This window comes from Chenopodium quinoa, unplaced genomic scaffold, assembly GCF_001683475.1.
Source record: "Chenopodium quinoa cultivar QQ74 unplaced genomic scaffold, ASM168347v1, whole genome shotgun sequence".
NCBI lineage: Eukaryota > Viridiplantae > Streptophyta > Magnoliopsida > Caryophyllales > Amaranthaceae > Chenopodium > Chenopodium quinoa.
This window is the reverse complement of record NW_018742907.1, coordinates 962,872-1,107,050: the sequence shown is the minus strand read 5'-3', so window position 1 is coordinate 1,107,050 and position 144,179 is coordinate 962,872. Positions and strand designations below refer to the sequence as shown.

At 35.1% G+C, this 144,179-nt stretch overlaps 8 protein-coding genes, 2 non-coding genes and 2 pseudogenes across 10 annotated transcripts in view; 7 read left to right on the top strand and 5 right to left on the bottom strand.

Annotated features, from left to right (window-relative positions):
* Positions 1-12,516, bottom strand: part of LOC110727559 (AUGMIN subunit 3-like) — a 12,607-nt gene extending 91 nt beyond the window's left edge. Inside the window, exons 1-18 of the mRNA XM_021907124.1 lie at positions 12,047-12,516; positions 10,713-10,749; positions 10,347-10,450; positions 9,413-9,608; positions 9,159-9,225; positions 7,971-8,074; positions 7,754-7,838; positions 6,865-6,919; positions 6,327-6,458; positions 4,895-4,964; positions 4,326-4,383; positions 4,139-4,194; positions 2,872-3,024; positions 1,643-1,754; positions 1,320-1,461; positions 1,138-1,213; positions 635-730; positions 1-267 (exon numbers count right to left, since the gene is read on the bottom strand). The exon at positions 1-267 is cut by the window's left edge and continues 91 nt beyond it. Coding sequence (XP_021762816.1) covers positions 136-267; positions 635-730; positions 1,138-1,213; positions 1,320-1,461; positions 1,643-1,754; positions 2,872-3,024; positions 4,139-4,194; positions 4,326-4,383; positions 4,895-4,964; positions 6,327-6,458; positions 6,865-6,919; positions 7,754-7,838; positions 7,971-8,074; positions 9,159-9,225; positions 9,413-9,608; positions 10,347-10,450; positions 10,713-10,749; positions 12,047-12,222 — 1,851 coding nt within the window. The 5' untranslated portion in view covers positions 12,223-12,516 and the 3' untranslated portion in view covers positions 1-135. The remainder of the gene's footprint in view (positions 268-634; positions 731-1,137; positions 1,214-1,319; positions 1,462-1,642; positions 1,755-2,871; positions 3,025-4,138; positions 4,195-4,325; positions 4,384-4,894; positions 4,965-6,326; positions 6,459-6,864; positions 6,920-7,753; positions 7,839-7,970; positions 8,075-9,158; positions 9,226-9,412; positions 9,609-10,346; positions 10,451-10,712; positions 10,750-12,046) is intronic.
* Positions 12,517-20,772: 8,256 nt separating this feature from the next.
* LOC110727558 (uncharacterized protein At5g48480-like) lies at positions 20,773-22,534 on the bottom strand. The gene is made up of 2 exons (XM_021907123.1): positions 22,132-22,534; positions 20,773-21,291 (listed from the first exon to the last, which is right to left on the bottom strand). Exons 1-2 carry the CDS (start codon positions 22,395-22,397, stop codon positions 21,084-21,086), a joined length of 474 nt encoding a protein of 157 aa, XP_021762815.1. The 5' UTR covers positions 22,398-22,534; the 3' UTR covers positions 20,773-21,083.
* A 21,785-nt stretch (positions 22,535-44,319) lies between these two features.
* Positions 44,320-47,551, top strand: LOC110727453 (annotated as a pseudogene).
* A 4,972-nt stretch (positions 47,552-52,523) lies between these two features.
* On the top strand, positions 52,524-58,565 carry LOC110727556 (fimbrin-2-like). The gene is made up of 14 exons (XM_021907122.1): positions 52,524-53,009; positions 53,112-53,282; positions 53,939-54,180; positions 54,291-54,462; positions 54,953-54,991; positions 55,207-55,275; positions 55,367-55,483; positions 55,678-55,889; positions 56,273-56,428; positions 56,607-56,806; positions 56,925-57,082; positions 57,432-57,528; positions 57,864-57,955; positions 58,188-58,565. Exons 1-14 carry the CDS (start codon positions 52,923-52,925, stop codon positions 58,356-58,358), a joined length of 1,983 nt encoding a protein of 660 aa, XP_021762814.1. The 5' UTR covers positions 52,524-52,922; the 3' UTR covers positions 58,359-58,565.
* Positions 58,566-74,837: 16,272 nt separating this feature from the next.
* On the top strand, positions 74,838-76,224 carry LOC110727555 (transcription factor IBH1-like). The gene has a single exon (XM_021907121.1). It carries the CDS (start codon positions 75,446-75,448, stop codon positions 75,953-75,955), a length of 510 nt encoding a protein of 169 aa, XP_021762813.1. The 5' UTR covers positions 74,838-75,445; the 3' UTR covers positions 75,956-76,224.
* A 4,926-nt stretch (positions 76,225-81,150) lies between these two features.
* On the bottom strand, positions 81,151-86,632 carry LOC110727554 (probable sodium/metabolite cotransporter BASS3, chloroplastic). Its single transcript, XM_021907120.1, has 5 exons — positions 85,848-86,632; positions 83,423-83,518; positions 83,024-83,330; positions 82,686-82,933; positions 81,151-81,815 (listed from the first exon to the last, which is right to left on the bottom strand). The coding sequence occupies exons 1-5, from the start codon at positions 86,300-86,302 to the stop codon at positions 81,575-81,577; spliced, it is 1,347 nt and encodes a 448-aa protein (XP_021762812.1). The 5' UTR covers positions 86,303-86,632; the 3' UTR covers positions 81,151-81,574.
* Positions 86,633-92,384: 5,752 nt separating this feature from the next.
* Positions 92,385-94,303, bottom strand: LOC110727553. The gene is made up of 2 exons (XM_021907119.1): positions 93,502-94,303; positions 92,385-93,130 (listed from the first exon to the last, which is right to left on the bottom strand). The coding sequence occupies exons 1-2, from the start codon at positions 93,982-93,984 to the stop codon at positions 93,068-93,070; spliced, it is 546 nt and encodes a 181-aa protein (XP_021762811.1). The 5' UTR covers positions 93,985-94,303; the 3' UTR covers positions 92,385-93,067.
* Positions 94,304-106,974: 12,671 nt separating this feature from the next.
* On the top strand, positions 106,975-113,173 carry LOC110727552 (annotated as a pseudogene).
* Positions 113,174-115,754: 2,581 nt separating this feature from the next.
* TRNAP-AGG lies at positions 115,755-115,826 on the top strand. The gene has a single exon. It is a non-coding gene; the product is annotated as a tRNA-Pro (tRNA).
* Positions 115,827-115,903: 77 nt separating this feature from the next.
* On the top strand, positions 115,904-115,975 carry TRNAP-UGG. The gene has a single exon. It is a non-coding gene; the product is annotated as a tRNA-Pro (tRNA).
* Positions 115,976-116,665: 690 nt separating this feature from the next.
* Positions 116,666-129,632, bottom strand: LOC110727551 (probable histone-arginine methyltransferase 1.3). The gene is made up of 14 exons (XM_021907118.1): positions 129,402-129,632; positions 128,828-128,994; positions 125,177-125,320; positions 124,852-124,955; positions 124,618-124,716; positions 124,456-124,525; positions 123,888-123,984; positions 122,727-122,781; positions 121,943-122,026; positions 120,762-120,839; positions 119,021-119,124; positions 118,748-118,920; positions 118,510-118,670; positions 116,666-117,142 (listed from the first exon to the last, which is right to left on the bottom strand). Exons 2-14 carry the CDS (start codon positions 128,988-128,990, stop codon positions 117,062-117,064), a joined length of 1,413 nt encoding a protein of 470 aa, XP_021762810.1. The 5' UTR covers positions 128,991-128,994; positions 129,402-129,632; the 3' UTR covers positions 116,666-117,061.
* A 5,699-nt stretch (positions 129,633-135,331) lies between these two features.
* On the top strand, positions 135,332-142,121 carry LOC110727427 (factor of DNA methylation 1-like). Its single transcript, XM_021906989.1, has 7 exons — positions 135,332-136,229; positions 136,719-136,900; positions 138,212-138,301; positions 138,375-138,662; positions 139,162-139,377; positions 139,478-139,729; positions 141,767-142,121. The coding sequence occupies exons 1-6, from the start codon at positions 135,332-135,334 to the stop codon at positions 139,700-139,702; spliced, it is 1,899 nt and encodes a 632-aa protein (XP_021762681.1). The 3' UTR covers positions 139,703-139,729; positions 141,767-142,121.
* The last annotated feature ends 2,058 nt before the right edge of the window (positions 142,122-144,179 follow it).

Sequence of the window (144,179 nt, the reverse complement as noted above, 5' to 3'; positions counted from 1 at the left end):
AGGCAAGTTTTACAACACTCGTAATTGTGGAACCTTAACAACTCTACGACCTTTCCAACCAAAACTTAATATACACACCATACATCCCGAATCACCCATAAATCTTACATACACGCTTAAACAGATCGAGGAACATCATGAAGCTTGTAAAGCTCTGACTCGAGCAGTCAACTCTCTTACTCGGCTCCTCAAACGATCAGGGTTGCAAAAGAAATCAACAAAAACACGCCTTTGGAACTCTACTTCAGATGTGTGATGTTTGACAATCTACACAAAAAAGGACAAGTCATTCATAACGAATTAACGAGTGTACGAACAAAATTGCATATTCTTTTACTGAATCCTAACAAGTATGAAGTTTCAGATGAAAACTGATTAACTACACATTCTTTATATAGAGCATGCATGACTTATTAATATCCAAAGACAGAGAGCACACAATACAAAACTACTACAGCAAATCAAACTTCTGAATTATGATCATGAATTACAGCAACTGTATATACTATATGTAAAGAAGTTGTGATGGTTCCAAAAGCCCAAAGACTTAAACTCTCCCTCGTATAAATTAAAAAAAAAATAAAAAACACATGAAAAAACAGAAAACCAAGTGATTACAACACCAAAATTTTACCTCGTTCTTCTTGTAATGTTCAAAATTAACATTCTCAATAGCAGCAGAGAGTCTTGCATTGATCTTTTCCATTTCATCAAGCTCCTTGGTCAATTGCTGTCAGAAGAAGCGCATTAAGATTAAAATTAAATATTATGCACATTATAATTTTTAAATCAACTCATCTAGAAAGCACCTACATTGACATGATGAAGGGTGACTTATGCAAAAGTGAGCCTGGTGCATTAACACTTATTGTGTTTAATAATTGGGAAAGGATGGAGGGAATAAACCTACATACAGCTGGAAGACTAATACCATGGCTGCTTCACAAAGCACTCAATATATTCACACAAGCAAGGACCATCGCAGTATATTCACTAGGAAAGTGCATACAAAAATGCAATATCAACGTCAAGATGACTAGCAATTGCATTGAGAAAAGGCTAAGACAAGTGAGACTCTATATATGATAGTGATGGGCAATATTCAGCTTGGCAAGTAATAATAAATTGGTGATATACCCTTTGTGTCAGTACAGGCAGTGCTGTCGTTGATGAGGCAAAAAGCAACTGCTGCAAACTCTGAATTAGAGTACACCTGAAAAATGAAGATGGGAGACCCTTAGAACAAAACAATAGATAAACCCTGCATACTTCTTCAAACTAATTAGGGAATTGCCAAATGACAGCAGATTTTTACTCACAGCTCATTGATGCATCTATTTCGATCCTCGATAAGCAGATTTTCTAGGTCGGATTGAAGAGTCGTCAAATCTGACTGAAGGCTAGATATCTGTTGAACAATTCCCGGAGCTGATACATATGTTGAGGCACTAGTTTGGGCATCTGAAAAGGGCATATAGATTAGCAAACATGTACACAAAAAAAGACTGGCAATTTGCCTTGGGGGTGAGGGACTGGGAGGGTGGAGATGGAGGCCAGGTGTAAGCAGCCTAACCCCCAAGTAGCTGAGGCTAGTAGAGAAATAGGCTAAATTATAAAAATTTTGACTAGAGCAAGCGATTACTTGAATATATGCTTAAAAGATCTCTAACACCATGCAAGAAATTGTCCCTGTCATCTACAGCCCCTTGTTCTTGTACATCAGATGCAGCTTGAGTCAAGGCTTGACAACGACCCTGTCAAGATAACAATATCATCATGAAACAAAGACATGAACCCTGGAATGAAATGAATAAACATCCAAGGTCTCTTTACACTGAACTTGATAAGCAAAATAGATTAAATTCGTCATAAACTACCTCTGCTCCTTAGGTTGGTCACAGTTATTATTTGCACAAAGAAAGAGAGGTGAAGGTGGACCATGTGTGACAAACAGTAGGAGATACAGTATTATCAGTGAGGTTTATGTGAGAAGAAGCAGAAATGAGAGTGTTTTAGGTGGGATTTGTGTAAGATAATGTAGGAGAGTGTTGCACGTAAGGTAGGTAGGGGCAAAAGGTAAAAAAATCGTTACAAATATGGATGAAAAAGGAAGTGTAAATAGCTCTAAGGAATAGCTGAAAAAGGACTGCGTAAAAAGGAACAAAGGTAGTACAAATATTTCAAACCAATTTTGGGGAGTTCTTGCTAGCCTACTATATGATCGTGAGGTGTGGAATGGCATTCACCAGTCACCACACTGCCAGCATATTAAATTTTGAGATAATATAAAAATTTAACATTATGGCCGCATCGCGACGACTCTGCCAAGATTTTATACTATGGTCCACAAACAAGACCAAAGGAGGTTCCAAACTAAAACCAATTGGTGATAGGAGGAGTAACCTCTCTACCCTATAAAGTGGAACCATCTCTCCTCTTTCTCCAATGTGGGACACTCATAGTGGGTTTACAATGGGTTTTAACACAGCAAAATGACAATGGAATACACAATCATGGATATTACCAAGCCTCATCTTCTAAATAAAGAAATACGAAATAAATAATTATCGTCCATTGCTCCAGATAAGTAAGAATAATTGTTTCACTTTTCCTTTGTCATACTCATAGTACAGTACCTTTGTTTTTTCATTAAGAGTAATGCTTGGACTTTTTCAAACAAGATTTCTTCAGGACCCAAGTACAATAGATAATATTTTCGGCAGAGTTGTTTATTCTCATACTGGTTCTTAAAGTCATTATCCACAGCAATAAGAAATTTCAATGTACTACTAGTATATTCTCTATTGAGGCATTGAGTTAGAGCACCAATTGCGATAATATTTAATTATGACAAGTATTCAATGAACATACCACTCGTCCTTTTGTTGCCAAAAGGTATGACTGAAGTTCTGACTCGATAATTTTAAGCAATGAATATGCTCCAAGCATTGCTTTCTTTTCCAACTGGCATGCTATCTTTAAAAACTGATGTCTTGCAAGCTGGTTAATCAAATGATTAATGAACTGCCAAAAATAAAAGCAAACAGTTAATACAAAGTTAATAACCAAGTAATACCCTAGGCAACAACTGACAATTGTTTGTCTAATAGAAATTTATCCAAGCCTCAAGGAACAAGTACGATAGCATAAGATGATAAGTCGATTTAAATATTACATAACTCTTACGACAGTTCCACCTTGATGAGCAATTTAATTCATAGACAAACATTTTTTTCATAAGTACCAAAACTTTTCAGCAAAATCTTACATAAGAACAGAATATTGAACGCATATCTCCGAAAGGAACAGTAAAGTAGTGTGCAATTTACTGTGTTCAGGAAAAAAATTGCTATATAAACCACTTGTCGCTGCGTAAGCTCCTCATTTGTGGAATTCAGGAGAAGTCTAATGTAGCAGCAGAAAAGAGAGGAACAAAGGGAGACGGAGATGCTTTTACGAAATTCAAGATTATGTAAGGATCAATCAAAAGTGTAAAAAAAATAATAAATTTTCCCCATCAATTGACAATGACCACTGGAAGGGTCCACGGGTTTTGTACTCTGGGACCTTGCGTGGCTAGCATCCAGTTCACCACTTGGTAAGCTTTTGGAGGACAAACTGAAGTACCATACATAGAAACAGATTATTTTGGCAATCGTAAGTATTAACTGAGAGGAACTCATGAGAACAATCCACCAGGCATTAAAAGAAGTTTTCCTTTCATTTTGTAGTTAACATAAAAAATAATAATTCTATATACACATACATGCTCAAATTGACTAGAGAAGGATGTTCTTCCATCTTTGCCTTTTTCTACAAAGCATATACTAAGTGCACATGTTTTGGCCATTTATGTCAGCCTTGATTCTTTGCAGCCACAATGATCAACTGTTCACAGCTGATTCCTCATGACTCCCACCCCTACCCCACCAGAAAAAGCAGGCCATATGTGGGAGCTGTGCTGATAGGGATATGCAATATTTCATTCCTCATTTGTGATGCAATTGAAAAAACATATAAAAGTCATTTCAGTATCTCCTTGTATTGCAAACATTTGAGTGTCGCAACATAGGCAACAAGTAATTTTTTTTATATAACAAAAAAAGACGAGTACAACTCTAAAGATGTTCCATCTTACCGCCTTTTGCCGATTAATATATAACTCCTGACGCATGATTTTTAAATCATAATCACCTGTAATAGAAGGGGTAAATATGCATTTAATTAACTCAAGAAACAACAAATCACTATAAGCTAAATACAGGGACAGAAAACTAAGCTAAGCCTCTAGTTAAGTGAAAAGATAATTTTCAAACACTGAATACCTTGCAAAATGTATGTGTCTTGAAGTTGAGCCAATTCCCAACAAAGATCAGGAATAGTCTACACAGATTAGGTAGAAAGGATCAAAAAGAAAAGAGATTTAGTACAGATAGTGAAAGCAATATCATCTATCAAGGCCAAACATCAGATACTGAAGTGAAAAGAATGGATAAAACAATGAACTTGTAAGCTGGAGAAAGCAATATATTGCATTATGACTATAGTTCAAACTATAATATATTGTGGGATAAAGAGGAAATATTTAGGTATTCATTCAAGCCTCATTACTCTGGATCATTTCAACTATAAGGCATAGAAAAACGTGAGCTTAGTTACAACTTATTATAAAAGATAACCACCCTCTATTTCCATAATTTTCATGACACAGGCAAGAAGCAAGCTATAGATAAACTTATATCTTTGACCTTATATTTCTTTATCATAAATATCCAAGAAAACATCAGTTTTCCTGAGAAAAGTTATCTAGCACAGCAGCAAAGGAGTTACACTAGAATTGTCCCCAAAAAGTATTGTAAAAGAGGAACAATATGCCTGTTGAGAGGAAACAAACCTCTGATAAAAACTTGTCTTCTTTGTGATGAAGATTTGAAAGCTCTCCCACCAATTCTGCATGTTTCCTCCTGTCCATTGGAAGTGCATATGAGCTCATATACTACTATCAACCAAGCACCACAACTGGCCGCAGAGCCCACTAGGAAATGCAAGAGAAACCAGCATGCTATGTGACATCTAGAAAGTGAAAGTTCTAGAGACAAATCAGCTATTTTGGAATTAAGAACAAGGTTACATGTCTTTTGAGCAACCTGCCAAGGGTGTGAACTAAAATGGATGGTCATTGAATTGATTTATTCCTTTTAAAAAAAGACGCAGAAACTTTAGACCTGCTTTCATTAATCCCTATGACATCTATGGGGTCCTAAATAAGAATATAACAACAGGTATAATCACCCCAAATGGCTAGGAGCCTAGGATACAAGACCTTCAAAGGCCCATCGGCACCAAATTTTTGTACATCAGATTACAAAAATATAAAAAAAAAAAAAAATTATAAATAAAAAAAAAAAAAACCCCTTCAAATCCAATGTATGCCCATATATCCTATAAACACAAGCAACCTACGCTAAGAAAGGCGATAACATGCAAAAAAATAAATAACTTAACCAGCTATTAACAGGTGACTGGCTTTATGATATGATGCAAATTAAAAACTCACCTATGCAATTGAGAACTTAAAAACTCACTCTCTCCATCCAACTATGTCATCATAGGAAAAAGACATCCACATTTTAAACTCACATAAGTCACATTTGCTATAAGTCCAATCCGTCAAAGAAAATATTTCAAGAAATCATTTTACAGAATAAGTTCACAACCAGAATACCCCATGTGATCAGGTTTTACCTGCTGCACTATTGGATAGGTAGGGTCGTTGATTGTCGGGGGATATAAACTCAACTACTTTTTTTACTGCATTAAAGTAATTCAGTAAGTTCTTTTGGGACAAACCAAAATTGAGATTATGACAACTCTTGTGGACGTAATGGAAGGAATACATAGTATCAAACTAGTTTAGGGTTCAGGACATTCTACTTTAGTCTAGCATACAATTTGTGACATTCTTTTTGGGGTAGTTAATAGTATCTCTGATAGACAAATTATCCATCGCCATGAGCAGGGTAGTCTAGAGAGAAAGCTCTGTCTAATCTGACATTTCCGGGATAGAGAGTTAGAGACAGGTACATAAATCAATCAACATGCATTTTAACCAATGGCTAAGCAATCCTTTAACAAAAAGGGAACAAAAGCTAATAGATATTGATAAATTCAAGCCTATGAGATTCACCCCACAAGACAAAAATTAAGTTCTTCTCCCTTCCCTTCCCAAAGAATAAATAGAATAACAGATGTAAATAAATAAGTCAAAAAAAACAACTATTGATGTCCTATGGAAAACAGAAAATATAACCAGATTGACCTATTACCTGAGAGAATGGAGGTCCATATGGATGTGAGCTTCATCTGAAGCAACTTGGGATTTGAGTGCCATAAGAACAGCTTGCTGCTTAGCATTCTCTACTTGAGCCTCCACCCACTGCTTCTCACTTGTCCCAAATCTGCCATACATTAATTAAGGGGGTCAGCACTAGTGTGAAAAATGATCCACAAAGAAATAAAATCCAAGTTTCACCCACAACAAGAATGCAAGACAAGTAGGGCAAATTCATAACACTTCTATAAAAATGGGAGATTCCCTTACTCTCCATCTCCCCCCAGACAAAGACAAGGAGACAACTATCTAAACAAGGGAATTAGATTACTTATTTAACATCTCTATCGTAGAAATGTAGGCCACTGCACTGTCTCAATGAAATCTCCGCATAGCTGTTATAAAATGTATGTTGTAGAAAATCAAATTAAAAACAGGTCACTATAATTAGGTAGCATATCCCATGCAAAACACTATCTACCGCCAAGATAATAGATCAATCACTAAAACATACAAAGTATGTGTATACATACATGGAGCGAAGTCTTTGCAGCTCAGAGACACGTTGATGATGACAATTTTCTAAATCTGAAACACAAAGAACAAGGGTCAAAATCAGCATCTTCTTGGCCAGCACTGATTGACAATGCACAACAAAGCATCAATAGCAGATACATTACTTTACCTGTGAGGTTTTCATCAAACAACAAATCAATGGACAAATAGATAAATTGCCAAAATATAGTTCTGTATTAATTTTGGCTTAGATATTTAATATGTGACTAGAATATTATTCCCAAACTTTACACACTTGTCCCTAAAAAAAGTAAGTGGTAAACTTATTATGGCAATCACTGAACAAGTGAAGGAGCATATTCACAAATAAATATCACTAACTATCTTGAAAAAAAAATGAAGTTGTCGCCCAGGGGTTCCCAAAATAAAAATTGGAACTTCAGAAGGAATAATGCATTCAGAATTTAGACGTCTACGGATATTTATAAATAAAGCATTCCCAATTAACATAACAACAAAATTCAGAAAATAATGACAGATAAACAAACCAAGACCACAAAGTCATGTGCTTTAATTGAATAATTAATATCAATAAACAATAAATACTTGATGTTAAAATTTAGCGTGGAACATGAATTTAAAATAATCTTCAAGTCACTCGCGTGTTCTACAAGTCAACATGGGATCTATATGTCTCATGTGAAGTGGGAGTCACAGTATTTTAACAGTCATGCGACATTTATCATGCAACCACTATAAATGTATAAACATTATATATCAATCCCATGAACACTTAAAATTTTTAGGAGTAAGGAAAAGGAGATATAAAAAATATAAATAAATAAATAAATAAATAATAAATAAAAAAATAAAAACTAAACTAAACAAGTAACATAACTAAAATACCTCTAACGAGGACATTCGAGATGTCATCCAAGCTCACCCAAGAGCATTTAGCTTTGCCATCCTGAGCAACTAGCCGAAATGGGACCTTATAACAATAATCAAACATTTACACTAATAAATACGCCATGAGGCTCATGAACAAAGGAGAGCACTGGTGATGCAACATGAATTTGAAATAACCAGCTTCAGTAAATACGTAATTACATGTCATGCATACCGAGTCCAAATGCTTGGAAAACCACTGACTTAGTTCCTTTGAACAAGCTGAGTCACTATTTAGGTACTGATGAAAATCTGAGTATGCCAAATATATGCCTTCATCTGCCAAAAAATATATATAATAAAAAAAAATAAAAAAAAAAAACCTCATCACAGCAGAAGTTTACAATCAATATGAACCTGGCTATGATGGCTCCACCTTCTGTTTTTACACCATCACATAATGTGTAATTTACAAGTAGGTACTGGGAGACAGGGATATAGAAGCTATTAACTTATTGAGATACGTAACTAACTATTTATTCAACCCTGTAAACAGCAATTCTTCACGCTTTAACTATTCCTAGTGCTTTATGAATAAATAACCTTTTCTTTTGTTATTTTTAAAATACTAAGCAGATCATCATCATCAACAACAACAAAACCTTAGTCACAAAAAGCAGATCATCATCCAACCGAAACTATATCACTATCCCCATGTGTTACACAAATAGAAAAACACCAATAAGTATGATAGTTGTAGAAATCGAATCAGAAGAGCAATAGATAGCAAACGGATGTCTTCATTAATGCAATATAGAAGTTTTGCTATAGTTTTCCCTTGGCACTTTGACTCCTCCCTTGTAATTTAATAACTTAAAGGAGTTAAATTCAGTCACCAAGTGGAGGTATTGATCAAAAGTTCCACATCTTTCCTCGTATAGATTTCCTATACCTTCAACACAAGTAAAAAAAAAAAAAAAAACTTTCCTCTTCAAGACCCTTTACTTTGGCCCTATTGACGAACAGCGGATAACTGCTATAGTTAGCAGAGATGAAAGTCGTATCTAAATAACACTTGGTTGCTTATATTGCACAGATGATATAATTTTGGGACTTAAACCGGATCTTCATCAAGGTCATAAATTATCCATCCTAGGAGGTCATAATTACTACTTCTAAGAGCCAAAAACTGGTTATCAACGCAAAAATATATAACATTGTGCTTTTGAAGATTGATCACCAAGTGACAGATTCGGATACGTTAATTGGACTTGAGGAACTCAGAGATAGCACCTCATAAGGTTCATATAATATAAATAATGTCATAGTTCCAAAAACTAATTCCTTTCCTTTTAACATTTTAAGAAGGAACTAAGATATTATGAAAATCAAACCAATTAAAAAAGGCTGAGGAGATATATACCATTTCCAGAATGATAATGCGCCAACTCCTGTGCAGTTGAAGCAATCCTTCCAAGAACTGCATTCATCTAATAAACAATGAAACAACATAAACAATTGCAGACATGGATGGCAACAAATCTTAATGCCAATAAAGTCTTCCAACAGGTGGAATAGTGCCCAACAAAAGAAAAGTAAGTAATAAGAAACCTCAATTTTTTAGCTATATCAAGTAACTAGTCCATTCACAATCTCGTACCAGAGCAATGCGCATACCTCCACATTTTTTGATGAAAGGCTATCTTCCATTGTACTAAGTTGTCCTGTAACAGAAGATATTGCTACAACTCTTGCTCTTTTCCCTTGGATCAAAGATGAAGCCTGGCCAGTGAGTGTATCATATTGAGACTGCAGCTGGTTAAGCTGTCTCTGCAGCTCTAGAGCTTCAGCTTTGTATGCCGAAGTTGCATCCCTGAACTCACAGAAGAAATAAGTTACGGAATCGTAGAGCACAAAATGCTCTTCTTTCTTTTTTAGATAGAGAATAAAATAGACCCTGCACTATATGCAATTATGATAGCAGATAATTACATCTATCAAATTATATTCATTAGAAAACATTTTACTTGGTAATAACAGTATTATTCAAATATTTAGACGTAGCTTGCAAATCTCTTCAAAGAGCATAATGTGAAATTGTCAAAGAACTAAATTAATTCACAGAAGCTGGGATGTCCATACAAGACAATATAACCGCAGATTAAAATCATTAGACAAACTAAATAGGACACACTGCAGCAAACTACTGGCTATTGAGATTGTGAATTATCCTGATGGCAACACCAAAATAAAGATCTTATTCAAAAGGAAAACAACTGGGGTCGTGCAATTTCTCATTTCCCACATATAAACTGTCATACAGTGCCACATGGAACAGAAAAGGCTACAATAATCTTTTCACTACACTTTTATCAAATTAAAAGATAGCATCACCACTTAATCAAATACAATCGTATGTCATTTCGATAATCATAAATTTACAAGTCAAGAAAGGATCAAGTCACCAAAGCATTCCATTTTCCAGACTTGTTAAATGAATACACCATCAAATGATCTTTAAATGGTGTCCTCAAAGAATCTATTTACAAAAATAAATAAATAAATAAAGCCTAAAATTTAGTACATTTGGGGAAAGCAACTATCACAGTACCTAATTTCCTTCAGCCCTTCTTCAGCGCCAAAAACAGCCTCCTGATTGTCTCTCCTTGCGGAAAAGGCAGATATACTATCATGGGCGAAATCCAAATCTTCCCCCTGTAAAAGAAATTATGATGATTCCAATGGATACCCGAAGTGGAATTTAGCACATTCAAGAAATCAAAATTTATGTCCTACATATGTTAGTTTTATCTCATTTCAGCAGAGCACGTGTGTATCCATCTGATTACACTCTAACAAAGGGTACTACAAAAGATGCAAATGGACAACTCTAAGATAGGCATCACTAGATGATGAACTTTCCAGTAACTAAAAGCAAGCAGATAGTCACACAAGAGAAAAGACATTATGGTCATACCTCCAAGAACTTTCCTTCTTGTAAAAACTGCTCATACCTGGAAAAGAATATATTAAAATGTTTTTTTAATTAGTGAGCAAAATATGAAAGTCAAAGAAATTTGTACTACATTTATCACACAGTAAATTGCAGCGGCATAAATTAAGAAATAGGTAGGACCACTATTACATTTTCCCTTGATACCAGCAAGCCCTAGCCATGTTGGTACAGTCCTCTCCCGGAAAAATTAGACTAAGCATGCATGTGTTGCATTTGTTGAAATTCCACAGTCTATTAGTAAGTTAAGTATCATAATGTGGTTCTGCTAAGAGCTAGATTGATCTAGAGTGGTACTCACACAGGGAGAGAAGATTGACAAGAAGAACAATGAAAATAATGCAGCTGCAAATTGAATTTGGGAATAATGATAGGATATGAATGTATTTAAGTAATGATCAGATTGGAAATTACCTAAGACAAGCTAACCAACCATCAAGAGGTTGACAATATTCAAAGGCTACACTGAAATTTCTACTTTCTGAATCATATTCCATAAAGCATGCATTCATCCATCATTCTATTTTCTCCTACCTAGTTACACTATTCCACCCCATAACAAACTATTTTGAGCCTCACTCTTAGTCTAATACAACCTTAACAAACTCGATAAGTCAGTCACTAACTCACATTATAAGTGTCTATCACAGCTACTCTTGGTCGGTTTTCTGAAGGTTTCACGGTTAAAAGGTCTAGAGTGTGTTTAAGCCCACTCCTGAAGTGTTGATAAACCATTCTTTAAAAAGTGGACTTCCAAACAATTTTGTTGAAAATTTCCCGTCATATATTGTGACATTTTTTTCCCCCTGACTAAAACAGAAGGCATTTTCGGAATAAAAACCCTTGAGCTCAAACATATATTAAAATCCATAAAAAAAAATTACACACAAACTCATTATCATTACCTCAATTTAAAACCGTGACAAGCCAGCACTCCGTGTTAGGTAAAACAAAGTTTAACCATAATTTCAAAGGAAGGCATTTGATAATTCACCATAACAAACACTTAATTCTGCACTAAAATTACTCATTTAAGCCCTAAAACTATCAAAATAAATCCAAAACTTAAAAAAATAATAAAATAAAAAATCACCTAAACAGCAACCAAATAAATTATCTACCAATTACAATCACAATTCTCCAAATTTCAAAACAAATTACTGCATTTTTAATTTCAAACACTGACACTCTTTTGCTTCGCATAAATTCAAAATTAAATCAAACCCCATTTCAATTAAAGCACAAATAAATTAAAATTACACAAGCAATGATGGAAAATCAAGTGAGAAAAACGTAACTGAGAAACCTCCAAAGGAGAGAGGACATTAGAAGGACGAAGATTGGAGCAAAGCCAGTCAAGAATAGGTCGAGCATCGTCGTATTGAAAAGGCCATTCAAAGCTATCTGGGTCCAACTTCTGGTGACCTTCAAACCCTAGCTCCCCCAACAATCCACACAATCTTGCTCCACTCATTATTAATTTCTGCAATTTTCTGGAAAAATCAAAGAAATCTCTCCAATTCGGAACTCATCAGATCCTGAAAATGTAATTAACCAGTAATTTTTCTTCGTTTTGATCGATCAAATAGAGGATCGATTGATTGATTGAATTTGAAATGATGAGAGAGAATGTGAGTGAGTCTGCTCGAATTGTTTGGAGTTTTATGGCGTTTTTTTGAAGTTTTTAAATTAGTCGAAGAATGGAGTTTCAAAAATGGAGAGAGGGGAGAAGCAAGAGAAAGAGTGATGCGTCTTAAGGGGGTAATGGATTGGGCTTCATATCATTAGTTTTATGGATTGATATTATGTTGTCTAAGATGCCCTTCCTTTTGGGCTTTGCTCTAACAAATCTTTAAAAAATTAGGTTAGGATTTGGTAAAATTAGGTTAGGATTTGGTAATAATGTTATTTGCCTCTAGCTTGTACTCCCTCAGTCCCTTCATTGGGGACGATAAAATATGCTTAAGCATGGCGATGGGTGATCTTGGGTTGTGCATGGATCGCCTTTAAAAAATTTCAATACGGCAAATTGGTTATGTGTTCTGGTTCAAGGCATACAAGCTTTGAACAAGTCACGGCCTTATCCAGCTTACAAGTATCACAACCATCTTTACTTGTAATAAGCTCATTCAAAATAGATTGTATCTAGCATTTTTTAGAGACGGATAACTAACTTTTTATTAATAAAGTCATATGGTTGGCCTTTTATGACTATGCTTTTTTGTCTTAGTGTTAGAGGAAGCACTTCTAAGTCCTAAGGCCTCGTTTGGTTGAACGTGGGAAATGCTAATTCTTTGAAAATGTATATTTCCATGTAATTAGAATTCCTGGGAAATGCTAAATTGTGTTTGGTTAACCATGGGAAGTGTAAATTCCCATGGAAAGTTCGACTTATCTAAGTCTCCCTAGGTAATTAAATACCTCCATTTTGTGTGAAGTGGAAATTCCCATGATTTTGTCAACCAAACAACTCCAAAGAATTTCAATTCCTAGAAATTTCAACTTCCCGTTTTTTTATTTGTCAACCAAATGGTTGCAACATGGAAACCCGTTTTTTTTTTTTTGAGGAACATGGAAACTAAATTATCTTCTCTTTCCCTTACTTAAGATGTTCTTTTTCAATCTAGTTTGAGTTGATCAATTTTATATTTGATATAAATTACAAAGAATGTCTCTAGTTTGAAATGGTCATATTTAACAAGAACAAGTAATAAGAAATGAGAATAAGGTGAAAAGACCAATACCTAACTAGTACTTGGGATGGCAGTGGATCATGAACTCAATTCAGATTCAGATATGTGTTTACAAATGGGTTCTCGAAATTTAGACTCGATAAATCCGGGTCGAATTTAGGTTTATCAATGAAAAAACATATACACGTTGTATAAAAAATTTAATAACCAAACTACAATACTAATTTTCTCTAGGGACCTCAAAGGCTCAATTGTCCAAAGCCACAATTCAGTAAATAGACACAACCGTCTCTCTCTCTCCCCCCCCCTCCCCCTCTCTCTCTCCCCCCCCCCTCCCCCTCTCTCTCTCTCTCTCTCTCTCAATCGAAGGCCCTATTTACTCGCTTTAGTCTCTACCCCTGAAGACCCTATTTACTTGTAAATGACATTTGTCGTAAAATTTAGGCAAAACACTATGAAAATGTGCGATACCTGTTTTAAACTCGAATTTGCATGACACATTGGATCTAGACATTTCCATACCTAACGGATTTATGTTGGATTTGAATTTAGCATAGAAAATTGGACTACAATTTGATCCATTAGGACTCTATCCTGATTTATCATATCGTCCCTAGTAATACTTCGTATATCTTAATAATGCGATCTGCGTTGGGGCTTTTATGTACTAATAAGTGATCACATCGCAATCAATAATCACTTGTTCATCTAACCCACATCATCCAATAGATTAGAGAATGACATAATCAGTTTTACAAGCAGGAATTTTACTTTTTCCAAGTATTTGAATATTCACTTAATCAATTAAAGAACAAAGTGTTCACAACTCTTTGATTATTCTCCTAATGTGTTCATCAACAATTGGTTCCGTCATGATAACGCAGTAAACAAGCTGAAAGATGCACATTCACTAATATAAGCTCCGTACCAATTTAGTGGACATAATTAGCAGTTTAGCTCTTTAGTGAAGCAATTTAGCTTCTCATTTTATAATGGCCAAGCATGTGAGTATGTAATTAGTGGATTTCATAATTGAAGCTACAAAATATTTTAATTTTATTTTGACGATAAAAAAAAAATTAAAAAAAAAAAAGACTTTGGAATTAAATAATAGTCTTGTAGTGCTAATAAACGACCAAATGGATTAACCTCAGGTTGGGCGGCAGTGAAGATGCCACGACCAACGACCAATTTTATTTTTGTCAATTTTTTTTGTTTAAGGGGATTTTTCTGTGTGACTGGCCACGTTGTGTGTCCGGGTTACTCGAGTTATTTCTAACCAAGTAACCCCCTGATCGAGTAACCCCTTACCGATCCCATCAAGTAACCCCTGATCGAGTAAATCGAGTAACCCCAGCCACACGATGTAGCCAGTCATATATACAAATTTGTATTTGTTTAAATACTTCTTAAGATTGCCACACACTATAAACTACTCAATACTCATTCTTTTCAAATTAGGCATAGGCTCGTAGCCTGATAGCACTCAAATAATCAAATTATCACCTCATTTTTTTTATTTACAAAGGTGAAAAAAATTTCATTTGTTATTTAACTAATTAAGATTACAACATTTATTTTTGATTACTTGCAATACTTTAATCTTTTCTCTTCTACTGTTATGTTATGCGGTATATATTTCTCTTTCAAATACGGAACACACCTACACTTAGAATAACATCTTAAGAAATTAAAAAAAATACAATCTTTACAACTCTCACAAACACTTGAATTTATCCTCTTTAATACTCAGTAATCTTTACGTAGGGGGTGATATGATGCTCAATTTTATGGTTACAAGATGAGTTCTACTCCATCTCCACCTAGGGGTGTACAAAAATTGGCCCGGACCTGAACCGACCTGAACCGGACCGGACCTGACCCGGACATGTTGATTCAGGTCCGGTCCCGGTTCTTAAAAATCCAGGTTCCCGGTCCCGGTCCGGACCCGGTCCAAACCCGGGGTTTTCAGGTCCGGACCTGAAACCCGGGAAATCGTAATTAAAAAAAAAAAAAAAAAACAAACAAACAAGAAAATATCTGATTCTCTCAGCCTCCCTCAATCTCTTTCATATTTTTAAGTTCTAACCCTAACTCCCTAAGCCCAAACTCTCAGCCTCCCTCAATCTCAACTTCTCAACGCGGCTGTCCGGCTGTCCCAACTCGCTCCGGCCACCGCCCACTGCCGACACCTCCCTCATTCTCTCAGGCGATGCACACCGATAATATCTGGTAAGTATTTGCTTATAATTTTGGTATTTTTAATTCGAAATAATAAATTAAGTGTGAGAATTTATATGTTTATTCTTGTTTCAAATTTTCAATTGCTTTTAATGATTATTTGATGTTTGCATGTTGAATTTCTTATTTTTAGTTCATCTCTTTTGAATTTCTGTTTTTTTTTTTTTTTGGTTTTTTTGAGTTTAGGGTTCAAGTGCGAAATTTAGTTCGAAATTTTGTGTTTATTATGATTATTAAGATTAATTTAGTGCGAAAATTTGTGTGGTAGGGTGGGTTGGGGTGGGGTTATGGTGGGGTTACGGTGGTACGGTTCTGGTGTGTGGGGGTTAAGGGTTAAGGGGTGGCAGTGGGGTGGGGTGGGGTGGGTTGGGGTGGTGAGCTGGGGTTTTTGGGATGGCTGGATGGAAAATTGTGAATGTTGATGGGGTTGTCGGGAGTGGAGATGGGGTTTTCGTGGTGGCTGGTAGGGTCACCGAGAGTGGAGATGGGTTTTCGGGGTGGCTGGGTGGTGTTTTGGATTGGAGGGGGTTTTGGAGTGGTTGAGTGAGGTTATTCCGGCGGGAATGGAATTTGTGGGGTGGATTCCATGGTTGGAGTGTCAGGGAAGGCGGCTAGGGGTGGGGCTGCCAATGATGCTGGTTGTGTTGTGTTGTGTGGGCAGTGGAGGATCTAGGTATTGACATAAATTTCAGAAAGTTGGTTGTGTTGTGTTGTGTTGTGTTGTGTGGGCAATGCCTCTCTCATTTTTTTCTTAACATAAATTTCAGAAAGTTGAAAGTATTTCTAATGTGTATTGATATTTCTAATGTGTATATATGGACACTTTTTAAGCTAACTTATACTTTAAAATTTGTGTTTATTCCTGCTAGGCTGCTAAAAGTATGGACTCAGATTATTAAGATTAAATAAGTTGGCTAACCTGTGTGTAGTTCAGGGGTTCTTATTTTTGTTTTTATTCTTGCAGGGAGTGAAGGAAGTCAAGGAACCACGGATTCTTATTCTTGCAATGTAAGTTGCTCTTAAATTTTTTTTATAAAATGGTATGTGTATATAATTGTTACTTTAAAATTACTTATATTGTATATAATTATATTGTAGATGGAGAGCTCTCAATCCAAACGGTCTGCTTCTTTTTCTGAACAAACGTCACAGCCACTTTCTGAAAAGGATATGGAAGAATTGCAATCTACTTTGCCTCCTGATAAGAAGCTAAAAGCGGGGCGGGAATATATATGGAACAGAAAAAGTAAGAGGAAAGCTGAGTATTGGAAATATTACTTAGAGTACGTCGAGAATGGAAAACTACGAGCTGAATGTAAGTTCTGTCCTAAAACTTTTGCTGCTGATGGTAATCTTAATGGTTCAAAAAATGTTAAAAACCATGCAGAATCATGTCTCGGTAATCCTATTAATATAGAAAAAGAAAAGGGCAAAGAAAAGCAAACTAAATTGTATTTTGATCAAGAACATGAGAGTAGTGAATTAAAGTGTGGGAGTAGGATTATTAACTTGAATGATGTTAGAGAGGCATTGATTCACATGATTATTGTTGATGAGTTACCATTTAAGCATGTGGAAAAACCCGGTTTTAGGCACTTTGTGCAAGTTGCATGTCCACAATTTCACATTCCATCTCGTGTTACCATTGCTCGTGATTGTTTAAAGTTGTATTATAGTGAAAAAGAGAAATTGAGAGAAATGTTTAAGACATGTCAAAGAATTTCTGTGACCACTGATACTTGGACTTCAATACAAAGAATTAATTATATGTGTCTTACAGCTCATTTCATTGATAATGACTGGAAATTGAATAAAAAGATCATAAATTTTTGTCCAATTTCTAGTCATAAAGGAGAGGCTATTGGAAAAGCAGTTGAGGCATGTTTAGAGTATTGGGGTATTGATGATAAACTTTTTACTGTCACTGTTGATAATGCTTCTTCAAATGATGTTGCTTGTGCACACTTGAGTAGAATGGTTAGAAGAACAGGATGTATAAATGATGGAAAAAATCTTCATGTTAGATGCATTGCTCATATCATTAATTTAATTGTGTGGGATGGTATTAGAGAACATGGTGTGTGCATTGATAGAGTTAGAAATGCTGTGAAATATGTTAAGAATTCCCCTGCAAGAATACTTAGATTCAAAGATCTTGTGCAAAAAGCAAACATAGATTCAAAATCTTCTTTATCCTTTGATGTCCCCACTCGTTGGAACTCCACATACATAATGTTGGAAACGGCTTTGAAGTATCGACGTGTTTTTAGTGGGTTATCTCTTCCTGATGGAGAGGATTTGAATGACAATGAAAGGCCTCCCGAACCCGAAGATTGGGAAAAAGTGGAGAGGTTGGTTTTGTTTCTAGGGGGGTTTTATCTGTTAACTAAACGAATTTCTGGTTCCCATTATGTGATAGCTAATAAAGATTTAGGAGAAATTGCTTCTATGTATGATATGTTGAATAATTGGGAACAAAGTGAGGACTTGAATTTTCAAGCCATGGCCATTGCAATGAAAAAAAAGTTTGATAAGTATTGGGGGGATGTGGATAAGATGAATAAGTTCATTTATGTTGCTTTTCTTCTCGACCCTCACTCTAAGATGGTCATTGTTGAATTGACACTAACGGATATGCATGGACCGGAAAAGGGTACAAAACTTGCTAATGATGTGAAGGAGTTCGCTTACTCTTTATTTGAGGAATATAGAAAAATGTATGCTACTTCTAATATTCCAGATTGTGGAGATAATATGTCAATGGATATTGATAATAGTAAAGGAGTGGGTTCCGATTATGTGAGGAAACTAAAAGAAAGAGCAAAACGATTGAAGGGGACAAGTGGGTATGCGATAAGTGAGTTGGATAGGTACTTAAATGATCAATTAGGGCCGGAGGAGGAAGAACAAGATGCATTGACATGGTGGGGTAAGAATGGTCAGCGTTATGTGATTCTTAATCGCATGGCACGTGACATACTAGCCATCCCATTGTCGACCGTTGCATCGGAATCTGCTTTTAGTACGGGAGGTCGTACTCTAGATCCATTTCGGAGTTCTTTAACTCCTAAGGTAATGCATCGTTATCTTTTTATTTTATAAAATCAAGTTTGTTTATATCTTAATATGACTTTGTTTATACATATTTGTGTAATATTTTTGTATTGAAGATGGTTCAAGCGTTACTTTGCACACAAGATTGGCTTAGAGCTAAGGAAGTGCCAATTGTTGATGTGGAAGAAAATTTGAAAGAGTTAGAGGAAATAGAGAAAGGTAGTAATAATTTTATGTATTTGAAATTTTGTTACACCAAATTTATTATTTCATTGTTATCAATCATTAATATATTCTATATTGTATTTTATTTAGAGGTGCAACGTGGTGAATCTAACGATGTAGACGATGAAGTTGTTTTCGTGGACTCATTAGTGTGAATCACGCGATCAAAGGGAAAACAACTCGTTGGAGAATTTATGTATTCCTAGTACTTGAGAGTTGAGACTTAAGAGAATTTATGTAATTTTATGAGTTTTCGTGGACTTATTTGTATTTTCGGTGGACTCATTTGTATTTTTGGTGTTTGAGAATCGGGACTTTATAGACTTTATGTAGTTTTGTAATTGATAATTTTGGTTTGTATGTAATTATTAAATTATGCAACAGGTCTAAAAATCACAAAACAGGTCCATATGCAGGTCCAACAGGTTTTGTATTAAAAAAAAAACGAAAAAGACACAAAACAGGTCCATTCAGGTCCAAACCCGAACCGGACCTGATTTTTCAGGTCCGGTCCCCGGTCCTCATAATTACCCAATTCAGGTCCCCGGTCCAAACAGGTCCGGTCCAGGTCCGGTCCGGTTTTGGACCGGTGTACACCCCTATCTCCACCTATCAAACTCTGTAATATAATTAACACTAATAAATTCATACAATTATAAATTATGCAGACGATATTTATTAATATTAATAGTACCGAGTATGCAGACTTGGCAGTTGGCATGTAGCATGTTCAAGGAGAGTGGTTAGGATTATATGGCCTTTTGCTTTCTCTACCCAGAAAAGAAGGCTGGGGTATTTCAGTAACTTATTCAGAAAATGAAGAGCAAATTAAAACCTTATACAGTAATCCAACAATAACACATTTCACAACCAAAGATATGCTTCACAACATTTGAAGAACAACAGAACAATCCATTAATAAAAATGCTTCACAATTTTTAAGTACTGTCCACAGAAAATTACGAGTAGGAGAGAGAAAATAAATGTAAATTGTACAAGTCTAGACAGTCGTTCAAAAAATGCAAATGAAATGACAGAGTTTAAGAGGAGTGCAGTGTGCAGAAGAGCAAGAACGATCCATCACTCAACGCAAAACACTACACACACACTAGTTCAGAATCGAAATGTAGGGACCACTAAATCAACTTTCAAACTATAAATAACCAATCACAACGCGCGTGATTTATTAAACAGTAACACGTTTCGCACATTCATTTGTCGAGTACATCTTCACACCCCTCATCACTCTTTTTTCTGCTTCTTCCCCATACGGACTTGTCACGCTCAACGACGATTCGAATATAGGACAAAAATAAAATTCGAATTACTTTTTTAAATCTAATTTTATTACTCTAATTACACTCCCCCATAAAACTTTTCCACTCACCGATGCTTTGATTCCAAACTTAATCCCCAATTAATAAAAAACAACAAATATTTGTTACACCGTTAATTAATTTTGGACACCCTTATATGATAAGAGCATAGAAAAGTGTGCTCTTACATTGAAATGTGTGTGCCAAAATCAGAAGTTTAACCAAAACCCGAAGAACTTATAAAATGAAACAAACAGAAAATTCAACCAAAACACAAAAAGACCTTTAGATAGGGACCCAATATAAGATTAACGGAAAATTCAACTGTAGGATGAAGAACATTCAGAGACGGAAGGAACCAACAGATGAACCAAAACACGAAGACGGTTTAGAGACAAAACCAACATAATATTACAAGTAAACAAAACATGAAATTTTTAGGGACTGGACAACAAAGAATTAAAACGAAACATGAAGAACCGGGACAACAAAATATTAAACACTGCCGGTCAAAAACAAGAGTAAATTTCCTTTTTTTGGTTCCAACCTCTCATCAAAAAGTGATTCAAAATTCAAAATGAATTCGGGAGACAAAGACAACCCAGAGAGACTCAGAGAGTCGTAAGCATTACGCTATCAACATTTCAGCAACTACACCCAACTAGAGGATGATTCTAACTGTTCATTCATCTTAAATCTTAATTATATCTTCTTCATCTACTAGTTTTTTTTTAATTGCTAATTAACTACCAACATTAAAAGACAACCTAACAATTAGCAGAGATCAATCAAGATCTGACGGTTGATTAGGCTTCCACCTCAGCAGGCTTAGCAGGAGTTGAGATGACCCAGAAATAACCATAGGGGTCCTTGAGCTTGCCCACGCGCCCAGCGACTTCGTCTTCCGTCACTTCGCCTTCGGCCACTGCACCAGCTGCTACTGCCTTCTTAATAGCGGCATCCAGGTCATCGGTCACCAAGCTGAATACTAGGCCTCCTCCCTCAGTTTTTGCCCTGATTTTTCAAACAACAAATTAATTAATTTTTTTTAAATAAACGGATAATAATAATTGTACGGGTAAAGAAAAGGAAGTTTCGGATTGAGAAATCAGATAGTGCACGTACAGAGTTAAAAAATACATTAATAAAATCTAGAAAAACATAATTTTAATTAATAGAAAATGTTTTATGCTGAAAATCAACAGATCTGAAGATTAGTACAGAGAAAATAAGGAAAATAGAACACTGGAAAAAATAGCGGTACAAATGAGAGAATAAAGGTAAAAAATTAAACATTATCGAGAAATTAAAAGTAGAGCAAAGTTGAAACGTCGCTTTCTGAAAAGCGATTTCTGAATGATGTTGAACAGAAATTTGAGATAAAATAGGAATAATTGAATAAACACAAACGTTAAAAATAGACACAAAATCACGTAGTCTAGAATTTTGACGTGAAATTATACCAATTATTAAGGAGATAAAAAAACTAAGCCGATGAGCGAATAAAACCAAATCGACGCAAAATTTAAATTGAGTTGATTAATCGACGGAAAACAAATTTTGACGTGAAATAAGCCGATGAAGCGAAAAAAACACAAATCGTCGCAAAATTTAACATGAGAAAATTAATCGACGAAAAACGAAGATAATCAAGTACAGACAAAATCACACAATAATCATGCATCAGTCTATCCTAGACTTATAAACACGGAAAATGCAGAAAAATCACAATAATCAAGAAAATAGACGACAAAATAGGAAGATCATTTCATCATCAGACAAAAACATACATCGGTCAAAAATCACCACTAAATCACAAAAATACAGGAAAAAGGAAATAGAGAAAAAACTTACGGAGCATCAACAGCAAGGTCAGACACAGAGAAGACAGAGGCACCGAGCTTGAGATCAGCCGAGAGAACGAGAGGAGTGTCCTGTTCAGCCTTCCTCTTAGGGTGCATGTCACGGCTAACTTCCTCAGCGCCAAAAGCAGCCTTGTAAAACTGAACAGCAGCAGCAGCGTTAGGAGCCGGAACCTGAAGTTGTGGCTTGAACGCCGAGAAAGTAACGGTTGTAGCAGCACCGTTGTTGTCAGCTCCGTTCTGAAGCTCAGTTGCCATTTCCAGAATTTTGGAGGAGAGAGAAAATGTGCAGAAACCCTAACCCTAGGAGAGAGAAAGAGAATCGAAGGAAGGAGGAAGACGAAAATGGAGGAGAGAGAAAAAGTTGAACTGAGAAATGGGTAAACGAGGTAATTGAGTTCTACCTGTGGGGGGGTATATATAGAAGCGGAGAAGCGGAACCGTTTGGGTTCTTTTAGGAATTAATCCGGGCATTTTATGATTTTATTACTTGGCCCCTCGTTTTATGAGAATTTACCAGTTTTACCCTTGAAGTTGGTTTTATAAAGAGTTAAAAATACTGACTGTGATTTTTTGTAGGTGACCTATCCTTGGTTTCTTATTGGAGTTTGGGCCCACCTTTGTAAACGGCTAGTTTTGTTGTTAATGGGCTGGTCTCACTTTTACAAGCCATCAATACAATATTACAAACCCGTTTAAAAGTTTTTTTTGGCTTATTTTTTTTTTTTTTTTTCAGCGTACGCATGTGTTATATTCGGGTTGATAATGTAGACGATATTTGAGTTATATCAATAAAGATTTAGCTGATAATCATCTAGTGATGATTGATAAATTAACATGTTTGTAGAAAATGTGCTAAAGTGAAAAGATCATTTTTTAAGTTAACGATAAATTAACATGTTTGTAGAGATGTGTTAGAATAAAAAGATCAATTTTTAAGTTAACAAAATCATTTGTTTGATACTTTTAGACTTTTTGAGGATCGATAATTAACAACGAGAACATAAAAGTTGTTAACTTGTTTTACTAAATAGTGTGAATTGATAGGGTACGGTGATACAAAAATTGAAAGTGGTATAAATCACACTTTGATTAATTCACATGATAAAGGGTGACGTTCTAAAACAATAATAAAAGAGAAGTAAATTTAAAGGAGTATCCTCACCTTATACAATGAGGGTTTTTGAGGGGCATTAATAAAATCCCCCTTTTTAATTAAAAATAAACTGCCAAAATATTATTTATTAATTTTATTTTAATATTCGTTGTTCCCCGTTGAACTTAAGCAACATTCAAAGCACTTGTTTTGACCATATATTACCAATCGATTATACGAAGTATATAATAATAAAAAAAATATATATATTTTCAAAATATTATGTTTATATAAGTCATGCTTATAAAATAATAAAATATACCAACAGAAAAAGTTGTGTATTGATAAATAAGGGTGTACACAAAGTGGCCCGCACCTGAAAACCAACCTGAATCGGACTTGTTTGGACTGAATCGGACCGGAGCCCGACTGGTGAATTCACGTCCGATCCCGGTCCTTAAAAATCCATGATTCCGAGTTTCCGGTTCGGACCGGGTAAAAACCGGAATTTTCAGGTCCGGACCTGAAAGCAGTAAAGCTGCTTTTTTTTTATTATTATTTAACAAGTCTAAACAGGTCCAAATAAGTCATTTCAGGTCCAAACAGGTCCATATCAGGTCTAAACAGGTCTAAACAAGTCCATATCAGGTCTAAACATGTCCATATCAGGTCTAAACAGGTCCATAAATAGGTCTAACAGGTTTTTTATTTAAAAAAAAAAAGACGAAACAAATTAATAATCAGGTCTATTCAGTTCCAAATTCGGACTGGACCTGATTTTTCAGGTTTGGCCGGAACCGGACCTGTTGATTCAGGTTCGGTCTCCGGTCCTTAAAAATCAATGATTCAAGTCCGGGTTAGATTCAGTCCGGTTTTGGACCGGTGTACAATCTTATTGATAAATGCATGTAGAGATGGAACAATTAAACAACACAAATGTTTTGCTTAATTTTCACGCTAAACTTATTGTTTATAGTTAGTTGTTTAATTAGTGGATGTTGTATTGAACTTCATATACATTTATATGTGCAACCATTTTTAATCAACTATTCAAGTATAAAATAAGATACTGGGATTGCAAACAACCAAGATGTGTTATAGATAGAAGTACATGAATTGCTTGATAAAATGTTATATCTAGTTATCTTTTATAAAGGAATAGAAATTAAAACCCAAAAAGACTTATCAACTAGTCTAAACCTATAATACCCAGTTGTTTTGTTCTTGGTGAATTTGCTCCTATTTCGGTTTATTTTCGTTATGAAGGCGTTTTTAGGCTTTGTAAGAAATGCGGGTGTATGGGGCGTTATAAGGAAATTTATGAGCGTTCAGATTATTTGGCTGCTCAGAGGAAGTCATGATATTTTCTGAGAGCGCAATACTAGAGTCAATCTCTTAATTTTGGCACAAAATTTCACCCTGATGATAACTCTGATTCGGATAATGCTAATTTAAATGATGATGATGATGCTCCTGATGATAATCACGGTAATGATGATAACCATGATACTGATGATGAACCTCATGATAATAATTCGGATGGGGATGATAATTCGGACTCTAATGATGACGTTGAACCTGATAATTCTGATTCAGATTCTTCGGGGTGGAGGTGATAGTAATCAACCCAACGGTGGTGAGAATCAACCTAATGGTGGTGGGAATGTCCCTGATCATAATGAAGATGATAATGACAATTTTGAACCTAATTTTATTCCCATTAATGGTGTGTATCAAAATGGTTACGTGTCTCATGCTTTGGGTGCCCTCACACCATCTATTTCTGAAGGGTTTGCTTCTGGTCAGGGGTCTGATTCTTTCACTTCTTGCGAGACAGACCCAACGACATCGGAGTCGTATCATAAGTAGACCTGTTCAACGGACCGGGCCAGGCTTTTTATGAAATGGGCCGGGCCGGGCCAAGCCAAGCCTAATACAAAATGGGCCAAGCTTGTCCATGGGACATTAAGCCCAACCCATTCAAAATGTAAAAACAAAATACAACAACCATAAAGTAAACACAATATAAGAGAATTATAAAGGGCCTTCAAGGGGCCTTATAAAGGCCTTAGCCAATAAACAAGATGAAGGCTGCAAGAAGTTCAAAACATTCTCAAAATTACCCAATTTAACAATGTTTTAACTGTTGAACCAAAATCAGATATACAACATATATATTTTCTGCTAAAAACAGCAGTTTTATGTGACTCGTCTAACTTGAAAGATTCATGTAATTATCTGGTATATGTGCATATCCTAACAAATACCATCTCCAATTCACACCAAATAGAGCGTATTAATAACAAAATCTGATATTTTTCAATTCCACTGCCCTCACAAATTAAACTCAAACGCATTTTAGCTTAGTCTGCAACAAACTTGGCTTTAAATTCTTCTGCAACTTTCCACCCACTCATTTACCACTACCATACAATTAAGTCATTCAAAAAAAACAAGATAAACAGATGTCTGAAGTAAGAACTAAATCAGAGTTTGTAAGGGAATTCCCAAAAAATCGCAACCTCTATTCATTCTTAATTAAGGAAATAGGAGTATAAAAATCAGTTACAGAGTTCAAATCAGCCAGGATGACGGTGAGCCCGCAGGTCAACAATTAGATCGGTGGGTGAGACTTTCATTGAACGACCCAAACGCCGATGAGGGTCAACGAGAGGCTCGAAGCACCGACTATGGTGATTGAGAGAATCGAAGCTGTGCCGGTGAGGGTGTGTAAAGCGCCAGTGACGATGAGAGAGAAACTCGAATCGACAGTGAGAATGAGCGAGAAACCCGAATCATCAGTGAGGTCAACGAGCAATCCGAAGCAGCGCTGGTGAGGATGATGGTGAGTGAGAGGGTCGAAGATTGAGAGCAACAGCAAGAACATTGACGTGAGTAGATTTTTTTAGGGTTTAGAAGTTGGGAATTTATTTTTAGGGTTCATAATTTGGGGGAAATTGGGAATTTTTATTTTGAAGGTATCATAATTTGATGTTAGGAAGTTTTAGAAACAGAAAGATTAGGAAAAAAAAAGCCACATAAGAGTTATCCAATTTCAGCCCTTTTTAACTTAGACCCAACCCTTTAAAAGTCCGCCCCATTCAAAAATTAGATGGATAAAAGGGATGGGTCAGGGCTTTAAATGGGCCCCTAACCCATTGAACAGGTCTAATCATAACCCTCCTCAACTCGGTATCTTGAGGAGAATAGGGCTGCTATTCCTCTAGGTGATCCGTATGCTCAATTCACCTCTCATCACTCGGCTTCTCACTCTGGTGGGGGGTTTCGTATGACAGCACCTTTGGAGGACAGTTTCTTAAGTGAAAGCTCGGAAACAAATTCTGAAGTTCCTTCGCATTTCACATCTAAAAACTCACAATCTCATTACTTTGTCGCTTCTGATTCTCCTGTTCCGATGGATACTGATGTTCCATCTCTGTTTGCGACTCAGTCAATTAATGAGGACGCTTCTTCGTTGCATTTTTCTTCTGATCTGCACTTTTCTAATAGGTTGCCCAGTAAGCCCACGGCACAAGAAACACCTCTTTCACATACTACTGAGATGGGTTGGCATAAGAAACGAAGTCGCCAAGGCCTTTTTACTCGGTGCAGGTCTTATGATCAGCTTCCTTTCTTCGGATATGCAGGTTCGACATGGTCTCAAAAACAGAGGAAAATAAAAATCTCAACATATACAGCAAAGGCGGATTCTCCTTTTTCCCACCTTCGCCTAGACGCTCTTTCCCTCAAGAAAAGTATCTAATGTTTCAGCTGCTGTAGACTTGGGTATTTATAGGCGTCTATTCGAATGCTACTACACTTTCAGCTACTTTGTCTCCTGTTTCACGTGTGCACTTTGGTTTGGGGGCTGGCCCTTCACAGCTCCTAAGGTGTCCATGATTGTTACATCATGGAATTGTCGGGGTCTAAACGACTATAACTCCCCCAAACTCCCTTATGTTATTTGGCTACCACATAAGTACAAACCTTAACTTTTTGTTTCCTAGTGAAACTAAAGTAACTGTTTCCGTTGTTTCTAGTTTACTAGGATGTACTACTCCTAGCTTTGTGAGGGGCTCGGATGCTTTAGGAACTAGTGGTGGTCTAGTCGTTTTTGGGTATGGCTCGGAAAATAATTCTTGTGTTTTTTGCTCTACAAATGTTATACTTTGTAATGTAAAAACACATAATGAAATAGATAAGTGTGTGATGATTGTTTATGGTGCTCCTGTTCTAGAAGATCGACCCCAAGTTTGGGGGTTAATTTTAGACTTGTTAGCTATATAGCACCTAAAATTTTGATTATTGGAGATATTAATCAAATTGAATGTTATTAGAGGTTGGGATTCGTTTATTAATTTTCGTCTTAAATCAAGTCTCTTCTCAACACCTTTCAAAGGCCCACCGTATACTTGGACTAATAATCGAGAAGGGGACCAACTCATTCTACAACGACTGGATCGTTTCTATATGGCATCCAAATGGTTTACAAACTACCCTGAGAGTAGGTTGCTCAATCAAGCTATTCTTGTTTCGGATCATGCTGCTATCAATTTTAAGGACTGTGCTATTCAACAACACTCAAACAGGCCTTACCAATTGGATAATTGGTGCCTTAATTACCAACAGATCTATGACTTTGTTATTCAAACTTGGCAACTAAACAATATTGGCTCCCCTATGTTTTCTCTCTCTAAGAAACTGGTCTCTGTTCGAATTTTAATTAGAAACTGGTGCCTTAATAACAAGAAGTTATGGGGTGTAGACTGGAAGAATTCAGTAACGACCTTTCGGCAGAGGGGGAGGCAATACAATCTATCTCAGATGCGTCTAGATATTTGTCCAATATAGTTAATTCAAAGGAAAATATATTGTTACAACTTCAATTCTGGAAACAGCGATGCAAAAAGAACTGGATTCTCAAGGGAGATTGCTCTTCTAAACTCTTGTTTTCAATAGTTAAGTTCTTATCAACCAAATCCGCATAATGGGATTACTAACAACATGCTTGTAAAGCTTTAATAAAGAATTCAATAAAATTCCTCTTTGAATAAAATCAACCTTTATAATAAGTTAACTCAAAACTCCTTTTTATTTAATTCAACGTGCTTTCAAAATCAACCTTTTAATAAATACTTGAGAATTAAATCTCATATAAATAACTTTTCAAAATCCATAAATCTTCCTTTGAAAAACCTTTTTAAAAACTCTTTAAAACAATCAAACATACTTTTTTTTTAAAACCAAATTCCCTTAAACATAATAAATATTTTCAAACCATTTAAACATGATATTAAAATCAATACCTCCAAACATACTTTATTTCATAAATCATGATTCAAATCAATTTAATTCAATCACCAATAAACTCATATAAAACATGCTATTCAAACCAATCACTTTCGAAGGTATCTAGCCACCTAAACGTACCTTGATTCCGAATATCAATCAACACTTCGCACTTTCAAAGTTCAATCATAAATGCACCTTGCAATTAACATAACCATAAGGTTATCACAACATCTTTAGACATAAACCCAAATCTAATGTCCATGGACTATAAAACTCTTTTAAAAATAATACTTAAATATAAAATTATAACTTGAAATAGGTATTTATATTCTAGAAAACTAACCATGAAGAAAATAAAGGAATAGGATTAAAGAGAATTGAATTTGCATTGGAAAGAATAGGCAGAACTTGTAGAGGTCATAACTCCTTTGATATAACTCCGAATTGGGTGATTCTTGAGCCTAACCTCAAGGATTTTTTAAGAGGAATAATTTTTTTGTGAGATAGCAAAACCCCAGAACTGACAAGAAGAGCCCGAAAATTGGCTCCAAAGATATACGGGCAGATTTTCTTTTAAAAGAAAGGAGAAGAAAAGTAGGAAAAGGTTGAGGGAAACGAAGAGTAAAAGAGAAGAAAATAATTGAGTTTTTGGTGTGAAAAATATGAGAGGTATGAGGGGGTATTTATAGGCTAGCTCATGCAAGAATTATGGTAGGAGAATGTAGGAAGAATTATGATAAAAAAAGAATTAAGGAATTACTTGGAGAAGAGAATGAAAGAAATATGGAAAGTTTTGATATTAAGGTGATTAAAAATAATAGAATTAAAGAAAGTGTGTTGTCATGAAAAATAATATGGCAAAAGAGATTACTTGGGAAATAATCAAGGAAGATATAAGGTAGGAAAATAAGATGATCAAATATTTAGGAGATGGTGAAATAAAATTAAGGAAAATAAGAGATTTTAAGGAGATAATTAAAAATACAATTTTCCAAAATAAATCACCCAAAATTTGACCATGAGGGCCAAAAATATTGAGCTTCCATAGCTCAAATTTTTGGATCCTATTAGTATATTTTAGGAAGTTATTTTTCTATATTTAAGGAATTAAAAATAATCGTGTAAATAATATTTATTGTATAAAATAATTAATTAAAAAGATACCAATTATTCAATAAATAAATTAACCTAGAAAATCAGATTTTCCACACTAGGAAAATCCGAAAATCTTAGTCAATAATTAGGAATTGTCGAACCCTATTAATTAAATAATAAAATATAGTTTTTGCTTTAATTAAAATATCCAAAATATATAAATAATCCAGTTTTTAAAATAAAATAAATGGATAATAAATCTTGTCCAAAATCCAAAATAATTATTGAGTTTTAAAATGTATTTGGCGCCAAAATTCAAATATCATTTTGGCTCCAAAATTCAAATAGTAAAATTACTAAGATACCCTTTTTAGGAAATATTCATTAATTAATTAATTAGAAAATACGTTTCAAACTACGGGGTATTACACTTAAAGCCTATGGTTTCCTACCTCGATGGCTTCAAATGATTCACCAATGCATTTCTATAGTCTCCTATAAATCTCTCATCAACGACAATACTTTAGAGGCTTTTAGGCCTAAGTGTGGTCTTCGTCAAGGGGACCCTTTATCCCCGTACCTCTTCCTCTTCTGTATGGATATTTTTTTCCATAATGATACATTTGGGATAAGACTTGCATATGGTTTAGAGAATAGAAAAGAGTCCTGTTATTTCCCATTTTTTCTTCGCCGACGACGCTATGGTTTTCTTCAGAGCTTCTGCTGCTTCTTGTACGAATATCATCAAGATAATTCAACGCTTTACAAAAATTTTGGTCAAGAGCTGAATCTCAACAAGTCTCTGATTAAATTCAATCTGAACACTACAACACCTGCACAGGATGAATTTAAGGCGATGTACCGTATGAAACACGTTCAAGTGTTTGACAATCATCTTGGGCACCCCATTGATTTTATGGGAAGAAGAAAGACTGCTTCCAATTTTCGTCGACAAAATTGTTGGTCGCATTACGACGCTCAACGCTGTCAAGCTTTCTTAATCACAAAAGTTAATTTTCATGAACTCAATCCTGGTGGCTATGGCTTCTCATCTTCTTTCCTGCTTTGAAATCCCAATCTCAATTGCGGGGAAAATTGATGGCTTATTATTGAATTTTTTTTGTCACAGTCGGGAAATCAAGGAATGCATTGGGTGGGTAAAGGAAAAAATACATCTTCCTCGAGCTATGGGTGGATTAGGAATTCGGTGTATCTCAACTCTAAATAAAGCTCTTCTTATGAAGCAAGCTTGGAGAATTATTAACTACCCTCAGCTGCTTATTTCCAAAATCTATACAGCTCGTGCACGATTCTTATCGCCTACTCCACATCTGGCCAGACGCTACTCGGGTCGACAGTCCTACGACCTTCACGGACTGCTTCGCGTGGAGGAACTTCTATCAACGGGGTGCAACTTGAAAGTTGGCAACTGAAAATCCATTCTTGCAGGGAGCTCAAATTGGCAGGAATCCTCCTAGCCACTGCGAAAGATTGGACAGTTAATTTCTTTATTCATCCGCAAACTCTCACTTGGGATGTTGACAAAGCACAACAGTGTTTTCAATCCGCAGATGCTTCCACAATCCTTGCTATGGAATCTCCTGCTTTACAGGAGGAGGAATTCCAATTTTAGGCGCGTACTACTTCGGGGAATTATACGGTCAAGACAGGTTACACAATGCTCATACAACCACTTACTCCTCAATTGTTAAGTCCTTTTTGGATAATCCTTTTGTCCCTTCATTTACAGCCAAATTGGAAATTGTTCTTATGGAAGTTATTCCATAACGGTTTAGTGGTCAAAGGTGAACTTCAACGCAGGGGGGTTCCAATACAGGATGTGTCATGTGATCATTGTAGTACGCAGTTAGAAGATTTCAACCATATGTTTAGGGAATGCACTATTGTAAGAGCAGCATGGAGGGGTGGCGCTTTGAGCATCCACTCAGAATTACATGGACGCCTTTCTCTTTCAGATTGGATCCAAGATTATATCCAACTTTTTATTAGTCAGGACGAGATTTCGAATCCCATTATTAGCACCTTCGTTGGTACTCTGTGGGGTCTTTAGTTATTTAGGAATGATAGGGTATTCAATCTCGATACGCTTGTTACAATACCAATCAATTTGCTACTATTGGATATCTACACTCTCATACGATCTTTATGGATGAGGACAAAGGTATGAAGCTTTCTCCCTCTTCTACTATTCTCACTGGTTTTCCCCCGCCTTGGTTTTATGTAGCCCATTTAGGGCAAAATCACACAGGCTCAATCTTGGTTAAGATTTAGATTGACAGATCTTAGTTCAAAGACACAAGACTAGCAGGAATGGGCTGGTGTCTCGATATTACAGATCCTCTTGATGAGAGGATTATTGGTGGGAGTAATTTTGGGTTGTGTACTTCACCTCTTCATTCGGAAGCCTTAACCTGTTTGTATGCCTTACAATGGGCTTCAAATGTGCACATTCAATCGATTCTAATATTTACAGATTCTTATAATTTGGTCACTCTTCTACGTGGCGATGGACGTGAAGATATCCGTTACTTATGGCTGGTGCAGCAGATACAACTATTAGGGTCCACTTTTCAACATTGTAGTATTTACAAGGCAGATAGGCAGCGTGTTCACAAGGCTCACCAAATTGCAGGAGAGGCTGCCGTCCATTTCATTTGCTTTAGTAGTAATATGTATTAGTTTCTTCTCTTCTATCCTTTGTCAAAAAAAAAAAGATTGATAAAATGATTTATACTAGAATATTTAGACTTAAGTGGAAATTATATATTTCTTCTTTGGTAATATATATATATATTGATTAGTGGATTTTTATCCACCAATCAGCATCCGACACGTGGACCAGCCAGGTTTCGCCACGTGTCCTTCACGTAGGCCAATAGGAGCCTGCCACGTGTCATCAAGAGATTCGTCCTCCATGGACCAATTGTGATGCGACACGTGTCCATCCATGCCAAATAGGTAAATCAGCCAACAAGGCCCAATCTTGGTGGGAAGCCTAGTCAGCCTTAGGTTTAACTTAAACCTAGTACTGGCACGCATCCCAAGGCATATAAATATGCCCATTAATCCTCATTAAGGGAGGATGCACATTTAACACTCTCACCTAGAGAGACCCAATTACATTTTTTCCGCATTAATTACTCCTTAATCAAGTACTAACTTGACCGTTGGAGGAGGATCTCCCATCATCCGGAGCATCCGTTTGTTTTGCAGGTACAGGCGTCCGGTTCCAGTCTCGGAATTGTAACTCTCCCGCAGGACATCAAAAAACCCCGAAACATTTTGGCGCCGTTTGTGGGGAGAGTACTTTTGAGATGGCATCCACGTCTGTACCGACTCCTGAAGAGAGGCGTCCCCTAGACGACCCTCAAGTTCAGTCAGACCATGATACTGAAGAAGAGTTTGAGGTTGAAGCTCATACATCTTCAGACGGGACCCTAAGGGCCCGGCGCACCCGTCATACCGAAAGGAGAGAACGGGAGGATCTTCAAACTGGACTCAGTGTTCCAGTCGGCTCACCGCCTGTTCAGCAGCAGCCGGCTGATGGGTCTGCTCCCATTACAAGGAACGAACTCATGACCTTCATGAGGGGCTTCAAGGGAGAGATTCAAGAGTTGCTCAACAAAAAGACGCCTGCTCTGACCAAGGAGCAGTCGGCTAAGAAACCTTCCTCTTCAGGGAAGAGGAAGTCTGTTCAAGGGCGAGAGGCGACCCCTCATCCTAACTCTAGGAAGTGGGAGCCGCCTGCCCTTGATTTCACAAAATACCGCTTTCCTACTCCAGGTTAGAGGAAACCCGTTCGTCATATTCAGGCGGACGGGTCGAAGAAAACATACACAGACGCTCGGCTATTGCTAGAGCAGAAGAAGAATGACCGACTGTCGGAGTCGGCCTCTACTTCAGACTTCCAAGACAGTCTGCGCAATACCTCTATGAGGTATACACAGTCACATCATGAGAGTCAATCAGGCGGTACCTCCCGTCAGTCCGGCTTTCATAGTGACCAGGCGGTACCAAACTTGCCATTTGTACCCCAACAACAATATTTTTTGCAGCCCCCTCTGTTTGGAGGACATGCGGCAAAGAATGTCCAACCTATGGACTGGCAGCTACGGTTGCTTAGACTTGGGGAACAGCCGTCGGCCTTCTCCAAGGAAATTACTGAAGCCGCTCAGCCGGCCAAAGTGAAAAATGTGTTAGTAGGCGTCTATGATGGCACTACTAACCTAGAAGACCATTTGATGGCATTCACCAACCTGATGTACCTTCAAGGATTGGATGATCCCACTTGGTGCAAGTGTTTTCCAGCGACTCTCAAAGGAATCGCACAACAATGGTTCGGCAACCTGCCGACTGGTTGTGTGAATAACTTCAGGACGCTTGCTTACTTATTCACCTCCAATTTCGCTATGAACATACCTGCGAAGAAGACGACCCTTGATTTAGGGACGATTCAGCAGGGCGAAAAGGAGGGGCTTTGTTCTTACATCAGGCGGTTTAACCTGATGAGAATACAAATTCAAGGGCTACCGGATGAGGTGGCCTACACTGACTTTTTCAGAGGCCTCAAAGACGGGTCGACCTTCAAGTTTGATTTGGTTCGAAAGAGGGTGACGACTCTTCAAGAAGCCTTGATTGAAGCAGAAGCCTATATACAGGCGACTGATCTTTGTAGTACGGGAAAACAGTCGGACGGGAAAAGGTTCGACAAAAAAGAAGGACGACAAAAAACAGTCGTCCAACAAAGATGGGAAAAAGAGAAAAGAGGTCTGGGCGGCTGATTCCTCTAAACATCTGGCCCAGAAAAAGAAGAAAGAATTGAAACCATACTCCCCAAAGTATGCGTTTAACAAGGATAGCCAAGCTATCCTAAAAGAAATCAAGGGACGGATCTCAATTGAGAAGCCGGCCCCCATGAAGGGTTCTGCGAGCAACCGGAACCAAGATAAATTCTGTGATTATCATGAAGATGTTGGTCATCAAACCAACGAATACATCAGCCTCATGCGGTATCTGGACCGCCTGGCTGAACAAGGCGATCTTGACTCTTATGTCAAGAAATCTAAGGGGAACACTTCCTCGAAGAAGCAGTCGGCCAAAAAGAATCAACAGGCCGACAACTCTGATATGGATGATGCAGTCGTCTACACCATTGCAAGCGGCTTCTCAGGAGGCGACCCCACTATTAGAGGCAACAAAGACAATATCAGGTGGCTAGATGTCAATTCCGTTCACCAAGAACGACCCTCCAAATATTCATTTCCTGAGATTGTCATCACTGAGGAAGATTTAGGAGGGGTAAGGGGGCCGCATGACGACCCTATTGTTATTGAATGTAAAGTGGCTAACCAGAGAGTTGGCCGAATCCTCATAGATACCGTCAGCTCCTCAGACCTTATCAGTAGCAAATGTCTGTCAAAGCTCAAATATCAGACTGATTGCATACATCCGGTATCCCACCCTCTAGTAGGGTTTGGAGGAGGAGTCGTCCACCCAGTGGGACGAGTGGATTTACCCATCCGCCTGGGTGAAAAAGGGGAAGGAAGACACATGGTGGTCCGGTTCTTGGTAGTTGAGGAACTCTCGGCCTACAACATGATTCTGGGACAACCAACCCTGAATAATTTCAAGGCTGTTATAATCCCGTCTCTTATGTTGCTCAAGTTTGAGAGGGATGATGGAACAGTCGGCTCCCTACGGGGAGATCAGCAGATAGCCCGAGAGTGTTATCTCTCGGACATTAAGCCCACTGTTATGGCCGCTGGGTTAAGTGGTGGAAAAACAGACCTTAACAATGTCAAGGAGAGTGCGCCTGTTCAAGCAGCAGGCGGCAAGAAGAGAAAGGCTGCCCAAATGGGGGCCACAAGAAAAGAGAAGAAATAGCAATCATTGGCAGAGGAGCGGTGAGCATACGGACTTGATCCTAGACGACTCGCGTCCTGACCGAACAGTCAAGGTTGGGACGACTGCTCTAAGAGTCCTGGGTGACGACTTTCACCAACTCTTGAAAGAATACAAAGACATCTTTGCATTCGAAGTCCATGAAATGCCAGGCATCAGTCCTGACCTGGCGGAACATAAGCTGGCTGTGGATCCGAAATAGAATCCGGTAAGGCAGAAGAAACGGAACCATGGCGAAGAGAGAAGTCAGGCGGCAGCCGCCGAAGTTGAGAAATTACTTGACGCGAAGTTCATTCGGCAGTGTTACTTCCCAGACTGGGTGGCAAATGTAGTGCTTGTTAAAAAGCCGAATGGTACCTGGCGAATGTGTGTAGACTACACAGACTTAAACAAGGCGTGTCCCAAGGACAGTTACCCTCTGCCTAAAATTGATAATCTGGTCGACTCAACAGCCGGTCATGCTCTGATGAGCTTTATGGACGCCTACTCTGGTTTCCATCAAATTATTTTATGGAAGAAAGATCAGGAGAAGACGGCCTTCGTCACTGATCAAGGGTTATAATGTTACACGGTCATGCCGTTTGGTCTGAAGAATGCCCCGGCCACCTTCCAGCGAATGATAAATACTGTGTTCTTTGGTCAGATTGGGAGGAACGTCGAGGCATACATTGATGATATGATTGTTAAGTCTAAGCTTCAGATAGATCATCTATCGGACCTCCGAGAAACTTTCTCCACACTCAGGCGGCACCATGTCATGCTCAATCCCAAGAAATGTGTATTTGGAATTGAGTCTGGGAAATTTCTCGGATTCCTTATCAATCAGAGAGGAATAGAGGCGAACCCTGAGAAGGTGCAGGCGGTCATCGACATGAAGTGCCTCGTACCGTCCGAGAGGTTCAGAAGTTAACAGGTTGTCTGGCGGCCTTGGGAAGATTTCTAAGTCGATCAGGTGACAAATGCTTATACTTCTTCCAGGCCATCAAGAAAAAGGCAAGGTTTGAATGGGGGCCGGATGCTGAGGCGGCTTTCCAAAAATTGAAAGTTCACTTGCATTCCTTGCCGAGGCTGGTCAGCCCTTTGCCCAAAGAAGTACTCTACATGTACCTGGCCGTCTCTGATCATGCGTTAAGCGCTATTCTTCTTGCTGAAAGAGACGGCTGCCAGCTCCCGGTCTATTTTGTCAGTCATGTACTGAAAAATGCTGAGTTGAGGTATCCCTTAGTGGAGAAATTTGGTCTTGCACTCTTCATGGCTGTTAAAAAATTGAAGCCCTACTTTTTGGCACATGCAGTCGTCGTGTATACAGATCAACCTATCAAGCGGCCACTAACTACCATGGAGTCGTCAAGCCGGATGATTAAATGGGCCATAGAAATTCAGAGCCTCAAAGTTACTTTCGAGCCTAGAAAAGTAGTGAAGGGGCAAGCCTTTGCTGACTTTATTGTTGAGATGACTCGTCCCCCTGACTCTCAAATTCCAGACCATGTCTAGAAGGTATATGTGGACAGAAGCTCTACTTCAAATGGTTGTGGAGCAGGCGTCATATGTCAGTCGCCAGAGGGCGACAGGTACGAGTATGCTCTACGCTTCAGTTTTCAGGCCTCAAACAATGAGGCAGAATATGAGGCCTTACTAGCCGGAATCCGCATGTGTAAGGCGGCAGGGGCAAGAAAGATAGACGCCTGTTCTGATTCACAATTGATAGTGAGTCAGTATAATGGCGAATACGAAGCAACCCATCCGACCATGATCAAGTATTTACAGGCGGTACGACAAGCAGTCGGATCCCTTGAAGATTTTCATTTGACTCAAGTGCCGAGATCAGAAAACAACCAGGCGGATGCTTTTTCGAAATTAGCATCCTCGGCCTCCTGTGATACTCCTCGAACGGTTTTTTGGGAAGTAATGGAGAAAAGAAGCATCGAGGAAGACCCCATTGGAATCCTAGATAGAAGCTCAACCTGGATGGATCCAATCAGGGCATATCTGAAAGACGGTACCTTGCCGGATGATCATCACCGGGCGGCTGCGTTGAAAAAAACGGGCAGCCAGTTTTGAAATGATAAAGGGAGAACTTCACAAAAGAGGGTATCTTCAACCCTACTTGAAGTGTGTTACTCCAGAAAAGGGGCGAGAGATACTAGACGATCTTCACTCTGGTTACTGCGCTTCCCATATAGGCGGCAGGTCGCTTGCCCAACGAACAAGGCGGCAGGGCTACTTTTAGCCTACTTTAGAAGCAGATGCAATGGAGATGGTGAAAAAATGTGACAAGTGTCAAAGGTTTGGCAAACTAATTCACCGTCCGGCTACTGACCTCACTACAATTCATATCCCACTACCGTTTGCTAAGTGGGGGATGGATATTCTGGGTCCCTATACGCCTGCTACAGACTGTAGGAAATACATACTTGTTGCAGTCGACTACTTCACTAAATGGGTGGAGGCGGAGGATGTAAAGGGAATCAAGACGAAGGACGTAATTTCATTCATCTGGAAAAATGTCATCACTCGGTTCGGGATTCCCATGTCTATGGTTTTTGATAATGGTCCCCAATTTGAGACGCCTATTCTCAAAAGCTGGTTGGGTGACCAAGGTATCTCACATTACTTTGCATCAATCGGCCGTCCACAAGCAAACGGCCAGGTAGAAGCTTTTAATAAAATCATCTCAGACGGTCTCAAGAAAAATATTGAACGAGCAGGCGGCCTATGGGCGGATGAACTACCACATGTTCTCTGGGCCATTAGGACGACTGAAAAAAGGGCGATTGGAGAGACTCCATTCCTCCTAACCTATGGTGCGGAAGCTGTTCTCCCAATTGAACACTACGAGTCGACTCTTCGAGTAATGTTATACGACGAAGAGGCAAACTGGGAATCCATGCGCCTGGCATTGGACTCACTCCCAGAAAGGAGGGGCAATGTCGTCTTGCGCCATGAAATTTACCGCCTGAGAATGACCAGATCATACAACAAAAAAGTACACAGGCGTCCACTCAAAGTGGGGGACTTTGTACTAAGAAAAATGGAAGCAGTCGGTAGGGCTAATGAGTCTGGCAAATTAACTCCCAACTGGGAGGGACCCTACCGAATTTATGAATAGGTCAGGGACGGTACCTACCGTCTGGAAACACCAGACGACCAACCGTTACCTCGAACTTGGAACGTAGATAATTTAAAGAATTATTATTTTTTAATGATGTAAATAGCCGAGAGCTAACTAATAAAAGTTTGTTGTTTCATTCAATCTTGTACTAAGAGGGGCATGCCTACTGATAAACAGTCGGCTACTCTCCATGTTTTATTTTCATTCTTACATAAGAGGGGCATGCCGCTTGTTCCACACAACTGGCTACTCTCCCATAACACAGTTCACTAAGAACTATCAAAGGCTCATGGCCAAAATGATCAGACCAGGCGCCAGGCCAACTGATCCAAATATTAAATTAATTCGACTTTTTCAACATTATAGCAGGCGTCCGGAGGCATCCATCCGGATGAAATTCGTCGCAGAGAGCAGCTCCCTTTTGGGTGGAACATTGTTCTATAAAATCATTACACGACACCTATATGACTGTCTGACCAAGACAGCCACGTAGCCGTTTCTCAGACAAGGATACCTCTCACTTAACCGACTAATCAGGTCAAACAAGTGTTTGCAGTAACCATCCGTGTCAATTAACCGACTAAACTACTTGGGATAAGAACGGTCGGTACCTTATGAGTTAATAGCCAACAAACATTGGCGAATAAAGGGGAACAACCGGTACCCACCGCTTGAAACCTCTATTACTCAGTCACTCGGCGACTAAGTAACAACCACGTTTACTTGGTCACTCCTTAAAACTTAGTATGAAACTAAAAAGGTGTTCATATAGCGCCTGTTCACACTAAGTTAAATATAACAGGGACCAACCGGCCTAGACCGCCTAGAGTCTCTAGCCTAAAAACATGGCAGGTAGGAAACCACCTTCCTACTTGGTTAATTTTTCAAATGACAAGACCGCCTGCCTAAAGGGGATCCAGTCTTTAAAATGAGTCAAATACCGATTGAATAAATGGCCGACTGATCGCCTAGCCTGGAAACAGACAACCAGTCGTCCAGGGGCATAGGCGGCGTGATTACCTCTTACCTGTCTACAACTATCGGCCATGTAGAACAGTCGGTATAGTATGCAATTGGATATCAGAGTTTCGATACTTAGCAAAATAAAAGCACAAATTCGTAACATCTTGGCAAAAAGGCGACCTAAAATAATGGTCGCCTAAGTTATATTAACAACCGGCCATAAAGAACGGCATAAACATTCAAAACCCCGGCCCCTTGGCCGGGTAAAAGATACAAAAGAAGCCGGCCATTAAGACCGGCAAAATATTCAGAGCCCCGGCCCCATGGCCAGGTAAAGGAAATCAAACGGCACGCAGGCCGAAGAAAAAAGAAGACAAAAAGCTTAAGAAGGGGGGCAGATCTTCAATAATAGCAGTTGCCGCCTGGTCAGCATTCTTTTTGCTAGACTCGGCCTCAGCTGCATCCTTTTTCGATGCATCCACCCCAATTGGCACTATGGCCACTATCGGATCCTCCTCCTCCAACGCCTCGTCCTCAACAGCCGCCAAGATCTCTTGATTGTATCTATCAGAACACTGGCGATACGTTTTCTCCCATGAGGAAAAGTCGGCATTGGGGAAGAGGCGACCCCAGGTCAGGTGCTGGATCTGAGCAGAGTCTTCTATCATCTCTCGGACCAGCTCCTTCTTTTCCTGCTCGGCCTTGGCCGAGAGCTCCTGGGTGAGGCTCTTCTCTTGAGTCGCCAGGCACTCCTTAACGCTCGCCAAGGATTTCTCCAAGGTGTCGTATGAGCTCATTTTTTGGCGAAGAGGTCTCAGCTCGGTCTTGAGGTTGTTGATGGTAGCCTCCAGCTCATTGTTCCTCTTCTGGGCCGCCTCCAACTGAGTCCGGATAGCAGAAGTAGCCTGCGCATGATAATAAAGAATATCAGTTGTCAAAATCTCATTTTGGGCAATTTGAAACATTGCCTTATCACAGTCAGAGGCGGCCATAGCTTTCGCAGCCTTTACCTCTTTGTTCTTCCTGTCAAGCGGCTTGCGAAGGCCGTTTACTCGGAGCAGGGCCTAAGTAAAAGGGAACAGACGCCAGGTTTCAAACAAAAAACAGGCGTCTTGGAATTTAAATGACAAAAATATACCTCAGCAAGGACCCCTGCGGCACCGTCTAGGTCAAGGGTGCCGACACCCCTGACCGCCTCTCTCTCAGCCGGAGGGACGGCTTTGATCATAGACTTGGCCACATCGACCAAGTCCGGTTCCTGAGGGCCGGCTGCATCAAGCATAAACAAACGCGTTAGACCTAGTAAAGAAGGAAGCAAGTCTAAATTCACAAGGACAGTTCCATACTTCTAGGCAGCCTGCTTGCAGTTTGAGAAGGAGTGGACGGCTGTTTCACAGCCGCCGCATGTTTCCTGGCAGTACCAAGAGAGCTCACAACAGTCGTCTTCCGGGTCTTGGAGTCCGGCTGTTGGGAAGAAGAGGTTCTTGGAGTGCCCGTCTAAAAAAAAAAAAAAACCCACAACAAAACACACGGTCAGTATCTGCATAAACTCTAACTTCAAAAAGGAGAGGCTTGGAACTTACCAAGGGCGCCTCCTTGTTGGGGGAGTCGGCGGAGGACTGTTGCATGATGGAAGCACGCAACATAGCAGCCACAGTCTTTGAGGCGGTAATTTTGCTCATGGCGTCCTCTGCAAGAACAAATACCAAGGTTAATAACATTAATAACAGTAATGCAAGGCAAAAGAGAGTATTCGACAGGCCGGCTACCTCTTGAGCACCGACTGCTGAGGTCACAGGCGGCCAAAAAGTACTCGTCGTAGAGCCATTTAAAGCTCGGGACGCAGTGCAGGGGCACTTGCTCTCGCACCCCTGTAGTAGAGTCGACCCTCGACTCTACTTTGAAGAGTCCTTTGTCCAGGATCTCTTTCTTAGTCTTTGGAGGAACAGGCGGCATGCTTCGGCTGCCTGCAAGAAGAGGTGGATTCCTGTTCCACCTGTTGAAGCGCTTGTTCAGCTCTGTGTCTGAACTTTCAATTATAAAGAAGGTGCTTCGCCAATCCTTCCATTTATTTTCTTTACCTCTTGTTATGAGGTAGCCTCGGTGGCTCGTCAATTGGTACCAGCCGGTACCGCCCGCCTTAGGGGTCCGACTGAGATAGTTCATATGGGCGAAAGCCTCGAAGTTTGGCTCCACCCCGTGCAGTTCGCACCCGGCCACATAGCCGAGAACGTTGAACCAGGAGTTTGGGGCTAACTGCCATAACCCTAACTCATACCCATCCAAGATCCGCTGAACAGTCGGATATAGAGGGAAGCGCAGCCCAGCCTTGATGGCCGCCTCGTAGCAGCCAAAGCAGGCACTATCATAGCTAGTACCAGCCGGCCAGACAACCGTGTCTTATGGATCCGGCACAAAAACTAAAAAGCCGGGGCCCATTGTGTGGTTCGCAATAAAGCTCCCCACTTTCTCTTGCATGGCCTTGATCCGGCCCTGTGGGACAGTGCAGTAGTAAGGGGTATTTTGCTCCCTGTAAGAGGCGGACGGCTCCGCCCAATTGTCCCCCCTTCTCAACTGCGTGAGAAAGCCTCGCCTCTTGTAGAAGGCTGTTTTTCTCTTATGTGTCTAGAGAAGCATGACCAGAAGAACTAGACTCGGACTCGTCCTCTGACGAATCCGAAGAGGACGACTCCTCCCCTCTCCCAGAGGGACCCGCCTCTTCTCCTTCAATGGGAGTAGGAGAGAAGGTAGACATGTCAACTGTAAAATGGGAAGGGACCACCTTGACCCCTCCCTCAGAACTGTCGGCGGTCAAGCCGCCTTGGTTCACTTCAGCATCTGGCGCCTGGTCAGATGTTTCACTAATCGGCACCCTGTGGGAGGAGCCGTCTGAGTTCGAGATCCTAGCAGTTCTTTTTGTTCTGGCCATCATGTTCTGCATAGACACAGAGACAGTCGGACTTTGTATAAAGGGCAAAGATGGGTCCGGAAAAGGGCAGACGACACTCCTAGTCCTAGATTCAGCCGTCCCCGGTGACCGGCTGATCACTAACCTAGGTCGTGTCGTGTGCTTCTGTGGTGCCATTTCAAAAAGGAAAAAAAAGAAAAATAAAAGAATGAGAACCGACGGTTACCTGAACAAGTGAAGTTGACGAAGTTCTAGAAATTCTGAGTAGCTGGCTTGTCAGAGCAGACGGTAGGCAGAAAGAGTCCGGAATGTCAGAGCAAGTTCAGGGGTCCGAATGTTCTCTTCAAAAGTTCTCAAGTGTGAAAATGACTAAAATCAACACACCCTTATATAGGCAAAATGAGAAGGCGAAGGGTCACTCCCAAAATTCAAAATTTGGGCGGGAAAATCTCTCGGCCTTTTACCGGGTGACACCTGTAGCACGCCGTCGCCTGTTCCGGTGCGACACCTGTCACAAGTAACACGTGACAGTCACGTGCCACCTGTGAGGGGCAAATGATTAGGGGATTTTTATCCACCAATCAGCATCCGACACGTGGACCAGCCAGGTTTCGCCACGTGTCCTTCACGTAGGCCAATAGGAGCCTGCCACGTGTCATCAAGAGATTCGTCCTCCATGGACCAATTGTGATGCGACACGTGTCCATCCATGCCAAATAGGTAAATCAGCCAACAAGGCCCAATCTTGGTGGGAAGCCCAGTCAGCCTTAGGTTTAACTTAAACCTAGTACTGGCACGCATCCCAAGGCATATAAATATGCCCATTAATCCTCATTAAGGGAGGATGCACATTTATCACTCTCACCTAGAGAGACCCAATTACATTTTTTCCGCATTAATTACTCCTTAATCAAGTACTAACTTGACCGTTGGAGGCGGATCTCCCATCATCCGGAGCATCCGTTTGTTTTGCAGGTACAGGAGTCCGGTTCCAGTCTCAGAATTGTAACTCTCCCGCAGGACATCAAAAATCACGTAAAGTTGATTGTTGCTTTACAACGGAGAACTAGTCACTCAAGGAGTCGGAATCCTACCTCTTGCGTGCAGACCTCCGTTAGTGACTGTTTACTATAGAATGGTAGAAGTGATAACTATTTGGTGTACATTTTCGATAATAAACAAAAAAAAACTTATTGAAAACGAAGGGGATGTATTCAAATCAAAGCAATATGTAATAGAATTTTAGTAAGAGTATGGAGTATGGAGTATGAAGTCCGAGTATTGCCTATATGGCTATGATGACTGTTTGGATTGTTGTGTTCGGTTTTGTAATTTGGTTTAAACTGAGAACTGAGAAGCACTGCCTTTATTTCAGCTCAATTTAGGAGAAACGTGATTGGCATATTGTAAGAAGCAGTATTGCTTAACCCTATACCCTAACGATGGCCTAAACCCTTGATTGGTGACACTAGAACTATAATATCATGCCATCCTGCATAAAGAAGTTGACTGTTACATATTTCAAAAGGTTATAGATTTTGTTTACCATGAGTTTGTTAATAGCCCTCACGCAAGTCTTTCACTCAATGCATTTAGGAAGTTGTTTATTGGTGTCAGGGGTATATGAAATGCATTAGCTTCTAAGAGCTAGAAATTGAGATAAGATTCTAGTATACCCATGATTTCGACTTTCAGGATTGAGATTCAAAAGAGTACATCAACTATTCAAGATATTCTAGCTTGAGTAAAGCATATCTTTGGTGTGTGAGTGATAACTAATGTGATTATTACAATGCTTATTATTCATTTGATATGGGTACAACTAGAGGATATGTACATGGATGAAGCATCTGAGGAAGTTGCAGTGCAATTGGCTGCACAAGGAGTTATTGGGAAGAGGGTTGATGAAATGGAGTCTGGGTTCATGATGGCTCTGGATTACATGATTCAAACAGCTGAAAAAGACGAGGATGATAAGAAATTTGAGTAAGACGTCTCTCCGTTCATAAAAAAACCATAGAAGGTTAGAAGTAGGTATATCAGAAAATGATGCATATACAGAAAGCCTTTCTCGCCCCTGAGAAATGAAATTACTCAAAATAGTAATACTCAAGGTCTTACTTTCTTAATGCTAAAAACTCAGTTGTTGCTTGTCAGCGCAAGGCGCTCCTGGAGGTCATCAAGGAGACAGTATTATCCCATCTAACGAAGAAATGCCCCCCACATGTGAGAATGATATCTTATTCTATGCTCTCAGTACTACATTATGGTGATTGTCTTCACGTACGTGCATTTCGTTACAAACCTTGATTCATATTTAGGTACAAGTTGTTGGACTACTTTGTAGAACTCCTCAGAAAGAGAGCAGACATGAGTTGCTACGCCGTGTGGCTGCTGGAGGTGGAGAATTCAAGGGTGAAAACGGCACGAAAGTTCATCTTCCTGGGGCTAACCTTCTTGATATAGCAAATCAGGCTGATGACTTGCTGGAGGTAATTAGCTCTTCGTAGGCCATGCCTCTTCTTGTTCTTTTAGTCTAAGAATTGAACTTAGCTCTAAGATATGGATATGAGTTGATATCACTGATAATCTTCCATGTAAGTTTCAGTCTGCATCTCCAGATTTTTCATCCTGTTGTGCTATGCAACATGCTGACCATCTAGATGTATTGCCCCCTTGTTTGTTCTATAGGAGAATCTTTGTGACCCTTAAAACCTGTCTCTGAAATTATGGAATATGCATTATGCTAGTGCTAATACTATGGTGTGCATGCTGCTTCATTACAGGTTCAAACATAGTGTATATGATGCTACCAGCTCTTAATGTCAATGCAAGTAACTTTTAACATTTATCTTCTTCTATAATACAAAATGTATTAGCTACAGATGTGGAGGAAAAGTAGTTTAGAGTTCTCTACTGTCAATTTTCGTAATCAATTAACATGACTAGTAGTATAAGTCTGGTTCATTGACATCTTATATCATACAGGTTTTAAAATCTCAAAACCAAAATTTAAAAATTGACAGTGATATTAAATTGTCCCTTCCTGCTGATATGCTTGTTGCTGCACTTAGTAGATTGTCATGCAGTAACACAAGTGAAAAAGCCGACAACTATATCCTTATAAACCGAGCTTTTGAACCTTGACCTTGTGACACCTTCACATGTCATATTTAATAGGTAATGATATCTTGTTTGACACTTTTATTATTAAATTTGTGAAGCATTAGGCTGTGAGCCTGTGAGATCTGTCTTTTGTCTACGGTTAGAAATCTTAGAATATATCTTGGCTTTGCCTGTAGTTTGTTTGTTACCCCAGCTAAACCTATCTAATCTAGCTAGAGTAAGTAAATCTGTGGAGTTTCTTTGACCAACAGGGGTCTTAAGCCTACATGCATTATGTACTCCTTCATAGCGTATGTTACTGTGCTTCTTTCTTGTGTTCTTTCATCTATGCTAGAGGGTCCACATGCATGTTTCTAAACCTTCCTTCTCTCCTTTGTTCATGCTTACTTTTATTGTTCTAGTTGAAAAACAAATAAAGGCCGGTGTCAGCTTAATAGCTACAAATGAGCTGTGAGTGCCATAGGTTGCTGGCTTGGATCAGCAAGACAAATAAGTAGCAAAATACTTTGTATTGTTTTGGTGATAAATTTATGCAAGAGAGTGTTTATTATCTACGATTAAGCTGCTTCCTGTCTCTACCTTCCTTATGCACTTTGGCATGCCATGAAGTGATATGAGATAAGAGGGGGCACCTGAGTGGGAAAAAAAAGTTGGATGCATATTACCCCTCTCCCTCCAAAAAATATGATATAGTTGATTACTCCCTTGGTAATGTTAGAATAGATACTTAATTTCAGTCTTTTCACACGATAATTTTATTTTTGTTTCGTTTACTTGATGTAAGACCAGCAACGGTTTATGTTACTCACTCAAGTAACTTTGACAGACAATGGAAACTCGACCTGTTGTTCCTGATAGAAAGCTGCTTGCCAGGCTTGTCTTAATTAGAGAAGAAGCTCGAAATATGATGGGAGGAGGAATACTTGACGAAAGAAATGACCGTGGTTTTAATACTCTCCCTGAGTCAGAGGTTTGACAGATTCCTGGCATCTTTAGTTGGATACTCTGTATTCATTATTGATAATAATGTTGTTACTCAGGTTTCATGTACTCTTTTCAAATCTCGTAATATCATGTATCAACATGCAAAAGTATTTGTCTTCTCGCTGCTTACTCTTCTTCCTATGATTAGATCTTTCTAATGAATGCAAATGTACCTCACCATGCTTCAGGTAAATTACTTGACCAAGCTAGTAGCATTAAAACCTGGTAGGACGGTCCAGGAGATGATCAGAAATGTAATGCTAGGTATGGATGAAGGTGCAGATGATCCCAGCACTGACAAAGATGGCAGAACTGGTGGTCCTCGTGGAGTTGTAGGAAGAGTAAGTATGATAAATTGGTTATTGCGGTGTTGCCTTTGTTTTGCACTATCTCAGTTTGTTGATGTCATATATGTGTATAATTCAGGAAAGTTTAACTGGGCGAAATGCGCCTCCAGTGCGTCCTGGAATTTTTCTCGAGACTGTAACAAAGGTATGAGTGACAATAAGTTTATATATGTGACTTCTTACATCATGAATGAGAGCTACAAGAACTGTTTGTGGCATAAATTAATGATAGATGGACTTTAACCCACCTTGTCTCTTTTCTATCAGGTACTTGGGGGAATTTATGCTGGAAATGTCTCAGGCATCACTGCACAGCATCTAGAATGGGTAACCTTCATTTGTCTTCATTTTGGATCAGTATGCTGAGAGATATGATTCATAATTTCTCCTCCCCTAACACATGTTATCCTTGAATATCCTCACCCGACACTGTTAAATTATCATTCATTTCTTTTATTTTTTCCTATCCACTTTGACGCTGTACATATAAATATTGGCTCACCTTGAAACCATTCATTCAGGTGCACCAAAAAACACTTGGAAGTACTTGAAGAGATAGCATTTTGAGCTTCTTCTATAGCTGCAAGCCTGCAAGTCCGGCAGTGAAGGTTCTTCAGTTTGAAATCAATCTTTGATCAGCCTGACACTGGTTGAGGTGCATGGCATTCAAAGCTCTGCGAACTAACTGTACATAGTTCATTGCAATCAAACACTCAGGCGATAAGGGCAACTTTCCCCCTGCCTACAGACCGTTAGCTCCATGAAAGTAAAGTAAAATGATATATATAGGTGTATTGACACGTGTATTTAGTCGTAGGAGTTAGGAAGCTGGATTATTGGTATACATCTGTTATAGTCTTCCGACAATGTTTTCTTATCATGGCAACCATCTATACTTCAAAAGAAGAAAAGTAAAAGTTCTAGTGACCTTATCTGCAATATCACTGTCTGTCTGTTGATCGAATTGCTTTTGATATCTAAATTATGTACTTAATGTTTTACTTTCTAAAAGAATTGTTTTCAAATGAGTATAGAGCAATTTATCAGCAATTCCCATCCTCAATTCTAGATCTATTTGTTAGTTCAGATTGTCGGATTTCGTCAACGGGTTAAAAGTGGACAGTATAGTATGAGGCAGGATCTTGGGCATTTGTATTCCTACTATTGTTGAACAACTACTACATAATCGACTTCTGAAGACACCCTTTGTTATTTTTCAATTATTGTTTTTATTTATTATGCTAGACTAAAGAAATCTAAAGAGTTCTTGTCAAAAAAAAAAAAAAAAAAAAAGAAAGAAATCTAAAGAGTTGGTGCAATCGTATTATTGCGATGGTGATTGGGATTTGATAATACAGAAAGTTGATTTATGATGGATTGTTATCAAGGTGACAGTCTGGGCTCCATGGGATGGGCCAAGCCCAAGGCCCCTTCAAATACAATTTAGATTGCTCACATGTCCTTACAACAATATGTGAACCCAAGGCAAAGGAGCGTATTTAGCCGGAAAAAGCTCTTAAGTAGGATCGAGTTTGATGTAAGTGTTACGTGTTGAACCATGTTGTCTCAATCTCAACTCGGCTTGTTATCATCCCTACTTGATACATCCTCCTTTTGTTTGTTGATGTGTCTCATATATTAATATATATCTTGAATACACACTTAGGTGACGTAAATTTGTAGGGATTTCCTTAGATGAACCCCTAACTATTATCGTGGAGCAGAAGAGTTCAATAATCCAAAGTCCATGATAGTATTGTAATTGTTGTGTATTCGTAATGGGGAAAATGCTATGTTCATCCCTAAGGGTTGCATTCTTGCATACAAATCTAAAAAAGAAAATATTAAGTCAAATCAAATATTAATCACACGACTTATGCTTGATTTTGTCATGAATTTTTAAATTAATACAAAGAAGCCAAAAGTGTCTTTCATCTTTGCTATTTACTATTGTCAAACAAATGATAGTAACACATAATCTCTAGGTAAGATTAGAGAGGGAGCTTTCTAATCAGTGACCAAAGACGAATAAAAAGCAAATATACCACTAATTAAAACTTTAGCTTTATGAATCATGTAAGCAGAATCATCTAGTAATGATGGTGCTTTCAAGTGTTCAATTACAAAGATCAGAAAAGCATGTGGTAAGTGAGGTCCACAGCTTAGGATCACCTTAATTATTTTCTTATAACATTAACACCACATTATTGATTTCTATTGTTGGGTTTTTTAGTTGCAAAATGCAAAATACAGCAAACACTTACCTAACATAATATATTTATAGTCATTATAGAGATCAATTTAATGTTAATATATTAGCATGCTTACGGGTGTAACTACACTTTCGGAAGTCTAAATTCCCAGATACTTAAGGACTTGTAATGTACGACTTATTTTGAGTCTTTTTACTCGTTTCAACCAAATAAAGATGAAATACGAAGTATAAGTAAAGATAAATTCAGATAAATTTAGGCAAGATATATACGGAGTAGTTTTTTTTTTATATATAATTTAATATAGAATAAGCTTTTTTCAGTCAATTCATACACAAATTAGTTTTTTCCATTTATAAAATAAGAAAATGTTTAAACAAAATAAGTTGACTGAAATGAATTCTATCTATTAGCTGATATCGTGTGAAAGTATTTATTCATTTTAATTTTAATTTTCCATACCATACAAAATAAGGGAAATTATGTAAGTTCATAAAAAATTAAGAGTATTTGTTTTTTCTTTTCATTTCTTATTATGTGGTTTAAAGCTTTAAACTAAATTGAAGCAAAGGTTATTAACCCCACCGACTTAAAATGGATATTTGGCACTTGCAAATCTGCTAATAAGGCCCATATTTGTTTGCTTTGCCTTTAATGCTATGGATGGGCCCTCAGTCCATAGGCCTACCTGTTTTTTATATCCTCCTTTTCCCAAATTTTTTTGATCCATTTTTTGTGTGCTTTGCTAGTGAATCACAGCTAGCTGCCTTAGCTATCTGTTCTTGCTTTTGTAATTGATTTTTGTTAGGTGTATGTCTTCTATTTCTCGATGTCTGAAAATCTGAATCTAGAATTAGGAATTTTAAAGTATCATTAATTATTCTGTTAGATTATTTATATAATGTCAATGGTTAAAAGAAACATGTCCATCTTATTTTCTAACAATTGGTAGTGTTGTCAAACATGTAAACGTGTCACAAACTATTGGGACTCTTGCCCTCTTGGGAGAGTATAAGAGATCTCCTACATAATAAGATTTCAATTCATGGTCATTATTCTCATTTTCTCCATATTTTGATTGATATACGGTATGTAACCTTTTAAATATAGAGTAATCTTGCGCAATATTTAGAAATACGCAATTTTTAATTATTAAATGATAATTGTGCACATATAGAATTTGTGGTGGTAAGTTCGGGCTTCACCATACCTATCTATCTCGTGTCCAAATTAAATCCTAATTAAGCTAATCCGATCAAATTAAACGTTATCATTAAAGCGCCAATATACCAATGATTGTAGATGACATAAGTTTACAACTCACAATTCTTTAGTTGCATTGTTGTAGATTACTCCATATTATGTTGAGACAAGATAAAGATATAGTTCAGTGACAAACTAATTTTTATTTTAAAAATAAAATAACAACTTTTTTCCAAATATTTTAATATAGCACGTCCATTGGTTCATTTATTTATTTTTGAATGACGGAAAAGATCATCTTTACTCTCTATGTAGTAATCTTACAAAATAAATACGAGACATAAAATCCAAATTATTACACAAAAAAATAAAAAATGAAGTATAAGAGGTTCAATAAATTAAATAAATAAATACGTACGGAGTGCACATGTTGAACTAAAATAATAATTCAATAACATGTGATTTGTCAACTAACTTAATTGATTAAATTTTATAGGATAATGCTTATAACATATGATCAAATCCTATTTACATCCTGATTTTGCGGCTTTCTCCGGTCCTATGAGTAACAATTTGAGGCTGGTGAACGCTCTAGAAGAAGAGTGACTGGTGTTTTGGTGTTTTGAGGCTTTGAGCCTTGTGAGTTTTGACTAGTGAGAAGACTGAGAACTAGTGAGCCCATTCAAACAAAGTAGCCGTTGAGTTATCCATGCCTTTCAAACTTTTTTTTTTTTTAAAAAAGTAGAGATATTATTTCTTTAGGCTCCAGCCTTCATGTATTGGTGTTAAGTGGGCCCTTATTATTAAATTGACGAAAATATCCCCATAAACCCATAAACCTTCCCCACACCCTTCATAAAGTAAGGCTTCTCTCACATGCCATGCTTGGTTTTGGTTTAAAAATGCAATTTACGTAATAAAGCTTGATTACGTTCACGTGTTTGGCCATCATACTTGTATATAGTAATTAACAATGCATGTGAAATGACTCGAATTTTACACTCCTCTTCATTTAAACCGACTAGAATTTAGATATGCATTTGAGTTTCTTTAGGTTGTATTTTGTTGACGAAAAATCTCTTTTAATAGATATTGTTACATTCTTAAGGCTCAAACTAGAGACCTCGACTTAAGCTCGAATGAGTCCCTTATTGACAAAAACTTGTGACGTCTTGATCTAATGTTACGTATATTTTTTTTTTTTACTGAACTTGAAAAGGGTGGACGTGGACTTGGAGAGCGGTTTGATACGATTGAGATATTAATTGTTTATTTTGATATAAAATTGGTAAATTCATTGCAAGTGAAACTAGATTATTAAAGCCATACAATAAAGCAAATAAGATTGGAGAAATTGGAGTAAAATGTAAGGGAAAAATAAACATATACACATAGTTTGGTGAAATAGTAGACCTACATGTCTCAAGATATGCATAATGCATTAAATGTCTCAAGATAGTGTGGTGATAACAAGATGTTAATTTTTATACCGATATCAATTTGGCTAATTGTCTATTTATTTAGCTATTCTATATATGACGTTAAATTAGGCCAAGCAAATTAAAACCTAGCTTAATGTTGCGTGGTCATACGTCATACTCTCATAAGTTATCAGTTTATCACCATAAAAATGAGTTATTTTGTTTCATTATCCTCCCACTAGAGATCTAATGGACATTTTAAAAGTTTTAAAAGTAGTTTAATGTCATTTAGCAATAGATTTTAACCTCAAGAATAAGTTTTATCGATGCATAATTTTATCATAATTAAATTTCGAAATCAATACAATAATTCATTATTTATTTATTTTTCTAAGGTAAGGAGAAGGACCCTAACCGTACTTCAACTCAGGTCTCTCATGGTTTTTTTGGTCCGATATTTGCGGGTCAGACACTTTGAGAGTGAGGAGGAAGGTAAGGGATCTCCACCCTCAAAGTGTCTCTAGTGGAGATTGGGATTGAACCCCCCAACCTCAAGGTTAGAAGGTATAATCCTCACCATTAGACCAAACTTAATTAGGTTGATATACAATAATCCATATTACTACTCGTGTCAAGTGGATTGAATACTTTGTATATTTTAGTTCGTATATATTTTTGGGGGTTGTTGGATCATCGTCCAACAAACAAGCACCTATACGTAAAATCTTTACCTACAAAAACGTTAATGTATAGTCAACAGTAGTCATAACTTGCTAAGTTTTTAAAATTAGTAGAAAAGCAACCCTTAAACCCAACGGTAAAACGAGGGAGAGAAGGACAAATCTGTCATAATTTGAATTCCAACAACAAAAATTAAAAAACAAAAAAAACTTCTTTTGCTCTACAAGTCTGACAGCTCTGCTTCTTCAGCCTACTCCCTTCTTCTTCTTCTTCTTCTTCCCTCTCACTCTCTCTCTCTCTACACTGCAAAGTTTGGAGGAGAGAGAATTCTACTCATACGTTTTGCGAACAACATCAACAACAAATTTCCAGAAATCTTCAATCAAATCCCTAATTTTCTAAATTTATCGATTAAATTTAATGGCAGGATACATCGGAATATTGTGCTCAGATCCATGGCTTCATAATCAGTTCACTCAAGTCGAGCTTCGAACATTGAAATCTCAGGTTTAATTCGAATAATCTTGATGTTTTTTTTTTTTTTTTTTTTTTTGATTTTTCAGATCTTAAGTTGGAATGATTGTTGAGATTTTTGTTGTTTGGATGTAGTATCATACGTTTAGGAGAGAGAGTGGACCTCTTACTCTTTCCGATTTGCCGTCGAAGATGTCGAAGCTTAAGGTTGTTGGAGAGAATTTGACTGAAGAAGAGAGAGATTCGTTTCTGAGGAGTAATTATCAGAATATGAATGATGAAGTTGATTTTGAGCTCTTTCTTAGGGTAAGTCTCTGATTTTCTTTTCTTTTTGAGTTTAATTTGATTTTGGAGATTTATTTCGTCGGATTTTTCTGATAACAATGATTTAGGAGGTTGAATTATGAATTTAATGGTTATGGTTTGATCATTTTACTATATTTTTATTTTTGGATTAGGAGATGGCAAGTTTTTGTGCAACTGAGAAAATTATATTTAGTGAAAAGCACTTGTAATTGCTCCGTCGGGTATATATTAGTTCAAATTGTAATTACTCTGTCGGTCTAGATTTTGTTGTCGCGTTACTAGTTTAAATTGTAATTAATCTGTCGGTCTAGATTTTGTTGTCGCGTTAATAGTTCAAATTAAATTATCGACGTGACTGTTGATTGCGGATGGAGGGAGCAGTTGCTAGCTTGATCGAGCTTACTAAAGGATGTAATAACAATCTAGATTATTGCAATGGGATACTGGAAAAGTTAGGAAAAGATTAAGTTTGGTTTTGAAAAATAACTAAATTTTGTTAGGAAAAAGTTAACTAATTATGTGGGGGCAACCAAGAAAGAAAGTGTTTAAAACAGTGAAGTTGTTATCATATTCTTTTCCTTAGATATTATTATGTGCAAAGTAAGAAAACTAAAAAATGTGGGCTAAAAGAGGAAGAACTTTGTGGGTGAATACAGGTGTATTTGAAACTGCACGCTCATGCCAGTTCAAAAATGGGAAGTCCAGCTAAGAATTCATCTGCCTTTCTTAAGGCTGCTACAACAACATTGCTTCATACTATAAGTGAGTCGGAGAAATCGTCGTATGTCTCACATATCAACAATTATCTAGGCGAAGACAAGTTCTTGAAGCAATTTCTTCCTATTGATCCTTCAACCAATGATTTGTTTGAGATTGTTAAGGATGGTGTTCTTTTATGGTCAATACTCTTACCCTTGTCACATTTGTACTACAATTCTTATGTTTCATTATCTTTGATATCGTGGCAACGTGGCAAGTTTTTAAACTTAACTTGGTAAAAAAATGCAGTAAACTTATCAATGTTGCTGTTCCTGGGACAATTGATGAACGTGCGATTAACATGAAAAGATTGCTCAATCCATGGGAGAGAAATGAAAATCACACTCTATGCCTTAATTCTGCTAAGGCCATTGGGTGTACAGTGGTTAATATTGGTACTCAAGATTTCATTGAAGGAAGGGTAAGATGGATTCACTTTTCGAGATGATTCTTCATTTGTATGCTTTCTTGTCTTTGCCAATTTTACTCAACATTCTATGATTTTTACTTAACAGTCATAGTATCAATCTGAAGACTGAAGGAAAACTAACACTATTATGGATATTACATGGAAATACCCTTGCTATATTTGCAATTGATTTAAAGGAAGCTGAATCTTAGAAGTCAAACATTTCAACTACTCCTATATTGTATGCGAATTTAATCTATTTGAAGCTGAAAGAAGTGCCTTTTATAATACTTCAGCATATAGAAGGATATGAAATTTTAGGCGTACACAAGCAAATGGCATTTAGTCTTTAACAATCCTTTTAATGTTCTGAATCCTTTTTCCTGTTTTTGTTTTTCTCATGTTGTATAATAAATTTCATGTTGTTGGCTGTATCTTAGTTTTACTGATTGTTGTAATTTTTTGACAAGAAATACTGATATCACTAATGGTTTGATTACAGCGTCATCTTGTGGTGGGATTAATCGCTCAAATCATCAAGGTATGCATCTATCATACTACCTTATATTATAGTGTAGGAGATATTTACTTTTTACAATCATGATGTAAATGCTCGTTTTCTTTATTACTGTATCTTCACTTCAATTGAGAAGTATTAGCAGTCAAACTTGATAGCTTATGCATACTGTACAGACATTACACCTATGAGGCTACAATCAGATAAAAAAAATGATCTTATGCATTGTTTACCTGCAGATACAACTTTTGGCAGATCTCAACTTAAAGAAAACACCTCAATTGGTTGAGCTAGTGGACAGCAGTGAGGTGAGTATCTTCCATAGACGATACATAGATTCTAAATCTTTTTGAATTCCAATCCAATCTCATTACCTAATTAAGTTTCTCAAACTCTTAGGATGCAGAAGAGTTGTTGAGTCTTCCACCAGAGAAAATCTTGTTGAGATGGATGAACTTCCAACTTAAAAAGTCTGAATACAAGAAAGTTGTCTCTAACTTCTCCTCTGATATAAAGGTAAATGTTTCCGCATTTTTTTTTCTCTATTATATAAGCTGCGATGGACCCTCGAATTATATCCTTAATGGCATGTGATTTTATATGCTGATACTAGACGAGACAATTTTGTTTCTTTCACTTGATCTTTCCCCTAGACCAGACTTAGTAATTTGCTTATGGAGTTGCTGATAAAAACTAATAACTTTCTGTAGGATGGGGAAGCTTATGCTCATCTCTTAAATGTCCTTGCCCCGGAGCACAGTAATCCAAGGACATTGACAGTAAAGGATCCTCTAAAGAAAGCAAATTTAGTACTTGAACATGCTGATAAGATGGGATGTAAAAGATACTTGACAGCTAAGGACATAGTGGAAGGTTCACCAAATCTCAATCTTGCCTTTGTTGCACACGTATTTCAGCATAGGTGAGAAATGACAGTTTCAAACCAGTTATTTTGGACCATTCTGTAGTTTTAAGTTTCTAATGCATCATGGCCTTATATATATATATATATATATGTTTTTTTACTATATCATTACATGTCTTTTTTATGCAAGTCCAATTATTATGTTGATATTATGGTAAGTGAGTCTTTTCATAGAGTAAAAATTAGGGGTGAATGGCAAGATGCAAATTCAGTGATCCATATGTATCTATGGACATGGGCTTTGAATTGCCATTCACAGAGGTATCCTATATGTATTTGCTTTCATCATGCTAATACAGTGTATGTTTATTGTGTTTATCTCTTTAATCCTATTGAGACAAGAGGAACAGATTGTAATTCATCTACTGTTTCTATGACAGGAATGGGCTCTCTACCCAAACAAAAAACATCTCTTTTCTTGAAACTTCTCCAGATGATGTTCAAGTCTCACGAGAAGAAAGAGTTTTCCGCTTTTGGTTAAATAGTCTTGGTAATACAACATGCATTGACAATGTTTTTGAAGACCTAAGGGATGGGTGAGTACATTCTATCAATTGATCACTTTATAATAAAAAATGTAACATAAAAGTACTGATGGAGATTACATCTTAAACTTATTTGATATTTCATTTTAAACGAAGTACAAATTATGTAGTTGCTCCATTTCATGTGATGCTGTGATTTATATCATGCTTTAAATCCTCTTGATTATAGATGGGTACTCTTGGAGACGCTGGACAAGGTCTCACCAAAAATTGTCAATTGGAAGATTGCAAACAAGCCACCCATCAAGATGCCCTTTAAGAAGGTTGAGAATTGTAATCAAGCAATAAAACTTGGGAAGCAATTGAAGTTTTCTTTGGTCAATATAGCTGGAAATGATATTGTGCAAGGAAACAAAAAATTGATTTTAGGTATGTGGTCATTGTTGATTATTTGAACAATGCAATGTACTTTACACAAATGAACTATACATCATTACACAAATGGAGTATTCTGTTTGATTGGTGGTTTTGAATTATATATTTTCAGCTTACTTGTGGCAATTAATGCGATGCCACATGCTCCAACTCCTAAGGAATTTAAGGTTCCATTCTCATGGGAAAGAAATCACAGATGCAGATATACTAGAATGGGCTAACAATCTAGTGAAAAACTCAAGAGGGCAGTCTCGTATGAACAGTTTTAAGGTATAGAAATCCACTCATATAACTCTTACCATCAACATTATCAAGACAATGCTAAAGAGGCTCTTGCCTTAGTATGGGTGATGATAATCTGAGTTGAGCTCAGCCTCCTGGTCTTGAGCCTGACTTGATCTCGTTTTGGTTGATCCATGTCACTCCTAAGCCAGTCTTGTTATTATTGTGAATTTTTATCATGAAGGATGCTCTTTCGATCAGGCACTAGTTCCAATTCACACAAGATGCTGAAATAAGTTGTGTAGCATGTTGATTGTTTAATTAATACTGTCTTTTTATGCATGAGAGGGACATCGTTGGCTTGGTAGAATCTAAACCTGGATGATCTGATTTGCAGGATAAGAGTTTGTCAGATGGAATTTTTTTCCTTGAGCTTCTAAGTGCGGTGCAGCCAAGAGTAGTAAATTGGAGCCTTGTTACGAAGGGATTAAGTGGTATGTAGACTATGAACTTCCGGAATTTATCACTGCTTGGTTTGCCTATCATGTTGCAAGCTGCATTTAGTGGCTTGAAAGTTTCTCAAAATTCATAGGATAGTATCATGTCTCTCCTTGATTTCTTCTGGCTACATAAGATACTGACTTGGATAATGGCATGGCTACATATTAACCAAAAAAAGTATAATAAGGTGGAATTCATAATCTCCTTGACTATCTCATTACAACCATTAGTACATTTCCTGACAGGGGCCTAGCAGTAATCGTTTGCTATTGTATGTGCATATTCAGCTTAAATATTTTCCACTAATTGTGCAAATTGTCATATTCAGACGAGGAGAAAACAATGAATGCTTCATACATTATCAGTATTGCAAGGAAACTTGGATGTTCGATATTTTTGCTTCCTGAAGACATCACTGAGGTATGTACTATTCATCGCTGTCTTCCTAGTTGCTTCAGTTATTGAACACACAAGACGAATGACACAAGTGTAGGATCTAGTAGCTAATCTATTGTCATGTTCTAGCCTGCATTTTTAATAGCTCAAAGTCATCAAACAATCACACTACTGTTGTGTCGACCTTGTTTAGCCATGAATGATCAATGTGCTATGCCAAATACTAGACTATTAATACTTGCATCATGTTCATCAGGTCAACCAAAAGATGATCCTCACTCTAACGGCAAGCATAATGTATTGGTGCTTGAATCAACCCTTAGAAGACAAGTCATCGAGTTCTTCGGACAGTGAGAATGGCAGTCAGTCAGAAACAATGTCAAATTCGACAATGGATGATGCTGCATCCGAATCATCATTAGAATAGATTGGATGTATATATGTGATCACAATGTATATGGGAACTTTAACTGAAGTTCCTTTAATACACCATCTTGATCTGTGTTTTTTTTTCTTTTTTTCTCATTATTTTTAGTCTACCGCCATGGTTTTGCTTTACTTATAGGGAGTGAGTGTTTATCTGTGAAACCAAATTTTTATAAAGAAATTACATGTGAATAGTCAGCCTTTAATAGCTTTTCTTGTTATACTTTATTTTCTTCACGGACGAATCATTGTGACGATTAATGTTTGCCGACCCAAATAATTTTGGATTAAGACTTTGATGTTGGTTTTGTTGTATTCATTTTAAAATAAAAAGGCCTTATTATTTAGAACTAATCCGTTGTTACTTCCTCGGTCTCTCCTTATCGTAACTATTGTAAGTTTTGTAACACTTTTTGTTTCATGATACTTGTAACACGTAAGACTCCACTACTATTTCATTATTTCTTTACCTTGTCAAATCCAATCACACTATATTTTTTAATCATTTTTTCTCATACTAAGATTACTAACAATAAAATATACGTACACTAATTATATTTCATATTATATACGGAGTACAAAAGAAAAATTTGTCAATTGCAGTCATTTAAAATTTATGTTTTGCGAATTGCATCTATTTAAAAAAATTTAGCAAATTACAACCCAAAAGTTCTAATAACTTATTACTTGCCACCCTATCCTATTTTCCATCCAAAATAACGTCAGCCCTTATCTCATTCAACCGTAGTTAAATTAAATTCATTTTAAATAAAAAAGGGGATAAATTCTTCTACGTACTATGACATCAGTTTTTTTGTACGGTATTATGATCAAACGTAGATTATTTTGGCTATACATTTGAATTAAGACGATAATGTCACACAATGTGTATTAAAAATGTACATGATTTCAAATGAGATTAAGCTATCAATGGAGTTTTCCATACTAACACTGAATTTTCTACATTTTTTTTATCCCAAATTCAATATGAAATTGCACTACAAAAGTAGACGAAACTATGCGTAATAACATCTTGCTTCAATGTATTGTAACGTATTACACCGTATGATGTAACCACAAAATCATATTAAAATAAAACTATTGAAAGCTACAACATACTACACACAAAAAAAACTCATTTGAAAGCGTGTACATTTTTAATACACAACATCATATGACATCATTGTCTTAATACACATACTATGTATACAACCAAAGTAAGCTACGTTTGATTATAATACAGTACAAAAAATAATGTCGTAGTAGAAGAATTTATCTTTTTTTTATTTAAGATGAATTTAACTTGACTATGGTTAAATGAGATAATATCTAACGTTATTTTGGGGATAGCTTGGATTGAAAATAAGGTGAAAAATTAACAAGTTAGGTCCCTGTTATGCTCTGCTTAAAAATAATAATTAATAATAATAATAACTAATAATAATAATAATAATAATGCGGTAATAATAATACTAATAATAATAATAATAATAAATAATAATAATAATAATAACAATAATAATAATAATAATAATGCGTTAATAATAATAATAATAATAATAACGAAATCTGCTCTGCTCTGCTGACCCCTGCCCTGGTTTGCTGTCTAGAAGCTCAAAAGAACAGGGCCTTAGTAGTATTTTTTGGGTTGCAATTTGCATTTTTTTTTTAAATGACTACAATTGGCAAAATATATATACTTTAAATGACTGCAATGGACAAATTTTCCTACAAAACTTGGACCCTTGACAAATTTGGCTTTTGTCTCATCGGGACTTGAACACTTGACAAATTTGTCGATGCAAAAATTTGACCAATACAATCTTAAATATCAATAAATAGCCCAATTTTTTTTATTTTTAACTCTGTAGTACTTTTTTTTTTCCGAACATAAAACAATAGATAAAATAACAAATACGCACTTATATCAATGAGATGTAAAGAAAAAGGTTATGACTTCACCTTATTTTTGTTGAACTAAAATTATTTTTGCTAAACTGAATCTATTTTTACCGAACTTGAATTAATTTTACTGAACTGAAATTATTTTTACCGATGTTCTATTATATTTTTTATTTGAAGTTACTGATTTTTAATAAACTAAACTTATTTTTATTGAACTAAACTTATTTTTACTAAAATAAAATTATTTTTAATGAACTGAAATTATTTTACCGAATATTAGTTTTTTAAGGTGAAGTGAACATGGCCTTATGATGGTAAAGTGTAGTTTAGGTTAATAAAGTGAGGGTTAACAAGTAAAAGTGTATTTAAGCAAAAAAAAAAAAAAAAAAAAGGTAAAAGTCTAGGGTAAATTTGAAAAAAAAGTCGAGTAAAAAGAAAGTTCCAAAAAAATCAATAATCAATAAATATATACTAAAGGCGAATAAAATATGACACGTAACAAAATCTGGTTAAATAATTTTCCGTCAATTTATTATTTACTTTTTTGTCAAATTATCTTAGAAATTTTTTAATTCACTACTTGTATAATATTTTGCTACTTTACCAATATATATATATATATATATATATATATATATATATATATATATATATATATATATATATATATATATATATATATATATAGGGTCGGAATCCGGTGAGAACCACCTTCTATGTGAGAACTCATCCCATATGTGAGAACAAATCTCAGCCATTAAATTGTATTAAATCGAACGGCTGTGATTAATCACATAAACCTCCTACAAACCACTTAAATGTCTTCTCTCTCTACCCATTTAACTGACTTCTCTCCACCACGAAGTTTCATCAATGGCGACTGATTAATCCATTTGAAGGCTTGACAATTTTGATTTCATCTTCTTCTTCACAAGTACGAATAACTTCGATTAAAGAATATGAAGGCTCGATAATTATCAAGGTTTGTTCAACTTTTCAATTTCGATTTTACTGCTCTGAAAATTTCGAATTGCATCAATTATTAAGGTACTGTAAGTTAATTTGATTTTGATTTTCGTTGTTGTCTATGATTTAATTTGAATTTTAAATCAAGATTGTGCGATTTTGATTTCCCTCCACAAACCACCTTCTTCTTGGTCTATTTCCTGCACACCAACCACACTCCTTTCATCCACTTCCCTCCACAAACCTATCCCCCCTGCCCCCTCATCTTTTTGCTTGCAGTTCTGATTTCAGAAACTGATTTCAGTTCTAATTTTAGATTATGAAATTATTGTGTGTGTGTGTGTGTCTCTGTGTATGAGTGTAAGAGTGTATGTGTAAGTGTGTGTGTTTGCTCCTGGCAGTGTACATTCTTATTTAAGAATCTTATTTCAGTTCTAATTATTGAGAGTGTGTGTGTAAGTGTGTTTAAGGGGGTGCATATTCACTTGTTACTAATTTACTTGATAATAGTAGTAGTTGTGTTGGGTGAGCATGTGTTGGGTAATTTGTGAGCTATGGTGGCTATTGTAGTAATAATAGGTGCATTTTAGTTTCTACATTTTATTGTTTTCCTATGCTTCTATGGGAGGGCGTTGATCTATATCAAAAACCTATTAGGTCAAGTGGTAGAGCACTATGCAAATGCATAGATGATGTAGGTTCGAATCCTACATAGGTTGTATTTATAAATAACTATATAAAAAAAACCTTCAAAAAAAACTTGATCATCTCTCCTTTTCTGCTCAACTATATCGTTGTTCAATTCTTATACATGTCTTATAATTGTAATATGATTTATGCAATGTCCGAAATTTTTAGCACGAATTAGCCTAGGCAACTTCCTCTTGATCAAATAATAGGTGTTCCTTTTCCAGCTTAACTTCAAACTTTTGTAAGTTATAAGTTAATCATTCTTCCTGTTGTATACATACTTGCAATACTTCTGCTTCTGTTGCCAAGCTACACAAGCAGTGTCAATCAAGGAAGATACAACTGCTTAGTACACAAGAATGTCACAGTTAGCATTGGTGTAATTAATAATTGATCGCAACACTCATGTGGGAAAGGAACAGGAAATAACAGTGAAGATTGCAGTTCAAGATGTTTATAGAGACAACAGTGGGTGTCTTTTGTATTGTTTTCCCAATAGCCAAAAGAAATAAATTTCATTAACTACTCAAAATTTTCAAACTCTGCATTTTCACACTACTCTACATGCTAATTGAGTGTAGTTTGCTCATTTCTTTGCTCACACTACAAACTTGTGTCTCCACATTACATAAATGAACCTACGTGGGATTTGAACCCACATCTTTTGTGCATTTGCACAGTGCTCTACCCTTGAGCTAGTAGGCTAACGTATTTAAAATATTCAAACACACTCACAAATGAGCATTAATTTGACAAAATGAGCAAGAATCATTTGCTCATTTGACAAATGAGCATTAAATAGTTTGCTCATTTGACATAAGAGCGTTGAATTTTTTTGCTCATTTGATAAATGAGCAAAAAATTATTTGCTCATTTGACAAATGAACAAAAAATTATTTAATGCTCATTTAAATGAGCAAAAAATTATTTGCTCATTTGATAAATGAGCAAATAATTATTTGCACATTTTATCAATATAAAATTTGTTTCCTAATATCAAATGCATGAGAACATTATCATGTAATTCAAAGAGGACAGACAAAAGCAGCGAGAGAAGCAGAAAAATAAACTAAAATCCTGCACAGTTACAAGATAACATACTCTGAACATACCAAGATAAAGTTCCAAAATAGCTTGTTCTATCTCAAGAATCAACAGTAGAAACCATTTGCCTACAATATATATAATTTTATGTAGTTATGATGGTGACTACATATATATAATATCTCCTTTACAATTTTATAGGAGACAACAAAACAGAACAGTTTTCATAATTTTTTAAGTTAAAAATATCTAAACAACCTAGCTAGACAACTCCGGTCATATCAGTAAGACGGTAAAGCTACCACCTGATTTTTACTATGAATAGATAAATATACAAATACACAGCAGATGTGAATTGCCAAAGCAATAACCAGTAGCTATTGACCAGTGACTCATCCTTCACAAGAGCTTCCTTGCTATGACTGATTTTTTTTTTCTTTTTAGGTTGGGGGAGGAAGAGAAGGGTCATATTGATACAGCCTTGCCCTCATGGATGCAGAAAGGCAATTCTGTTAAGCCAATACTTGCAGGATTTCAAAATTTAATTCAAATAATTACTAATATAATCAAAATTGAAAATAGAAGCAATAAATAAAAAAACAACTTTACCTCAATGTTTTTTTATTCCAAAAAGCTACATTAATAGTCCGATATTGAATTAGGCGTGATAAAACATCAAGGTATTAAAGTCAAATATCTTTATTACCTGAGTCTTTTCTCTGTATCGCAAGTAACAAGAGCATAAGGATCTGATGTGCCATTCACATTTCCAGCGATAAGATTCTTTAGAAAACATTACAAACTTAGAAAAGGACAAAAACATTGCTACGATCAAAATTGAGGTTAAGGTACCAAGTGAAAAGCAGGGAATACTCAAAATTGAAGAAGCAAGGAGAGAAAGGGAACAAGAAAAGCATCACTTATCACAGTTTAATTGGTTCTACAATTCACAAATTATGGTATCACTAAACATAACTTAAAAGTTTACTTTAGAAAAACAAAGCAAACCCTTTCCCCTTATTCATGGTTCTCTCAATCATAAAGACTTATAACTCACTCCATTCAAATGTGATATCTTCCATGATCTCAGTATATCACTTAGCATCACGCTACACTGTTTTCTTAATTTCTTCATTCTTATATGGAAACATATATGCGCGTAACTTCAATTCATTCTCCGTCATTTGACAAATTATTTGCTCATTTTGACATTATTTGCTCATTTTTGAAAAATTAGTAAAGAATAAATATTAATTTTTGAGAAAATGAGCCAAAATTATCTGCTCATTTAGCAAATGAGCAAATAGTTAGTTGCTCATTTGTCAAATGAGCAAATACTTATTTGTTAATTTAACAAATGAGAAAAAACTTAGTTGCTCATTTGTCAAATGAGCAAATAGTTGGTTGCTCATTTCTCAAATGAGCAAATAGTTGGTTGCTCATTTGTCAAATGAGCAAACATTTCTTTAATCATTCATTAAATCAACAAGCATTTATTTGCTCATTTGTGAAATGATAAAACATTAGTTTGCTCATTTGTCAAATGAGAAAATAATTAGTTACACATTTGTAAAATAAGCAAATATTTCTTTGATCATTTGGGAAATGAGCAATAAATTTTTTGCTCATTTAGCAAATAGCTAGTTGCACATTTGTAACAAATATATGTCCTTTCGAATGGTAACATATGTAATCTACAGACATCACAAGGAGACAAATTATCCAACAAGGCATACATAAGGGACACTGGGATAGGAGCATCAACAGATTAAATAATAGCAGCCCACATCCAATAACCATGATACCAGATTTTTAATTCAATAGTTCCAGGTATGAGTGAATAAGGCTCAAATCTAATATATCCTTCGCGGAATAAGTGAAAAGATGATTCACACTGAAGTAGCTAAACGAATAAACTTCAGACAAGAATGAATTCTCAGTTTTTAAAAAGGAAGTAGTAAATATCATTCATATGAAATCAATAAATTATAATTTTCTGTATACTTTGTATGCATCCGTAATTCCGTGACCAATTCTTGTAGCTCAAAAGCTTAAAAGGGGGATACTAGCAAAGGCAAGTGCCTAAATTGGAAATTGTTTTGGTTCAGCAAAGCCGGTTAAAAGCATTGTAATAGTCACCATATATGACAATAATGTTCTTATAATCTTGGTTCAGCAATTGAAGTCTCTTTTGTAGCTTATCATTGTGATAGGCTGACAAGTTGATTAAGAGACGCAATTTTCTGTTGGTTATAGAGTTCTTGGCTTGACATGCTGTGCTATAGGCAGGGAAATGGCTTAAAGGAAAGGTTCCCGGTACAATTATCTTGGTAGCACCACTTTGGATGACCCTCTTAACAACATACCATGATACTAATTTAATACTTTGAAATAACATAATTGCATAAAAATTCAGAAAAAATGCATAAAAACAGGAGGCCGGGATTAATGTTTCATTGTTAGGAGAACAAACATACTCTGATGCCTTCAATAATCGCTTGGACAACATCAAAAACCATGCCATTGACATCCTTCATCGTTTTTCCCTGTGGCAATGCATAGTAATAGTCATTGCTTCCTATTTCCCCAACTACAAATAGGGAATTCTTGAGTTTTTCTACACAATCTGTTCAACAATTTCAATTAGATCAGTGTTATCAGATGCTAGTCAAGTGTGTATGCATGACATGGTCACCTTATATGTTCCGGGAAATTTGTAGTTCGTTGAGTTTAGATAAGGGGTTTATAAGTTCAGACAAGGGAATTTTAGGTGAAAAGAACGAGACCTGGCCTAATTGTATATTAGCCATCATAATAAGTGAATTTGGAACGTAAATGACCGTATACCTTGGTCATTATAGCAAATGGAGTTGAAGTGCGACCACATCCAATCAAGTTGTACGCTGAGAGAGCTATTTGTGACAGAATTTACTATATTTTTATCTGCAAGAAACTCTGCAGGGAATGATGTGGCACCAGCAACCGCAAAATTTACTCCATGTGTGAAATCTGCATCTCTTTTTAAGTATGGATTCAAGTGCGGAATGTCCAATGCCTTTGCTGACCATAAATCATAATCACCAAAAGAAGTGGGAAATAAATCTGTAAAATAGTCATAATTCAAAGACATTAATGAAATCAGACATTCAAAGACATTAATGAAATCAGACATTCAAAGGCCGTTTTCTGAGCTAGACAAATTAAAACTCAGAATTCTTTGAACAGACAAAGTAGACGAAATAATTAAATCAACTTGAAACCCTGCAATTCCATTCCATTTCACACCCACATTTAGATCCAACACCGAAAAACAAAAACACAAAAAACAAAAATGAAAGAAAACTGAAAAAAAAAATCAGTGAGGCATTTCGTTGAATACCCTGTAAGCAGTCACAATTCTCAGCTTCTTTGCATACAACATCAAGAACATAATCAATCAATCACCCATATCACAAAAAGATTCAAACAACCAAATTCAATAAATTCATAATCAAATTAATAAAATTGAAAAACAAAGATAAAAAGAGAAACCTCCAGAATTCTTCAACAGTAGAGAAAGTATAAATGGGTCGAATAGAGATCCCTTAAGCAGCTTGTTTCGATTTAGCAGTATGATTATCGAACCAAAAAGTCCAAGCATTCTCAAGAGGATGAGTTGTTGCAATTAATTTGCTGGTTTTTTCGGCGTTTGAGTTATCGTCTATATCTCGCCTTTCTCCAAATCATCATCGTCTTTTCTTTGGTCTTCAATCTCAGTTGCCGCCATTGATTTCTCAAGCTCTTCTACTGCCAATAATTGCTTCTCTCTCTAAAATCTTTCAAATTTGTTGAGGAAGGATGAACTGAACGAGGAGAGAGAAAATTGTGCATGAAAGAGGAAGGAGGAGAGAGAAAAAACGCATTTGACCGGGATTAATTGTGGCCGTTGGATGTAATTGATCCAACGGTTATAATGAGTCCTCACATATAAAAAGGGTTCTCACATAAGGGATGTGGTCTCATATGATCCCATTTCTCTCTCTCTCTCTCACTCTCTCTCTCTATATATATATATATATATATTTTACTACGAAACATTTTTTTAAAGAATATTGACCTTTATCATACTATTTATAAATAGAAAAAAAATGTTGAAATACAAACTTTTATAAAAAATTTGGTAAATTCGTGCATTGCACAGGACCATAAGCTAGTTACAAGTAAAAAAAATAAAAATAAATAAATAAATAAATTAATGAATTATGAATTTAATCATTTAATTTATGATTTAATGATCAATTGTATTGGACCATACAATATGCTATTTTCATACAATAATCATTTAATTTATGAATTTAATGAATATATGTACGTTATGTTGGACCATATAATATACATGCAACTAGCTAGAAGATCAAATATGAGTTGTACATATGCACGTATGTATGTTTATTATTACGTGCATGCGTGCACCTCCATTTTCCACACAACATATATACTTTAATAGTTTATCAATTATCTATACTAAATTAGTTTATTTGCAATTTGTAGAATTGAAGCCATTATTTCTACTGAGAATATCACAATGCAAAATGCTATTTAGTCGATCTATAATATAGACTATAAGATAATAATTAAACTAGAATGAATTCAAAATGATGTTAGTGCATGGATTTATCGAATTTTCTTGAAGCTCGATCTCTTCAACAAATTGAATGAACCATATACCCAAGAGAACCCGTGAGCCAGAATAGAAGAGCTTGCCCCACCCACAAGTAAACGTATTGTAGTAGTCTCAACCCTAAATATAAAGTACCAAGCAAGTAATTTTACTAATTTGTTAGTATTATTTTCTCCATTGAATTATATATGTTAAATAATAGTTCGAATTAGTACTATATATCCCAGTAATTGGTTCTTATCGTGCTTAATTTTAGTTGGAAATATGAATAAGAATGGAACTAATGCATTCAATTTGTCTTTTGCACATAATATGTTAATTAATGATGATGTTACAGCTAGAGGAGTTGGGTAGATCGACTTCTAATTAGTATAATGAATGAGCAATCAAATAGACATCTTTTGAAGTCAACATCAAGTCAGCTTTCTTCGTGTGAATCGTGTCCAATCATTTTCCTATGAGAAGTTCAGTTGAGCAATTCACATAATAAGTACAAATATACATGTGCAATTGTAGAGTCTTTTGTCCTTAATACGAGAGAAAGAAAAGGAATTAAATAGATGATCCGAATTAAATCTCTCTCTATAAATTAGCTATGCCGGTCCATTCTCTCTTGTTATATCTCTTTTTAGTCGAAGTAAGAACAATACAAAAGAACAAAGAGAGATTAAATTAAACCAGATAATACTTTACGATAAATATTTACTTCCTCCTGATAATAGATAGAGCGTAAAGTTAAAATTGTACATCTGCCATCAATAACTTAATACTAAAACAGACACTGAAGTGACACGTGTCACATTCTGGTGTTGTTTTTTCCCTTCAAAACTCCCCTTCCTTTTTTAACCCATTTTTTTTTTGTTAATATTTGATTATATAATAATATTATTCCAAATCTTTTATATTATCTTTATGATAAATATATTCCTTTTTATTTGGTGTTCATAATTTTTCTATACTCATTTACCTAAATAATTATTCCAACTTCTTTTTAATCATTTTTTAAACAGGGTATTTTTTTATTTTGCCAAAAAAGTAATAATAAAATTAATTCATATAATTGATGTTAGAGAAATTACTTTAAAACATCACTTAATTTTTTTTTTCAAATACCTCTAGCTAATATTTTATTGCAATTTCAATATAACTATATATTCAAATTAATTACAATTTTGTTTCTGAAATTTTACTACAACGTATATATTATCACAAATTAAGGATTTATAGCGTATAGTATAACTATATATAAAACGTTATGTTTGAAAATTATATCAATTGTCTAATTCTAGGGAAAGGTAAAATATCAATTAATGTTTTTGTAAAGTACGTAATTAAAAAAAATCAATATCTTAGTAAAAGCAAAAAAAATAAAAAAATATTACTATCTTTTTGCGAGATACTTGATTGAGATGATAAATTTATTACACCTGTCATTCATAAATAATCTGCATATGCATGTATGTATATATACACACCCACACACACACACACATGAAAGACACGCCGGACATAGTGATAGTTGACATCTCCTTTTGTATTTTTTTTGTTTTGATAAATATCTATTATCTACAAATAAACTTTAAAGACAATAATAAAAAAAATGATTCAACTACAATTATTGGATAGCTTCTAGCACATTTTTTTTATAATAACAAAGAATGACGATATCATATACTAGAGCATCAATCCTTGAACAAAATTATAGATTAGCTAGTGTTGCCCAATTATCGATTGTTCTTGCCTTTAATGATCAGAGTAGTATTTATTTTCATTGAAATTAAATGATTTTCTTAGATATAAAAGGTGATATAGTATTTGTAATTAATATATTTATGTGTATGTTGTGCACTTTTGCTAATAGTTTTAGTGGAGATTTTAGTCTATTGTTTGATTAATTTTTTATGTTTTATTAAAAGGCATTTACAAATAAGTATTTACTGATATGGCCACTAGACCTGATCAAAACAAGTCTCGCTTGAAAAAATTCTCGAGTTTGGGCAGCCCAAAAAATCCATTTTTGTTTATTTTTTTTGCTCTGCCTATTAATATAGATTATGACAATATAATTTCTACACATTTGATGTGTATGTTTTATCAATTTTTTTTATTGAATATAATTAATTTTCTTAAAATTTATCAGATTTACCGTGCATGACACGGGCCTTAACCTAATATCATATACAACAGTATAATTAAGAATCGATTGGATGACCTACATTAGTTATTGGTACGTGTTGTTTAAATTGACACTTGTGTGACAAAAAAACTGTAACCACATGGGACTATAGAAGCTTATATACCCTATGTTTCGGGTGAAAACAATGGGACCTTGCCGAAGGTCCGATGAAGTGGTGAAGACTAGATTCGATCCAAGAAATGTTGGGCCGAAGGTTTCCTGCACAGTAAACACACGTAAACTAGCCTCGGGGGTGTTGCCGAGGAAGGCCCCTCCGATGCTAAAGTCAGTACAGTGTGTAGAAAGAGAACACTATGCAAGAGAATTAATTGCTTGAGGCTTTGCTTGAATGAATGTACAAATGTAATATTGATGGCTTTTATACCTCTGCATACATGGAGAAGTTGGGCTTTAGCCCAATTGGCGACCTTGCGATTAAACTGCCCATTATCCGTCCAACTTCCACAATCATCCGCCTTAACCGTTGTTATCTCATTAATTACGGTTTAAATTCAAATTTTTGGATTAATTAAATCATTCACTTCCCTCCTTTTCTGATTAAATCAAACCCGACCCGTCATCCTTCCAAATCGAGTCTGGGGGGCAAGTTGTTTGGGTCCAATTTAGTCCAATTGGGCTTAGGCATTAAATGATCCAATTAAAAGCCCAAGGTCAAGGTTCATCTCTCCAATTGTGCTAAAGTCAAAGATCAGCCCTCAAGGCAAGCCAATTGGGCTAAAGCCCAACTTCTCCATGTATGCAGAGGTATAAAAGCCATCAATATTACATTTGTACATTCATTCAAGCAAAGCCTCAAGCAATTAATTCTCTTTCATAGTGTTCTTTTTCTACACACTGTACAAACTTTAGCATCGGAGGGGCCTTCCTCGGCAACACCCCCGAGGCTAGTTTACGTGTGTTTACTGTGCAGGAAACCTTCGGCCCAACATTTCTTGGATCGAATCTAGTCTTCACCACTTCATCGGACCTTCGGCAAGGTCCCATTGTTTTCACCCGAAACACCCTAAATTACAAAGTTGATGCAACAGCCTTTAACGAATCCAAAAGGCACTCGAACTGATAGATTGAGATCGAGAGTATTTGGAGAAATGACGACAATTATTTGTGAATAAAATAACAACAACAATATATTTTATACTTTATTATATATATATGTCTAACAATCACTTTTGTATACACCCGGTTTTCAGTAATTTACTGTACATCGAGTTCATTTTTGTCAAATTTAGTGTCACTTTTGTCAAATTTAGTATCACTTTTGTGAAATTTATCAATGAAGCATAAATAACTTTTATATATGTCAGAATAACTTTTGTGCGTTTTAGTGTAACTTTTGCACCTTTTATTGTCACTTTATAACGAATGTTCAGTGATTTACTGAACATCCGTTTTATTTAAAAGTTTGTGTATGTCTAAATATCCACCACATTTTAGATATAGTCGGCAATTACTTTCCATTTATAGGATTATTTAGTACTCCTATGACATATAATGGATATCACATTATAGTGGAAAAAACTTTGTCCATACTGTAGCTGCCGACTCATATACTGGTAAAGGATATGCTTTTATGATTATAGACATAGTAGTATACGTGGTGAATAATGCAAATTTTAGCTAATTCAACTATCCCTATAACAAATTAACACAATTGATTTTGAATCAATTATGCTCTTGAAATTTAATTATGTCAAGTTTTATGGTATATTTTTGTATGCAAGTTTTATATTCTTGGCTTATATATTATTAACAAGATGCAATGCAACTTTAATTTACTTGTGGAGTAAGGCCGGAGTGATCGAGATGTAGGGATCAAAATCAACCTCTATAACAAGAGTCATCTAATAAACTTTACGAGCAATATTTATACACGAGTTAGTAAACAGAGTATTCATTATAATTCATCAATAACTATAAGACTTAAATACGATATATTTAAGGGTTCACTTGATAACCCTAATACGGAGTAGTTTACTTAAGGTATCTTCCAAGAAACGTTCTGACGGATTCACTTTTTCGTTATATTTTCATTTACCCATGTGCAAACATGTCTGTTATAGCAAAAATATATAGAAATAAAAGTAGATCATGATTATAATGATCAATTGTATAGCACCATGCATGCCTATCAGCCTATATAGCTTCTTTCACAAGGCTTTATCTTCAAAGATTCGTCAAACATATACTAGCATTTTCCCTACCTCTCTCGATCAATATCCACACAATACTCACAACTCATACAAGCTTGAGCTATATATAGAGCTTTCTTTTGTCCTAACTCCTAATTCTATTCCACTCACTTAACCCTTGACAACCATATAAAGACATCATATTACGTTACATAGTATACATATATAACATTATATAGTGTAGATCTCGGATCGGAATATTTACAATATCTTCATTAATTAAGGATTATATTGTTATGATCCTATATACTTTGCTTAATATTCCTTCCACTTCCTTGGTTAATTATCTAATTTCAAAAAGAGTCAACATTGTTCTACCATTTTGAAGAGACACATTACACGTAAATCATATTCTTTTTTACATGCAAAAGATTAAATAGTGTCTTCGTAGAAATTTGATCCTATATCCAACAAATTAAAGAATATGAAAGTGACATTGTGACCTGGCCATAGCATTTGTAACTATCATAACTATTGACTAATTAGCCAGTAAATTAATATATATCCACTTTAAATTATTTTAAATGAATATTATCATCCTAATACTACTTGGAAATTAAAAAAATGTCAAATAATCTATATGTACAAGTGTATAACCTTATCATTCTTTACAATTGCATGCAATAAATAATATATACCTTGTATTAATAGGAAAAGGTACATCCATGTATCCCATACACTACTATATAGTCATTCCATCATACATTACACAAAATCTAATTTAGAATGAGTTATTAATTAATTAAAAAGATCCTAAACCAAAACTTTAGTCAAAAAAAAAAAAAAAAAATTCATTAACCAAAACTAAGATTTTTTAAAAAGAAAAATAGAGGAGTGGACATAATTTTTTTATATTTATTTATTTATCTATTTATTTGTTGGAATTTAACCACAAATTAAAAGTATAAGATACACGAGTAGATTGTAAGTATATAAGAACATAACCTTAGCTCTTGTAGCTCTCATAGTCTGGATGATTCTTTTTCTAGATTGTAAACTCTTATAAGCTAGATTATTTATTATAATCGAACATATTAAATTTGTAAATAAGCTAATTGTTTTTTATTTATTTATTTATTTATTTATTTTTTTTATAGTTTATACGTACATATATAGAGAAGATCAGAAGATGCATGTCTAGGTTTTTCTAATTTGGTTTGCAATTTAATTTTTGGCTTGTTGATATGCTTTTCTGCATTATGAGGAAGTTAAAGCTAGTCTTTACACTAACAACAAAATTGATGATTTATGTGGTCAAGTCATACATTCTATTTCAAGATCTGATCTACTTCATGATTCAAATATTCTTCATACGTAAACACGTAGTAGTAATTAATTTTGTTCATAACTAGTCGTTAAAGAAGAGTTGTATTTAATTTATCCAAACGAACACAACACCTAAATTAAAATCCTAACAACAAAAAATATTTTTTTCCATAAACTAACTACCCTAATAATAATTATGTATCATAAGGACCAATTGGCCAAAGAAATAATCCAAAAGAAAGTTCAAAACGGAAGAAGTGACATATTTGGACGATCCAAAATAAATAAGATAGGGTATAATCTTATGATATATATTGAGAAAAGATATCATTTTTCCCCACATTATAACTAACTGCTAATGAATCCACTAGAAATTCGAAGAAAAAATAAAATTAAAAATAGTCGCCACAACCAATCATTTCCACAGGAAATCAACAAATTTATTAAATAAATGGAAAAAAAATACATCTTTCAATTTCATAAGACTAGTAATGCTTTCACTTTCGCACATATTAGTGTACTACCTCCGTTTCATATTATTTGCAACGATTTGACACATATTATTTGCAACGATTTGATATAAAATGTAAGTCGTAGAAAATATATAATCTTTGCAAATAATATAAAACGAAAGAAGTATATGTATAGTTGATAAGAAATTTAGTTGCGTAAATAGTGCAAAAGTTAAAGTGTTTCGATTATTATGAAACGCATGTATTGGAGGAAATATAATACAAGTATAATGAATATTTATATGGTGGTCTTGTATACACCGTGACACTCCCCTTTTTAATTTACTAAAGAAGACAAATATTGGAAAGAAGAGAAAAATATATGGGTAAAGTACTAAGAAAGAATAGTGATTGGACAAATTTTGGGTAAGCAAAACTGAGGGCCCACTTTGTAGTCCAAGTGGGTAATGGAACCATGTGCAATCATATGGTAGTTGGCCCTTCTTAGGCCCACCTTTTACTCACTTTTCTTTTCTTTTTTTTTTTTTTCTTTCTTCTAAGCCCTCTTTTCAAATTCTTATAACCTTTAAAACTTTATTTATGCTACTAACTATCAAGGACTAATTGTCTACATTTTGCAAGTTAATTTGATTTATGGGAGAATTGATACCACTAATATAGTGGGGTTAATTTTTAGGAGGGTGAGAGTTTGATGAGTATTATGGACCATAGCAAGACTTGTTGGTGGCACATCTAATATCTTGTTGTTGATGTTATAATATACTTCGAAATTTGTAATTGAATTTAAGAGTTGTACTTTTTAAGGTAAGAATCAAGTTGAAAATTAGTACATAAGGTTTGTAAACCAAATCACTAACATCTAACCAATATGTAGTCTTGAACATTAAAGTAATTTAGTGATTAAAACTGTAAATTGGTAATTCTTTTGGTTTAAAACACTATATTGACAGATATACTGTATTCATATACTTAAAATGAGATAAATAATCATCCCAAAAGTCATCAATGTGCATATATTTGACCAACTCACTACATACTCGGTAGTTGATTTCTTCAATTTAGACTTGAAATCTTTCTTGATAGACTAAATTAATGTCTCCCTTGACTACCCCAAAAGAATTTCATATCTAATTTGTTTTAATTTAGCATAAAGAGAGTGAATTGATTCTCAAGCTAAGCTTCCTTCTTCATTCTTCTCTAACTACAACCGCCCATTTCTCATCTCTTACTTTATTTAATTTTTCTTCCTCCCCCCATTCTCTTCACATGTTTGTTCCACCCCCTCCAACCAATTAATTGGCCCCCAAACACCCTCCCAATAAAAATAAAAACTTTTCTAATTTTTCTATTTTTAATTTAATTTAATTTAATTTTATAAAAACCCCAAGCTGATCAACAGTCAAGCCTCCTTCCCCACCCTCCCTAGAATTTCTCTTGTTGGTTCTCCTAGTTCATTGGGTATAAGTACAAAATATGTGTCAGATTTTTAGTCAGAAGTAAAATCTCCTTTTGTCTTTCTGACAATAGGACCCTTTTGTGTCAGAAAATTCACCAAAAAAAAAAAACCTACAAAATCTCTTCTTCTAAAATCCAATTTTTTTTCTTCTGCTCACAAAATTTCGCCTAGATTTTAGAACCATTTATACTCATTATTTTCCCAAACAAACCCTAAAGAAAAAACATCCCAAAAAAACAAAAATGAATTCTCATCAAAATCAACGTCTTATACCCTTAAACCTCAAGTCACTAAGAACAAGATTTGCCCTTCGTTTCCTAAAAGCCCTAAAAAAAATCAACCGCCAAGAAAAAATCCATAACAATAATGGCAGTGCTTGTAATGTTGTAATGATGAATCATCATAAATTCCACAAGATTAAGGTGGCTGCTGATGCATCCATGGCCGCGGCCGTTGGTCCAAAACGGGCGTGGAGCCGGGCTGTGCTGTCGAGGATCCGGCTTAGCTGGTGGCGGCGGCGTGGGTTGTTGAGAAGAGATAATATTGTTGCTAGAAAGCAACGGCGAGGCGCGGTCCGTGGTGTGATGACTCAACAAGGACAAACACAAGAGCTAAGGAGGTTGGTGCCTGGTGGAGAACAAATGGATATGCAAAAATTGTTAGATGAGACTGCTCATTATATTAAGTGTCTTACTACTCAGGTAAATGTCATGAGAAGTATTGTTAATTACTGCTCTACAACGGTTAATTAATTCTTAATAAGTTAATTAATAAGCTAAGCATGTAATGTAATACTCCTATATGTTTATTATAGGGGTCCTAAAAAACAAAAAATAAAACTATATATATAAAATGAAAGGAGGATTTATATAATAAGGTTTGATGAGTAAGCTTAAGGTGAGGTTGTTGTTGGTCAAGGTAGTATGGAATTAATTAATACAGAAGATGTAACATATGTTTGTAGATTATTCATCATGTTATAAACATAATGAAATATATATAGTTTGATATAAATTGTACATTAGAGGTAAAAGACTTGGTGATTTTTGTTTTTTAACTTAATTTTTGTTTTATGAAGAAAATTATAAATGATTTTTTTTTTTTTTTTTTTTTTTTGTTTTTCCTTGTATTTCCTATATTGTTGCTTGATAGATTATAAAACATACTCTATCATTGTTCTTGAGTTATTCAATAATTAAAAGTCTTGAACAAAATCGGACAAATAAGAAAAATACTTATAATAATCTAAGTTTCTTATATTAGAAACTATTGATGTTGGTAAAAGAGATTTTGATGTAAGTACTTCTGTACTTATTGATACATGAATGAGATTTGAAGATAATAAGGAACGTCCTGTCAAAAAAAAAAAAAAAAAAAAAAAAAAAAGATAATAAGGAACATAAGTTTAATTATTGATTGTGTTCCTTGGTTTATTTCTAGATCGGATTTCAATATATTTGATTATTTGAGCCTTTTTTTTCCCTTGAAATTACTAATGGAAGATAATTAATTTAAGTTTGGTTTTAAGATCATAAATATAGCCTTAAAACTCCGTAACACGGTAACACCACATCTTTTGATGAATTTTTGAACTTGTTTTACCATTTAAATCATTTTCATTCACTAAATTGGTAGGGATACTTTTAACCATATAGCCTTTGTACGATGTACTTTTTTTAGTTTAGAATAGATTGCTCTCAACATAATTTGTGACTCGCATTGATGTTAGTCACAATTTATAAAATGGACAATTTATAATATTTCATTCACAAAAATTAGAAATCAAAATTATCTTCAATTGAACATCAAAAAATTTATCTATGATTCCCTATATTGGAGCTTTTAATTTGTGGTATGATGAAGGTATCGTGGACAAAACAGTCTTGATCGTACGCTTATTGCTTGTATAGTAGAAGGAATCTTGCTAAAATTAGCTTGAACTTGATTAGAATTAATTTGAATCCATATATTGTGTTTCTACAAGTCTAAAGATCCCTTAAAATAAACATACAATAATAATATAACAAGAGTATAAGAAAGATCTTATTGTTATGTTGGTGATCTAACTAATAACAATAATAATAATAATAATAATAATAATAATAATAATAATAATAATAATAATAATAATAATAATAATAATAATAATAATAATAATAATAATAATAATAATAATAATAATAATAATAATAATAATAATAATAATAATAATAATAATAATAATGCTTCTAATCCTGCATTAATCAAATCCAGCTAGCTAATATTGTAATCGAATCATCATAAATATGTAGCTTGATACTCAAGCATCCAGAGAAAAAAGTTAAGATAACAAGATTAGAATAAGAATAATTAAGGACCATGTAGCACTTTAATTATGTAAAATGGACAATTCATGCCTGGCAACATGAACTAATTATTGTAGCTGTATTTAGGTGATTAAGAGAGGAAACAAAGATTGTCTCATTCTTCTTTTGGTTTATAATTAGATTTTGTCATTAGTTATAGATTTCAAAAACAAAAACATGTGACTTAATAATCTTTTTTGCTATTTTGATAAAAAAAATAAATTGTTATTGTCAATTTAAACACTCAAAGTTTAATTATATCATAGGTATATACTGATAACACTATATCTTAGGGGTTGTATGGGAGTTACACCAAATTAACACGTTTAATCCATAGTTTTGTACATGTTTCTAGTTCGAATACTGTAATTTGGTGCATTAGCTAGCCAGGAGCAGGCGGTAGATGGGGAGGAGAATCTGAACTGAAGTAAAGACGAGCGCCTTTATACATCATTCGTCGGTTCATCCTACATTATTCCAAGTAGTACATACGTAGGATTTATTGAATGGATACTATGGTTAGTATATATGATACTAATATGAACAATTTCATCGTTGAAAATAAATAATCAAAATCTTATAAGGCTAGGAGATTAAACTGCTAAGATAATTAAAGGCTTCTTTAATTATCTTGAAAATTTAATGTCGTTTTCTAGCTTCCATATCATCCGCACGGATATTTTGAGTAAACTGTACACAAACATCCATCCCTATAAAGATAGACTAGGTTGCGTAGAGTATATCATACATTCTGAAAGGAACATCAACTACATTATTACTATTCCGTATGGCAACTATTACTCCCTTTATCTCCATTTAAAAGTGATTTTTTCAATATTTACCAACCTACTGTATATGTAATAAGATTAGATTATGAGAACAGAGGGAGTAATTTTCTTTATATATATTGCTGGAAAGATCAAGTACATGCTACATCCGATGGAATAGTTCCGTAGTTTGCACACCAATGTGTTTTTGGTACTCAAATAGTAGAAGGTATAAATAAGGACCGATGATTTTCGAAAAATGATACATGAATCCTTTAGAGTTGCAAATAATAAGTATTTGTTAAACCATCTCACTATATCAACCAACATATGAATTGTCATAGAGTTCTAAACTTCATAAAGCTAGCGAGTATGATATTAGAAACTATATTTGATTCTTAAAATTTGCATACTTCAAAATCGATGATAATATAAACTTATAATTTTTTTTAATTTGCATTTTTTGTCTAGCTAGCAAAACCAAATTCTAGCTTTCTAGTTGAAAGTTAGTTTAGTCAGTTAATGTGTCAGGAGATTATTGTGCATTTTTTATGGAAATGTTGAAGGATTGTTACTACAAATTTGAGTTTGAAATTAAACCCATTCATCACTTCATCTCTAAACCGTGTTCACGCATTAAAAACAAGTTATGTCTTAATTATAACTATTCTGCACATCACATTAAGGGTAGTGGTTGTGTGTCTAATACACTTTTTTCTCCTTTCTTAACCATTTTGCTCTAGCTAGTAGCTAATAGAAGAATCAACAATCATATATTTCCAACTCTTAAAGGATTATATATCTTAAGTGTAAAAAAAAGCATTATTATCTAAAGATACTTTCAAACATCCCAAAATAGTAAATCGAATTTTACTTATTACCTTAAAGATAAAATGACTTCATATATGATAATTGAGTGAATTTTCACCACAACGTGGAACACAATGTACAAAATATATGCATAGCCAAAACATTTCTACAATGTAGATAAATTTGAAAAATAAAATAAAATAAAATAACTACTTCAAAGATGATTATTAACTCAAAACAAAATTGGACAACATTACAATATTACAATCAACATCACAATCTTAAAATCAAAAACATATAATCATTAGATTATAGATTGAAGGCTCTAGATTTAATCTTTTATTGTACATACAAATATACAATCCCTTCTTCAGATATACATAAATTCGCACAACCTATCTTTAATCACCAAACAATCTGATCGTTAATAAACATGCCTTTATGAACAACACAAACCCTACACGGATCAAACACGACATCAATGAATCCACGCATAAATAGCTCACATCTAAACCATCAACTAACTCTAATAGTACTCATCTCATCAAAATTGAAGAGAAAAGTTGAAAAACAAAACACAAGTACTAGATAATAATGATTTGAAGCATGCACATGAGCAAACTTATTCGAATAAACGAAGTAAATGCAAGAAGACAAGAAGTGGGACAATTCATAATTTAGTAGACGTCCCACAAAATGTTTAAATCTTTGGAAATTTCATTGGGGTTAAAAGACACATTGATTTTGTAGGGCATATAAAATATAAACATGCACACCTTTCTAGGACATCTAGAAAGGCAAATGTCATTCATTATGACAACCACCATCCTTGTTATTTTCGTTATAATGGCGTAGCATCACTTAACACCATACTACGTAAGGAGATTATAAACTAGCTTTAGTGATTGGGAATATTGGATAAAGCACTTCCAACAAAAAGTGATTGAATGAATCATCTATGTTCTTTATTTTTATTGAAACTCTTTTAACATTAAAGGACGGACAAGATGATAAATATTACTCTAATGAGTATTCTAGCAAGGAAGAAGAGTGTATGTTGAAATTGATTTGAGCACGTTTTTAATTAATTTTGGCACGGAATACAATGCTCTAGATCACAAATAGTGTGTCAAAATCGTTTTTTTAGGTGTTGTGACACATTCAAATTTGACACACATGTATGCTTGATTTTTTTTTTTTTTTGATGAATGTTGTCAATGCACAAATTTGATATGTTATATATAATTAAACATTAATAAAAATAATTTAAAAAGTTAACAATATTAAAATTCACATTAATGTCCATTTAAAAACATATATATTACACTATTAATTGTTTTTCATACATTACTCAAAAGCAAGAGTCAAAGTTCGTAAATGAATTGAAAAAAGTCAAAATGTGTCAATTAATATGAAACGGAGAGAATAGTTAGTTAAAAATATTTCTAATGCAAAAATAGCTCAAATACAAAATTCAATCTTTCTCCCTTCTCCCCAAAACACCTAGCCTCCAAAACAATTGGAACAATTGGCTCTAGAAGTGCCATTAGAATATCAAATGATGTCACATAGATTTCGTATGCTATAAATGGATCGTATGGCTTTACATCCTCAAGTTTTCTACCTTGTAAGTCCAAGCTATCGATCAATCAGCAAGCAGAGTGTGCCTTAGCTCGGCGCTAAGCTAGCAGCTCTGGGACTGATCTAACTTTGAAGTTCAAGTGCCTTGAAGAATACTAGCTGAAGCTCTGAGGCAAAAAGTCACATACTATCAAGCAATTTGGCTAGCTGCTCCTTCCCTGACATGGTAAACGCACCAAGTCCTATTGTGGGCTTTTGTGGTATTGCCAACAGCTTCCTAATTATTTTGCATTCTTTTTCTCAAGTAATACTCAAAAGAAAACACCGCATCAGCGAATTCCCAAGGCAAATATACTCGCAACATGACCAATATTTTCTGGGTTATCACTTTGTAGCTACAAGCAAAACCCCTATTAAGAAGAACGCGAAAAGACAGAAACTAGATGAACTTAAGTGGTAATCACTTGAGAATTTAAAAGACAGGTTTTATTTACTCACCCTGACTTTCTTCTCACATTTTACTATTAGAGACATTTTATAATTCCTGCTTCACTACACGTGTAACTACAAACATATTTTGATCTATACAAGCTATCTAGCACATTTATTAACTATACATCCCAAGCATAGAGAAATAAAGATGTTAACACCAACGATGTAGACTAGCTTGACATACCAAAGCACGTTATAGAAGTCTTTGGCATTAGATTTGGGGAACTTCCATAGCCTTGCACTATATGTTCATATCATAGCAGTTAAAGTGCTGTTGCTTCACCTTTTAGCCATCAGAAAAAGGTAATCAGCTGAAGAACTGACCATCATTCTTCTTTAAGGCCTATGAACGTTGGCAAACTTCACTAATGTAGCATCAAGAAGCCTTAACCTTTGACTCAAACCAGGGAGTAATTGAGCTTTGTAGGCCTCTGATCCGTAGGCCATTGCCCCAAAAGGAGGCAAGGCTAAGACCCATGATAGCCATAGCAACTACAGAACATGCGGATGGAACGGCTTGACTACTACCAAGAAACTGGGTAGCAAGAAGCCCAGCTAGGGTCGAACTTTGCATCCCCGTGCACAGTGAGATTGTCCTGGAAACTTCTTCCTCCTGCCTGCAAAATTTTCAGACATGTATTGGTTTATTCAGGTCTAAATAGCACCAAGACTATTAGCTAATCACTACAAAGTTTGAAAGTAGATTAACTCAATAGATGAGAAAATATATCAAGTTTCAAGATACAAATGAGGATATTAAAAATTTCCATAAACCCACAAGCGAATCAATCAATACATTCAGCAAAAATCCATTGATGATATTAACTACGACAAAGCAAAATCTCAAAGAAAGTACGTAAAGATCTAGCAACCATAAGTTTAATGACTGTAATCTGTTCAGTTATTTGCACTATAAATAGGATTTCTCAGTATAAGAATTGCATATTTGGTGAGCTTTCTTTAAGTTTCAAACTAATATAATCATCATGGGTTTGTTCCGTGATTGATAGGTTAAGGAGAGGGGAAACACATAGAAACTATTCTTTGATGTATCCATTTGTTACCAATAATTGATTGAAGCAAATTTTTATTACTGGGAAATTTTCAAATAACAAAAATACCCATGTGCAATGTTGGACGCTCTGATGTGGATATGAAGACTTCAATTTGAGCCATAAAAGTAGTGCACTGCATAAAACAGCTGAATTTGACAATTATTGGACATGTATACGTGTCAAACAATATATGCTGCATCAAAATGACAGTGTCATGTGTCAATCAGGCTAGAAATGGCAGAAAACTAACCCGCATTTTCTATTAAAGATCTAAACAAGTAGGCACAACATAGTAGAATTACTAATTGTAATAATTACACAATCAATAACAATAGTGCAGGGGTTGGCACATGAGCAAAATACTGTTTATAACTCTACTAATCAACCAAATATTTGGCAAGCAGAAGAATATGATTTTGTATCTTTAATTACCTCAGATTTGGTAGTTTGGAGAGCCAATACCCTAATGTGAAAGACGCAGCATGAAATGCCAACACTGGGGCAATCAAACGAAAACCTTCAGCAGAAAGAATCCGACTACAATTTATTGCAAGGGGACTACCAATACACAATGAAGTGCAAGCCATAGCTACAATGGGCATCACTGGTTGAAGACGGTTGACAACTGCTTTGGCATAGGTATTCAGCAATAGACCAAGACTGATAGGAACAAGAACTACCTAAGAAAAAGCACAAGTCTAAAATCAAGTTAATTGAGTAATACACATAACCCAATTATAGCATGAACCTTTTTATGGAAAACTCAGTACCTGCAGTATAGACTTAGACATAGCAACAGGATCAACAGGAACAACGGACCCAATAAGAAGGCGTGTCAAAAGAGGAGTAAAGATAACTGATGCAATGGTTGAGGAGCTAGTCAACAAAATGCTCAATGCCACGTCCCCTTTGCTCAAGAAGGTGGCATAGCTAGATAGTTGAGCACCTGACACACATGCTGTGAGGACAAAGCCTGCATAGAACATAGGTGATACCCCAAATGCTTGAGCAATTAATACACCAAGGACTGGTTTTACCACGTATTGGGCCAAAAACCCAAGAGTAAGAGGCAAAGGCCTGCAGGTATAGAAACTCAACTGTATAAGTAAGGCTTTAAATACTAGTGAATATGAGGCCAAAGGGCTATGGGAAGTGTTTTAAGTACCTACCTTTGAAAAGCAAGAGCAAAATCATCTATAGATAATCTGATTCCGATAGACAGCATGATCCCACCGAGTGCAGGGGCATATAATTCTTTTGATACCCTGCGTTTAATAGAAAAACTGTTTTATCAGGATTGTACAGCAATGACTTTTTAGCCAAAACAAGCCCTTTTTCCATTTTTTTTTTCTCACACAAAACCTAAGCAATGATTTGCTCTTCACCTAAGACTGAATGCGCTCTTTCTAGTTCAGGACAACCTCAGCTATTTTACCCTTTCTATAGTACTTTCATTTAACATTTTCCATCCCTATGCTCTGCCTCAAAATGTACCGATCACTGAAGTGAGACATTATTTTTTCAGGCCATAGGAAAAGTAAAGAGATAATTTTCAACTATGCTCAAGCCCATTGGATTGATTCCTATGATTCTATGAACAATATTAACCACTTAAAGGCCTCACAGACAATCACACATTTTAGAAAAAACATGAAAGTTTTCTTAGTTTAACAAAGTGCAATTAATATGCTTCTTCCATCTGAGAAAAGGCTTAGCAATAGAGGTTTCAAAGTGTATGGGTGAGAAGTGAAGGCATGCAGTAGGTGAAGCAAAACTCACATTCACTTATTTAAAATTGTAGTCATTCAAATCAATTTTAGTATCAGCTACAATTCTAATGAATTTTTTTTGCGAAGTAAAAATGCATCATATCATATCAAAGGAACAATAGGACTCAAAAATAAAATTTCACTGTCCAGGACTCCAGAACATGTCTGAAGCCTCAAGATGTTCTGTGAGCTATAGTTCTATGAGCCTTGTCCCTCGCATCTCACGCACACTTTAAAAAAAAGTACAATATGCATGAGCTGAGGTTGTGTTAGGCTAGGAGAAAGATACTTTCAACTAAAATTATTTCCTATGAAAATTTATTACAAACACGAATTGATTTCAAAATTCATAAATATGTCATTCCTTAATTAAAGGGCATGCTTGGATTAAGGGTAGTGTATTAAGGGGTAATGGAAGAAAAATAAAGATATTGGAGGTAGATAAAGGTGAATGTAGAAGGAACAAGATAATCAGATATTGATTATATAAACAGGAGGGAGGAACGAGGAAATTAATACCCCTATTTTGGGGGTAATTGTTACCCACCACCACACTAAGGTAATGTTCAACACTTAAAATGAGGGTTATAGTTTCCCTTCCTTCTCTTCTTCATTTAATTATAACTCATTACAGAATCTATCCTATAGACCACCATCTAATTTCATTATCATTCTCTCTAATTTTCTTCGTTACCCCCTTAGCATACTACTCCCAATAAAAGTGTGACCTAAAAGGGAAAGCCTACTCCAGTGTACAAACCACTACACAGTGTACAAACCAAACACATCCTTAAACTTAGAAGGAATTATGGAGTATAAAATTGTATAAAACTGCTTTTTTATTTTTCTTTAAGGTACTCTGATATGGTAATAATAAGACCAACCTAACTCATCCTTACACATGATCAAAGAACGTCAATACGTCATTATACGAGTTAAACTAATACTGGGTACCTGATATTGAGTAGGCAAAACATAATTGCTTACATGATCACATTATTATAGCATTTGTAGTACTTTTTAAAGGCAGAACTGGCATGGACCGAAAAACACAACTTAGAATAACTAGTCAACGAGGGAGCCCCAGTTAATCTCAGGGATTAACAATTCTAGTTTATCTCCTCTCACAACTTTATGGATGGATTTATTGCCTCTCTATTATTTTACTTTTATCATTTAAAAAATAAAATAAAATGATTAGATTGTGAGAGGAGATATATTCACAGATTCATCTCAGAGAGAAACTTGAATTTACCCCTAGTCAACTATAGTACTACCATATTTATTAATGTTATGTCACCAAAGAATTTCCCTCTTGACAGGTAAGGAATAACCTTTACAAATAAACTATATAATTATTTACAAATAAACTCTTAACAAAAAGAACAAATAAGTACACAAAATTATTAAATTTTTTAATGACATCATCTGTAACTGCTAAAAGCAGCATGCAAAGAAACCTAATCAGCCCCCATAGAGATCCAGAGCATTCTAGAACTCACTAGATTTCACCCTGCTACTAGTACAAACAAATGATGTAAGCACGATCCGATTCTAGGATATCACCCCAATACTCGTACTTTAATCAAGTTAGTTGGCATCCACACAAATCAACTACAAGTATATTCATTCCACACCCAACAAAAATAGTAGGCCATGTATATAACGAGTGCAACTAAACCTGTTATATACAATACACCCGTTACACACAATTTTTTACCGCGCTCTCATAACATCATCAGTTATTCTCAAACAAAATAATTCTAAGTTGAGTTGAAAAAAATACAGTAAATTAAGAATTGGTTTTTAAGAATAGAGTATATACCAAGTAAAAGAGGCTGGTTGAGCGAGGGCGACGACTGCGGTGGCAACAACCACAAATGGAAGAATTGCCGACAAATTCTGAGAAACACCATCCTTAGAATCATCACTTGATATCTGATTACTAGTATCACCTCCAAATGATAACAAAGAAACATTTCCTAATCTTCTATGCAATCCAACTCTCCTTCCAAATCCAATAAACGGCGTCGTTGAGCACATATACACCGATAATCCACCATTAAAACCACCATTATTACCCCTTTTATGCAAATTCTGCAAATACCCAGAAATTTTACTCCCTTTAATTGCCTTCCTTTTGATTCTTAGACATAAATTAGAGCAGTTTAGAGGGTAATTAGATAAAATTGACAAGAAATTGTTTGTGATTTGGGGTTTTGATTGCAGAAACGAGAAAGCTGGAGACGATGACAACGATGAAGATAGTGATATAGCCATTCAATTTCAGAAGCAAATTGCAAAATTGAAATGGAAATGTACAAAATTAGCAAGAATTTATTGTGGGTTGTATTGATTAGAGGGTTTTAATGGGGTTTGGACATTTCTTGGAAGAATAGTAGTGCAGTAGTACTAGTCCACGACAGAGATGGCGAGGAAAGAGAAAGGAGAGGGAAGATATGAGGTGTAAAAGAGAGCTGGGATTAAGAAAAGACGGAGGAGAGAGAAATTTGGAAGTATGATAATTGACAAGTGTGTGTTTTGGTAATTTTTGTTGTCATTAAAACTCTTCATTTTGGCACCTTGAATTGATTCGATATGATCAATTTCTATTTGTCTACTTTTCTCTTAGGAAGTTGGAAGTGTTTAATTTTTCTATGACTTTGTCATGTTCACCAATTGGAAGGTGGAAATGTTGGTGTTTTATGGGCATTATTCATATGGCCTCTTGTTTTTTTAGCACTCGACTCTGACCATACCTTAATGTTTACGATTTTTTTTCAATATTTGTAGATTAAATATTTGAAAGTGAGGGTGAAAAGTAAGGGATTTCCACCCTTAAAGTGTTCCTAATGGGAATGATCCCTTAACTCAAGGTTGAAAGGTACAATTTTTTCCATTAAACCAAGCTTAACTTGGTGCACAATACGCTAAATTGAGTTTGTGTCATTAAAATTTGTAAAATAATACGGAGTATTAATTGTTGATTACATATTTAAATCATAAACTTGATCATATTCTAATTTGGTTTATGATTTAGTTTACAAACAATCACCTTAAGAGATTTGATTTGTGGTTTGTTGAGAAGGCAAGTTCAATCTTTCGTTTGTGCTAAGCATGCGCAATCAACACACAAATTGTGTGAATTCAATAGTATTCTAACTTGGTGATTCTAATTAGAAACAATCACATTTGAGCCTTGATTTATAAAATACATAATAAAAACAATTCGCTATCAACAACAAAATACGAAGAATTTCATGAAACCACCGTAAACATAAACGGAAAGTGAAAATCTCTGAATTACTAAAATCTTAGCATTTCAGCCATTTATAACATTTGGCATGGGTTATTGGATTTTTTTCCTTATTGGGCCTTTTCCTATCTTGGTGATCAATTCAATAATTACTTAATGAAAGGCCCATATGAGAAAACCCTTTCACTAAGTAAAAAAAAAAAAAAAAAAAAACCAAACAAACAAACAAGCCATTTAAGCTCCCAAAACAATTTACTCCGTAATTTATAAATTATAATTTGAAAACTTTCAGCATAGTGTCCAGTAGAATAGTAGATGGTTAGGCCAAGAACTCAGCCATTACTCTTTATATAGACTTTGATTCTTGTTATGGGCTCACATAGTCCAACCTGATACTAACACAGCATGGATCAGCCCACCAAGAAGGGTGAGTGACTGGACTGATGGTGGAACGCTACAAACTTAAATGGAACTGGCCTAACTTAATCAAGCATGGTTAACCCACTAGTACGGTTTCTAACCTGGACCAATCACTGAACCGGCCCGGTCGTATTTTCTAGTAACCATGTTGATTACCAACATACATGTTTGGTATATTATTTTTAAGTTCTGGAAATGAGGTCAATTAAGCATTTATATCACTAATTGTTCGCTTACCAAGCTAAGCTTGGCCTAATGAGTAGGAGAACATCTTTTAAACGGGATTAAAGGTTTATTTCAATCCCCACTGGGAACATTTTGGGGAAGAGGATCTCCTTACCTCTTAATCCCAAATTGCCTAATCCCCAAATTATCTAGCCTGCTAACTTGGAGTGGGTTGATCAGTATGGGAAACTGGCCTGGTAAAACCTTTCTTCTTACCAAAAAAAATTATAATCAATGATATTAGCGTTACCCTTCCATCTTCCTACTTGTTTCCATTGCATTTCCTTTCCTAGAACCAAACCAAATATGAACTTACATCCCATCCTAAAACCACCCAAATTAGCATATTGATCACCTCCACTATTATGCCCATTAACATTTCAATTTATCTCCCATCCTAAAACCACCCAAACTAGCATATTAATCACCTTCACCATTATGTCCATTAATGTTTCAATTTATTTCAGACAAGAAGAGAATAAGGGGCAGTTCTTTCAAAGGTTATCCTAGATCTTTTACGGAATTAACCCCATAGGAAAATAAGTAATATAATTTGGTCTTTCTTATAAAAGGACTAGGCAAAAGTGAGTAAAATGGTTTGCTAAAATGGAATCTTTTGTTCATAAGGAAAACTAGAGATCCCCGTGTACTCGGGTGGAGTTGAATAACAAGATTTTAAAGCTAGATTTGGAATTGTGGGAAGAGAAATACTTGCAACATAACAACATCAAAGTCAAAAAGAGTAGTGGTCCATGAAGCGTGATAGAAGCTAAAGAACCACCAATTTGAAAATGCAAATATGGCTAAGCCAAAAACTAATTATGAAAAAGAATCTCCACAACTTTATTGTACTAAATTATAGACCATGCATCATACTAAATCGAATTTGCATGAGATTGATTAGGTCACTTCTTTTTCAACTATTGCTACTTGAAAGAGGATTTCCGTATTACACATTGTCATATATATTGTCATATAATGTAATTTGGTTACGTAGTTCATCATGTTTCTATTTTACTGTAATTTGTTCTAAACCGAAGTTTTATAGACAATTAATTGTGTTATATAGTTTCAACTAAAGTTAGTATGGTATGTCATATCCTCTGCTCACATCTTATCATATTCTTGCTTACACCATTCTCATCTCCCCCTCCCACTCATTTTACCGTCATTAATTGGTTGCTTATCATCATCCATCACCTATGTTAGAATTTGAAGCTTCCTAAGTTTTACTACTTTCTAAGTTGAGTTTGACTCTTTCCTCCCCTTTAAAGGTTTTTTTTTTTTTTTTGAAAAGGATAAACATAGCCCTTAGAAGCTAAAAAAGGAAATATTGAGGATAAATTAACATTAATTACACCGATCTGCGCGTAATTTTGTCATGAATTCCCAACTTAATTCCATTTTAGAAAGTATATATAATGCTTATATATAACCCTAAGGGTTACATATATCATTACCCATTTTTTTTTAGTAACTCCTCCGTTTTCAAAAAATTACACCCAAAGAAGTATTCTTAAGTGGTTAGCCGGTGATTTTAACTGGTTGATTAATTATAGAGTGAAACATTTAATAAATTAATAGGTAATTGGGTATGGCTAGTACGGACTAGTAATAACTTAAATGCTTTCCTAGTACAAGACGTAAAAAGTTATCTTTAAAATCATAAAACTACATACGGTATTTCTAAACTATAGAAAAGTCATCTTGCTTATTAACTCTTACATGATTTTCAGTGGAGATATTCTCAAGTCACCTAGAGTAACTAGTTCAGCTAGCTAAGACTAGTATTCATAGTTGCAATCAGCAGACAGTATGGCATTACCTTTAGGAAAATTTACCTCTTACACAAATCAAAGTGAAGATCAAAGTCATCAAACTTCCAATCATTTGCTAAAAGTTTCACTTTGATTATTGAGACCCAAAAAAAGCTCATAGATTAGAGAATCAAAAAACAAGTCAATAGCTTTTTTTACTACAATTGACAAAGCAGCTTTTTCAATCAACCAACCACTCTTACAAGCAGCTTAGCTCAATATATATTGCAACCCACCCACTCACAAATCCTCTCTTCTTCATCTCTAACCGTTGACTCTATGCCATCAACGGCTAATATTTCATGTACGTATCAACCATTATTGTCAAAGCTACATCAACATCACCTATCTTCATGGCACATGCAAAATGCTTCACCTAATTAGGAATTCCTTCTTCAATTTTGCTGGTACACATCACTATTATTTCAACAACATTATCGGTTTCTTGTAACACAAGGGAGAAAAAAGAAAAAAACACGGTCTCTTGAATTCAATCCCTACTCTTTTTTTCTCTCTTAAATATCACCATATCACCAAACATGATTTTAGATATGCCGCACATAATGGCTTAAATATATTACTAGGAACATGCTAGAGTAATTTATCTCTCATATCCGTAATTAAGAAATTTTATCAGTCCGTACAAATGGTTGTAATGTTAGTAAAGTTTAGTTTATAATTAGCTCGAGTCTAATTATAGATTGCTTGTGAAGGATCAATAAGATAACTTGATTTCTGATTTTACATAATCATCTCATATAATTATATTTGATGTCACCTAAAATGAGACCACTAATTTACGCATTACTCTTGGATGATCATTTACGGCACCAACATAGTAAATATGTATGGTTATGCTATCAATGCTAGGTAAAGTTTGTACATGATTAGAGAAAAAAACATTTGATTAGCAGTATATTAGGTAAAGTTTGTAGTACGAAGGATACCTACCCTATAAATATAATAATACAAGTAGATACTTTGCAAAAATGCAACAGAACAAACCTTTTTTTTCCTTTTTTTTTAGTGTTGAAAGAATGATAATAGCCCACTGATAATGATGTCCAGATCAAAAAGCTAATTAATCTTTCCTTCAACAACCTCCATTTAGATGAAAACGACATTAATATTATAGTAATTCATCATAATCAATGATTTATTAATTTTTATTTTCTTATATATAAAAATATAAATTAAAAAAAAAAAAAAAATTAGTTCCAAGTTTGCAACATATTTCTTGTCTTGTTAGAAAACATTCAAAATCCCATGTGAAGTGCATAAGCCCCCATTAAGTAATTGGGTCCAGTTGTCGAAGCTACATATCCTAGATTTTGTCCCCAACTCTGAGTCACATATTTTTTTTAAATAAAATATTTGAAAACTCTTATTATATAAATTCAGATGAGAGTTCATAAGTTCATACAAAGTATAAGATTAGGGTTACCAAGGTCAATAAAAGGGTAGATAAGTTTAAAAGTTAAGATAATTGCTAGTTATGATAAATTTAAAACCAATAAAATATGTGAAATTCAGTTAAAATGAACACTACATTATCGAATTACTAAAATAATACAGAGTAATAACGACTATTACTAATACCCGTTAAAAATACCTTGTATCTCACCATACTAAGGGAAATGGGCAAAGTTTAGAAGTACTAGGTAACTCAAAAACGTTGTAAAGTGAAGACTTAATATTTCCCAAAATGGAAGGGTGAGAAAAGGGGGCCTAGCTGCTTGTTTGAAAGGGCAAACCGCATAAGGCAGATTAGATCCCCCTGTCTTCTTTGTGCTTATCATATAAGGAAGATAAGCACAAAGCCAGCTATGCATTAATTGACAACTTGACAACTTCCAATACAATACCATTGCTTCCATTTATAAGGAATCTTCATTAATTACGGAGAATATGAGGTCTCTACGTATTGAGCAATAGTGGTGTTATCCCTGTAACACCACGTCTGATCTAATTCCGACTACATTATTATATCAATAGTCGAATGATGATTATGATTGCTGTTACAATAATTGTCTTTAAGAGACTAACAATTATATAATCATATACTTGTAATTGTACAGAAGATTACAGGTAGATGGAATAAAGTTCAAGCTATCCAAAATACAGCAATAGAACAAGTGGGACAGAGGAACAAAGCAACAAAAGGATTCAAGCTTATCATTTACCAAGTTATAGAAGAAAATTTTGATATGTTTTCTAGAGAAATTTCGTGCCTGCTATCCTAATCATGTAACAGATGTCACACAGTTCTAATACAGTTCATACTTCCATTATTATGCGAAAATATCTTCATGCAATTTGGCAATGCTAGTTTGTAAGCATATAACAATGCTAGCTTCGAACACACACTTATCACTCGAGAAAGATTACAACCAGATTCGGACATTCAAGTATAGCCAAATGGGGTCGCGATCATGTTTAAGTAATGTGGATGGATTCGAGACAATGACGCATAAGATTAGACTTAGAACCTCTATGAAACTTCGGACTAAAACCACATTTAGCAACAATGTACTATACTAACACAAAAGCGCATGCATTATCGGAAAACAAAACAGATAACGACTATGAAGTGTATAGGTCATGTTGTACACATAAAGGATAATATAGAGCAAACAAGAGATTGTGAACAAGAAACTTGGTGTTATTGAATGAATTGAACACGGTATAATTTAATTGAATTGAAATGAAATGAAATAAACCGAAGTACTTATTGAATTGGTTCGTTATTATGAATTTATATAACTATAAGGATCATGTATAATTTTATTTTTTTTCTCGACCACTACTATTGACACTACATGAGGAGACTCCGAATGACAAACTGCTCAATGAGAGCTAAGAATTGTAGTAGACATACAGAGAGCAATCTTTGGCAGGACGAGTTTTCATCCTCGCTCTTTGAATCTGTGTCTCCACCTCCCCATTCGCAACCACAACCACATTGTCTCTCCTTGTGTATAAATGCTATAAGCAACACTCTTTCTTCGATTTTGATTTCCATCTTCGAGGTCTCCTTCATGTTCGATTGATTAATCTTCCTCCCAAAATATTTACTCAATAATCCAAATTCAAGGACGGCCAAAATTGCTGTTTAATTAAACAAGAAGAGCAAGAAGAAACTAGTTTCGCTTTCGCCAACGCTGCTGCCTATACAGAAAAACTGCAAGCAAAGGACACTGGATCATAGTACACAATGCCTATAACCAGAAACCTCTAACAAACACAATGTACAATGACTGACTGACTGAGAAGTTGATTTTAAACAAAAACTGATCCAATATTTCCTCCAAAAGCTTCTTAAAATCTCTACATAACCTCCCCTCCATTAGTCCACCAATCGAATCCGAATCGTAACACTCCAACCAATTTCTGCAACAACAACATCAATATTATAAATCAACACGAACACCAATTAAAAACAAAATCAAAATGCCAGTTCATTTTAACAACTTGAAAGCTCCACACCGCTAACAAACATCATAATTTCATTAAGTATATAGTTATATACTATATTTAGTTATAATATGGTCAATTTGTTTAGTAGGGTAGTATATTAAGTTCACTTAAAGCACAAAGCTGTCCATTAATTTAGGCAGACAGACTAGCAACTGATGACCACTTTTTCCTAGTCCTACCCAAAAAAAAACCAGCATGTTTAGAAACTTTTACTCCCTCCGACCCACGTTAGTTTTGACACACAAATTCAAACACCGTTAAATAAAAAAGCTACAAAATCATACTTTGGCAACAACATCAGCAATGGCCGTGATGGGATGCGTGGCAGCGACACACTCTCTCGGAGTTTCGAACAACGAGAGAGAAAATTGCTTATGAACAACACCCACATCGAAATAAATAACCCCAGAACTCGGAACATCGACTCGGATCCCTTTGACCGGAAACCATAAAAAGAGATCCTGAGCAGAAATCCCGGTCAAATTCCCGATCTGCCCGTAACTAATCTGACCGACAACATTCTTTTCATAGTGTAATTCACTCTCAAACTTCGCATCACAAGGTTGATCTAGGTAAACTTCAAACTTTCCATCTTCGGAAACCGAAAAATTTGTTATTCCTTTAGGAAACAAACCCATGGGTAGCCCTTCGTCCTCCAACACTTTGTATATTGACTTGCTATTTGAAATCATCTTCGTTGTCGCCGCCACCTCTGCTAATGTTATTACAATAGCTATCAATAACCATGCTGTATTAAATTTGGGCATCTTTATTTATTATTGGGTGTTGTGTAATCTTGATAGTATCATATAATAAAAATTTAAAGGGTTTTTTTTAGGGTTTAAGAATTATTTGAGGAGAGAGAAAAACAGGGGAATGGAAAAATGGAGAGAAACAGGGGAAGAAAGGAGAGAAGAAGAGAAGGGGGAGGAGAGAGAAACTTTTAGAGAGAGAAAGAGAGGGTGTGCCAGCAAGAGTACAGAGGGGATTAGGAGAATGATCAATTATTGGTGGTGAATGTGGGACCCTTTTATAATTTGTCCAATCCTCTACGACGAGTTCCACCATATCTTTCCTGTTAACCGACTGATTTTTGACACGTGTATTTTGAGGTATTTTTTATGGTGACGTGGATGTTAATTGGGTGACATGTGGTTACCTGTTTTGATGACGTTGGTAAATGGTGGGATTTTTTGGCATTTATCTTTTTTTTTTTTAATTGCGGGAATAATCAAGTTGGAAAATTGCTTCTCAAAAAAAAAAAAAAAAAAAAAGAGTTCATTTATTTTTTTAACGTAGGAATAATCGAGTTGGAAAATGGAAATTTTATTTTTAATGTAAATTATCTAGTCGGAAAAGGCTTCACAAAAACAAAGGAAAATTATTATTTTTTGGGAAAAATTTTTGGGATTTGGGTGAGAAAAACAGAGTGATTACAGGTGTAATTTACGGCGTTGACAGATGGATCCAAGGCATAATTATATAATTGGACTTTAAATTATTTTTGTCTTGTTTGCTTGTGTTTGTCAATGAGCATTATTAGCTGCATAATAATTGATGGCATTCAAATGGGATGTGGTTTATTATCAAGGTTTGATATTATTAATATATGGCATTCAAATGTGATGATGTTTATCTAAAGTCACCCATTTCCTGGCAAAAAAAAAAAAAGTCACCCATTTGAATGAGTACAAATACGTAGCTTATTGAAAAGATACAACATAAATATTAAGAGTTTACTCGGTGTAACTTAGTATTTCATATCGCCCTTGTGTCAAGAAAGTACCAATAAATTTGTCAAAGATATGCTTCTATATACGTAGTATATCTTACTGAAATGCTTTGCTTCCTTTTTTTAAGTGACAATTCAATAATTCACAGCAACGACATTTTGAAGTTACCTAAATTTTCCAATAAGAGTGAAATTTGTACATATATAGTGAAAGAAATTTATTGAAAATGAGTATGTGATATTTATACAAAATCTTAACACGTCTTTAACTCGTCCTCTAAACTGTAAGCATTTGCTGAATGAGGGTTTGCAAATCATTAATTGATTTGAAATTCTATTTATTGATTGGTGGTAATTTTAAGAAAAACTTAAAGTACAATTTAAACACGTAATCGTAAATTATATTAGTAATGATCTTATGCATCAATATTGTGGACATGAGATATATAATCAATACTAATAATACTCAAATATACAAATTCATCTAGTAATCTATTTGCTTCCTTATGGCAAACTCTTGTATTGCACCACATTGTCAAATAAAGATTTATTGTCATTCGTAATTAGTTGAATGATTCATAAATCCAATTAAATCCTAAAAATACTAGTCGGAATTTAATCATCCTTTTCAATCCAAATATTTGAATTTACCAATTCCTTTGCCTACAAGAAACTACTTCATACTATTATAAAGAAAATGATGTATTATTTGTTTTAAAATCGATGAATTTTGGTGGAGGTCATGGAAAAGTTCTTGTATTATCCCTCTCGACTCTCAAGTGTTAATCTATGTTACCAAGTTAAATAATATGTAAAAGGTGCAAAATAAACTACACAATAGAAATGAATATGAACAAATCATCGTATTCCTTTTCGGAGGTGGGGAGGGTAGAGAGAAAGAGCATGTGAGGACAGGGAGAACGAGGGCGTGAAAATAATGATGATTTTGTCTTGACATGATACACTGCATAACCTTTTTTTATATATAAAAACATGCAATTTGACAATATATACTCATCAAATAAATACCCTTTAAGATTAATGGATTACTTTATATAGTATTTTACTCTAAAATGATTGGTCAGCTATTGCCAATTAGCAAGCTAATATGAAATTAGTTAATTAGCCAATAGGAGCTGGTTCAACACTTCCAACTTCTGAATTCGTCAACTCTATTTTTGATAATAACATATTTATGGAATAATAATACATTAATACTAAACTAATCCATATTCTTAGATATATTCCTATTTCCTAGTAGTATGTGATACTCCCTCCATATTAAACAAATAAACATAGGCCCTGTTATTTAGAGCTGATCTGCTCTGTTCTGCTCTGCTGATTCCTACTCTGCTTAAAAATAATAGTATATATTGAATTATTATAATAATTAATATTTAATAATAATAATAAATAATTAATATTTAATAATTATAATTAATATTTGATAAAGGATCGTGGTTCTGATGTTGGTCTTTCTATGTTGTTGGTGGATTTTTAAAATGCTTTCAATCTAGTTGATCGTATAGTTATGTTACGTGAAGTTCGTCGTCGGTGTCCGGGCATTTCGCTATGGATTGAATTCTGCTATTTTAATCCAGCCAAATTTTATTATGGGGACCACTCCTTATGGTCGTCTCAGGGGGTGCATCAGGGTGATCCCCTTGGTCCTCTTCTTTTTGCTTTGGTTTTACAACCCCTGATGTGTAAAATTAGAGACACTTTTGATGTATGTCTTCAGGCCTGGTATTTGGATGACGGTACTGTAATTGGTGACACGTTGGTGGTGGGAAGGTCCTGCGGTTGATTATGGAGGAAGGACCTCGTTTTGGGTTACATCTTAATGTGGAAAAAACTGAAGTTTTCTGGCCTACAGAAGACCCTCGAAGCAAGCTTGTGGGTGTTTTTCCGCCTAATATTGCTTGACCTTTGTGCGGTGTTAAGTTGTTTGGTGGTCCCGCTAATTCTGATTCCGGTTTTAGTGGTGACCTTGTAATGCAGAGGGTGACCAATCAAGACCATTGCGCTTATGGATAAGGTTGCTATGGTTGATGATCATCAATGTGAGCTATTGTTACTTAGGGCATGTACCGAAGTTTCTAAACTCTACTTTGCATTGCGTACTTGTCCTCCTAGTACTTTTGAGACGGCTCAGTGCACATTCGACGGGCCTCTTCGATCTTCCTTGGAGCGTATTGTTACTGTTTCAGGGCCTGGTCTTGGCGATTAGCAATGGCGGCTTGCCACCTTACCATTTGCGTTTGGAGGGCTTGGGGTATATTCCGCAGGTGATGTTCGTCATTATGTTTTTCTTGCTTCTCGATTAAAGTCTGCTGGCTAGTGAGGTCACTGCCCCTAAACTCATGAATAAATTGGCAGATATATATTTCACAAAGGTTACCGCTTCTGCAGAATCCGTCTTTTTTGTCTCCTCGGCAATCAGCATTGTGGAAATCGCAGCAGGGAGATCACACCTCTGCTTGGCTTCGGGCAGTCCCTATTTCTGGGTTGGGTCAGACGATGAACGCAAAGACCTACCAATGTGTGTTGTGCTACCGAATGGGTGTTCCATTGTTCTCTATCTTGACGCCGTGCTCTGCTTGTTCTCGGGTTTTTACTGGGGAAATTTTCGATGATCACGTGGTATCGTGTGCTGGTATTGTGGGTATTTAACATCGGCATAATGTTGTACGGGATACCCTTGTTGATATCTGCTACAGATTTGCGAGTTCAGCAAGAAAGGAGGTTGACATAGGGTTGTCTGGAGGGAATGACGGGGCCCTCAGACCTGCAGATGTGTTACTTTATTCCTGGGATCGTGGTCGCAATGTATGTGTGGACTTAACAGGGTCTTCTCCTTTGACACAGACAAGGCTATCCGACTTTGTTCCTGGACGGGTTGTGGCTAATGCGGCTCATCGGAAGCGGGTAAAGTATGAAGCTAATTGTCGGCTGATTGGATATGGTTTCATTCCCACTACTAGAAATAGGCCGTTTTCCGACGGATTTGTTCTGACGGACTTAAATTCCGTTGGAAAATTCGAATATTCCGACGGAATTTTAGTCTGTCAAAAAAATCCGTCGGAAAATATATGTTGCGACGGAAATATTCCGACGGATTTTTTATCCCTCGGAATTTACAGCTTCCGACGGAATATTCCCTCGAAAAATTTCTATGGGAAAAAGATTCCAAGGGAAAAAAATCTGTTGGAACATATTAATTTCCTATGGTTTTAAATCCGTTGGAAATTTCCGACGGAATTTAGGCCTTTTCCGACGGAATTTTATTTTTAAATAAAAAAAAAATTGAAAAAAAATCAAACCTAAATCTAAATCTCAAAACACGGCACCCCCCCTTCCACCTAATTCTCTTTCCTTTCCTATTCTCTCTCCACGCCCCTCTTCTTCTTCCTCTTCTCTCTCCTCTCTTCTTTCTCTTTATTTCCCTCACCTCCTCGCTTGTTCTTCTTCTTCTTTCCCTTTAATTTCCCTATTCTTCTTCTTCTCTTCTCATCCCTCCTTTTCTCATCCCTCCTAAATCTAAAAACACGGAAGTCACAAAATACCACCACCACTGCAACGAACAACCACCGTCTGCAACAACCGCCAAGAAGAACACCACCGCAACAACCACCGGCTACATCAAGGCCGCGCAAGAACACCACCACCACAACAACCTCCGACAACACCAACATTAAAACATATCTACATTTAATTTTGGTTAGAATTAGATCTAGTTTTATTTTGTTCAAATTTTCAATGTATAACTTTTTGTTTTTGAAATAATTGTATATTTAAGTTAAATTTTTACTAAATTTCGAATTGTTAAATTTCAATGTATATTTTTGTTAAATTTCGGACTATGTTGATTTTAGATCTATTCATTTCATTTTTAATTTCTGTTTTTTATTTTATGTTATGAATTTTGTTTTTTTTTTCACGGGTTAGGGGTTTTTTTGGTGGGTGGCGAGGTGGGTTCGGGTTGGTGGGTTATGGTGGGGTAAACCGGGTTAGGCGTGGGTGTTTAGGTTGTGGTTAGGCGGTGGTGGGGTGGGTTAGGGGGTGGCTAATGGGGTTACGGTGGTGTGGTGGGGTGGGTGATTGGTTACGGTGGTGGGGTGGGTAAGGGGGTGGCTAATGGGTTACGGTGGTGGGGTGGGGTGGGTTACTATTTTTTTTTTTTTTTTATTTACTTTTCCAACGGAATATATCGCCTCCGACGAAAAATTCCGTTGGAATATCTCTCCCACCGATGGAAATTTCCGTCGGAACATGTCCCACTCCGACGGAAATTTCCGTTGGAACCTTGCGACGGATTTTCACTTAAAGTCAACAAAAGCGCCGACAGAACATAATCCGTCGAAATAGACCTTTCCGACGGAATATCGCGAAATTCCTACAAAGTGTATTCCGAGGGTGCTTTCCGACGGAATTTCAGGGTTTTCCGACGGATTTTTTCCGTCGTTGATTGACTGTTTTCTAGTAGTGTCCCTTCTCCTTTTCTTCGCTTGGGGAATTAGAGAAGGAGGTTGTTGCGTTGCTAAAGCGGGTTCAGAGGTTCTCGACAACGCAAGACATTGAGGCTCGTGTTGCAGCTCATATCTTCAGCCGGGTAGGCTTTACTATAGCTAGAAGAGTGGGGGCCCAGATTGTTTCTCGGCTTCCCACTAATTTATTGTAGGTTGTATGACTTTGTCTGTTTTTGAGATATAATAATAATAATAATAATAATAATAATAATAATAATAATAATAAATAAATAAATAAATAAATTATTCGGTTGCAGTCTGCTGGGTTGCAGACAAAGCTTCTACGACATGCTGGCGTTGTTGGTCTTGGTCGAGCTTTTGAGGATGTGTTGATCCTGTTCAATCGAACGGTGGAGTCTGACATTTTGAGTAATCCTAGTGAAGTCGCTGCCCCTAAACTCATGAAGAAATTGGCAGATATATATTTCACAAAGATTACCGGTTCTGCAGAATCCACCTTCTCTTTATCTCCTCGTCAATCAGCATTGTGGAAATCGCAGCAGGGAGATCACACCTCTGCTTGGCTTTGGGCGGTTCCTATTTCAAGGTTGGGTCAAACGATGAACGCAAAGACTTACCGGTGTGTCTTGTGCTACCGCTTGGGTGTTCCATTGTTCTCTGTCTCGAGGCCGTGCTCTGCTTGTTCAAGGGTTTTTACTGGGGATTTTTTCGGTGATCACGCGGTGTCGTCTGCTGGTATAGTGTATTAAATATCGGCATAATGTTGTGCGGGATACCCTTATTGATGTTTGTTATCGATCTGGGATTTCAGTTAGAAAGGAGGTTGACATTGGGTTGTCTAGAGGGAACGACGGGGCCCTCAGACCTGCAGATGTGTTACTTTATTCTTGGGATCGTCGTCGTGATGTCTGTGTTAACTTGACAAGGTCTTCTCCTTTGACACAATCTGGGTTATCTGGCTTTGTTCCTGGACGGGTTGTGGCTGATGCAGCTCATCGGAAGCGGGTCAAGTACAAATCCAGTTGTCGGGCAATTGGATATGGCCTCCTTCCTTTCTCTTTCTCTACACTTGGGGAATTAGAGAAGGAGGTGGTTGCATTGCTGAAACGGATCCAGAAGTTCTCGAAAACTCAAGACATTGGGGCACGTGCTGCTGCTCATATCTTCACTAGAATAGGTTTTGCTATAGCTAAAGGAGTGGGGGCCGAGATTGTATCTCGGCTTCCCACTAATTTTTTTGTAGGTTGTATGACTTTGTCTTTTTTGAGATAATAATAATAATAATAATAATAATAATAATAATAAATAAAAAAATAAAATAATAATAATAATAGTAATAAAAATAATAGTAATAAAAATATTAATAATAAAAATAATAATAATTAATGATTTTTTATAATAAAAATTAATATTTTAAAGATAATAACTAATATTTAAAGATAATAATTATTAATTTTAATAATAATCTAATATATATAAATAAAGTAGGCATTTTTGGAGAGCATTCGGCGCGCCACATAAGCAAGGGTATGTTTTCGACCAATTAAAAATCAGATTTCTATTTTATTTTAGAATTAAAAAATTCGTTTGCCACCTAAGCAAAAGTTACGAATAAGATTTAAGAATTTTGCCACGTAATTTCTATTTTATTTTGGAATTAAAAAATTCGTTTGCCATCTAAACAAAAATGACGAATGAGATTTAAGAATAAGGATTTAATTTATGTAAAAAACTAAAAATTATCTTTTAAGATAATCATCTTCAGATATAGGATTTATCTTTAAAACCTTAAGAAATAAAAATTATTCCTTAATTGATAATGTGACATTAATTGTCAATTTAATTTGATTTGATATTTTTTTTTTTTTTTGCATTGAATGACGTGTTGTGTAAAAAGGAATGATTTATTAACTTAATTAAGCAAAGTAGTGTTATCAAGAAATTGCTAAGCTTTTTATAAAGTATGCTGCTACGTGTGCATAAGAATGTCTACTGAGCTCAGCCCATCGCATTATAACCATATCAATAATTATGATCAATAATTTGATTTAAACAATTTATCCTTTTACAATAACTTAATGTTGGTCATACGTATATACTTTTTTTTTTACGGATACGTATATACTTCGTATTTCAATAGTTAATAAAATGATAAAATTTAAGTTGGAAAAAAGATAAATTGATTTAATTAGCTTATGATTTGTTATTATTATAAATAGGCATTAATTTAATTCACGCACCATCAAAGAATCACACAATACCTCATACAAAACAAATTTCATATTGAGGTTTAAGAAAATGTCAGTGTAATTCCTTAAACTCAATTTTTTTTTTCAAATTATAATCACTGGTAATATTATTTTTAATTATTTTTTTCATTGTATTGTTTTCTTAGGTCTACTTCGTCGATTCGAGAACTTAATTCTTCCAAAAATGATTGGAAAATTAAAATACGCGTATCAAGGCTTTTTGATGTTTTGAACTTTCGAAAACATAATAGTTTGATTAGTTTGGACATGGTTTTAATTGACGAAGAGGTACACCTTTAATTTTATTTTTTTTATTTGATAATACTTATCGTTCTAAATTCATTGAATAATATATAATTTTTTTTGAAATTCATTGTGTAACTTACAATATTATTTTAACATACAATATTATTTTGCATATATAGGGTGATTATGTCCATGCTTCAATCAAAGGAAAATTTGTCCAACAATTTCGTTCAAAACTAATTGAAGGCAAAGTTTACACAATTCGATATTTTTCTGTTGTACCTAACAAGAACGAATATCGTGTTGTGAGCGATAACAAGATAACGATACAATTTTTTCAAAATACATCTGTTAAGGGCATTGCAAATAATAATAAAATTCCGTTGCACAGATTTGATTTTGTTCAATTGCAACATTTAGATAAGTTCCGTAGTAATGCAACACTCCCTGGTATATATTTTACATATTTTCAATTTTTATTTTGTAAAAATATTCTATAGTGTTATCCATTCGTTTTACTTTTTTTTTTGTTTTTTTGTTTTTTTTTTTTTTTTTTTTTTTTTTTTTTTTTTTTTTACAAGATGTGGTTGGTATGGTTGTAAAAGAAATTGGAGATTCAATTGAAATAGTAAACAAATGGTAATTATTATTTAAATATATTTGTATATATTATTATTATCAATTACAATAAACTAAGTTTTATTATTGTAAGATAATTTATATTTGATTTATTTTAGATTTATTAGTAAATTATTTGTATTTTGATATCATGGTTAGGGGAAAACGAATCCAATTAAAGATTTGGGATAATGTATTTCCTAATTATTCAAGACAAAAAGACCTACTTGCTGATTCTACTAAGCCTTTTGGTATAGTTGTTACTTCAACAATGGTCAAATATTTCAACAATAATTATTAATAAAAAGTAGATTTTAATTAATTGTAACAATTTACCCTTTCTTAAAAAATAATTGTAATAGCTTATCCATTACAGTAATAATTGATGTCTTCATATTTATGACTTAATCTGTTCTTATTTAACAATAATTAAAAAAAATATATATATTACCAAACCCGTGCATCGCACGGGCTTTACACCTAATAATAATAATAAATAAATAAATAATATTTAATAATAATAATAATAAATAATTAATATCTAATAATAATTATTATTATTACAATATTAATAATGAATATTTAATAATAATAATAATAATAATACAATAATAATAATAGTAATAAAAATAGTAATAATAATAAATAAATAATAATTAATATTAATAATTAATATTCAATAATTATAATAATAATGTGATAATAATAATAATAATAAAAAAAAAAAAAAAATCTGCTCTGCTCTTATGAATCCTGCTCTACTCTGCTTTGCTTTGCCTAGAATCTCAAAAGAACAGGGCCATAGTAGTGTACTAATTGATAAAATCACAAGACCTTGGTATGTGATATGTATAATGTAATAATTCATGTAACATCTTGATGTTGTAAACAGTTTAATCTTACCATGTGGAATTTGGTCAACACTTGGATACTTTTTTTTTTTCTTTTCTTTTTCTTTTTCTTTTTTAATGGCTAATAGAGTAATAGTAGTAAGGTAAGTTCAAGTGTTCAACCCTTTCATATATTTTAGGGATCCAGGTTTGAACCTGATTAGAGCGTAGTACTATGTTTATAGAAAAAAAAAATTGTATAATAAAACACATCAACGATACATAATTACTTTATAGTTGGATTTGAAAGGGTGTATTTATAAGATTCCCTTTCCACATTATTTTCTGTACGTAGTTTATGTTTGTTTTTTTATTTTATCTTATTTTTTTATTTTTGACGGTTAGGGTTAATTTTGGTGAATTTAAAATAAAGGGATGCAAAATTTAATACATTCAAATTGCATAAACATAAAGCAAGGGTTTATAAGTGAGTGACAATACATGAAAATGACGTCAAAATAAGGAAAAGGGATTGTGAATAGTTCGTGTACTTAATTTTGTATTATTGACAAAAAAAATTAAGTCAAGAACATATACAAATGACACCGAATTTTAATTTTCTAATACCGAAATAGAAGAAGTTTGCGTTTTACTTACACTTATTTAATAATTGGCCTTCTTTCTAAAAAAATCCTTTAATTGGCCAACAAGAAAAATTATACGTAGTATATCAATTACATGTACAATACTTTTGTATAACATAGTGAATTATTCAAATGGTATGACTAAATAAATTTAAACTTGCGTGAATGAGAATAGTCATCATTCATCAATTGACAATTCAACATATCAATTTTTTGCCAAAATATATGCCCCTAAAAGGCCAGGATCACTAAATTGTGATACCCCAATTACGCACTTATACACAAGTGTGATTCTCTTAAATCAGATTCTTTACTCAACACATGTTGCAAGAAGAAATATATTAAATGGTGCAAAAGTCAAAATCTTCTCTTTATTACTGATATAAAACATAGTGAATATTCATTATATATGAATCATAAACTCGGGTATTTAGTAATGGCACTAAGCCAATTATACCAGTAATCCATGAAAGTAAATTTATTGGATCCTTTGGAATTTTGGATGTGATAATTTTTTAAAATAAAAAACAAAAAAAAAAAGCATTAGAAAAATAAATAATTCTTGAAAAAAAAAAAATAGAGAGAGAAAGAGATAACAGCGGCCCAGTTGTGCGGCGTGAATAGCTGGGCATCAGAGAATTTCGGCAAGCAGACCATGGATTGCTTGATAGAGGCCCATGTGAGGATAACTGGCACTATGCTTATCGATGCTTACCTAGCTTGGCTACCTATATATTTATGCGCCATTAATGAATTCAATTAGGAAGGACACGGAGTATATAATTATTGATTAATATGTAAAAGCATCTTCAATGACAAGTTAATTGACATGTCACGTACGTAGTTATTCGATTTATTCCTCTTTCTAACTTTGTACTCCGATGATCAAACACAATGGAGTAGCTTGCCAATTACGAGTAACTTTTTGCCAATATGCATGGCTAATTTAATTTCTTGTTTCAACTCTAATGGTCAAACAAGCTGCTTGGACCTTCTAAAAAAATTAATGCAAGTATTTAGTTATAACTATAGAGATGCTCTAATGAAGTAATGATTATACACAATGGCTACTAGCAAGGATCCTTCCCTAGATTACACATTTAAAAAAAAATAAAATAAAATAAAATAAAATAAAAGAAGTTATTTAGGATCTAATATGTTCATCTTATTTTTACTTATTTAATTTTTAGGTCTAGATAAGCTCAAATTGGTTATCCATTTAAATGCAACTAAAATAAAATTTAATAAGTTCTTTAAGTAAAAAATCAGATGAATAGAACACTCTTAATAAAATTTTAATGCTATATCAAAATATAATATATGGAATAATTCAGTTGTAATATAAGGCAAAACAATTAATAGTATTTTAATGCTATATCAAAATTGTATAATATGGACTTGTGGAGTATAAATGTATAATATTTCAGGTATGGCCAAAGCATAAAAGCGTTGGGCTGTGTTGTACAAACTCACGTGACATGGGCTGGACTGGAATTTGTTTCATTTTAGATCAATAGTTGATGCTCTGACATGTAGGGATGTGCAGAATTGGACCTGGACCTGAATTCGGGTCAGACCGACCCGGACCTGTTGATTACTGTTCGGTTTCCAATCCCTAAAAATAAGGGATTCCAAGTGTCCAAAAATACGTGTCGAAATAAAATTTATTTATGGAACTATTGTCCATTTATCTTTCTATTTTACTTAATTGAATTAAGCGACAACTTGGAGTACTAAGACAAACCGCTATTTGTCTCTAAAAGAAAAATTACACCAAATACTCCTTCTGTTTCAAAATGATATTCCTGTTTACGTAAATCGATGTAAGTTTTTGCAAATCTTTGACCACAAATATATTTAATCTCACACTGGCAAAAATTATAAAAGTTAGATATTAATAATGTACTCACCAAAACGAATCAAACTAATCCCCATATGACTATATTTGTTCTTATAGATTGAGAGAAATTTATAAGATTCTCTCTTATTTTTAAAAGTCAAACAAGAATATCATTGTGGAACATAGGGAGTATATTTTCGAGCCTACGTGGACAGTGGACTATATTTTCGTAAATAAGTTTCTTTCCAACGCAAAATCATAAATAAGTTTTTAAGAAGTCATAAATAATTTTATAGTGGAAAGAGAAAAGAAAATAAAAAAATAAATTATAATGTGATATATTTCAAATAAGAAATGTTAGTACTCAACTACTCATATTAAATTATTATGAAGTGGAAGGAGTATAGATACATAGTACAATTGTTAATGAAGTTACTTATTAGCTTATAGGTTAATTTTTTAGCTTGCGATTTACATTACCCTACAATTAATAAATTTTCAAACATACAAAATATATTTTTTTTCTTTCCAACACAAATTTTTTCTACTCTTCCAATCTTTCAATTATTTTTGATATAAGAATATGGAGTGTAACTTAACAAATCACTTCATGTGAGTGTCCACTAATAATCTTGTTTTATTCAAAGAAATTTGTCACTATATCTTTGCTAGAAATAGTAAGCCACTATTTGGGTATCTAAAGATGCCTTGGTTGTTTCATGGACAACTAAAAAAGCTTTAACTGATAGACGTTGTTCAGCAATCGACTGTTGGTTGATTCATTGATTAACAAGTTAAAAATATCGGCAATCTGTAATATTACCTATTTACATTAGTTGTTGGTTGTTTTAGTTACTTATCAAACATTAGCTAAATTTGATACAATACTATTTGATTAATTTTTTTTAAGAAAATTTTAATACTATTTGTTACCCATTAAGGGCATTAACTAATAAGGAATGTTAGCAACCTTATCATTTTCATTAGTTATAATTGGACAAACCATAAGGTCATATCACTCATACGAGTATGTGATTATCCACCAACTTACCACATAACATTGCTTTTAAAGCTCTAGTTTACATAGAATTAACAACCTCTATCTGGTCTCACTCAAACCCAAAGTAAAGAAACCACTCACCGAACCTAAATCATATCTGAACAATATGTATATAATTCTTCCCTATTTTGAATTAACATTAATTTTACATTATAGTTAATTTTTTGTTCCTAACACGGCCCGAAACCAAACTCGACATCCTAACCCGACACCCCTAAAATCCACACACACTAAAAAGGGGTCAATAAAGAGTTGGATCAAACCATACTAAAGGATAAAGCGAGGTTGATCAACACCCCAAAAGCAAAACACAAGGTAAGTAAATTCAAAAAGCCGCAAATCAATGATCATCTTCTCTATTCAATTCTCACCCATTAAATCCAAAATGGCCCCATTTCTCGAATTCCCATAAAATTTGGGACCCAGTTGCTGACGAGTTGGAAGACTCCTTTGCTGCGTTTCCATGGCCACTTTCCATGTCAATGTTCTCTGCATCTCATCATTCCACTTTCCCAAGTTTATCCTCCATTTTCTCTCTCCACTTTCAGTTGAATCTGCAGCAGAGAGAGAAAACTAAAACAAGAGAGAAAGAGAGAAATGCCCTGTTTTGCTAAATTATGGGGCGTTAATTTATCAATTTGCTTGCTATGGTTGCTTAGATCCTGCTATGGTGAAGACCCTTATGTGTTTTATGATTGGAGAGTTTCTTATGCTACTGCTTCTCCTCTTGGAACTAAACAGCAGGTTCTGGGTTTCTTTCTTTTTCCATTTTTTCTTGGTTAATGTTGTTGATTTTAAGTGCTTTTTTGCTTGATTTATCTTTCTGGGTTGCAAGTGTCGGTGGGTGTAGATAGGTTCAAAGTTCGATGATGTAGACGGGATTTGATCCTGCTTTTCGAGTAGAAACTATCCTTTAGACTTTACCAACTAAGCTAGCTGTATGTTTAGTTGTGGTAATTTGTTCATGGTTGGGTTGAAAAAGAGGGTGATTCTGTTTACTATAATTGCTAATTTGAAAATTGACAATTTGGGTTTGTTTTTAATCTTGAAATAGTTAAGTTGCCTTTTTTAGAATGAGGTCTCTTTGCTTGCTTTTTACTCTTGATTTCATGATGATAAGCTGCATTTCCTGTAAAAATCTGCTGAATAACTGTTGTGGTACCAAATTTTACTCGTAGTTTAAAGCAACTTTTGGAAACTTGAACAGTTGAACTAGGCAACCAGACAATTAGATTCTGCTTTAAGGCAGGACCTTGATGTTTGTGCAGTAATATTTCTACTTTTCTTAATTACTTGGAGATTGGGATTGTTGCTTATTATGGAGTAAAGAATTAAGATTGATGCCCAAATTAGACTAAATAATGTGAATATGTCATGTAATACCGTTTTACTTGTCCCTAGAGCATCGGATCTTTCCAGTGCAGAACAATAAGCATCTAGTCCTTATTGATGGAGAATGTACTGTGTGGCTAAAGTCCAAACACACGGCTTTCGGCTTTGGAAGGCGAAATGGTTTTGGAACAAAGAGAAACCCTAGGGTTGGAATTCAGCCACTAACTCACAATTGCTATGGACATTTTTTTTTTTTTGTCAATTAAGACTAGGTTTATCGTTCTGCCTTCCTAGTAAATTAGTTTTTAGTGGTGCATAGATCCATTTAATCGTACGACAACCCTGACTTCAGTTTATCTTAGAACATGGAAGCCAAAGTTTACAGTTTCTAAACATCCTGCTTCAGTAGAAGCTCCGTCCATCATCCAACTTCTATTGGGCATTTGACTATATGTTGTGGCACAATTTCTTTATGATTGTGAATTTTATGGTTTATTAAGAGCAACTTTGAATTCTGTGCTGCTGTGTTATTCTATGCTACAACTGATTTCGGGTTGTTCATTTCAATTGAATTTGAATTATCTGAAGTTGTAGTTGCGAATTCAACTTATTATACCTGATTAAAACTTCTCAACTTAGCCTACTAGAAATTATCTGATTTTTTTTGTTCTGAATTAACTTTAAAAATAATTTGAACAAAACACACCTTCAATATGGTACTAGTAACTAGTAAGAACAGTAACAAGTCGGGACCTTGTTTTGTGTCCATCACAAGGAGAGAAGCTCGATTGATACTCGTCTTGAATTAAATTCTCTTACTTTGTAGGTTGAGTTTATATTTTCTTTTAGGCCTTCTGCAGCCCTTCTATCTCCTTTCACATTGGCACTTCATAAGTAATTTATAACTATTAGATGAGATTCTAAACTTATGTACATTGAATCATCATCCAGGTTATTGCTGTCAATGGGCAATTCCCAGGACCAACTCTCAATGTTACGACTAATTGGAATGTCATCGTGAATGTTAGGAATGACCTTGATGAACCACTGCTTATAACTTGGTAAATTTCAATGATTCGAGTGATGATAAATTCGGCAATCTTGACAGTTGGCACTTGATATAAGATCTTTTAATATGCTTAGGCAAATGCAGGGCCGGTGTTCAGCAGAGAAAGAATTCTTGGCAGGATGGTGTCTCAGGGACAAATTGTGCTATCCCTGCTGGCTGGAACTGGACATATGATTTTCAAGTTAAAGATCAGATAGGGAGTTTCTTTTACTTCCCATCCCTTAACTTTCAGAGAGCTGCTGGTGGATACGGAGGAATAACAATAAACAACAGGAATATTATCCCAATACCTTTTGGGGCCCCTGATGGAGACATCACTTTTAATTAGTGATTGGTATATAAAGAGTCATAAGGTAATTGTGAACTGCTAGTAGCAGAAGCTAGTTATTTATCAAGTTTGGTGAATTTAAATATTTTCATTGGGATATCAGGAACTTCGGAAGAACCTTGAAGGACATGACCTTGGTGCTCCTGATGGTGTGCTTTTCAATTGATTTGGTCCTTTTCGCTAGGATACAAATCTTGTTCCTGAAGATATCAATTTTCTATCGGTATATGTTGATCCAGGTACAACTTTGCTATATAAATACTTACCTCCGTTTTTTTAGTTGACACGTATTCCTTTTTAGGAAGTTTATTTTTAGTTGACACGTTTCCTTTTTGGGTAAGTTTTATACCTTGCATTTACTAGTGTCCCCACTTGCTTTATCATTCTCTCTCACTCTCTCTTCTCTCCTTAATTTGTGTGCCTAAATTGAACGTGTCAACTAAATAGAAGCGGAGGAAGTATAAGTTTTTGTGGTAAACTGATGAATTCTTGAATCAAATCATTATCGATTCATTGGATAGGAAATCGCATGCCAACGTTTCAAGTTTCTGACCTGTATAGAGCTTCCTCATGAGAGATTACTTTCTTTGAGAAAATGCCCTGCTTCATTTTTTTTTTATTGAAACAGGAAAGACTTATCGTCTTAGAGTGTCAAATGTCGGTATCTCTACCAGCTTAAATTTCAGAATCCAGAATCACAATCTAATTCTTGTTGAGACTGAAGGGTCATACACAGTTCAGCAGAAATATACAGATTTGGATATTCATGTTGGCCAGTCTTACTCATTCTTAGTCACCATGGATCAAGATGCGACAAGCGATTACTACATTGTTGCCAGTCCTCGGTTTGTGAACTCTTCTTCCGGGGGCAAAGCTGCTGGTGTTGCTCTCTTGCGCTACTCCAATTCTCAGGGACCCGTTTCAGGTCCTCTTCCAGATCTTCCAAATAATTTAGACCCATCTTACTCTATGACTCAAGCAAAATCCATAAGGTTGTTATAAAGTGCAATTCTGCTATCATTAGAATTTTTTATCTTAAAGTTGCTGATTCTGATTTTACGAAGTGTTGTTTGTGTGGACTTTACAAGGAGATGATATACCTTTAATAAATTTGTGATTTTTGATGAATTATTGGATAGAAGGTCTACTCAATGGTTTGATGTCAACTTTGCATAGTTAACATTATAAATTTGAGCTCATTATTAATTCTGTGGTTTCCTTGTTAGTTAGATTATTCCATCTACTGTTTAGCTGAATGAATTTTCAATGTTCTTTGAATGGCAGGTGGAATCTGACTGCAAGTGCTGCCCGTCCAAATCCTCAGGGATCTTTCAGATATGGCCAAATTACTGTCACAGATGTTTATGTTCTTGTTAGCAAACCTGCAGAGCTAATTAATGGGAAGTGGCATGCAACTCTTAATGGGTTATCCTACTTTACGCCTTCAACTCCTTTAAAGCTTGCACATCTATATAATGTACCAGGAGTGTACAAGCTTGATTTCCCAAGCAAACCAATGAACAGACCTTCAAGGCTTGACACTTCATTAATAAATGCAACTTACAGAGGCTTCGTGGAGATTATATTTCAAAATAGTGGTACAACTGTTCAGACTTATCATTTAGATGGATATGCCTTCTTTGTTGTTGGGTAAGCTCAGAGCGCTAGATGTAGATATTTTTTTTACTCTGTACCCTTTGGAAGTTAAAGACGCAGCTTATGAAGTTCTCATTTGATTTGTTAGCATGGATTATGGGACGTGGACAGAGAATAGCAGGTCCATCTACAACAAAGATGATGCAGTGGCTCGTTGCACTACTCAGGTACTCATTCTATTTGGGTTGTTAGCATGGATTATGGGACTGGTATGCTCTTGAACCTGGATCGTGCTACTCTACTTTCACTTGCTAAATAAAAGTGGCTTGATTTGCTTTCATTATTCAACTACTAGGCTCAGTTTCCTGAGCTTCTTTGGGAACAGAATAGGTAATTGTGCTGGATAAATATTTTGTGTACCCGAGCACAAGTTGATGCCCCTTTTGATAGGTTAATTATCATTTCTTGATTAACTCCATTTAAACACATTTCTCTTGTTTTTCTAAACAATGATGATCAGTGATTTATACTAAAGTCTCTGAACTAGCTCATATTACTATGCTCATTCTTTTCTGTGAAAGTAAAATCGGCTTATTGTGTCAATAGGGCATGCTTAGTAAAATTAGTTATGGGCATTGTGTTCTTGGTTTCTCTTAGATCATCATGCTACTATGCAAGTGTGGAGCTATTCTCTTTGCTTGTTATTTGAAGAAGAAGAGTTTTGATGTGATGACTTTAAGCTCTTATCTTTGGTCATTTAGTTTGTGAGAAGGGTAATGATTCATGAGGTTGAGGCGAAGTCAACTAAATCAAATGTCTTGGTTCATTGGGTTGGTTGTTTAAAGGCTTAAGAATTAAGATGTTGCAATTCTAGTGATTGTGTCTTTGTTAGGATGCTTCAGAGCTATTAAATAAAAGTACTTATTTCAAAATTATTTCTAAGATTCACAATTATGTGTTAGTGCAAGTCATTACAATTTGAACAAACTAATAGCCAAAGGAAAGTTATTGTGGAGTATTTTTTGGACATTTCATCACTAGACAATGCTGCCAGCAACTATAGCAGTAATTTCAAAATTATACTTCATGCAGTATAAGCTACTACAAGTTTCATATCTTGTTCCTTGACTTATATCCCACATTCAGGTCTACCCCGGAGCATGGACTGCCATCATGGTTTCACTTGACAACTCCGGCATTTGGAATCTTCGTGCTGAGAAATTGAACTCCTGGTATTTGGGACAGGAGGTTTATCTGAATGTTGTAAATTCTGAAAAGGACAGTTCAGAGGTTCCTTTGCCAGATAACACAATATATTGTGGCTTATTATCATCCTTACAGAGGTAAGACGTTATAAATAAACTCTCCCCCTTTCTCTTTTTTTCTCATTGGCTAAGTTCTTTCAAGTGTGAACTCCATTTAGAATGTTCTCTGAAGCAGACTACAGTGATTATAATTGATCTCCTAAATGATGGTTTAGTAATTTTTTTTTTTCTTACCACTTACTACAAAACTGCAGGGATCAATCTCATAGGATAGACTTTTCGCACATGCAGAAACTTGTATGTGTAAGCAGTACAACGCTGGTTGCTTTAGTTATTACACTTTTATGCTTCTTATTCTGATAGCATGATTTTAGAAGATGATTAACATTTCACTATTAAACGAAGACGTGCGCCAAAGGTGCCTTCTCCGAGCCCAAGTCAAGATGTTGATAGGAGTCACATTGTTCTCATTATTCTTTACATTAGCTCATTTTTGGAGGAAATGTTATTCTTGTATGAACGGTTACCATTTTTGCCTTTCCACCGACATTTCTAACTAACTAGTTGTGTGATAGATTTAAGTATATGGATAAATACATAAATCTGAAACGCAACAGATCTTCAGCTTCTCTTAAACTACAGTCTTAATTTTGTAAATGGCAAGCCTGCTTCAACCTGGTATAGCAACTTATCAGGGCATGCATATATGATCATTCATTTATGGCAGATAAGTAGATAATGATTGTGCATTATTAGCACTTAACTATGGTTGTTTGAGTAATATTGTATGAAGTATGTTCAGCAAAGCCAATACCCCATTATAAAAAAAACATTGATAAGTGTATATTAGTCTACTACTATTACCAGCCCAAGAAGAGGGCCAGAGGGGTGATTGGCTTTTGGGGAGGTTGAAGATGAGAAATTTTAAACCTGTCCAAGAAATTTGGTTAAAATAATTCAATATAATGATAAAGTTGTTTGAAATTTGTTTCCCAAAGCTGTGAACATTAATATTTGGGATTAATTTTCGAAAGGTACTCATTTCGTTTCGCATTGTTCTCACTTAGAATCACTTCGTGAAATTGTGAGGCAGAATTGGTTAAAGTGGAAAGAACAATATAAATGGAAGGACTGAAGGAGTAGTAATGAAGATTCCCTTTTCGCTACCAAGAGGGACTCTAAAATCACTACTCGTATTACTAAATGAAGATCCCCTTTTCGCTACCAAGAGGGACTCTAAAATCACTACTTGTATTACTAAATGAAGATCCCCTTTTCGCTATTTTAGAGGGACTCTAAAATCACTACTCGTATTACTAAATGAAGATCCCCTTTTCGCTACCATGAGGGACTCTAAAATCACTACTCGTATTACTAAATGAAGATCCCCTTTTCGCTACCATGAGGGACTCTAAAATCACTACTCGTATTACTAAATGAAGATCCCCTTTTCGCTACCAAGAGGGACTCTAAAATCACTACTCGTATTACTAAATGAAGATCCCCTTTTCGCTACCATGAGGGACTCTAAAATCACTACTCGTATTACTAAATGAAGATCCCCTTTTCGCTACCAAGAGGGACTCTAAAATCACTACTCGTATTACTAAATGAAGATCCCCTTTTCGCTACCAAGAGGGACTCTAAAATCACTACTCGTATTACTTAATGAAGATCCCCTTTTCGCTACCATGAGGGACTTTAAAATCACTACTCGTATTACTAAATGAAGATCCCCTTTTCGCTACCAAGAGGGACTCTAAAATCACTACTCGTATTACTAAATGAAGATCCCCTTTTCGCTACCAAGAGGGACTCTAAAATCACTACTCGTATTACTAAATGAAGATCCCCTTTTCGCTACCAAGAGGGACTCTAAAATCACTACTCGTATTACTAAATGAAGATCCCCTTTTCGCTACCAAGAGGGACTCTAAAATCACTACTCGTATTACTAAATGAAGATCCCCTTTTCGCTACCATGAGGGACTCTAAAATCACTACTCGTATTACTAAATGAAGATCCCCTTTTCGCTACCAAGAGGGACTCTAAAATCACTACTCGTATTACTAAATGAAGATCCCCTTTTCGCTACCATGAGGGACTCTAAAATCACTACTCGTATTATTATTACTAGGGGCTTGGGGGATATTGGTTGAAGAAGGATTGGGTAGAAATAGAATGCATTTGTTTGGAGCCTTAGAGGTGCTTCTTCATTGGATATAGTGATGGAACTCGGAGTAAAATGTGATCTTTGTTTTTCTATTATAAAGCAAAGTCTTTAATACTTTCGAGTATAATATACTCCCTCCGTTTCTTATTTCTTGCAACAAAGGGGAAGAGTACGGTTCCCAAGTCAAAAGTTTTTAGGCATAATTATTAAAAAGCAAGGGCATGTAAATGATGTAATTAAGGAGAGAGGGTGAATAATTAATTAAACAACCAAAAAGTCCAGCACCACCACCGATGAATGCGCACGCCACGCACAACCACCGCCGAACAGCTACCACGCAAAACCACCCAACAAAACCACTCGAAACCACCCAGAACCACCCCGAAACCACTTCTACCCTAAACCGCCCAACGAAACCACTTCTACCCTAAACCACCCAGATCTAGAACCCACGCCACCACCAAAACCCCTCCTCCACCCCTGCGAAACCTCCGACACTACTAGATCTAGACCCACCGACACCACCAACACCACCAAAACACCAGATCAAGACCCACAAAACCACCAAACCCACCCAGACCCACGCCACCAAACCCACCAAAACCCCTCCTCCACCCCTGCGAAATTAAAAACCACCAAAACCACGGAAACCACAAAAACTCACCGACAACCACCAGAATCACCCACGACACCACTAAAATCACCGACGACCCACTAAACTCACCAACAACCAGATCTGAAACCCACTAAAAGGGTGGTTTGGAATTTGATTATGAGAGATGAAGGAGGAGAGAGAAAAATAATGGGTCTGATTATTTGGGTGGGATTCATAGATAATTAATTTAGATTAGGGTAATAATGGGTTGTAATTATGTGTAGTATTGTGTGTTAAAAAATTTTAAATAAGGATATATTGGTTATTTTGACAGAAAAAAGTTTTCAAATAAGGGAAAAAAAAAAGCTTGTTGCAAGTAATGTGAAGTAACAAAAAATAGCAAATGTTACAAGAAATAAGAAACGGAAGAAGTACAATTAAATTAAACATGATCATTCTCACAAGAAAAGGGCATTTGGTCTAGTGGTATGATTCTCGCTTAGGGTGCGAGAGGTCCCGAGTTCAATTCTCGGAATGCCCCTATTTGTTTTTTTTTAGTTTTGTTTGGTCATATACAAGTATATTTAATTAATTTGTTGACAGTAGCACACGTGAGCTGGGCATTTGGTCTAGTGGTATGATTCTCGCTTTGGGTGCGAGAGGTCCCGAGTTCGATTCTCGGAATGCCCCTTTATTACTTCATCTTTTTTTAAATTTTATGAATTTGAAATTTCTTCATCCTTTGAATTCCTTTTGGTTTATTATTAGTAATTAGTAAATATCGCAAACCGGTGAAATCACAAGGGTTACAACAATGATTGATCCTAGAGAAAAATTTCAAAATTTACTGGTATTGGGTGTGTAGTTTGCGATTCTGCTACGACGATGATTCAGATTCATCAGGAAAGATCTATCTGTCTTGGACAATCAGCAGCTTGTATGAATTGAAGAATTTTAGAGCTTGAGGTAATCAATTGCTATAAAGACAATTGAGCAAACCTGCTACTTAGGAAAATTTCTTCATGGTGCATATTACTTTTAAGTTTTAATTGAATGTGCACAAGTATAGAGCACATGATGTGAATATATATTGTTGTACAGTTGTACTCCATTCCTGCAAGTTTTACCTTCTTTATTCCAATGTCAACAGATAAAAGGGCTCATAGAGATGGAGTTATTCATGAAGCTATAAAGAAGAGAAATAGGAACCTCCAATACGAGGGAAGGATAGTTAAGAATGTAGCAGATGTAATGATAGGGGGAGCTACAAGTTAAAGGCTACATTGCTGGATCGTCTGATCTATCATGGTTACATATCTGGTACTCCATGTTTGTTCAAGGGTAGTAGAGATGCAACAGTCATAACTACAAGACAGATTGTAGCTAAATCTTGGTTTCTTTCATGCAAAGACTAAAAAGTTAACACTTAAGCATCTATTTTCAGGAATAGCCGAATAGGTGGAACACTTTGATCCTAATAGCATAATTAAAGCACATCACCAAATATCATCAGTGAAAACGTGTACCAAATTGATATTTTACCCTGCTCTAAGCTGTTATAATAGCTATATAAGATTCTAGATCCCTACCAAAGAATATCTTAATTCACAGCCTCACAGGGGGGGGGCAATATCTGCTGGACCATGGCCGGTAGAACATTGGATAGCCCTTGAGAACCATGGACGGCAGAACTCTATTGTACAACAGATTGGGCATAGCCCCTACCCTCAACGTTCATGATAATTTTCAGAGGACCACATCTTAGAGGCTCATGGATTACTGGATTTGAACATCTGCATTTTCCAATTCTTGTTGTAGTAGCTCACCTTCAAGATCCAGTGATTGGATATTCATATCCTGTTACGCCAGATCGCAGAAAAATAGTTAAGTATTAAGATCAATCAAAGTGATGGTTGAAGACAAACATAAATGTCACTCTTCTTACTCTACTAAGAATTCTGGATCATATAATTCGAAAACACTCCTATGAACAAACAATTTAAGTTGAGAAAAAAAAAATTAGGAAAAAAAAAAAAAACCCACCACCACCAGTTTTTATTTGCCTCTGGCTTCCCTCCTCTCTACCCACCCCTTCCCCCTCCTTTTCACTCTCTCAGTAAACACACAAACTATAGCAAGATTGACGTAACAGTCAGGATGTCAATCATTAAGCATTGTTTCAAAACTTTCTACTTTTCACACACAAAACAAGCTTCATTTTCCTCATCCTCAGAACAAAATTTATCGCGCTGGGTGCTTGTGGATCAGAAATTCCTCAAGACAGCCAACTATAACAAGCTAATCTGTATTAAGTGGTGGGATCTCCATTCCGGTTTTCATTCCGTCTTAAGCATGATATGTAAGTCTTAAGGAAAGTTTAAGCAAATTTAGTTAGTCTTGAGATATATTAGCTAATTTATCATGCTTTTATGTCAAAAAGAGAGATTCTTTTACAAATGTTTAACCAGGCTACATGGGGAAGCAGGGAACCGTAAAGTATTCTCCAAGTCCTCGCCTGATAAAGATTGAAGCTCTGGAGTCGATGTCAGCCCTAAAGGAACTCATTCAACCAGAAGGAAGTTTGCTTGACAATAGAGATCTGAAGAAGAAGCTCCCATCATGCATCATGCAATACTTTTACTCTTGCTCCTCACCCCATAATTAATGGTCGCAGTTGAAAATTAAACCTAGCACCCTTCCCAAAATCAATATGGAAAGCAATAACATACTAGCAACCACACTATTGTACAGAATACTTTTGTGGCAATACAGATACTGTTGTATAAAATAATTTTGTTCTGTATTGACAGTACCACCTTCACCACTGTCATTCAGGTGATTATGTTGCAATTGTAGTTTCACACTCAAACATATAACCAAGTTCTATAGATATATCTCCCTCATAATCTTCACCTTCTATGCTTCCCAGCAAACTCTTTGACCTGAACCTACTCAAACATCTCCCTTAATCATTCCAAAACTCAGGATGTAATAATTTATGCCTATTTGCAGGTTCTATTCATTTCAAGCACCTAGGTTGTCAATATTGCACCTAATTGATCTCTATGTACGCCTAGGCGGATTAAGAACCTAGGTTGTCAATATTATACCTAATGGACAAACACATATGGCACATCGATTAATAAGGTAGTTACTAGTTTTCTACAGCAAAGAATACATATCATAAAAGAATAAACTTAAATTCCCATGACGTTAACTGGTACCTGTTGCTGTATATGTTGTGGCTGCTGATCTTGAGATACTGCATAGGCCTGAGTTTGTATTTGTGGCTGGGACATTCTGTAATAGGGTTCCTTCAGTTCCATCTTTCCAGAAGACGTCTGAAGGATTCCTCCTTGCTCAGCGCCAACACCCCACATTTTAGCTGCATGGGAGAACAGCTCATCAACATAGTTAAACACAAAAATAAAACATAGCTGGAATGAGGGAACAAAGCTCAACCTGACAAAGTAAGATATACGGTATAACTTTGATTATTGTGAGCAACCATGTGAAGACGGCCAGTAATTTCTTGTCCAGCCATGACATAAATAGGTTGTGCAAGCACACAGCGTAACTGGTACCAGTGAGTAGTTGGTGAACCTGGTGCAGTGGTGAGCCACCTCTGGACCGTACTGCACAAAGGAAATTTGAGTAATCAGCATCCACTATAGGTCAAACCACATGGCATGCCTATGAAGTCTCAAGAGAATGGCTCCAAAATCAGTCAGCTACCTTCCATCAAACAAAACATCAAACCAACAAGCTAAACCATGAACCCTTGTGCCCACTGCAGCAGTGAATTTTAATGGAATGTCAATTTCATATAGCTGTTCCTCCTGCAAAATGGTAAATGATGCTCGAACAGTCATTAACAAGATATGAGAAGCCATTCAAGCCAAAGCTACTTGCAACTTCAAAAATCAATAAGAAGACGAGAGAAAATTTAAAGATTAAGATTTTTTCTAGTGGCTACTCATTGAACCAAATTTTGGACTCATCTGACCAAACATTAGTTCACACAATGTTCTCTAACATGGAGGTTACATTACAATCCCTATTAATATACAAAGTGAACAAATCATCAAAGGGCAAATTTTGTACATGGGTTCACATAAGACAAGCATCTCACAGGAAGAAAGCCACACCAAATCACTTTAAATCTCCCCTATTTTATACATAGGCTCATAAGACAAGCATCATTTCCTGCAGCTGTAGTTTAACTTCCCAAAGGTCTACACATTCTCGGACAGTAAACTCCAAATAATCTGGAGTTCTATCTGCAATTGCTTAATCAACAGACAATTCATAATGGCTTACATCATCACCATCATCATCCTCCCGGCCTCCTCTGACAATGAGTTATACTCCACTTTGTACTAGTATTTTTAAATTGTGTTCCAAGAATCCTAAATCATAACAAAGCGGGACATTCCGCAAATTGTTACCTCATGCCAAAAGGCAACAAGCCAATATAACATCTGGAATATGACATTTCCATATACCATAACAGAAAGCCGCTATTGCAGCCACATTAAAAATTTAGACATTGCATGTACAAGTAACAGCTAAAAAACATCGAGTTATATCATGCCTACAGATTAATGTATTTTTATTACATCTTAGAGAGCAAAATGAATCATACAAAATCAAAAATATGAGGAGTTGATGGGCCATGAGCCCATGACCCTTCTCTAGGGGGACAAAGTCACAAATACTTGCTGTGAAACCACTTCATTCTCCTGTTCTAAGACCTTGCACAATCCTGGTCCACTTTCTTTGAGATCATCCACAAAGAAAGGGGAGAAAGTGATATTCTTGCTTAAAACTTCTAAGCACGATTTCTTACATACTAAGATATCTGTTCAACCAACAAGCAGAAACTTGTGTGAGATACCCTCAATCCTCAAGTCTGCCTCCACCTACTCATTTAACCTTTCATGCCAAAAAATTTTATTAAAGAAACTCAACCACTCTCTATCATAAATGTAAGGAAACAAACAAGAAATTCCATTCCAATCAAGGGTATGTTTCCGCAAATTAAAGTTAATATATAATACCAGTTCCCCAAGAGTACAAATAATAAAGACAAGGAAAGTCAACATAAGAAAAACACTCTCCCAAATAAATTTCCCTTTATTCACATTATGTATTGGAGAAGGGAATATAAAAATATATAATCAATGTCATATGAACAATTGGAGAAGGAATATTCCTTATCAAAAAGCTTATCATGTGGATTTTATGACAATCACCAAAAGAGAACTTTTGTTACATAATGTCACAAAATCTAAAACATCATTAATCTCCACAAAGGTTTAAGGTTATAAATTGAGTTTATATGGTACATTACTCTCCAGCATAGAAAAAGAGTAAAATTATTGAAGCCCGTTAAGGAAAATGCCTAATTCTGTAAATGGAATACAAATAAAATAAAATAAGTGACAAGAGGGAAAGTATCCAAATAAAGCATCACCTTAATAGTCGAGAAATCTATCACATGGTGTGTAGCTGGTGCGACAAGTAACCTTGGGTCAAAAGCATCAACCACAGGCTGCAAAAAAATAAACATAGAAATAGAGAAGGTCAAAATATAATCAGCAATCCACTATTGCAAGAGCATATCCATCAACATTTGTCGAAAGAATCCAATGAAGCAAGCAGATAGCACAAGTGACATAAAGATTTATGAAAACCATGCAGCGCTTTATTATGAAACTAAAGTTGATCAATAAATTAATAAGTTTTATAATTTACCTATTATAATTAAACTAACAATTTATACAAAAGAAAACCTAATTCAAAAGATTAAAATTAAAGTAGCTGGATTTATTTTAATAGATCATATATCTACAATAAATAATATCCTAGAGGAAATTCGAAAAATCATCTTTGTCAGCCCCAAGTATTTATATGACATTCGAAATAAAGCAAAAGCCCCCAGGTAAGACTGATGTTCTGACATATTGTTCAACCACAAGTATCAGAGAGAAAGAGAGAGAGAGAGATCTTAGTACTATAACTCAGCAAAACATAGAGACTAAGGTCCTATGGTGTCCATTACATTATGAATAAGCTCCTCCGTACTATATTATAGCAACAGCAAAGTAGCTTTGGAGGTTTGAACTTTGAAGATGAGGCAGCACCAATGAAGAACATCCTTATGATAATAAAAAGGTTGTCAGAGAACTTGGTTCCATACTTCCATTACTTCATGTGCATCAATTTAGGGTCGAGAGTGGATGAAGGGTATGGTTTTGGCATTGTTTACAAGTTTCAAGTTTCTTAACAAATACCTGTGGTCAAAAAGTGTCCGAGATTCAAGTTTCCTCAGCTGAGCCTGTTCTCTTTGAGAAGCACCTATTTTCTCAACTAGGGGGCAAAGCTTTAAGCTCACTACAATTTTACACAATAGCCAAAAAAATCCCATAGATTTACATAAACCTCCAAGTCCTCCCACCAAAATGAGAAATTAAAGATGGATATGCAGTGATGGTGGGAATTTAGAAATGCACACAAACACACATTATGTACAAAAGACATTTGCAAATTCTACTGTTGACCAATTATTTTCTAGCTGTTCGGTGGAGATTCATTTTCAGAATTGTGAGCCAAAGTCAACATATTTACATATATGATATACCTATGATAAATTACCTGTGAAAAGTAACCCTGGAATGCCGATCCATACAAGGCGGTCAAATCCACCCCAAAATAATTTTGCTGCTGCCAGAAGAGTGCCTGAAAAAAGCAGTAAAAAATCAAAATCAAGCTCACGCATACATAATAAGACGCAAGAAATCAGACATGGACATGAACCACATGCAGTGTCAACAAGGAAGAAAAAAAAACAAAGGTAGAAAATCAGATTGTTCTCCCACCATTGTGGCCTTTAAGTGCATGTGGGATTGTAGATATATAAACGTTTGACCTTCAACAGAAAACCAATTCATGAATGGGAGAATTTAATTTGTAAACATGAAGGACTACTTAAAGCACAAACAAATTTCTACAGGGTGCAGACACGTGTCTTGTTCAACTCAGAGGATAGGCAAATAGGGGGGATGAAGATGCCCAGTATAGAAATCAGCTATACTCATACAGCATCTAGAATTGATTGGATAAGAAGAAATATAAATATATGAAAGGCTGTCAGGAAAGTAAAATTCAGAAAGGAAAGCTTGAATTAGACTATTAAAAGTAGGGACATAATTCACTCCTAAGAATTGAATCATAGTACAGGTACAAATTAACTCCTAAGAATACAACCGAGTATTAAATCCACTTCTAAGTGAATTATTTTAACAATTTTATAACCAATCCAAAGCTCCTTCTTTATCCTAATAAACATATTGCAATTCTCTAATAAGTATTGACTAAAATAGCTTAAAGATCTACATATCAGGCAAACTCACCACATAAAACTTTATTGTAAGTATACCTTGTTAGCAATTTCAACAAACAGATATTCATCGCTGAATGGTGCCATATGTATTCTACATGAAGGAAATTGATCGTATTAGAAAAAATAATTAGAGATGCAAAAAAAAAAAAACTCAATAACAGAATAATGAAGATGAAGCTAAATGACAATTGCTGTCACAATTAAGAAATAACCAGATGGGCTATAAACTGGTCAGCCTATCAATGCACGAGTCTGACTTTTCTTTCTTCACAGCAAAATACTCCCACAGTCCAATTTTTTGTACATAGATTTAAGAGGTTCATAGAGATGGGGCAGTGTTGATTACAAATTAATATAAAAGAAAGCAGTGGATATTGTTGAAGTATTATGTATTTAGGTGAGAGTATATATATATACATTTAGTGGACCTAACTAAACAGAGAAATGGGAAATATTAAGGTAGGCAGGGCATACAAAATTTAAATTGATGACCAGAAAGTAACAATTTGAGATTTTCTTCATCAATGAAACTAACGATGTGAAATGGTAAACCAATCACATTACGCAGTCAAAGAGATCGCTCGAGGACCAGTTGCATGCATGTACAAAGATGTAAAAGAGGAAAGGGAGAGACCTTGCTCAACGTTCCCAGAGCCATGTATGGTCAATAGCTTAGTTTGGAAGATTTGATTTCAATTCTCAACAACGACACTCGCAAATTGGTCATAATCTATATTGTAAGCAAAATTTTCCTTCTTCAGAAATTAATTAGTCCTAGAAGCAGTTAAAGTTCTCCAACTATTTTTATGGATTTGGTGGACCTACAAAGCGAGGAATTGAATTGTCACTTGGACAAAAGAATCACAGTTGGGTAGGAGTCAAATATCCAAGTGTCAGAACATTCAGATATATTTAACACCAGAATTATGAACACATGCAAAGATGCAACATGGTTTTAGATTTCGAAAGATTTGTGTATTTTTAAGTAAAAAAAATTACCTCATTATCCCCAATTATATCCCCTTTACTTAGTTTGACCTAAAATGCCTCATTTAAATTGGTCCACAACTCTACACAAAAATTGCCTCAAATCTGACCCAAATTTGATAACCAAAAACCATCATGTCCATCAATAACACATCAATAAAGCAACAGAAATTTCAAGCATGGAATAAAAGGTGATAACCAAGGACTTACCTTCCTACTCCAGGAAACATTTTTCCATTAGGTATAAGAAACCGATCTCTTGCAATAACATAAGATTCCAGCATCCGTTCATTAACTAATAACGTGCCTATATTGTAGAAAAGGCAATCATATCAATGACTGCGCTGGAATAAAAATTTAAGCACAAGCAAATAAGAAAATAGATTGAATAGTACATACAATACTGCACACACAGATTACAGACAATGAGTTACCCAACAACCATGCAGTACAAATTCCAGTATCAAAACTTCTATAGTGAGGAAGGTTAAGAAAATGCTAGTTAACACGATCGGGAATACATTTTTCATAAAGGGCTCTAAGAAAAGAAAAAACATTTCAATCCATTAGTTGCATATTCCTGAAAGGGATAAATCTACGGGGGTGGAAAGATAAACATACACAAGGAAAGAAAACAGAGCACAGACAAGAGATGCCAACCTTCAATAGCTTAGACTTTAAAACAATACAAGAGATATGCCTAGGGTATCTGGAAATCTGCCAAATGGATCCTAGACTCCTTGAACTACACAGTTTATTATCAAAGACGATAAATTACCCATCGGCTCAGAAATCAATATATCTGCTTTCTCAGGCAGCTCCACTTCTTCAACTTTGCCTTTAATGACCTGCACAAATAAACATTGTTAGTTAGTAGGGCATAATTTCACATTAAAGGGGAAATCACATATATTTGAAAACAAAGGCCCAAAATAGTCACCGTTATTCGATCAGCTAATAGGGGGTTGCCTGCAACAAGTTTACGTGCATAATCTGCCATTTCAGAAGCTTCTACAGCATAAACATGCTTTGCACCAGCCTGGGTCCAATATGATGAGGGAGTCGAACATTTATTACATTAGTATCATTCCAAGGACATATCCATACAACTCCAATTTGTATATAATATGCATCCCAGACTGAAATTGAAATATAAATCAGAACATAGATTCACCTGAGCAGCAAATAATGACAAAATACCACTGCCGGCACCAACATCAACCACCACCTTACCACAAAAATCCACACGGTTTTCCATGACAGCAGCATAGTAGGTCCCTACAGGACAGGAAAAATATAGCTGTCAGTTGAGCACTCAGTCTAACCACATCGATTTATTAATTTGTCTTATAAGATTATGGACAGAAAAGTATCCACCTTATTAAATGAGAGCTACAGTCACCTATACCATCTCATGAAAGATTTCAGATATTATTTATAAAAAAATCAAATGATCCACATTGAAGCAATGTAAAGCAACCAGAACATAGCAACATAACCTGTTCTCACATAGTCCTGCATCATATTTTGCTGATGTAATAGTTGTCCATAATAATGAAAATACATTTTAGCAGAAGATGGCTCTGTCTTGGAATCAAATTTGCTCCTACAAGCTGAAACTGCTCCATTTGATAATTGTGATTCTGAAAAGAGAGGAAAGTAGTCAGATTCTGAAAAAAAAAAAAAATGAGTGAAAGAATAAAAAGGAGAAGAATGTAAAGGATGGGTGCTCTCTTTCAGAAATGTGTTGTGGAAATGAAGACTAGAGTGGCCAAGTCAAGGCATCACATGGAGAAGCAAGTCAATCTGGACGATATACATCAGTTTGTCACGTCGAAGTTGTATTTGTACCTTTTATCACTCAAAACATTACAAAATTCAAGTCACTTTAATTTAATTAAGTTCATCATGTGATTATACACCAACAACTATTCTTATTCACAACACAATGCTTGGTCGAAAAGAGAATTTCTAGCCTAGATGATGGAAATGCTGAGAATCAAGTACAAGCTTTTATATACTCCCTGTGTTTCTGTATAATTTTCTCATTTGGAATCTTGCACAACCTCCGAGGCAATTATTTAACACACAAAATTTATATAATATAATATAATAATATTTTAAAATCATCAATTGACACAATTCAAACAAGATCTAACAAGACTATGTTTTGAAGCATATATTTATCCTTAAAGTATTAGATTCCATTTGCATGAATCTCTAAGGTTTCAGATAGGACAACCAAAAAGAAAACTGGAGGGGGGGGGGGGGCGCAAATGAGGGCCAATTGAATCAAGTAAGAAAGATCAAATGAGGGCCATTACAAGCAGGATTTATTTTCTTTCAACAGAGTTTATTAAGTTCAAACTAGTACCCCTTATCGCAAAAATAGTGCTAGATACAACCCGGCATATCGACAAGGTTTCAGATAGGACAACCAAAAAGAAAACCGGAGGGGGGAGGGGGGGCAAATGAGGGCCAATTGAGTCAAGTAAGAAAGATCAAATGAGGGCCATTACAAGTAGGATTTATTTTCTTTCAACAGAGTTTATTAAGTTCTAACTAGTACCCCTTATCGCAAAAATAGTGCTAGATACCACCCAGCATATCGACATATTCAAAACAATAAAACTATAAAGTGCAAGTTTTACCCTAGGTAAAATGAGATACGTTGTGCCCAACCATCAGTGCACAAGCAACATCATAGAAACTTTCAGGCTTTCAGCTTCTAGTGCCTAAATTAAAGTCATTAAGTATATCACACTCGAGAAATCAACCTCTGAGATTCAATGCCACATGTAATTATTTATCTTACTAGAAACACATTCTCAAGTTCCATACGGGAAAAGAGCATATCATGCCCAAAAGGTAGCTTTCGTTTACTGGGATGGAAGGGAAATGTACACTTGAAAAATAAAGATTAAAACTCTTTACTTAGCAGCCTATGTACTCCAAAGATATGCTTTGAGTTATGTGGAATTTTTTAGTTGACTACACAGTCTACTGTCTCATCAGGTTGTCTTCCAAAATTTATTTCATTAACAGTTCCAGAAAAATAAAATCATCTGTATGATAAGTAATCTAACCATGTATTGTTGAGCTAAATAGACTTCCATTCCTACAAGCACAATCTAAAGAGCTCACTCAATTCAAATAGAAAATTTAGCATAATTTTTCATCAATCTTTACGACCCACTTAATTTTTCAAGCAGAGACAGCTAAGGAATGAATAAAAACAAGAATGAGAAAGCTTCCAAGACCCACTTAATTTTTATTATGACTCCAAAGATATCTCAAAAGCTCACTCTCCAAATCTAATATTGTTTCCAAAACTCGAAAGGGCTATAATCCTTCTGGTAATCAACCAAGCATTTACTTACCAAAAATAGAATTCTTCCACAGTTTACAACCTCTTCACAAGAATTTATGTCAAGTACAATCACTTTTTTGTCCCATCCCAAATAAAACAAAGTTGCATGAGCACATGAGACTTGACTTTGCAAATTGAACTTCTACATCCCTTGTATTTCCATGGCAGCCCTTCATTTGTAATCAAAAGAGCCTTGATTTTGGGGTGAGACGGGGAGATATGCTTTTATAGAAAATACTGGAAAATTGATTGTTGGTGGGATTGGTGGGTAGTTTGAGGAGAATTTCCAGATGTAAGTTGACGATGTTAAGTTCAATGTCACATTCAAAACAGAAAAACTGAGCAATTACTTAGAATTTAATAAGTAATCCCTTGTTAATGTCACATTTGGCTATTATACAATAAAACAAGGTCGCCATTATACAATAAAACAAGGTACTTTGGCTGATCAAAACTTTTTCCCACCAAGTAAAATAAAAAAAGAGCCACCCCTTAAAATTTCCTAATTACCTTAAGTCCTTATGATCCTCCTCGTCCGGAAAGATGTTATCAAACTTTAAGACCATAACCGGTTGTGAAGAGGGTCAAAGAAACTCCTCAAGTAGTTGTGATTATCCTCATCAGAAAAGATCTTATCAAACATTAAGACCATTACCGGCTGTGAAGAGGGTCAAGATACTATTTATACAAGAAATCTTCAAAGTGTAAATGTTAAGTGCCCCCATAAAAACTTATGCTCTCAACGAACCTCAAACAATTACTCCGTAATGGAGAGGGAAAACATAATAAAGAGAAGACATCAGGCCATCCAACAACCAAGGAAGAAAATTACTTGATGAACGTAAAACCATCCAAAACATGGAAGAAGCAAAAGTTGAGCACAATTTGGTCACCAATGACGTAGAACCATCCTTTAAAGAGAATGGATGTAATTAATAAATTCTCCCTTCCCTTGTTGACCTCTACATGTTCAAGGATTGCTCGAACCAAAGTGAAAAAATACTCCCGTGGTAGAAATTCAGTCTAATCCCCTTCATTATTTTCTACTTTTCACTTGCACACTTCGCATTAAGAATGAGGTATTTATTAAAAGACAATTAATATAATTATGATAGCAAGATTAGTAAATGAGGAGATGCATAGTTGGGAAGCAAGTAGTTCTCAAGAAGGAAAATTATAGATTAATCCGATTCCTTTATATCTCTCCTATGGAATCATTTGAGAAAGGCATGCCACTTAAGTCTATAAAGAAGAGATACTCGCAATCTCTTTATTTGGATCCCGATATGGTATATCCAATATATCATAAATTTTCCACAACGGTATTACCTATCCGGCCATCCCATAACGGGAACAAGACAGCTTCAATGTAGCCTCATAAAAAATTATTAAAAAAGGAAGAAGAAAAATAAAAAGGCAAGAGGCTTGCAGCTTTGTACCAATCCACATCATCGGGAGGTAGTTCCTTCCTAGCAAGTCTAAGCTCTCTTATGTAAGGAAAACTTAGGTTTCATACTGTTAATTGCCTTCCTAAACACCAAAGCGGTCTTAAGCATCAAATAGGTGGAATTCTACCTAGCTTTAATATCTAATAAAGCAATACTTTTATTTATACTCACCCTTCAACAAGGAGCTTTGGAAGCATATAAGGATATTTCTTATACCTATCAGCGAGGCGTGACTTGACATTAGTTCCAAAGATCAAATTAATTTGCAAGATCCTTATTACTAGCAATCACATTAAAATGGACCCAAGCATTTCAAGTTTTTGTTCCTTTACCTTCTTCATTCACATCCTGTGGTTTTTTCCCCACTCGTTTCTTCGTAAGTTCTGCTGGAGTCTCCTTCGATATCTGCTCATCAGACTCCTCTTCAACGCTTTTACCAGTATTCACCTCCACCAAATCATTGTATTCACCGCTATTTTTCGCATACGCTGCCATTATCCTAGTTTTAAAAATAAATTAGAGTAAATCAATAGACAAAGCCAGAATAACACTAAATTCAAATTTAAGCTTGGGATTAAAAGAACACAATTAGGCTCAAAAAATCCAACACATTAGCAACCAAAATTGACTCGATAATCGATTTAGGCTCAAAAACTCACATAAAATGATTCTCACTTGAGAATATCAAAGTAAATTGCACAAAGCAAAATTCCAGCAAGAAAATAAGCTAATCATAATCTTTCATAACTTCAGTAATAATAAAGCAATAGTTCGATAATAAACCTTAGAAAAACCCTAAATTCACTATACTGAATTACTGACAGTCAAGTTAACGATAGTGTGAAACTAAAACCCTAGATTGTGAAACTGATATTCAATGAATGAAATAAAGAAGAAACATCATACCTCAGAAGCTGCTTCAATGGAGGACAGAAAACTCAGAAAGCCGGTTTAATGGAGAGCTCGGAGTACGCTTCAATGGAGAAGTGAGAAAGAGAGAGGTGCGGCGTAGAAATGGAAACTCCAAGGGGAAACTAAAAATAGAAACATACCCTGGGCCAAAAAAAATTAAAAAAATGTGAAAGAAAAAAATAAATAAATAAATAAAAAGAAAACATAGGAGCAAATGAACAATATTACGATTTACGAGTAACACACATCCGTTAGATCTAAGCACGGTTAGCGGTTAGAATTCATTCTCGTTCAAATTTTCTCACAACTTGAAAAAAAATTACACAAAAATTCAATTCACTTGATCTTCCCTATTAAAGATGACTTGCTATATTGGCACCTAGTCACCTATACAAATAGATAAGTTTACTTTTAAAACAATATATGCAATATTGGCTTTAACTGATTAAAAGTTGATTTGGGCAATAAAGATCCTCTCTAAATGGAAACTATTCATTTGGAAGTTGCTTAAAATGGGTTACTTCTGATGTAAATCTTTTCAAACGAGGTTTAGATATTTCTCTTACTTGTGGAGTTTTTGGAAAGGGGTACGAGGATACATAACATCTCTTTAGATTTTTTAAACTTGCAAGATATATTTGGAAGTGTGGAAGCCTTCTTATCCACTTAGAATTCAATTCCTTTACGCCTTTTACGGATTGGATCCTCTACTATACCCGGCTTTTTAAAAGCCAATACAGAGTAAGTAGTCAAAGATGTGCTTATTTCTTCTACACATTGTGGGACTATGATGATAGTGAATAATAAAAAATGAGTCAGTGACAATGTACTTCATTCATGCTATTGTTGATTCTGTAATGCCGATTGCTAACATCGATAATTTGTACCATATAAGAATACTTCACCCATTAGAGATTGACCATATTTATCCTCCTGGTTTTTTCTAAACAATCCTACCTGTTAAAAGGAATCATGAAATGATGAAGTACACATCTACTAAAATGGTTCATGACATAAGGCACCAAGAGTGCAAGAACTAGATGGTGTTTAAAATCCTTGCAATCAACTAATCAACTTTTAATAGCTGGAGCGAACTTTGGACATTCTATTTTGGCGCTACATTTTGAAGTTATGGCTTGCCTTTTAGGCTTACAATGGGCTAAACCCATTTCATTAAAAGACTATCACAATCTTTACTGGCTCTCAAAATTTGGTTGAATGCTGCAATTTCATTAAGTCCAAGATATTCAACATAATTTGGACTCTTCAACAAATCACTCAAGGTGGATCAACAGAGAGTCCACAAGGCTCATCATTTAGCAGCTACAACAACTTCTAGTCTTAGTTCCTTTTCCGTCTTGTATTAGTTTTAATTGTGTTAAGCATATGCAGTTTTTTTTTTTTTTATACAAACTTTCTTCTAAAAAATTCAGATAACAATAATTGATGAAAGTTGTTAATCATGTAAACCAAATTCCTTGACTTATGTGAGAAACTCATAGTGAGGCAAAATATTAAGGGGCAGAAGGAGTGTAATATTTCATCCATCCCATAATATGGCGCATCTATTCCTTTATTTTTTTAATTTTTTTTTTTTGGTGTTCCAGGCATGTGCATGTTGTTGTTATGTCACAATACATTTAGAGGTGTTTGGTTCAATGAATTTGAATGGATTGATATAGAATTTCATACTAAGGAGGTATATATGAATTCCAAATCATATACTAGTCTACAGTTAGTTGGTTTTATTTTCGAATGGATTATATATTTCATTAATGAAATGGATTGTTAATCTTAGGGAGAAAGGTGAATATAGGCTGCTGGGGCGTTTAAGGGTATAGGGTAGAGTTTGAACCCATTTGATATGAGATTTCATTGTTAAAAAGCTCAACAAAAAAGATAGATGAAATGGATTTTAACTTAATTATAAACACATTCCTACAATCCAACTAAACAACCCCTTCCTTAACCATTTTCGTATACTTAAGATATGTTAATTAGTTCACCTTTTATTTTTGCTTATCTGATATGAGTGTCTGATTTGAACGAACTTTAACCTATGTATGTTAAAAGTATAAATCTATCAAATGTGGTTTTATTAGATTTGTACTTACATGTGTGCTATTAATTGTAATAATTTTCATCATTGTTTACATTACAGAATAAAAATATTTATCGATAAGTTGTACATAAAAAGATAAGTATGATATGAACTTATTTCTCCTAATTTGATATGATCTAAAAGTATTAATTAAGGTCCTTAAAAAATGTGAACTAAAATAGCCTAATACTTAGTATCTCCAAAACTTTATTAAACATCATTGTTACCTTTCCCATATAAAATACCGTAATTTCTTATGTTCCATATTACTTCATCTTTTTCCATGATAATTTACACACCTAGGGTTTTCCATTATTAATTTATTAATGTTGACTATGGTATATACTAATTTATTTTATAAAAATAGGGTAAAGCTATACACTTTTGAAAATTGTATAAAATTAGGAATTCATGACAAAAATACGCGTACATCAGTGTAATTAGTGCTTATATTTTTATGATTTCCTGAATTTGATATAAAGTTTCATAAAATTACAGTTTTTTTTTTTTTTTTTTTTTTGCTAGATGTTTCATTATTAATAATTAGGGTCAAACAACTGCATTGACATGTTTACAGTGTGCATTCGTTAAGTGTATGATTGTGTTACAATAATTATTATGTTGTACGAGTATGAAATACTCCATCGATTTCTAAATTGTTAACACGTTTGGTTTTTTTTTTTTTTTTCACTATTCATGAAATAACTTTGACTATCGTTTTTTAACTACGTATAAAAAATAATTTTTTCATCATGAAATTTATTGCTAGATAGTTATTAATATAAATTTTCATATTATCAACTTTTTAATGAATTTTACTTTGAGTAATATTAATCATATATATTGAAGGTCAAATCAGTGCGTGTATTAACATGTGTGTCAAGTTTAAGTGTCAATTATATTTAGGATTGGAGGGACTAAAAAGAATACGAGTATGTTTAAATGCTCGTGAAAAATGAGTAACGGACACTGTTTGTATACACTCGATATAACGAGACAGAGGGAGTAGGAATTTTAAGACAAAACTTAAATGAGAATGAATGTTGACCATTGATATTATTTAGGTCTGACGGTTGCCAATCTTGCCATTACGGAGTATTTGCGTGTCACAATCTTCTTTCTATATTTGCACACTCTCTCACTCACTCCTCCATTGAAGCGTACTGAATACTCCATTAAAACAGCTTCCGAGTTTTTTCTCCATTGAAGCAACTTCCAAGGTAAGAATTTTTTATTTCTCTTTATTTTTAATCATCGAATATCAATTTCATAATCTAGGGTTTAGCTTCACACTATCGTTAATCCAATTTTCAGTGTAGTTACGGTTCTTTTAAGGCGGATTATTGAACTATAGCTTATAATTTCTGAAATTTTGAAAGGTTATAACTATTTATTTTGTTGCTTGAATTTTTTTTTGTGCATTTTACGTTGGTATTTTTAAGCGAGAAAATTTTCAATTTTAATCATTTTTTGTGGTTTTTTGAGCCTGGTTTGTGCTTTGATCTCTGTAATAGTACAGTATATGAATGTATGACGTGATTAACATCTGCAAAATCTGGGTTTGTATTTTATATACAAGTAATATTTTTTTTTTTTTTTTGAAATGATTTTTGTTGCATGTAATATTTTATTGTTTGTTGTTTTTATTTTTTAATTTTTTTAGGAAATTATTTATTTTATTGTTTGTTGTTAAATGGCTCGGAACGATTAAAAATAACGTTGCCATCTCGGGCCGGGTTGACGTGTCTGAGGTTTCGGCTCGGTGGGGTTTATCTGTACCTTTGAATATAATAATGTTGCCTGGGCTATAAAACTTATAATATTGCAGCTTCGCAGGTTAAGGAAGTACGGAACATTTGTTTATCCTTGAAATGTGCAGAAAAAGATTCCAATTTCAGATTTGAATATAAATAAAATACGGGGTTATAGAAAAGTAAATGTATAATCTAGGAGCAAATATGGAGTATAATAAAGGAAATTCTAGCATAAGATTCAGATGTTTTTTGTGGGGAAAACTACACCCCCTTTTCTTAATTGAAGTCGCCTATTTTTGTATTGTTTTTATGGTGTTATCCTTACTATGCGACAAATTGGCAAACATACTAATTATTGGGAGGGCCGAAATAGAAATGTGTCATGTTTACTAGAGAAGGCATACATATTGTTGAAAATGCAACGTGCACGTGCTTAATAAGGATGGATAGAATACGAATAATATATGCTTCGTATAGATATGCCTATAGCTGAAGATGTGACATGTACACATGTTTACAGGGGTGTAATGGTGTATGGAGTAATAAACCATTACAAAATATTGGTGGTAATGTACAATTTTTTTTTTGTTTTTAAATAAAGATGAAGTCAATCATCAATTTTATTTTGGAAAAGGAGAACAATGGGAAGTAAATTATTCTTTTGGCCCTATATATGAAAATTACATCATCTGGATAAGTGTAAAATGGTAAAAAGTTCCACCTTAAAGACTGAATATCAATTTCATTTTTCCTTATGTTTTGATCAATTTATGCCAAAGTATAGATGCTATATGCTTGTACAGTGTACACTTACATTCCTTAAGTGAATAATTACTTCCTAATATTACATGGTTATCGAGTCAATCTAGTTTATCGAAAACATATATATCAAGATTTGTTTATTTAGCAACTATGTCTTTTTAAAACTTGATTTTTTTTCCCACAAAAAACAAAGTATTTTGGCTTTGATTGATTCATTGAAAAAACAAAGTATATCGACTGTATATTTAATAATTTGTTTAATTTGTCATGTAATTGCCACTTAAATTATGCCCCCATGTATATCAAGATTCAAGGAGGTTGGCTTGGAGTTTTCCAGGTGTTACATGTGCTACGGAGTATTAGTTTATGGATTTTATGAACCATGAAAGTCGTACCTACTGCCTTTGATCTTTTCTGTAATTACTTGCTACATCTGCTATGATTCTAGTGAAATTCATGTTGTTAGAGGTCTTTCAATCACAAAGACTCATATTTTGATATGGTATATGAAAGTTTTGCTTGTTGCATTTGATCTTTTTGTGCAATTATTTGGTTGTTATGTTTTTTAATTTCATTGATGTTTTAAAAGGAATTGCAATTGAGAAAGAAAAATGGTGATCAATAGACCCCCAATTTTAGGTGATGAAATAATGTATTCAAATGCCCTAACCTAGTACAATTACCCCTTCCCCAAGAGCACAAACCGCTCTTGCTTGGGTTCGAACCCAAGACCTCCCCCTAAAGATTTACTCATCTGCTTTGCTGAAGTTTGTTTTCTCATCTGGATTGGGTTTGAATAAGGACATTGTAAAGCAATGAGGACGAAAGGAATGCACTTAAGGTGCTGTAATTATACTCATAGCTTTGAATATGATTTAGAGTATGAGTATTGAGTACTCATTTGTGATTCAGATCTACTATCACTTCTTAGAATAAGATTCTAATTAATACACGAATTTTGAAGAGTAATGACCCACTTGGTTGCATATGACTTTTATTTGGATTATTGTTGCCAAGGTTTGTAGTTTGTATATGATTACATGAAGCATTAGTAAGGAATTGTTTCAGTGATCAGATTCAAATCTGCGGATTATTAGATAGATATGAAATATTCTTAGTTCTCAAAAATTGTAAAATAACAATAATTAATTCAAAGTTTATTCAGTGCTGTTATCTAAAGAGTCAGTTGCAAATTCTAGAGCATCATGGTGCTACTTACACAACCAATGCTCAACAAGTTAATTGATGAGTTCATTCTTCTTTCCCATGAGTTGTGACATTTGATTTTCTACTTCTTGAGGTTTTTGATGGAGAACAGCTCAGATGAAGAATCTGGCATCAGTGATTCTGAGATTGAGGAGTACGCTGAGAAACCATACCAAGCCTTGAGAACCGGGAATTACAAAGTATGGAGCTTGAAAGGTAACCTTAGGTGTCCGTTTTGTGCTGGAAAAAAGAAGCAAGAATATGCCCTCAAAGACCTACACCAGCATGCCTCAGGTGTTGCTAAAGGTGCTTCCCACCGGAGTGCCAAACAGAAGGCCACCCATCTTGCATTGGCAAAGTTTTTGGAAGTAGACCTAGGCTTTAAACCAATTCAAACTAGCCAACCAGCTGAGGCTGAACCACAACCTAATGAGTCAAAGGAAAAGGAGATTTTCTGCTGGCCATGGATGGGCATTGTCGTCAACATTCTGGAAGATGCAAAGACTGCGAAGCAATTGGCTGATAGTGGCTCTTTGGTGAAATTCTTTTCGAAGTACAGGCCCTTGGGAGTTGAAGTTTTTAACAATGAACAAGAACAAACTGCAAATGCGGTTGTGCAGTTTGAGAAAGACATGACTGGCTACAAGAATTTGCTGAATTTTGAGAAGTCCTTTCAAGTTGTTTGTCATAGCAAGGAGGAGTGGATTGCCAACAAAGGAAGTCTTGGTTCTAATATCTATGGATGGGTTGCTTGTGCAGATGATTACCATTCAGAGGGGAAGATAGGAGAATATCTTCGCAAGAACACAGAGCTCAAGGCACTTTCAGATATTTTTCAACAGGGTAAACAGGCTTGTGAAACAATTGTCAACTTGGCCAACGAGATTGATTTGCAAAATCAGAATATGGTTGAAATGGAATCCATGGTCAACGAGAAAGCTATGTCCTTGAGTCGGATGGTTGAAGAAAAAGAAGAGCTGCAGCAAATATTTTATGCAGGTCAGTTTCCTTGGATAACCTATGTTGCTGTCACTGTTCCATTAGCTTAGGAATAGTGTAGCTTTTTTCTATGTTGGAGTTTGTTTGTTACAACTTAGGTGGTGAACTATTTTCATTTTGATTGTATGCATAGAAACCTTGTTTACTCTCCTGGGGACCCGTCTCATCAACTAATCTTGACAGCAGAAATGCTTGTTTTGCATGCATGCCAGGGCTAACTGAATAACTGGTACCAATGACTAAAGTCGATACTCCTGCATTAAACATATGGGTCCTTAATATGTCTACATATGACAAGAGGGAATCTTCTATGCTTTTCTCTATTAGTGGAGTGCATTTGTAATTTTCAAGGACTTCTGCCCCTGCTACCAGGCATTATGAATGAGAGGGCACATAGTGTAATTGAAAGGCTTATTAAATCTTGTCTAATGATTTTATATGAAGATATCCCTTTATCTTAAGGGTTTACTCATCTTTGACTCTCAACAGAAATCCAGAAGATGCAGCAAATGGCTAGAGATCATGTTGGAAAGATATTACAAGAGCGTGAGAAGATGATGCACGAATTGGATGCTAAGAGAAAAGAACTTGATCGGCGTACCAGGGAGTTAAGCAAGTGTGAGGTCATAACTGTGCGTGAAAGGCAGAAACTTGAGAAGGAGAAGCAGCAGGTGACTTTCTAATTCGTTAAAATTAAGATGATTCTGCAGGTTGTATATAAGGAGGCATTGTAGTTGTTTCATTCTTATAAATTGTCGCAAGATTGAAGCTCTTGATACATAACAATTAATTTCCCAAAGTATGATGTTTACTGTTTTTTTATTTTTTATTTTTTTTATAATCATGGATGACATGTGCAGTGTGCACTTAAAGCCATGGGCCTATGGCAGGTTTGGATTTTATTTAATAAAGGTCCAGTAAATATCCTATCAAGAGTAATTCTTTTGAAGGTTGGAATGGATTTAATTTTCTTTTTCAGCTTTGCAAGCATTAAAAAAACAGAAAAGGTTTTTGGAAAGTATATGTCTTGGTTGATCTAAGTGCCCGTGGGGGCTCAGCCACTGACTCGGCATGAATCAACCTCTAGCATGTTGACAGTTAGCCAGGATCAGAGAGTCAAAGTCATGGCTTCTTTTGTTTAAGATCTGTTTTAGCTATACTTACTGGTTACATGAATTACATCCATGTCTAGTATGTACGTCAGTCATAATCTAAGAACTGTCACCCAAAAAGCTGGCAAGACAGACATGTACATTGGATATAACTATATGCATGACTACGTATATCCTATCCTACTATGTTCAGTCATTACTGGAATACATTTGGTAGAATATTGCTGACTGGAAACCACTTGTTAGTTCAGTTAATCCAAGATTGCAGCAAGCTGTAAGAATAATGTATTGTAGGTGATTTTGTTCTGCCTCTGGTCAAATTGAGGTTTCCACTCTACAATTCTACTGTTGAGTGGTGACTAATTTGCCACTGTCTCCTGCTCCTTATGTGAGTTTGTGGCTGGCTAGCTGGTTAAGTGGCTATCCTTTCCTTCTTGAACTCTGGGCTCTGGTAGTTTCTGTGTCATTGGTGCTTATAATGGTTCACATTATTTGAAGTGATGATGTTATGATGCATATGGAAGAAAGCAAAGGCAGCATGGTTTACAATCATAAGCCTAGTTGTAACCTTTAACAGGATTAGGCCATTGATTCCACTTTGTTGGTTCAATGTTGTAAAAGAGGATATCAATTACCTGAAACTAGTTCACCAAGTAAATTATAACAAACAGTCCACGAGGTGAGGTCAACTTAAGAAAGAAATAATTATTTCCAGGCAACAATAAGTGTGCCATAAAATAAAATTTTGTGGAACAATAAACGTAAAATACTTAATTTGGTTGATATAATGTCTTGCAGTTTCATTGTTTTGTTGCATCTTGATCTCTAATTTTGGTGAAAATCAACACTTGTTATCTTATTGTTTTCCAGAATGATGAAAGAAACAAGTCATTATACATGGCTTCCATGGAGCAGCAGAAAGCAGATGAAAATGTATTGAGGCTTGTTGAAAAACAAAAGGTGATTATTCATTCTATGTGCATCAAGCATGCTTAAATTTATTTAGCTAACTGATTAAAATTTGAAAATGCAGAGGGAGCAAGAAGAGGCCTTGAAGAAGATTCTTCAGCTAGAAAAGGAGCTGGATGCTAAGCAGAAGTTGCAGTTGGAGATCGAGGAGCTTAAAGGAAAGCTAGAAATCACAAAGCATCTGGGAAATGATGATGATGCTGCAGTCCAGAAGAAGTTGAAGATGTTGACTGAAGAGCTGAACGAAAAGATTGAAAAAATGAACAGTTTGGAAGATCTGAATCAAGTTCTTATGGTTAAACAACGGCAGAGCAATGATGAACTACAGCCAGCTCGGAAAGAATTAATCACAGTATGTCCTTGCAACATTCTATTTTTGCAAGATATTGTTACTCTTAGTTCCATGGTGATTGTCTTCTTTTCATTTAGTCTAGCTAAAACATTGATACAAAGTATTGCTGTACATCTCTAAGGAGGTCCATACCCCTACGATAATAAATGTGATATTTCTATAACATTCTTGATCTCAACACCTTTTATATACACCCGTGTGCACATTAGTGCACCCAAGGGTAGTTTTGGTCATTTATCAGAATATAACTGTGGGATGGAGAGACCATAAACTATGAATTGTAATCATCATGTCGTCATTTAGAGCTGATAAGGTGAAAAGGTTGTTCTATTGTTAGTTTTCTATTTGAATTCTCATTTCGACTCCCTTATTTTAATATTTGAGATTATTATTCTTGTTGTGCTGATTGCTTAATGTTTAATTTACTGGTATTGTCAGTCGTTTGAGATAATGTCATCTATATATTTATTGCTACTACGTGCATTTGTTTGTGGTTCAGGGTTTGTCGGGCATTCTGCAAAGTAATCGTACTAACATTGGGGTTAAAAGAATGGGGGAAATTAACCCGAAGGCCTTTGAAACGGAGTGCAAGGAGAGATTTACGGGAGATGAGGTCCAAATAAAGGCAAGTGAGGAAAGCACGTTGTGGCAGGAAAAATTGACAGATCCAGCATGGCATCCATTCAAAATTACTGAGATTGATGGAAAGACTAAGGTAAATTGTACTTCTTGTTCAAATTAAATATTCCAGGTCCAAACCTCCATTTTTTCATTGTACTTGCTATTCTTGAACCTAAATTGGATTAGTGATGCAGGAAGTAATTGATGAGCAAGATGAGAATCTGAAAAGGCTCAAGGAGAAGTGGGGTGCTGAAGTCTATGAAACAGTTGCAGCTGCCCTACTTGAGATCAATGAATACAATCCGAGCGGAAGATATCCAGTCAATGAGCTCTGGAACTTTAAGGAAGGTCGAAAGGCTACTGTAAAGGAAGTTGTAAGTTATGTCTTTAAGAACCTGAGGGCTAAGCGCAAGAGGTGAAGTTGCTATCTGGAATGAGTCTTGAGTGTAAGTATGATAACCTAACCTGGTTGTTGTTGGTGGTGCTTCATATCATTTCCTTTGTGCAGCTTGCATGATACTTCGTGTGTTTTAAATTGAACGATGGCTGTTTTTGTTAAGCTATATTCCTATAAGAGTTCAAAGGCTGAATGAATTTGGCTTTCTGGCAATATTTCTCTTACCTGTTTCTCATGATGTTGATCTCGTCTTAGGATGTCCCACACTGGTTATCATTGGTAAAATAACCTTGTGTACAACTTATTCATTTCTTGCACCGTTCTTCTGGAATTGAATCTTGTGTTTGTTCTCGTCTGCATTTCTGTCATGCTTTTTCAGTATTTCCTATTAGTGGCTTAAATACTGATTCTTGATATTCTCTTAAATTTGTTGACCCTTTAGTTGTACTCAGATTTTGGTCCATAGTAATACGATTTTTAGTTATGATGGCAGACACTAAACAATGCTTAAAAATATAAATTGCGTAATTGGAGTATTTGATTCAGCATGATTATCTTATGTAACATCAATTCATACTTCTTGAAATGACAGACCTTTTTGCAGAGATTAAATTAAAGGATTTTTTATGTTCAGCCAGCTCCTTAGTTTTGATTAGGGGTGGCAATTCGGGTCAGCAGGTCGGGTTCGGGTCAGATGTCGGGTCGATTTCGGGTTATGCTTAGAAACTATTAAAAATAGTGTAAAACTTAATATTATTACGAAATATGAAATTTGGGTCAAATCGGGTTGAATTCGGGTTGTTCGGGTTCGGTTCAGGTCGGGTTCAAGTCTCTCTCAGTAACTTCGGGTCGGGTTCGGGTCGGGTTTTCGTGTCGGGTCAGGGTTTGCCAGCCCTAGTTTTGATCAGTCGGTCCAAATGTGACTTGAGTTGTTTTGGAATCAAACTTTGGTGTGAGTTGATTTAAAACTTAGATCATTTGAGTTGTTTGCATTGTTGCATGCATGCATATATATATATATATATATATATATATATATATATATATATATATATATATAATACAAATATACAATACATCAACCACCCAGTAGATTCTTTCCATTGGTATGGTTTTGAGAGTTTTAGTCTAGATGCATGCAATTTCATCCACTAAAAGAGTGCATGTGAAAACTGCAAGACCTTAACTTTCATCCACTAAAAGAGTGCATGTTTCCGATGGACTAATGCACCAATATTTTCCAGGATAAAGACCTTAATTTTTTTTTCCCCCTTAAATAGAAAGGTGGTGGTTGCTGTAGCGAGAGTAACACTAAGCAAGGAGTACAACTGTACAAGCGTTCGTTTGTGAGAGTGGATTGAGGAGTAGTGTTGCAATCAATAAGAATAATGCCTGATGAGTATAGTAGAACCGGCGAAATCTAGTAGAAGGAAAAATGTCGGAGAAGAGAATTGCTGGTACACACATCTTTGGGAATAGAATCAGGTTCAGGTAGTTATGTTGGATGGTTTAGATGGAAGAGTATTTCTAGATACACTTTAAAATAAGGGGTATTGTGGGGGGGCAAGAATAGATTCTTGAACTCTCCCGGAGACGGGTCAACCCTTTCTTGGAAAAGGAGAGACGAGAGAGACAATCCCTTCGAAACAGAGGAAGGGGTAATGCTATTCCTCTAAGAACCTATTCGTAGACTCGTAGTATAGGAGGACCTCAGGCCTCTACTTGGTAGAAATGAAACAGATCCTACATACACATGTATCTTAAAGTCTACTTGTATCATTTGTATTTCAGCACGACAGTGTAAGTGTAACACCCTATGCTCTCTGGAATATGTTTTCAGATCTGAATGAAATAACATGCTGTGTATTGGTTAAAGTTTGTTCTAGCGGTGAGCATTAGGAGAATTCGTTATCAATATATTGGCTACGTTTTAATATTTGCATTTCATTTTTATCTTAGTATTTTTTAATATTGGCCACATTTTAACTTTCTTATATCTGTATGCATCTTGTTCTGAAATCCCAACATCTGTTTTCACATTATCTAATTTCTTCTGAAGTACTCAAGTACTCATATGATTATGCAGGAAGCAACCTGATTGAAGACGAACAGGATTTGGAGACAATATTTGAGACTTTTGAGGATCTGAACATTAGAATGTGTATATACTCTTTTGAGCTGGTGGTTTTTTGGATGTATATATATGAACAGATGGATAGGTTTTTTTGAAGCCTTGGTGGCAAGTAATAACTATAGTAAAGTCGTAATTTGGTATTATAACTTAGTCCGTCTTAATCAACTTTTAGTGGTTTTGGGAGAGATTGTAAGCACTTCATTTTGTTAAAAGAATGGCATTTGAACTATTTAAGACTAAATCATGAATTATTTTTAACTGATCTTTCTGTAACTTTTTTATTGTCTCGTAACTCTACGAATGTGAACAACTCCATATTTACGTAGTAAATAATTTATTGGGCAACGTGTCAATAAGTTTGTATACTATGACTCTTTCATTAATTTTTTTAAGGGCTATATATAAGCATTAAATACACTCTTGAAAATTGTATAAAATTAGGAATTTATGACAAAAACACGTGTAAATAAGTGTAATTAGTGTTTTTATTTTTACGATTTTCAAACTTTTTATAATTTTTTAGTGTAAATTTAATGCTTATATTCTAAGAGCTATGTATAACATTTTACTTTTTTTTTTTTTAATAAGTGATTAGTTCCCACTTTATTGTTTGTTGTAAATTAGTTATTTGCCCCTTTTCATGCTTTCCTAGACAACTAATCAACTACTCCATATTACATTATAATTACACTTCGTAATAAGGACTGAGGGAGTATTTGGTAGAAAGATAATTTCTTGTCCTCTTCATTCAACATAAGGACCACACTTTTAAATATTAAGGGATAAAGAAAGCATTTGATAGAGAAATAAGTGGTAAAGTTTTGAGCTGTACTGCTGTGCTCTGCTGAAATATGCTCTGTAATGTTGGAAAGCTCTACTCTATTATGCTGACATCTGCTCTGCTTTGCCATACTTTGCTGAAATGTGATCTGTTCTACTCTGCTCTGTGCAAAAGCTCAAGAGAATAGGGCCATAGAATAGTTTCTTTCTTATTTTTTGGGTGATTTTGTCTCGAAAAAAAGTCAAAACAAGAAGAACATTTAGAAATACAAGGAGCATAATTTATTCTAATACACTAGGAGTACATTATTTTTCAATTTTTGTTTAATTGCAATAGTTTAACTTTATTCATTTTATTCATTTTTTTTAAATTCGGATGTGGTACAATATTTAGTTAGGTTCGTCTTGAATAATTGAGACATGAAACTACGCACTGCAAACATGAAAAATGTTGCAACAAGTCAACAACGACAAAAAAAAAAAAAAAAACCGTGGAAGTACTACGTACGGAGTATTATTTACTCATCAACAATCCCATGGAAAGAGCCCAGGTTAATAACATCAATAACTGAGAGAAACTTGAATTTACCCGGAAAGAACAATGTCTTTCAAAAAAAAAAAAAGTCTAAAAACAGTGCAACTCCCAACTCCTCTGGAAATTCTTCAATCCTCTAAGAAGAAGACGACAATCCTGGTTTATTAGGCTGTTTCTGGGCACTTCAATATCAGTAAAATTGCTTGCTCATGTCATTAATATCTCTAAAATTTTTACCATTTGGTTCAAAGATTGCTTCTTTATCACCTTGATTTTGCTTATTATGATTGCATTTTATGGTTGAATTATACAATTACTGGTTTTTCCAGACACTTTTATAGAAATTATGTAATACCCTCTTGTTAAAATTGATCTTTTTATGTAAAATTAACTGTCAAATATAGTGCTTGCATGTTATTGATTTCTCTATGGATTGTTAAGGCATTGGATATTTTATGTACACAAATAAAGTAAATAATTCTAATTATTTCTATGATATTTATGATTCTATAAGAAAAATATTTTTTTGATATAAACCATGAATGATGAATTACCTACATTTAGGCCATGTACTTGAACAAAATGTAAATTTTGGTAGCCAATCTTGACTTTTGATCATCTACTTTGCTGAAGTGCATATCTGGATTGTTAGTTTTTACTGGCTACTCGATTAGTAAGGCACGGGGATTAAATCGTGCAGCTACATTTGTCAATTTATAGAATGAATTTTCGATTTTGATGTGGTTTTTTGTTTTTTTTTTTTTTTTTTTTTTGTAATTATTTGCTGATGTAAGTAATCTCTAATGCTACTTTTTAAATTTTAAATGATGTTCTTCAATGTGGCTGTGTTTGAGAGTTTGACATTGTTTTGCAAAGTTTGTAAGACTTGTTATATGATCGAATTCTACATTTGCAGATTAGACAAATATGAAGTACCAAAGATGTTTTAGATTTAGTCTTTATCTGAATTTTCAGATGTTTGTTTTGTGAGTATGATGTTACATCTTGTATAATCTTAAAATAAGTATTATTTCATCAGAGGTCAATTCT

Bases quoted from the DNA above. Each gene is read 5' to 3' on its own strand.
- LOC110727558 (XM_021907123.1), bottom strand. From the start codon at position 22,397: ATGGCAACTGAGCTTCAGAACGGAGCTGACAACAACGGTGCTGCTACA. The intron at 21,292-22,131 runs GTAAGTTTTTTC...TTGAAAAATCAG, and splicing joins GACCTTGCTGTTGATGCTCC to GGCAAAAACTGAGGGAGGAG.
- LOC110727556 (XM_021907122.1), top strand. From the start codon at position 52,923: ATGGCAGGATACATCGGAATATTGTGCTCAGATCCATGGCTTCATAAT. The intron at 55,276-55,366 runs GTGAGTATCTTC...TCAAACTCTTAG, and splicing joins AGCTAGTGGACAGCAGTGAG to GATGCAGAAGAGTTGTTGAG. The intron at 57,529-57,863 runs GTATGTAGACTA...TGTCATATTCAG, and splicing joins TGTTACGAAGGGATTAAGTG to ACGAGGAGAAAACAATGAAT.
- LOC110727555 (XM_021907121.1), top strand. From the start codon at position 75,446: ATGAATTCTCATCAAAATCAACGTCTTATACCCTTAAACCTCAAGTCA.
- LOC110727554 (XM_021907120.1), bottom strand. From the start codon at position 86,302: ATGGCTATATCACTATCTTCATCGTTGTCATCGTCTCCAGCTTTCTCG. The intron at 83,331-83,422 runs GTAGGTACTTAA...CTATACCTGCAG, and splicing joins TTTGCTCTTGCTTTTCAAAG to GCCTTTGCCTCTTACTCTTG. The intron at 81,816-82,685 runs GTAATTAAAGAT...AAAATTTTGCAG, and splicing joins TCCAAACTACCAAATCTGAG to GCAGGAGGAAGAAGTTTCCA.
- LOC110727553 (XM_021907119.1), bottom strand. From the start codon at position 93,984: ATGCCCAAATTTAATACAGCATGGTTATTGATAGCTATTGTAATAACA. The intron at 93,131-93,501 runs GTATGATTTTGT...TTGTTGTTGCAG, and splicing joins TTGCTGATGTTGTTGCCAAA to AAATTGGTTGGAGTGTTACG.
- LOC110727551 (XM_021907118.1), bottom strand. From the start codon at position 128,990: ATGGCAGCGTATGCGAAAAATAGCGGTGAATACAATGATTTGGTGGAG. The intron at 120,840-121,942 runs GTAATTTATCAT...ATTTTTTTGCAG, and splicing joins TCCAGGGTTACTTTTCACAG to CCTGTGGTTGATGCTTTTGA. The intron at 117,143-118,509 runs GTACCAGTTAAC...CTGGCGTAACAG, and splicing joins CACAACATATACAGCAACAG to GATATGAATATCCAATCACT.
- LOC110727427 (XM_021906989.1), top strand. From the start codon at position 135,332: ATGGAGAACAGCTCAGATGAAGAATCTGGCATCAGTGATTCTGAGATT. The intron at 138,302-138,374 runs GTGATTATTCAT...TTGAAAATGCAG, and splicing joins GGCTTGTTGAAAAACAAAAG to AGGGAGCAAGAAGAGGCCTT. The intron at 138,663-139,161 runs GTATGTCCTTGC...TTTGTGGTTCAG, and splicing joins CTCGGAAAGAATTAATCACA to GGTTTGTCGGGCATTCTGCA.